General features: G+C 44.6%; 5 protein-coding genes across 6 annotated transcripts in view; 3 read left to right on the forward strand and 2 right to left on the reverse strand.

Moving 5' to 3' along the window:
• Nucleotides 1–1,244: 1,244 nt before the first annotated feature.
• Nucleotides 1,245–20,227, forward strand: LSM14B (LSM family member 14B). The gene is made up of 10 exons (XM_035121651.2): nt 1,245–1,769; nt 11,748–11,911; nt 12,981–13,116; nt 14,032–14,148; nt 16,966–17,133; nt 17,274–17,351; nt 18,027–18,188; nt 18,320–18,473; nt 18,783–18,963; nt 19,423–20,227. Exons 1-9 carry the CDS (start codon nt 1,649–1,651, stop codon nt 18,952–18,954), a joined length of 1,272 nt encoding a protein of 423 aa, XP_034977542.1. The 5' UTR covers nt 1,245–1,648; the 3' UTR covers nt 18,955–18,963; nt 19,423–20,227.
• A 3,463-nt stretch (nt 20,228–23,690) lies between these two features.
• PSMA7 (proteasome 20S subunit alpha 7) lies at nt 23,691–30,873 on the reverse strand. Its single transcript, XM_035121650.2, has 7 exons — nt 30,673–30,873; nt 28,159–28,285; nt 26,594–26,718; nt 25,676–25,798; nt 24,972–25,091; nt 24,635–24,697; nt 23,691–24,063 (listed from the first exon to the last, which is right to left on the reverse strand). Exons 1-7 carry the CDS (start codon nt 30,766–30,768, stop codon nt 23,968–23,970), a joined length of 750 nt encoding a protein of 249 aa, XP_034977541.1. The 5' UTR covers nt 30,769–30,873; the 3' UTR covers nt 23,691–23,967.
• Nucleotides 30,874–31,429: 556 nt separating this feature from the next.
• On the forward strand, nt 31,430–58,543 carry SS18L1 (SS18L1 subunit of BAF chromatin remodeling complex). The gene is made up of 11 exons (XM_035121649.2): nt 31,430–31,774; nt 40,943–41,019; nt 41,824–41,908; nt 48,593–48,737; nt 49,721–49,918; nt 50,561–50,725; nt 51,227–51,328; nt 52,693–52,785; nt 54,427–54,546; nt 56,256–56,383; nt 57,577–58,543. Exons 1-11 carry the CDS (start codon nt 31,706–31,708, stop codon nt 57,601–57,603), a joined length of 1,209 nt encoding a protein of 402 aa, XP_034977540.1. The 5' UTR covers nt 31,430–31,705; the 3' UTR covers nt 57,604–58,543.
• Nucleotides 58,544–67,165: 8,622 nt separating this feature from the next.
• On the forward strand, nt 67,166–83,197 carry MTG2 (mitochondrial ribosome associated GTPase 2). 2 transcript variants are annotated; one of them, XM_035123996.2, is made up of 7 exons: nt 67,166–67,307; nt 70,432–70,611; nt 74,020–74,167; nt 77,363–77,478; nt 77,741–77,959; nt 78,770–78,908; nt 82,210–83,197. In XM_035123996.2, exons 2-7 carry the CDS (start codon nt 70,438–70,440, stop codon nt 82,602–82,604), a joined length of 1,191 nt encoding a protein of 396 aa, XP_034979887.2. In that variant the 5' UTR covers nt 67,166–67,307; nt 70,432–70,437; the 3' UTR covers nt 82,605–83,197. The 2 variants fall into 2 exon arrangements, with proteins under 2 accessions (XP_034979887.2, XP_034979888.2); XM_035123997.2 differs by having other exon boundaries at nt 67,292–67,311.
• A 43,666-nt stretch (nt 83,198–126,863) lies between these two features.
• The window catches only part of HRH3 (histamine receptor H3), a 22,108-nt gene continuing 5,790 nt past the window's right edge, over nt 126,864–143,181 (reverse strand). The window contains exons 2-3 of the mRNA XM_035123227.1: nt 135,522–135,688; nt 126,864–127,751 (exon numbers count right to left, since the gene is read on the reverse strand). Coding sequence (XP_034979118.1) covers nt 126,864–127,751; nt 135,522–135,688 — 1,055 coding nt within the window. The remainder of the gene's footprint in view (nt 127,752–135,521; nt 135,689–143,181) is intronic.

The following is a 143,181-nucleotide window of genomic DNA, read 5'->3' on the forward strand; positions in this document are numbered from 1 at the left end:
GGATAATTCTTAAGCAGTGCATAACCATCTGACCAGCCACAGAAACAGACGCTAACTATGCCTCTACAAGCGTTTCTACCATTTGGCAGAGTGAGGCAGCTGTTTGGGGATGTCATTAAACATCTTCACAGAGCTCATGGTTCAAGCTATGGAACTTGCTTGCATAAGATGTAGTAATGTCACAGTTGGGATGGCTTTGATTAATCCATTGAGGGTGAGGGAGAGACCATTGATAGCTACCAGCCATGATGGCTATTATACTGCAAATTGCATGCCTCTCCGAATGCCAGTTTGCTGGGGATTTCAGGTGTGGAGAGTGTCCTCGTGCTTGCACGCCTCACATTGGCACCTGGCTGCCCACTGCAAGAATGGGGCAAATTGGTTCCTGATGGGCCTGCAGTTGGGAGGAATCTGGCTTTCGAGCAAGAGCACAAATGCAGTTCGAGAACATGTGTCTTGTTTGACATATTGCTATTTCATATTGATTGATTGCATATATGTTTTGTATTAGTGTGTCATTCACCACTTGGGGAGCCTTTGGATCAAAATGTGTTATGTAAACAAACCATTAACATGACCAAACAGGCTTCATCCTGCAGGGCTCTAATATTCCTGAGAAAGGCGATGCATTAATTGTTTACTTGTTGTTGTTGTTGTTTTTGTGTTTTTTTACTGTCAGGGAGGCGGGGGCAGGTTGGTGCATAACGGCTTAACCTAGTGCTTGTGGAGCTATTTTGGCCTCGGTCACTGAGGGCACCATTTGCTGCTGCTGCTGCTGCTGCTGCTGCTGCTGCTGCTGCTGCTGCTGCTGCTCAGGAAAGACAGCACAATATTTTTAGGTCGGCCATACTGTAAAGCCCTTTATTCATAAACAGGAGGAGGAGGAACACCAACAACGTCGAAGTTTTATTTTCCCGTCCAATAACTGAAGGGCGCTCGTTTTATAACGTGCGCGTGAGGGAGGAACAGGCCGCCCGTCACGTGACGCCCGCCCTCCTCCGAGCCGCGCGCCCCACCCACCCTGCGCGTTCCCCTCCCATTCCCCTCCCTCTGACCTTCTCCGCCCTCACCGCCGCACTTCCCTCGCAAGCCGTCCGGCGCGCGCGCATTGCCAAGTTCGCCTGCGCGGCTCCGCCCTTCACTCACCCCCTCCCACCTCCTCCGCACGCTCTTTTTTTTCTGCCTCTCTCTCTCTCTCTCTCTCTCTCTCTCTCTCTCTCTCTCTCTCTCTCTCCCCTCCCCTCACGCCGCCCGCTTGCCTCGCGCGCGCCCCTCTCCCCCAATCGCCGCCTTGCCTCCGGGGCTATAAAAGGAGCGGCCGGCCGGGGTTTCCTTCCTCAGTCCGCCGCAGCGGCGAGTGGCTTGGGCGTCAGCGAGGAGAGGAATTGAGAAAGAGAGAGAGGAAAAAGAGAGGTCGAGCTGCGGTAAACAATAAAGACGACGACGACGCCGTGGTGCCTGCTAACTCGAGCCTGGCTGCTGGGCCTTGGTTAAGCTAGTCAGCCTGCGAGCGACAGTGCTGGTCCCTGGCCAGGGGGTGTCGAGTCCTGCTCGGCCCGGCCGCCTTCAGCCCAGACTTCTCCCGCGCCTGCCTTGCGGCGCTCCCCACCTCCCTAAAAGGCCCGCGGCCGCCCAGCCCGGCGACGCCATGAGCTCGGGGACGCCGTACATCGGGAGCAAGATCAGCCTCATCTCCAAGGCGCAGATCCGCTACGAGGGCATCCTCTACACCATCGACACCGACAACTCTACCGTCGCCTTGGCCAAGGGTGGGTAGGGGGCCGACGAAGACCCCCCCCAAAAAAGCGGGGGTGGCGGTGGGGGGCGAGCGCGCGTGCCGGTGTGGGTGGGCGTGAGTGAGAGAAGGAATAAAAGGGGGATGGGTGGGTTGGGGGGCGCCAGGAGAGGCGGTGGGTGGGGCCCCCCGCCTCTTGCTCTACTCCCCCCCCGGTCACCCCTAAGGAGAGAAGCGGGTCCGACGTCGGAAAAGTCGCGTTGCCTCGAATTCCTTTCTTTTCCCTCTCCCCCCTTCCTCCTCCCTCCTCCAGCGTTTTCCTTTCTTTCATTTGCTGGGGGTGCGGTTTGATGTCTGCCTTCGGCGGGGGAAGGAGGGAGGCAGCTGAGCTTTAAAGGGGGCGTGTGCTTCCCAAATAGTCATAATTTGTTTATTTGCTCGGCAGTGGGTTTTTTAAAAAAATGGGAGAGGGGAAAAAAAGAACAGCAACCCAGAAAAACATGGCTACTCATAGATGGAGGAGCTGCTGCTGTTGCTGCTGCTCTTGAAATTGAGGTTGAAGGGCCTGGTGGGAAACTGGAAGGGAGAAGGAAGGAGAGGTAGGCATTGGGGTGGAGAGCAACGCTTCAGCCTCCTTTGCAAATAGTCTTTGCTTCTTTCCCTCCCCATCCCCCCCCCACCGTCTCCCCACGGAGAGGCTGTAAATGGCTTGCTTGCAGTACTGCCTTTTCTTTTCTTTTCTTGCAAACCCCCTGGTGCTAAAAGAGAAAAGAATGCAGAGTTGATATTTATATACTTTGCCATTAGTGGGGAAGATTACAAATTGCAAGCCAGACAGCGCAGGGGGATGGATGTCTGGACAAGGAAAGAGGGTGCCTTGATCATGAGGGCCTTGTGGGTTTTTTTGGGTTTTTTTAAACAGCGTGTGTGTCTGCATCTTTCCCAGGCTCTTGGCTAGACGTGCATAGGTAGGAAAGGGGTCTCCTTGCATGCTTAGTTCTGTAATACAAGTAAGAAATATATCTTGGGCTACCTGCATCTTCTACCCCCATAGGACAGCCTTTCTCAACCTTGGGACTACAACTCCCATCGTCCCCAGCTAGAAGGGACCAGTGGTCAGGGATGATGGGGTTTGTAGTCCAACAATACCTGGAGACCAAAGGTTGAGAAAGTCTGTTCTATAAAAACAGCCTTTGTAGATGCTGCAACTCCTTACAACACACTTCCTACCTCTTGCTGTTTCTCACAGAAGAGTAGGCGAGCTTCTCAATTCTACTTGCATAGGCGTCCTGCTGACTTTGAAGAGAAAGATGAACAAACTGGAGGCCTTCAGTTGCATACTCTTTGAATTACTTGGGAGCTTTTTCCAGTCTTGCAAGAAACCACTTTGAATCCCTCCACTGCTGACTTTATGGGAAGCAGTTGTGGTGTGGAAAATTTTCTGTTCCTATATTTTTCTGTGGAAAAATTTCCCATGTTTAAAAATGTGGTGCTTTGCGAGAATAGATAGGAGAAATTTGATGCCAGCTACATTGCACAGTTTCAGTGTTGTGAAACTTCATCAGGAAGCAGGGCCGGTTTGGGGGGAAAGGAAAAGGTAAAGGGGTAAAGGGACCCCTGACCATTAGGTCCAGTCGTGACCGACTCTGGGGTTGCGCGCTCATCATGCATTATTGGCCGAGGGAGCCGGCGTATAGCTTCCAGGTCATGTGGCCAGCATGACAAAGCCGCTTCTGGCAAACCAGAGCAGCACATGGAAACGCCGTTTACCTTCCCACTGTAGCGGTTCCTATTTATCTACTTGCATTTTGACGTGCTTTCGAACTGCTAGGTTGGCAGGAGCTGGAACCGAGCAACAGGAGCTCACCCCGTCACAGGGATTCGAACCGCCGACCTTCTGATCAGCAAGCCCCAGGCTCAGTGGTTTAACCCACAGCGCCACCTGGGTCCGTTTGATTTATTCAGATTGGTTTAGGGCATAGGTAAATCAGGAGTGAACATTTTATGGAAAACCCACATTACTGGGAGGAGGATGTGTTCTGCAGCCTTTGTAGCTTCTATATGTAGGTTAAAGGTAAAGGGGCCCCTGACCATCAGGTCCAGTCGTGTCCGACTCTGGGGTTGCGGCACTCATTTCGCTCTATAGGCCGAGGGAGCCGGCGTTTGTCCGCAGACAGCTTCCGGGTCATGTGGCCAGCATGACAAAGCTGCCTCTGGCGAACCAGAGCAGCGCACGGAAACGCCATTTACCTTCCCGCCAGAGCGGTCCCTATTTATCTACTTGCACTTTGATATGCTTTCGAACTGCTAGGTGGGCAGGAGCTGGGACCGAGCAACAGGAGCTCACCCCATTGCAGGGATTCGAACCGACGACCTTCTGATCAGCAAGCCCTAGATTCTGGTTTAACCCACAGCGCCACCTGGGTCCCATATGTAGGTTACTATGGACTTATTCTGGAAAACTATGTCTCAAAATCCAAGTCTCTGAGGGTATGCTTGGGAAAAGATGGTCTTTGCAGCTTCATTTCATCCACTTTGGTCTCTGGGTCATTATTTTCTCTTCCCGTCATGTCATTTTTCAAGATTTTGCATGAATAGCTGAGAGTAGAAATGAGAATATCTAGTCTCCTGTAAAGTGCCAAGTATAGAAGGGCACTACTTTATTCACCTGGAGCAGGTATGTCCAAAGTCCGTTTCAGGGCCCTAATCTGGCCCGCTGGTTGGTCTAATCTGGCCCCTGTGGCAGTTTATTTCCTGGGGTAAAATCCTAAAAAATCTTCAACTTCAACCCTAAAAAAGGTCAACAACTTTGGTCGGCCCTCACGGCCCTTCATTTCATCAAATCTGGCTGAGGCTTGAGGGGGGAGCCCTCATGTCTTTAACTTGGGGAAGCATGCATGTGCTTCTCTAGTCTAGAGCAAGAGAAAGTTGTACCACAGTGAAGACAACTTTTCTCATAGCAAGGTCTCTGAAAGCCTTTCTTCTCAAATGGAATTCCCTTCCTCCCTGCTTTATACCATTTTGTATGGAGGCCTCACCCCTTGATTTTTTTTCTTTGCTTTTCCCAACACCTGTAAAGAAAATGGGTTTGTTCGTTCCTTGCAATTGTTTGGGCTTAGAACATCTTGGAGACCAGTCCTGGGCTGTCCACATCTTTCATAAGGCATGGTATTCTCTGGAACATGATATAGAAGTTAGAGCTAAGATTGTATGCAACTGACAAGTGTTTGGTGGGGGGCTGATTCTACCCGGATTCTGCTGAGATGGTTAGTTGTGACCTGACTACAAACTGCCCAAGTCTTGTAGATGGGCAGAATTGCATGTGTTCTGTTATAGCCCTGCCCCTTTATAGTTAGCTCCTGGTGTATGTTTCTCTGCTGCATGCACACAAAAGCTCATACCAATAACAAACTTTGTTGGTCTCTAAGGTGCTACTGGAAGGAATTTTTTATTTTTTATTTTTTGTTTGGCAGACCAACATGGCTACCTACCTGTAACTGGCTGGGATGTGCAGGGTTTAATAGCTGGCTACCTGGCTGCACTGGGGGGGGGCAGTGAGCTGCATGTATACTCCATTCTAGTTCATTTCCCACCAGCTTCTTGGAGCAATGTATTCTCTTAATTAAAGAAATATGGTAGACCAGATGTTAGCCTTATGTTTTCATGTCCAAGGCTAAGAAATCCCTTGTGTGCCTTAATACTAAAAAAGCCCAGCAGCCAAGCAACAGGAGTATTTGGGGGAGGGGAAAATAAACTTTTTAGTGCAGCTTATCTGATACCTGATCTTGCTGTGCTTGATTCAGGAGGGAGATGGCTGTCTGCAGCAGCCAGCCATTGTTCTCTTGTATAGCTTTGTATGCTGCTTGGCTTCCCTTACCTTGCAGGCAGTTTGAATGTAGCCCCACCTCCTTCAGCTTGTATGTCTGTCTCCTTTAAAGGTCCTCCATCCTGCTGTCTTGCACTGCTCCTGCCTCTTGCATCAGCCTACATAAAGTGTGATTGAGGACTGATTCTGCGTTCTTTATAGATTTGATATGCACTCAGTTGTGAACTGCTGTCTTCTGTGTTTAGCTAAATATCAGGCTCTGTTTCCTCTCCAATTCCCTAGTATAGGATTAATACTCTTATGTGCATCTTGTTGAAACAGTAGCTGGCTGAAGCAGAGTCCTAGTCTCTCGGATCTGTTTATCAAAAGCAACATGTTTGTGAATTAATAACACTTCGATTGACAGTATGCTTGTCTTTGTAGATGACACACAAGAACAAGCAGTTGTGTTTTGAACCTGAACTTAGGCTAGCTTCTCTGAATTCCTTCTTGGTTTTAATTTAAGCCAGTTACTAGTCCTCATGGTGACGAAAGAAAGCATACATTCTAGGTGGTGTCTAGTTTAGGTCAGCAACTCATTTCCCCCCCAAGAACATATTTTGAATATTGCATGGAATGAAGCGCAAGCAATTTGGATTCACCTGGATATTCTTCTGCAGAGACGGGCAAAAGGCTCTTTAATATTTTCCTCTGCTGTTTGACCAGCAACAGATTCTTTGACTTGAGGCAGTGGATTTCCACACACCGCCACAAATCTAGGCAAATGGAAATGAACAAGTAAGGTGCTTAAGGAGAGAACTTGTGTCAAAAGTGTCTTGCAGTTAACACTGGACTATGTTAAAAGGAAAGCTATACTCCTTTCTCTGCTTGCTAGTCTGGGAAAAGAAGCTCATGTGATTAACAGAGGAGGGGCAGGCTGGATTTAGCTCCCCACTTCCTGCGCCATCAATTGTCTGTTCTTAATCTTTACATAGCAGGACCACAGCTTAGTAATAGTAGAGCACTCACTTTTTTATGCGTTGGATACCCTGTTCAATCCCTAGTATCTCCAATTAAAAGGATCAGGCAATGGATGATAGGGGAAATCTGTCTGAGGCTCTGAAGATCTGCCAGAGTAGAAAACACTGAGCTAGATGGACAAATAGTCTGATCTGGCATAAGGCAGCTTCCTATGTCCCTAGGGAGGCTTATCCTGGGCAACCTTTGCGTTGTATTTTGGACATACCACACTCAAGCTTTCCATCGCGAAAATGGAACGCTTCTGCAGCACCAAGAAGTGTCTACTGCAGGTAATCCACAGCAGTGTTCCTGGCCACCACCTCCTGCTTCAAAAAGTCCCCAATATTGCCTACCTATGGTCAAGAAATCTTTGCTGGCTTTGTTAGTCTACTAAAATGTTAATTTGTATGACTGCCTACTGCCCAAGAGGGGGAGAACTGTCTTCCGGCATAAATGCTGAGTTAAAATACAACAGGTGAGCCTATGCCTTTCTCCACAGCTTAGAAGAGAGATGGGAGCTTATATCCCTATTGCGCTAAGACTCAAACAGCAAGAAGTGTTGCAAGTATCTTTTGAGAATCGGTGTAGCATCAGTAAGGACATATTTCATTTCCCTGTTCTTTTGAAGAAAACATGGAGGAGGGTGTCCACATGCTGCTTCACACACAGAAGGGGCAGTGTCAGAAATCTCCCATACATGTTTTGCGACTGTTGTGGGTCCAGTTTGCGACCATGTGGAGATCTCTGTACGCCACGATGGCAATTGACTTCTCCATTTGGCTGGCCCCTTCAGCTTTCTAAAGCAGGTAAGCAGAAGAGCTTATTTACTGCAGTTATATCCTAGGCTTTTCTCCAAGGAGCACATGGTTCTCTCCCCCCCACCCCCGTTGATTCCATAACGACCCCATGAGGTAGGTTAGGAGGCTGCAATTGGCTCAAGGTCACCCAGTGTGCTTCATGGCTGTGTGGAGATTTTGAACCCTGATCTCACAGGTCCTACCCTGACACACTAATCACTACACTACACTAGCTCCCTAGAGTATGTCTGCTATCAATCAAGTAGGTAAATAAAACGGGGAAAGCAAAATGTCACTTACCGTGTTTCTCATATTATAAGACACGTCTTATATTTATTTTTTCCTCTAAAAAACACACTATGGCTTATTTTCAAGCGATGTCTTATTTTTTTCCTCCTCCTCCTGCCGCAGCCGGCATTGCTGCTGCACCTATCACTATGTCTTATTTTCGGGGTATGGCTTATATTCCTTGAATGCTTAAAAATCCTGCTATGGCTTATTTTATGGGTATGTCTTAAAATATGAGAAACAGGGTAGATAGGGATCTGAAGTATTTTCCTTGAAGCTTGAATTTGTTCTGGATTGTTTTATTTGACTTTTTAATGTGTTGTAAACTGATTTGAGATTTTTTTCTCTTTAAAAGGCAGTGTAGAAATGAAAATAATACAAATAATTATTATTCCATGTGGCAGGGGGAAATGGTGCGTTGACATTCCATTGTGGCAGCCATAACCTAGGTTTAAGGTGCTGTTTGGTTATTAGATTGTATATCTCAGTTTCTAGCACTGAGAAACAGAAACAGAACACTTGGCAGAACAAAACATACTTACCAATATAAGTTGGTGTGAATATATGGATCCTTGATACCAACATAATCCCTTGAACAGACTTAATTTTGGGCCTACACAAATACAGCATTTCTTGACCTATACTTACAGTAGTAGAGAAATTATATACCCCACATATGCCCCTGCTCATATTTTTAATTCCTAAATCAATAATACCATTGGCAGTGGGCAGAGAATTATGCACCAACATTTTGTTATATTTTTATCTTGTTGTTTCTTCAAGAAGCTCAGAATGGTGCTGACTTTTATTTTTATTTTTTTATCTTCAAAAAAACCCAACCCTGTGACATCCACTATGCCGTGTGTGACCAGCCCTAGGTCACCCAGTGAACTTCATGGTTGAGAGAAGATTAAACTCATGCTGTTTTAGCTGGTCATAGAAGCCTAAAATTGTAGAGTTGGAAGGGACAATGAGTGTCATCCAGTCCAACCTCCTGCAATGCAGGAATCTCAATTATAGCATCCATGACAAATGGCCACCGCCAATTTCTGCTTAAAAACCTCTAGTGAGGGAAAGTCTTCCATCTTCCAAGGGAGTCCATTCCACTGTCAAGCAGCTCATACCATCAGAAAGTTCTTCCTGCTGTTTGGTTGGAATCTCCTGGTATCTTGGAAGACATTGGTTTGTGTCCTACCCTCTGGATCAGGAGAAAACAAGTGTGCTCCATGTGACATCCCTTTAGATATTTGAAGATGGTTATCATATCCTGTCTCCTGTTCAAGCTAAACATACCCATTCCTCATAAGGCTTGGTTTCAAGACCCTTGATCATCTTGGTAGTGCTCTCCTCTGCACAAGTTGTAGCTTGTCAATATCCTCCTTAAATTGTGGAGCCCAGAACTGGACACAGTGTGGTCTGACCAAGAAAAAAGAGACCAGGACTAAGTCCTTCCCTTGATCTGAAGCTGCCTAGAATATTAAATTCCCCCCCTGCCATATCACACTGTACTCTTTAAGGCTTTTCAGCTTCCTGCTCAGTCTCATAGTTCCTTGGTATACGTCGAAGGCTGTGTCTGGCAGTATCGTTCGTATCCACAAGAATCAGAAGGAAGAGGTTGTGGTCAGTGGGCTTTATAAGACTTGGCAACTTTGGTCACATGAATCTTTGCACCTGGAAGACAACACACCTCGTGTGACATCCTGTTTCCTCCGCACACTGCTGCCTCTGTCCTTCTTGGTTTGGAGTCACTACCACCTGGGGAGTGGCAGGAATTGCTCTGTACGCTGTACCTTCCACAGCCACCTCAGTGTATTCTGAGTTCTGCAACTGCTGTCCTTGCTCCTCTGGCCCAGAATCTGTGTCCGAGGTGAGGGCATGCAATCAGTTTTGCTGCTCCAGTGGCACAGCATGGCTCCTGACAAGTCCTGCTTCTGTGTGTCATGTTCCTCCAGGGGTTTATCTCCTGCTGTGGGCAATCTACTCTCTGGGGGCACCCCATCTGTGTCGCTGTTCCATCCATGACAGTCTACTCTGCTCTAAGCTTGCACTTGCTGCAGGTGTAATTATTTTGCAAATTCTCAGGCAGGAAGACGAACATGGCAGGTCGCTGCAGCAGCAGCTCCTCCACCGTCCGTGTCTCTTGGTCCTACATACAGCGTAATGCAGCACTCTGGGCCATCCTCACAAATGACCCTGTTTACAAGTCCTTGTCAGGAGCTCCCAGAGGCTGCAGTCAGCTAAATACAAAGGTTCCCCCCTAATACAGAGTTTGGAGCTTTTGTTGTTGACAACACAGCTACCTTTACTTTCTTGTTTTCTCTGATGGAATGAGTTGAGTCCTTGCTGCAGTTGCTACTGTACTGCCTTGTTCTCTGATCACCAGTAGCCAAGCAAAGCACACCTCTTCTATCTCCGAGGCTCCAGTCTCCACTGAGCTGTGTGTTCTCAGCTCTGCCTTCTATCTGCAGCTAAGGATATAGAAACCAAGTTCTCACTGTCTCCTAAAGAAGGGATTCTTTCTCAGTAAGTTGAAGTGGGAAGAAGGCTGCCCAGTATTGGCTTTGTTAGAAGACTTGTGCATAGTTCTGGATAGTATAGTGAGGAGTATCATGAACATGTAAATAGAGCTCTGACAGCCTTAATCCTGTTTGCAGCATCATATTTATGTAAATGGGAAGCCTGCCAATACCTGCATCGAAAGCTTAACACAATCTGGAAAATGCTGAATTTATTCAGCTCCCTCCAACATAAATGTAACTGATCTGTAAAAGGGAAACTTGGTACTATTAAAACATTATTGGTTGGGTTCACAAATGTGTTCATGCAACAACCCTCCGGCATTTTTGAAGGTCTGGGTTGAGGACAACTGTTCTAGAGTAACTGTTCTTTCTCTTGGCTGCTTGAGATACTCTTTTAAAAATTACCCTTTGCTTCCTTTAAACCAGGCATCCCCAAACTGCGGCCCTCCAGATGTTTTGGCCTACAACTCCCATGATACTTACAGGGCCAGTGGCCGGGGAAGATGGGAATTGTAGTCCAAAACATCTGGAGGGCCGAAGTTTGGGGGTGCCTGCTTTAAACCATTGTGACCTGGTGGACTTACCAACACAACTTTTTATATTCCTGTGCCCTTTCTGCTGAGATGGGAGAGGCTTGAATTTAAGGGAGAATGAAGTGATAGTAGATGTCTCGTACGACTGTTAATGCTTTCTGCCCTCCCCCTCCTGCCTCTTAACTGAGCTTCCTTTTAACCCTGTGCTATGGTCTCATTACTGCACTACAAATTACTGGGGAACACAAATCCTGTGCATTGAAATGTGGACTCAGTTTCACTCAATTGCTGAGCCAGACTTGCTTGTACAAAGCAAACATAATGGGGTTGGGGAACCTGTGGCCTTTCAGAGGTTTGTAGGCTGCTGTCCTGGCCATTGACCAGTCTGCTTGGAGCTATTGGGAGCCTGCGAACAACTGGAGGTTCCCCATCTGTGTTCAAGAACCTTGACAAATGTTGTTGTCCTTGATACTAAAGACTGTTTGATCTCCTTTCCAGTATTTCCGAGTGATTCATATTTTAGAAAGCTAACAAATACACAATGAATTAACAATCAATAGATCAAAATTCAAGGTAATAAAATGCCTCATCAGGATTAAAAGGCCTAGGAAAATAAAATGTCTTTGCCTGGAGTGAAAAAGATACTGATAAAGAGTGGGAATTGGAGGAATAGTAGTTGTATATTCAGAGACTTCCATCCATACCTCTGTAATAGAGTTTTGCAACAGCCAGTTTGTAGTCCTCCTCTATAATGCAGTGTAAACAAGGGAGAGACAGGAGGTGGTTTTCAGTATTGGTCACCACAAGTACCAAGAACTGCTTGCACTGTATTTGTTGAAGGGAAGAGAGCTTGCCCCTTGCCACTTGGACAAATTAGGATGTAGCAGGCAAGGTCTGAACAGATGTCCCAGCTCCAGTTCTCAGAATTGTAGTTCAAGCAGATCAGGGGAGACCCTGCTATCAAATGCGTTTCATAAAGGCAATATAAAATTGCTTGTAGTCTTCCAAGTACCGGTATTAACATTAGCACTTTTTCTTTAATGTTCAAAGTGCGCTCCTTTGGAACTGAAGATCGTCCCACAGACCGTCCTGCCCCTCCAAGGGAAGAAGTTTATGAATATATCATCTTTCGAGGTAGTGATATTAAAGATATCACTGTATGTGAGCCTCCAAAAGCGCAGCATAATCTCCCCCAGGATCCTGCTATTGTCCAGGTACGTTATTTCATCTGAAACGCCCGTGGTGGCTTCATCCAGCAGTTGAGCTTGGCCCGCCTTGCATCTCTTGGCAAATTTATATCAAAATGGGAGTGGCTTGGCATGGATTTGTTTGGGTCTGAATAAGGACACTGGCTTCCTTTTCCCACTACAGATAATAAGTTGGCATTGCCAGGTAGATTGTTGCCTTTTACTGCTATTGCATCCCAAACTACCACAGTGATCTTAAACATATAGCTCTTAATTGAATCATCACTATTGGGGAGGTTTTTTTACATTTCCCTCTGGCCTTGCTGCCCACTGTCCCTCCTCTCCCACCCCCCCTTTGTGTGCATCTATAACTGAGGATTAAAGTTCATGCATTTGACTCTCATCCACAAAAGCTTATTATTCCATAATATTTTTTAGTTTTTAAGGTGTCACAAGATTGTTCTGTTTGTTTGGTACTGCAGACCAGCAGACCAGCTCCTCTGTATGTCATTTCTTAGATTCCAGTTAGGCTGTTCCCCTATATTAAGAGTGTTCTCTCGCTCGCTCCCCAAAAAAGGTATAATAGTGTAGCAGTCAATTCTGTCCCCGCCCCCCTCCGGCCTGGCTTTGTTTGCTGGCAACCTGTGCATTGTAGCTGTTAGCCTACAAGGACCTGTGCTATATTGTAGTAGTGAGGCTAAACATTCTGAATGTTAAAAAACAACTGTGCTGGCATTGAATATTTTTCTACCTCCTGTCCGTCTTCATTTTGCAGTCTTTAACTTTAGAAGCATAACTTTATGCACTCCCCAGGGAGGTTCGCCTGGCACCTTCATTATACACTTTCAGGCACCAGGCAAAAACATTCCTCTTTAACCAGGCCTTGGGTTGATTGACACCTAATGCCCTTAAAAAATTTTTTGGGGGGGGGTGCGGTGGGGGGGTTATTGGGTTGTTTTTGTTTGTATTTATGTATTTTGTTTTTTTCATGTCGTGATTTTATCCTGTCACCCACCCTGTGACCTGTGGGTATAGGGTGATATGCAAGTTTAATAAATAATAATATAATATAATATGGTGTTCTCTCATTTTGTAGTCTTCTCTGAGCTCTGCCTCGGCACCCTCCTTTCAGCCACACGTGCCTTACAGTCCCTTCCGAGGTATGCCGCCCTACAGCCAGCTTGCTGCCAGCTCTTTAATTAGCCAGCAGTATGCAGCTTCCCTTGGTTTAGGTGAGTACTGTAACAATAAGCTGATAAATCTGCCTGGGCTGTACCACTCCAGATTGCAGCTGGAGACTCACAGGGAATGCTGTTCAGCTTCCAGCATGGAGGAGACTTCTGTATTGATTGGAGAGAGAAGAGGCTCTAAATGTTTTTGTTTATTCCCGTTGGCAATAATTCCATCCCGTGAGCCGCCTCCTGTCTAAAGTGGGCAGTCCAGACACTTGTTTACCATCTGCAGTGAGGACTAAACTGAAAACGTATATTGTGTGTATTCCTCAGTTTTTTCAGCAGCCCATGCCTTACTGGAATTAAGCTTGATTTCTTAGCTTTAGCTGCTGACTAGATATGAGTAGCTTTATGAATTGAATCTTGTAGGAGTCATCCACCTTGGGAAAGGCCACTCATGGTGTGGTGCAACAGACCAAACCTGGATCAGAGCTGCTACCTTTGGGCTAATCCCAGCTCATTCATAAACTCCTTGTGATTCCTCAGCCGTAAAATGAGAGTAAGGGTGTCATCTGATCACAGCGAGTGAGAAGAAACTGTACCGGGTTTTAAGAACGCTTAACTATATATATTTTTTCAGCAGTTAAGTTTCCAGCTTAACTGCTTTCCATTTATCAGCTGAAAATTGGAGAGGAGGAATCCAAGGCAGTATGTTTGGACAGTTGCTTCTATTTTAGGTGTTTATTAGCAATGTAAGTTATTTAAAGGCATTGATAGGCTGGTGCCTAAGTTGTGTAATGCAGAATGTTCTTCTGGTACCAATATCTGTTTTGTTCCTGGTTAAATTCTCAAAACTGTAAGACACACACAGCTCTTGAGCCATCTCTTTCCCAACTCACCTGGGGAACTCTAGTGCCTTGTGTCTTATTGGTATCCCTCTTTGCTTTGTCTTTTCCCCTCCTGTCTCTCTTTTAGAGAAACTGGTAAGCCCTCCAGCATCAGCAGCTGCTTCCAGTCCTAGCACTTCTTCGTCTCCTCAGCCAGTTTCAGAGCCTGACTTGTCATCAGAGCCACACCTGCTGTCTTCTAAGGGTAACAGCAGCTTGAGGATTCCAAGTATTTGGAAGAACTGCATGGTGTTTTCAAACCCATTTTGTCTTTTAACCACCCCTTCTTGCTCCTGAACAGAGTTAACCCCAGCAAGGATTACTGCAGTAGTCTTTCTGAAAACCTTGGTGCATTTGCTTCTGCTCCAGGTATTTGATTGGTGGATGAAAAGGAGCTTGAGTTCTGGACAGTGTTTTAAATGTTGAGGCAGAACTAGCTAGAGGGAAGGCAGCTAGTGGCGTAGGAGAAATCCAGTGAAATGGAACCAGGAAGCAAGGAGGATGGGCAGCGATCACTAGTTAAGTTCAGAAACCCTTCCTCGAAGGCTACACCATGGAGCTTCTGGAAGAGTGCCTGCAAAACTATGATGATCAGAAACCACAATGCAAATTGAAGTTCAAGGAATTGAATCTTGTAAGCCTAGAATACTGGTGGCTTATAGGACATGCATGACACCAAGCTGTTGTATAGCGGAATGTCTTGTTTGTGGATGACTGGCTGCCTTGGATAAGATTTGGGCTATTCTTGTGGCCTTTTAAAATGTGTTGCTTCTGAGATTCTGGTTTGAGATTGTGCTACAAATATCGGATGCCAAGGTGTCACAGGAGGCGAGGAAAAGTGACTGCTTGGCGGGGGGGGGGGGGAGGCTCCTTGCTGGGAGTGAGACAATGTTCAATACTGCATGGAGGACTTTCTGCTCAAAATTTCTACAGTAAAATTTGCCTGTGAGGGCTGTGGTGCATGTTCTGCTTTGTGTGGCTACTAAGCTGTTCTCTCGCATGTGTCTTGACCGTGGCTGTGCATTGTCTGTCCAGCTTGAGAACTTAATTAACGCTTGCTAGGCATGTTGCATTACCTTGGCATGAATTACTTGGGTTTTTTTTAGAACAGAGGTCTCTTGGATGCAAATCTAAACAAAACTGCTTTTCTGAATCAAGGATTCTGGGGAAGCTTATAGGTGGCTTGAGACTTAACAGTAGAAGCTATCTGAATACCTTGCATCATACATTCAGGGGGATAGTGAGTTCTGACAGGTTCATTGCAATGTTTCCACATGAAGGAGGTAAGTTGTAGTTGGCTCCATCAGATTTTCCTCTGGTGATGCTTGAGCTTGCTTTTTAAGGGCTCTTCAATTAAAATAAATGGTATGCCCTGTCCCTTGGCTGCATTAGCAAGAGGTTCACATCTGCATTCTTAATAAAAACAATTTGGTCAAACTGCATTGAGACCAAACTTTGCACTGAAGTGTTTGGGTTGCGTTTTGGTGGCAATCTACCCTGCATAGTTGCTTTTGTTTACAGCATGAACTAGCCCCTAAATGCCATTGCGGTGCAAAGCTAAATATGTACAAGGGACAGTGCTGGAACATTTAATCTCAGTTCTGGGAGGCAAGAGGGTGAGCTTTGTACGTTGGAACAACAGGACTATACAATAATCAACAAAAAAGATTCTGCACCCAAATTACCATGTGTGCTTTTTAGTTCAAGAATGAAGGCTTTCAAAAGATTTTCGCATTTTTGAGACAAACTTTGGTTTCCACTATCGTTTTACGAGATTTTCTCCCTGTTAACAGAGGTTTAAGTGGTGAGATGGAGTAACAAGTTTAGTACCTGTTGAGTGGCAGAGTTGTGCCACGTACCTGCTAGCTAATAATGAAACTCCTGCTGAATTTCTTTCCACTTCCCTGCAAAGATTCCAGACTTCACTGTATCTGTCAACTTGGTTTCAAGCTATGTTAACACGGGTGAGACATTGGGAGCCATTTTCACAAACGGGGATTTAGTGGAGACCCAAATATTTTATTGGAAATACACAAACTGCCTAAACATTTTCTTACAATCAAGCGGTACATAAATTTTGAGTAAATAAAAAAACTCCACTCACAGTTTGTCTCTCTTCTGTACCATGAACAGCCATATCCTGCACCTTAACCAAATAATAGTACTTGTGCGTGCCTTTGCCAGGGGAAAAGCCTGTTTAAGTTAGTACTTTTTCAGAGCAATGTGAGGTCCAAGGCACATGGGTAAGTGAAGGGCTGACAGGCTGCAGAAACAATGCAGGTGTGTTAGTCTGCTATGGATTATTTGCTACTAAGTACCTCTTTGAAATGTGTGCTTATGCATGAGGATCAGAACATGCGTAAACCACGTGGCTATGTAGAATGCTAACATCTGTGATACTGCATGCAATTTAAACTAGTTGAACACTCCTGGTCGACACGAGGGTGGGGAATTTTGGACCTGTGGCTAATCGCTGCCTTCCAGGCCTTGGGCTCTTACCCAGGGCTTATCCATCACTGGCCCTGTTCCACACCCTCCTTGGGTGTTCTTGCTTGCCTGGAATGGGCCCTTGAACTCAGATAATTCATGTAGCTTGCTTGTCTCAATGGAGAGGTGTGTTTGCGTAGAAACTAGCCTACAGTACAAGGTAAAAGTTACATTTCTCACTTCAGCCTGTAAGTACTTTCGCTAAACATTTGCTTAGATTTCTGTCTGGGGCCATCTTGTTCAACCTGATAGCTGTCAGTTTGAAGGCTTCTCAGTGGTTCATCTGACTTACCAACATAAGTTAAAAGAAAATTTAGATTCTATATATTTCTATGCTATTACTTTCATTTCCTGGACCAGATTAAAACCAAGCCGCCATCTCTCCTGAACATAGTCTCAAATGCAGGAAATGTGTTCTAGGTGAAGCCCCTTTTCAGCAGAACTTCCTGTTCCAAACTCTTGGCAGGATGTGGGAGACTAGTTCCAGTTCAGAACCACTACCTCGAATCCTGACAATTCCTTGGTTTCCCCACAGGAGCTGCTTTTTCATCAGTTCATTCAGTGCGCAAAAGTCCCATGGTGGAGCAGGCTGTTCAGACGGGCCCCATTGAAAACTTGAATCCCAAAAAAGCTCCTCCAATCAAAGTCATTCCGGCAGTCCAGCGGAACATGCGCCAGATTCCACAGAGTAACAAGACAAGTGGTACAGAAATACTTTCTTTCAGAAATATGTCAGCACTGTTAAAACCAGGTCTGAAGTCTGCTTCAGCTAACATCTGCTGATACCGTTCAGCTTGTTGGTATATATTGTTGAGTTGAATAGACTTTCCTATTTTGCCTTAGATACAGTTGAGCCAGCGCCTGTTCAAATGCAAGGACAAGTGAATGATGAGAATAGAAGGCCTCAGAGGAGGAGATCAGGTATGTTACCTGGCTGTAGATTTTTCCACACTGGATTGCCTTCCTGTGTGCTACTTCTGTATGTGTAAGATTGGGCAGAAGAACATGGATTGATGCACCACTGATTCTAGATGACTAGAACAAAATGACATTCGGTAATGTCATGTCTAGAAAGGAAAGCATGTGGATAACTGGCAAAGCACATCTCTGACCCACAAGACCCTGAGGTCTGTCTAGTTAACATGTCTTAAGCAATTCAAAGCACAGACTGTCAGTCCATTTGAAAATGTCAAAATCCAAGTTGAAATTTCTTGAGTTATGAACCAGTTAGTATGCCTGAATGCTTATTGGAATGCTTCCAGTTACTGTACTTGGAAACTTCACAATAGCAATTCAGTAGCAAAAGCTCTCACTCTGTGTTACAGCTTTAATTGGGATGGGGCCTGAATCATCGAATCCTAGAAGTTCATGAATGGGTAAATTCAAATAGTGGGTGTTCTGGTGCTCCACACCAGTATTACGCTCATAGGCATTCAAGTAGTAAATGGCCAGAGCAGCTGGGCTGCTATAATTATCTCCACAACAAAAGTATAATGACAGGCGTAGCATCATCACTCCATGGTCACATGCAATGAACCTGGCCTGTCTAGAGCCAGTGAAACTCAAGTTAGGAAGTATTATTCTACTTCTTTTCAGGAAATAGGCGAACCAGGAATCGCTCCCGAGGGCAGAATCGGCCCACTACCGTGAAAGAGAATACAATAAAGTTTGAGGGCGACTTTGACTTTGAAACTGCAAATGCGCAATTCAACCGAGAAGAGCTGGATAAAGAATTCAAGAAGAAGCTCAACTTTAAAGGTTTGCAAGTTCGCTAATGTGTGTTCTTGTGATCTGGATGCCAGTTCCTCCAGAAATGAGTGAAGGGAAGCATCTGGCTGAGGACAAACGACAATGTGGCTTGTTCATTGCACACTAATTTGTTTTTCCAGATGAGAAAGTTGAGGCAGGAGAAGAAAAGGGGGAGCCTGCTGTGGCTGCTGAGAATTGCGATGGCAATGCAGATGAAGAACTCCTAGGGCCCAACTGCTACTATGACAAATCCAAGTCTTTCTTTGACAACATCTCATCAGAACTGAAACAAAGGTTAGTTACTCATGGATCTTGGAACCTCCACTTTATAGCTTCATTGGCTTTCTAATCATAGTCACCAGAAGTCCATGGTTCTATTCATTTGGGCATCCCTTCCCCCACCCTCCCTGGTCAGGGAGCTTGTGCTATATCAGCTTGTGAAGTTGATCTGAGGTTGAATGTTCAAAATCATCATCGTTATCATATTGAAGAGTAATTTGGTGCTCTGTCCTTAACTGTGCACATCATTCAAGGGAACGGTTTGCAACACCATCTGGGGGGGGGATGTTTTATAATTGGGAAAACTGGTCCTTTGTTCCTTAGTTCAAGGCGTACAACGTGGGCTGAAGAACGGAAGCTCAACACAGAGACGTTTGGTGTGTCTGGGCGGTTTCTCCGTGGCCGCAGCTTTCGTGGGGGATTTCGTGGCGGAAGGGGGTCTGGAGCTGTGCGGCGAAGTCAGGCTCCCCCCAGAGTGGGCACTGGAAGAGTGTGAACCTTGCAGGCAAGCTGTAAAATTAAATTATCTTTGGCTCTGGGTCTGGAGTGCTTTGGGGCTTTCTCTGCATCAAGTAAATCAAATTGTCTACCTGGTAAAATGAGTTTGTCCATCAGAACCAGCCAGTTCAGGATCTTCATGGCAGTGAAACTCGTGAACTTTCTGTATAGCTGTATTTGTCCTGTGATTTCTTTGGAGAAAGGATAATAAAATGCGGGTTCTGGCTCAGCTCTTGGCATTAAGGGAAGCATGACATAGAAGCAGCTCTCTGCTATCTATGCTTCTAACCTGTTCCTATTTCCAGTGAGCTCAAGGTGGCATATATATATATATAGTTAAATATCAAGTCCAGAATCTGAATATTTCAGTTCATTTCCCCCAACATCTTGAGAACCAGCTTGGGAGGCAATAGGGAAAATGTTCTCATGCAAATGTAAAATGCTTGTTTTTCTTTCTGTTGTCCAGGTTCTCAAGCGTGTTCTGTTACGACGTGTACATAGGAAGGAGGCAACAAGCAGACCTGCTGCACTTAAAACATGGGTGAATGGTGTGATATGTCCACGAGCTTGTACTCTTGACGGCACTGCTGCTTCTGTGTCAAAGTAGGATTGGTGCACTGGAGCAACTTGGACAAAGATGCGTGCTCACTAACCACCTTTACCAGGAGTCTTTTCTCCCCCCCCCCCTTTAAGGTAGCACAAAGAACTTGTGCTGCTTCTAGGTTCCTAAGGCTGCTATAGCTGAACACACAGAACACCTAATCTGTTCCCTGAAGGAGATGAGACAATTCTAAATTCTTCAAAAAGCGAACCAAAGCTTGTTTGAAACCAGCAACTTCTTAATCTGTGGAACAAAGATTCTGCTGGTTTCCTTCCTTCTGTGTTTCTTTTCTTTTTGTCTTTTCACCATTCACCCTCCAGGTTGAAACAAATCATTTTGAGGTCTAGAAACGAGTTGTAATGCAACAAGTTGTATGTAATGCGGTGATGGGGATTGTTGCTGATCATGTATTTGTAATTCTGGGTTCACCACGTAAATGTATAGTTTCTCTGGGGAACTGTACAACAAATTTTCTTGAGGTGCTGGTCACCCCTCCTGTAGGAATGCTAAGCAACTAAGCTGGCCAATGGCAAGTGCCGTTCTCCAGCCCCCTCCCGATATTAGCCGCCTCCTCCCATGCTGCAGTGAAGTTTTCTCCATATGAGGAAGGCTACAGATTATGGGATACCCACGCAGCAACTCTTAAAGGAGATTTGAGATTTTACCCCTCCCTTACTTAAAGGAAAAAAAAAGTTTAAGCTTTTGGTTACTAGTCCTTTTCTTGGAGAAAGAGCAATACATGCTTTGTATTCTTGGAACATGAGTAGGACTTTGAATCCTCAAAATGGAGGGGAAACTAAATTGAACTTAGGAAACCAGCATGTTCAAGTCCTTCAACTGATTCCCTCTTTCCCAAACTCTGTAAATAGTTCAGGTCTTTTTTTGTTTTTAAAAAGAATTTTTGGGGGGGTTGAAAGGTGGGTAAGGAGGGATTATAAACTCTTGCATGAAAGTGGGTTAAGCCTGTAGTAATGGCATGTGTCCCTTTTTGTTAGCTATAGGAAATGTTTTGTTAAAAGGCCTCTCTTGGGTGCCATTTATTCTCTCCCACCCTGTTTCATGGCTAGCTTTTTCAGTTTCTCCCTCGGTCATGCATTCACTTACGTTGTTATAAAAGCTTGGGTTTATTTTGTAGGCCTTTATCATGGGCTGCTTTATGGAGTCATGTAAATTGTAATTATAAATAAACATGTAAATGTTTAATCCTTGTTCTGTTGGCTAAGTTTTCTGCAAGGTTGTTGCTTCTAAAGTGAATGGAAACGTCACCAGTGTGTCTTGACAGTATTAGCAAAGCTTACTAACCATGGATGGGAGCTGGCTTCATACCAACCGAAATAATGTACGGGTTTAAGCAGCTGTTGACTTTGAGAAGCTGGCGGAGTGGGCCATTGGGGACATTGCAGCATGCCCCATTTCTAGGAAGATAGCTCCCCTCCTGGTGAGAATGTGGGACATGGGGGAAGGAGAATGTCCCTCTGAGAAAGAGGGAAATGATGCCTTAGGAGGGACCCATTCCTTGGATGAGTGTGATTCAGTCACTGGGAACAGGCAGAGCTTTATAGTCTCAAAAGTGTGAATGAGTGATTTTGGGAGGAGGGGTTTGGATTTCTTAGGCACTGGAAGAGCATTTTGGGACAAACCGGGCCTGTACAAAAGGAGTGGGTTCCACTTGAACCTGGATGGAAGCCAACTGTTGGTGCTTGAAGTAATGGTGGCAGAACAGCTTTTGAACTGATTGCTGGTGGGGGGAAGGGAAGCCAACAGGAACCCAGGAGGGTCTGGTTTGGAACAAATCGTCTGCCTGGGTTGAAGATGGGGAGGGATGGTAATTTAACTGGGCAAAGGTATAAACCTAGGCATTGAAAGTGCCAAATGGCAATTCAGAGACCAAAGCCCCGCAGGCCAAAACACAACTGCCAAGAGAACCTGAAGAGAAACACTAAAAAAACGTGTATCTGAAGAAGTGTGCATGCACACGAAAGCTCATACCAAAATATAAACTTAGTTGGTCTTTAAGGTGCTACTGAAGGCATTTTTTTATTTTACTAAAAAAACGCTAATGCTAGAAGCCTCCAAGTCAAGACGGGCAAACTGGAGTGCTTGACTGATATGGAAACTTGGTAGAATGGAAACAGCCAGTGGGACACTGGATATAAACTTTATGGGAAGGACTTGATGGCAGTGGTAGTGCTCAGCACATAAGAGGGCATTGAGTGCAGCAAAGTAAATAAAGGTAAGACTACATCACAGAACCATTGTGGGTGGTGATACTGGGTCCCAAGTGTAATTGAGTTCTGGAGTTTGCTAGTGTGTCCCCTGAGCAAGATATTCGGAGAGATCTTGAAATGAAGAATGAAATCAAGCACTCATCCTAATGAGGAAATGCAGCAGCCCTTACACCGACTACACAACTTACATTACTGTGCCCTAGAACAGTTTGCCATGGAACCAACCAGAGGGACATTGACCTTGCAAGAGGTAAGTGGCGTTGAACCAACTAGTTGTTTTTTTTAAAAAAAGTTCAGCTGGACTGTATACCACTGATCAGGAAAGGTACCATGAGAGCTAAGAGTGTCATCTGATCAGTGGCAGCACCTATACATCGCTCTACCTATTGAGAGATCAGGCAGGTGCAGTCACTACTCCTTGGTACCTGCTAATAACATTCTTGCTTAGTCAAGCCTACCCAGATTAGAAAGTTGAGGCAATTTTAATCTCTTAGTACAGTGGTACCTCCACTTACAAATAACTACTTACGAATTTTTCTACTTACAAATGGAGCTCCGTCCGCCATCTTGGATGCGGTTTAGATAGGATTTTTTCTACTTACAATTTTTTAGATAGGGTTGCTTCGACTTACGATTTTTTTCTCCCAATGCATTCCTATGGGATTCGACTTACAATTTTTTTCGACTTACAAATGTGTGTTTGGAACACATTAAATTCGTAAGTAGAGGTACCACTGTATTTTAACTTTTGTATGCTTTAAAGAAGGGTTGTGAAGTTTTTGTTTTTCCCTTTCTGTAAACTTTTGAGGCTTTTTACAACCAAATGGTGTACATATTTTATTAAATAAGAGAATGCCACAAGCAGAGTCAAGGAAGCTACTAGACAGGAAAGCATTGGAATTCCTGCACAGAAGAGAGGTTGATGTTTGTCATCTGCCTGCTGGTGACACTGAAGCACAAATCCAACTGCTATGGAGGGAAGATTATGCTTCATATTTCATCCGTCTAATTCTGTGAAGCAAGATGGTCATCCTACATTGCAGAGGAAGTCCATGACATTTTACCTAGTTTGTATGAACCCTAAAATAGGCTGTACTTTCAACCTGCCTTTATTAACAAACCACGGCTGACCTTTACTTGTCCTATGGTTTAATCCCTATTGCTTGATTGTAATAGATGGCAGAATTAGGACAGCCTACAAGAGAAGCTCTAGAATTTTTATTATTAGCAGTACCAACAGGGCTGTTTATTGTCATTGGAAACATGTGACACCTAAAGCTGGAAGTTTCTTCTGCAGGGAAAGAAAAGGTATTTGTGGAACTCGAGGTATGCATCTATACCATAAAACTCTCTTGATAGCGGGAGAAACATGTTGCTCATTAATGACATTTATACCAAACCCACCTGTATATAAGTGAAAGGATAAGGCTGTGATGAAGAAAAATGCCATCTGCCTAGGACAGTTCAGGTTCTCAATCATGCAATCTGGAGATGCATTCTCCTATCCTCAGAAATGAAGCATGCCTTAAAACTCCAGGAGGGCCTGGCTGTGAGTTTTCAAGTGCCAGATTTTACTAGCAGCTTTAACACTTATAATTGAATACTTGAAATTGCAAGAACTCTGGCAGTATGCTACTGAAGTCAATGGAATACCTCTTGTATTCCACAAGAATGCCTTCAGAACCATTACCTTCCTTTATCTGCTGTCCAAAGTACTGCAAGATGTGTTTTAAGTTTTACTTCTGACTTTTACACCCAAATGCAGCACCCAAGTTTTGAACCAACTTGTTTATACTGCAAAAGATGTGGACAAATTGGGGGTTTTGATAATAATGGCAACAAAAACATTTGCAACAGGAGGAAAGAGAAGGCAGCAGTAGCCATGGACAATGAAGAGACAGCAAATAAGGGTGACTAAAAATCAAGATTGCCCTCAAACTTTGGGTTTATACACAACTTACAAAAAGGGTTTTCACTGATGAGAGAAGTTGTAGTACCATGACCAAGTTACAATTTACACTGAAAAATCAGGTACATAACATTAACAGATGTTTAAAAAAAAACAGGTGGTTTATTATAGGCCACTTGACAGTGAATAGGAAAATGGAATGCCTACATGTCAATACAGAAACTCATGATTGATTTAAAAACCAAAAACGGCTAGGCAGTTGAGTTTCACGCATCATGTTGTTGTTTTCTTCTGTTTCTTCTTCTCGTTTTCTTCCTTCTCCTTTTCAATTTCAGCAACATACTTTTCAATTTCATCAGGGCTCAAGATCTGTAACAGCAGTGACAAGATTGCAGTGGGGCTGGGAGTCTTGAGTACCATGTGCATGCAAGGGCTTTTCTATGCCTCCCCTGCTGCTAAGGATCATGTGATCTTCCAGAGCAGCACAAAGAAATCAATGTGTCACCCCCTCCCAATGGGTATGCACAGATGTGCTTTCCAGTCATTCATGGGGCTGTTAGGATACTGTCCCCCACATAGGGAATTTAGGATAATTTAGGAATTATCAAGCCAATTTGAGTTTGGACAACCTCTCAAATGAGAAGCAGCACAAGATGAACTAACAGCTATGAACAATTAAGGCTCAAAGTTCTCCTAAGGATGGAACACGATCACAATGGAAGCCCCAAATGGACAACTGAGGTCTTACTATTTACTTTTCAGGACCGAGCAATAAAAAAACAGCAGACTCTAGGTTGAGTGTGAAGCATTGCTTGGGTACAAACACGCACATGAAGGTCTTATTGAATGCTGAAACTGAAGGGTGCAAGTCAGTCTTAACTGTTGCTACTGAGCAGAAATTGACACTGCTTTTGAAATTCAGAAGCCACTGGAAATTTACCTTAAGAGGCTGGTTTCTTCTCATAACAGCCAGCTCAATATTTTTCCCACCAGACTGTACAACCTTAAATTCAAGAAATTAAGCAAAAGTGTTAGGAACACAAAGTATTGCATTTTTGTAGAAATATTAGAACCATTGGCAATTTAATTCTTGCTTTTGCTAAATAAAAATTAAAATATATTACAACTATTAGGGCATTAGTTCTGGCTTCTCAAACCTGTTCACAATAGCCAGCGTTTTAACTAAAAGAATGGAAACTGTATGTAAACTTGTCAATAGTGACCCGCCCTGTTAACTAAAGAAGACTCAAATTTAAGACTTGGTTGTTCCGACTCACTTCAAGAAGTGCTTTAATCACAAGCTTAATGGTCAGATCATCTGTTTCAATGGCTTCATCAGTATAGTTTTTTTCCAAAAATTCACGCACTGACTTCGCTCCTCTGCCAATTGCATTAGCCTGGAATTTTAAAAGTTTATTAGAAATTAGTTTGCAAGCCAACAGAAAATCTAGATGCATAACTGAAAAATGTACTCTCTTGCTCAAATTTTCTACCTATGATAACACTTAAGATCTATGGGTTGTATGCAATGCAGTTGTTGCATGAGCAGAATATAACTTTTATTTAAACAATAAGGCTTCATTTTCCTTTCCCCTACAGCCCCCCGTGCCCCTCAAAATCTGCTCCAGAACAAACAGAACTCTTCTCATGCAGTGTTGGATAAAACCCAGAGAAGCAACGACAAAAAGGACAATGCGAACTAGTTTGCAAATTTCTGGATGCATCTAAAATAAAGAGAACCAAAAATGACTTTACTTCAGTCCTTTAATCGTCAGATTCCCTCAAAAGCCAAAATTTTGTGCTCCAGCCCACCAAAGACAGATCCACACACATCCACTTTGGCAGGGAGAGAGAGGGTTGACCATACATTGCTGTCCCCTACCCCCTTGCTATGAGCGAGAAACTTAAACTGTAGATAGATTTACTTATGTGAATGAAATGCTTCTGTTCATTTCATCTTAGCAAGACAAACCCAACTCACTTTCCAAGCATGGTATGTGCCAGAAGGATCAGTCTGATAAAGCCTTGGAGTTCCATCAAAGTCAAATCCTACAATCAGGGCAGAAATACCAAAAGGCCTGCGGCCATTGCTCTGGGTGTACCGCTGAGGAGGAAGAGAAAAAGGTTTATTAACGCAAGTGTAAGCCTAAAGAAGTACAGATTTCTCATGAAATACATTTATAGCACTGGATATTTTTCTTATTGACTGAGGAAAACATAACCATTGCAGGTGCTCTGAGGAGTCACTTTATTATTAAACCATATGAAGAAAAAAGAACAAGCTGGAATCAGAAAAGCCAACTTAACTGTTTTTGGTTTTTCCATCCCATTCCTGACAAAATTAGGAATTTTTACTATGGATTGCACAGAGATTCTTCTTTGGTAGTAAACCAGAACTCTTTTCCAATTTTACTAGGAATACCAGACTCACTTATGGTCAAAATATACATTCACTAATTAATGTGTTAATGATCAGTCCACTGATTCTTAATAGCTATGAGGTGTTGCAGTAGCAGAGAATAAGAGATCCAAGATGACTTCATATTTTAGTTATTTTTTAAATGCATTGGTGCATTGTTTTTAAATTTTGAATATACATACGTCTGGTGGACCTACATTATTGTCCAATTTAGTTAAGACAAAATTACTAAAGTTGGGAAATGAAAGGCAAAAAGTGGCAGAAACCACAACCACAAAGATAATTTCAAATACTGACACCAGGCAAATGCTAATTCATATTACTTTTCACTGTCTGTGGAAGAAACTAGGGAGGCATCTATACGTTGTTACTCAGCAAGTTCAATAAAATACACCAGCTGCATTACATTATGTTTCTCTGGAATTCTCTGGTATTAACTACCTTTTAACAAGCACTATATTGCTTTTTCTTTGTACATACCTGCTTAAGGCTAGCAATATACCGTGTAATGTACTCCACAGTGACAGGGTCCTCCACTGTAAGTCTATGACTTTGGCATTCCACCCGAGCTCTATTTATAACTATCCTGGCATCTGCTGTGAGCCCTACAAATAATATAAATGGGCAAAATGTGCCATTTAGCATAAAACACATACAGAAACATTTCTGCTTTAGAAAACAATCAAAAGAAATGGGTGAGAAAAGAGGATTAATGACAGGCCACATTTATCGTGCTGACTAATAAAACATGTATGTTCAAAACTTTGTAATTTTGAAGGGAGCTGTATCCAGTATTACTCTAAGAAGAGTTCTACTTGTGTTGGAGGTAGGCAGCAGATTCTTCCTTTCCCCTGCAACCTGCTGAAACGCTATTTCAGAGGGCTCAGAGACTCTGCAGAATAGCATTGGAGGTGATGCTGAGGACTTACAAGGGGAACTGGCAAAAAAAATTAGTCACTCCCCTTCAGCAAGGAGTCTCCAATGGATGTTAACTTTCTTTGCAAATGGAAAGAACCCTTCTATTCAGAAGGGCAAGGCTAAATCTAACTCTCTACATTAGATGTTGGTAGAAAACTAGAGGAAACATCCAATGTATGTCTTGCAATGTATTAAGAGTCATACTGGTTATCAAGCTGAAAATTTTGAGCTGATTTTGAGCTGAAAAGAGTTAGGCAGACTCTTCTTGACTGGCCGCCTTCTACTCAGGTTGCTTTTGGCTAAAGAGGAAAGAAAAGAGAAAGAATTCTGGGCTGTATCAAGCTTAGTCCTTAGTTTTGAACAGATTGAAAACTAACCTATTTTGTTAATATCTCACATGGCAGCTGCCAAATATTCTTTTTAGAGCTATAAAACACAAATTGGCAAGGTTTGACAACCTGGAGTTTAAGGACTGTGCTACAAATCAGGAAAGCTATTAATTTTATACCTAGAATAATTAGATTTACCGCTAAAGTAAGTTTTAACAGGCCTTTATTTTACCATTTACATTTTCCACAATTGTTGATACTTTCCCTAAGGTAAAGGTAAAGGGACCTCTGACCATTAGGTCCAGTCGTGACCGACTCTGGGGTTGCGGCGCTCATTTCGCGTTACTGCCGAGGGAGCCGGCATACAACTTCCAGGTCATGTGGCCAGCATGACAAAGCTGCTTCTGGCGAACCAGAGCAGCATACGGAAACGCCGTTTACCTTCCTGCTTGGAGCGGTACCTATTTATCTACTTGCACTTGACATGCTTTCGAACTGCTAGGTTGGCAAGAGTTATTATTATTATTTATTGACTTTATATACCGCCCTATAACCAGGGGTCTCAAGGCGGTTCACATAAAATCTTCTCCCTATAACAACCTGGATTTATTTTATTTTTTGCTTTTCTTTGCAATTAAGGTATTTAGAAGATCTACCTATACATTAATCATGGAAGCTGAAAACAAAAAATGACACCGCTTATTTTTGCTGTACGTACTGCAGAATGTTCTACTAAACAACTCAATTTTACTCCAAAGCCCCTTTCTTGGTATTTAGGGGACTCCATCATAAGAGTACCTGCAAAAGCCATGCAGACGTTGTCATCAAGGGCACAGATCTTTCGGACAGTTCTTTCATCCTGAAGTTTTGCCACAGATTTCTTCTCCACGCCAAGAACAACAATATCTTTTCCTCGTACTCCAACCTTAAATATCACACAGTGCATTAGAGATTACATTTTCAAACAGTTCCATCAATATTAACTATAATAAAGTGTGACAGGAGCAAAAAACAAAAACAACAACAGGTGAAGGCAACCCAAATTGACTAAAGACAATAGTGCTTTAACATTGACTTGTATACAAAGCATGAAATTGTTTACATGTGACTCTATAAACAGTATTTTTGTGATGAGTTGGAATATCACATTTCATTGGGTGATATACAATTACATCATTTATACCCAATGCAGACCCACTGAAAACAATGAACTTGCTAACACTGGATATCACCCATTAAATTGAAGAAAACTGAAAATATTGTACAGCTTTAAATAGTTTTAAGCTAGATGAAGAAGCTTTAAGTTCCAAATAGTCTATAATTTTCTTATGTTCAATTTCTGCCCTATTCCATTTCTCTCAGCTCTGCCTTTCATGCTCACATCTCTCTGAAAACTGAGCAACTTCTGAATGCTTTAATGACCTCTCATCGTAGAATTGGAAGCAACCCAAAGCGTCATCTACTGTTCCTTTCCTTCCACCTCACTTATCAGCCTTTCACCTTACTTTCCATGCAGCTCCTCTTTCAAATACTGTACCAAGCACCCAATTTAGGTAGTGATGAGACCTCAGTCACACTCGGCAATGATCTAATCTCCCTTAGTAGGCTTTGACATAGTTGCACATTCATTCTTCACATGCCAGCCCACTCCAATTCATTATATATGCACCTAACCCTTCCGAATTCAGACATACAACCTCCACCTCTCAGATACAGTCTCTCTGACATCTTGTTCCTGCATTCTAACTGCATGGTTGCTACTAGATTCTTTCAGCTAACAGTGTCCCCTTCCCCATGGTTTACACAGCCGTTTCAGTCAACTCTGACCATGCTCTCTCTCCAGATCCTTTGGACAAGGCCCACTGTCATACTGACTGGGGCTGATGAGAGTTCTATGCCTGAACATCTGAACGACACCATATTAAGTTAGGTTGTTTTAACTAATACACTGTTTTACTGCTTCCCTAACCTTCATCATTATGCATGTATGTAGCCATATGCCTTTGCACATGTTTGTATTTGCACAAAAACACACAATTTACACAATCAACAGATTAAAACTTTTCCTCGCATGTACTAGTTAGGCAACAAGTGTGATGGAGTAAAAGAATTGGTGAATATTCCTGCTAGCTCTGTGCCTGCAGAGTGGTGGGATTATGTTTTTAGTGGGGGAGGCACTGAAGCATAAAATTCTGCTTGCCTTTGTTCAACAAAGGCACTGATTAGAATTGGCACTTCCTTACATCGGTTCCTGTGTGCCACATTCTGAATAACAAATTGGCATAATTTGGATATGCAGTAAATTAAAATATAAACAAGGAACTGCCGAAGAGGGGGAGGGGAGTCAAAATCAGAGAATTGATTGCCTGCAATTTAAATTTATTTTTTATTTCGTATATTGTAAAAACTTGTAGCCAGATTCTAAAGGCTATGCCCTTGCGTGCTATTATTTTTTGTCACAGTCAAATGCCTGCATCATCAAAATGCTGCCCCACATAGTTTGCCTACTTAATCTGAATTTGCTGCTTCCTTTTAAAGAAGAAACACTAAAGAAATGCCAAATCTCTTGCACACCTGAACAGCCCCAGGCCCACCATGAGCCACAGTGGAGGAAGTTTAAAAGTGCTCTTAAGGTTTTCGAGGGTTGCGCTTGGAAAGATCTGGACTCCAGCTTCTGTGTCAGGGGTGCAAACTTGGAATAAAATACCGTATTTTGCGGGGGGCGGGGAAGGTAAGCCCCGCTCTGTATAATCATTCTCATGATGTGGTACGCACACACAACATTTGAATGGTAAAAATGGTAATTATTATTTGTACCTGGAGATTTCATGGCGGCTCACAGAAAACCAAAATATAAAGCCAAAAAGTATATAATCAAAATAAAAACAACCAACCCAATAACCCCCCCCCATCAACTTGGGGGAGCAAAGGGAGTTGGCACATCTGCTCCGCGTGTTCACCCCCTCACATTAAAAACACCGGGATTATTTATGTTTATGAAACATGTTTTATAAATAAACGAACTTATAGATGAATTAAAGAAACGAGCTGAGGCGCGGTTTCCTTTGATGGTGAAAAGAGCCTAAGAAGGGGGGGACACCAGGACCCCCAATATAATAATAATAATAATAATAATAATAATAATAATAATAATAATAATAATAATAATTTTAAGAAAGATATACAGCTGCATCATTTTTTTTAAACCACCACAGGGTTTTACAACGACGCGAGCCCTCCTCCGCCCAAGGCTCCTGCTCCTCCTCTCGGCCTTCCGGCCCCTCACTTTCGACCCTGCCTCCTCCTCCTTACCGCCGTGGAGCCCTTTTTCACGGCCTCCTGGGCATACTCGACTTGGAAGAGATGCCCGTCGGGGGAGAAGACGGTGATAGCCCGGTCGTAGCTCATGGCCGCCGCTGCCTGAGAGAAACAGAAACGGCTGCCGAAACTCTCCGCCCGGCGCTCTTCCTCCTCAAAAAAGCACCGTCACTTTCCTCGCCGCGCACGCGCGAGACGGTATTCACGCAACGCCCCTGCGCATACTCCAGCGCCCCAACCATAGAGTCAGGAGGGGAAGCGCGCGAGGGAAGAGGAGGGAGCGTACGTTGAGTGCGTACCAGCCACCACCGCCGCCGCCGCCGCACGCAAGCAAGCAACTCGGGTCTATCGGCTTGGCCGACGCAGAGCGGCGACGCGATTGGTCGAGTAAGCCGCCGCCCCGCCCCCCAGTTTAAGCCAAGCGCTTCGGTACGCAAACAGCGGAGGTGAGGTAAGCGAGCGGGCGGGCGGCGAGCTAAGCGGCGCTGCGCACACGACGTATGCGCGGGCTCGCGGTCTACTCTCCGCCTCTCCACCTGCCGCCCTCACGCATTTGGCGTACCGCGGCCTCCTTTTCCTACGCACTTGGCGCACCGAGATGCTCCTGTTGGCCAAGGCAGGGAAGAGATGCTATTCGCTTGCGACAGGAAACCCAGCAGCAGGGATGCACCATGTGCATTGCAAAGGGGGAGGAGGGGAAGAAGCTGGATTTGGAGGAAGGGGGGGGGGGAAGCGGAGCAGCTCAGGTGGCTTTGCTGCCTCCTCCACCACCAAGCCTCGGCAGCTGGCTCTCCGCCTTGCATTGGGAGTAGGAGCGTCCAGGTAAAGGGGGTGCACGAAGGTTCTTGGTGCAATGCCCCTGGCTCATTGCAAGGCGCAGATTGTACCATCTGCTCTGGCTCCCCTCCTCATGCACTGCGGCGAATGCTGTGCCCGTGCACGGCAATAGCAGCTAGATAATAACAATATTATTACATCCTGGGAACCACTATATTATTTGACACCTTTTAAAAAAGACCATCCCACCATGTCGGTTGCCTTTGCTTCTGCTCGCCCAAGAGGCAAAGGAGAGGTCACCCAGCAAACTATCCAGAAGGTAACAGAAAAAGAACCGGGGGAGGGGGGTGGAATTAAGAGCATGCTTTAATATAGACAAGCGTGTGTGTGTGTGTGTCAATGTGTGTGCAAGTCTCCATCGTCGGGAGTGGGGAGGGGGAAGGGTAATTTTATAAGATGCTCCTGCTAAGTAGTGAATTTGCAAGGGCTTGGAAGGATGGACCGCTGTAGAAGAGAAGGAGGAGGCGGAACAAAGCAAAGGTGTTCAGATGATGGCAAAGGGAGAGGGGGAAAGATGGAAAGGATCAAAGGAGCCGAGGGAGAATGTTGCAAAATGAAACGGATATATTTTCCTTGCAGGATCTTCGTGCTTCCATCGCTGCGTACGCTACAAAAAATAGCCCAAAGTGCAAACAGACTGTTGTGTGTTATATATGACAGCATAGCAACGTTTTTATCACAGAAAGAGAAATCTGCCTATACGTCTTTATCTTTCTATTTTCCTGTTCGTTTTGTAAGGCTCGTCATGGTTTTAAAGGGGACGTTAAGGAAGTGTGACACTGGATTATGGCTGCTTTTCGTCTTAAGGCTTCCTCTTTTTTATTACTATTATTATTTTAAAAGAAAATGTGTATTGATGTCAAGTGTTTGGCATGGAACGATTCTCTTAAGATCCTCTGAAAAGCAACAACGTTGCAGATTCAAAGGCAAAATCTTAAATGCTTGATGGAGGGAGGTTCGGGCATTTTAATTAATTCATTTCTAAATGGGAGCAGAATTGTAACCTTTGTAAGGAAAACAAGGCAGGTGTTCCCCTGTGACAAGTTTGCAATGCCGCTTTCTGAAGAGGAGAAAGCCCTGAGGGAGAGAGGCAGGGGAACGTACCATCCAAGTTCTCCCCCTGCCTCCCTTTCCCAGGAAAGGGGCTGTAAATAATAGGAGAGGTGTGGAGATGTCAATAATGAGTAATAGATCTGTTAACGCTTAAACAATACGCTATTTCCAGTGCCTGCTTGTCAGCCTCCCTCTATCCTTGGAAGTGGCCATGCTCCTAGCTTTACTGTAGCAATTGTTCAGGAGTCTTAGCCTAGGGTCTTGGAAGAAGCAAAGGAGGATTAAAGATCTGATGACAGCCTGTTTGTCAGTGATGGCAAATGCAAGAAGGAGGTGTTGGAGCACAAATCCGCAGCACATAGACAACGCTGTCTTGCAAAAATGCAAGATAGCTTGTTTAAAAACTCATCCTAGCAGGTGTAGATCTGGAAGTGTACATTAGGCAGGTTAGGAACCTCCTGTCCTCTCAATATGGGTAGGGCAAAAATAGCCAAAGTTAAACGCTTAAGGCTGCAGTTCCAGGTCTAGTAAGCTAGGCAAGTCACTTGACTTCTGAGGAAACATTTGGCTGCAAGTCACATTGACTTCCATGGGAGAGATGATTGTTTATATAGTACTATAGTGTTTTATATAGGAACATAGGAAGCTACCTTATACTGAGTCAGATCATTGATCTATCTAGCCCAGTGTTGTCTACACTGACTGGCAGCTGCTCTCCAGGATTTTAAACTGGGGTCCCTCCCAGTTGTGCCTGGCGATGCTGAGGACTGAACCTATGACCTTCTGCATGCAAAGCAGATGTTCTTCCACTGAGTTATGGCCCTTCCCCATATCAATCACTGCCCCAATGAGCTTACAGTCAGCAAACATCTCAATACACGTGTCACTATCTTAATGAAATAAATGGGTCTTTCACATCCTTCACTCTCAGCTTAACAACAACAACACCCCGCCCATCTGGCTGGGTTTCCTCAGCTATTCTGGGTGGCTTCTAACAAAATATTAAAACATGCCCTGTGTTGGCTTTTCTTACAGGTTGCTTGTTGGTACTGGATTGTATCAGAGCTTAGTTGACAAAGCTGTTTAGTAGGCTGGTGTGATAGATCTCAAACAGCTCAAATAAAATTTGCTGAATATTACATTTCTGAAAATGTTTTTAATTTGCGTTTTTAACAAGATGTTTGGGAAAAGGTGTAGGCATTTCGTGAGGTGTGCGTCATATAAAAGTGCCCTTATTGTTTGCACTGCAACTCTTTTGCAATCATTTTGTCAAAGCATTTCGTGAAAATTGTTTGCTCATTTGGATTCCTTGCTACTGTACATTTAAGTCCAAGACTGAGAGCTAATTAATCCTGGTTGGCATTATTTATGCTTAATTTGGCATTCACGGGATTATCACTAGTTTAAGGCCAAGCAGAGCATGAAGGTGGTTGCTATTAGCATCTTGTATTCAGGGATACATACATTATCACTGTGCTTGAAGGTTCTACTGATAGGTTTATTGACTGCCATCAGATGCTGCCAACCTTTTGGGACTCTGTGGACAGAGTGGGAACTTTCTCTCAAAGTGTGATAGGCACACCCCCCTCAGGTTGCTTCTCTCCCACACCCATTTCTGAGTTAGACAGAAAGCTGGAGGGGAGTGAATGCAAGAACTACTGCTTTTCCGTGGGGACTGGGTAAAAAAATGGATCCAGCAGAACTAAAACAAATCTTCCTGAATTTGCATGCTTTTGCCACAGGGATCCCCAAGAACTTTTAAATTAAATCTTTCAGAGGTAGACTACTCAGTTAAAAAAAAAATATCACAGATCCGATACTTGTCAGCACTACAAAAACATTGATCCAAGGCATATATTTGTGATTGTTACATAGCATGACAACGAAACCACCAGAACATCTATGTACGCATAGGTGACCTATGATTTGATACTGGTTTTGAGGTGATCCCATAGGAATCTATATAATCTTCCCTGTGTTACAGTGCACCCTTTCAGCCTGTTTATTATTAATATTATTATTAGTACTAGTTGTAATAATAAAGCAAAACCACAGCTTGTCGGGGAGAGACCATAGCTCAGTGGTAGTAGTAGACATGCATTGAATCTCTATGTTTAAAAGAATCAGGACATGTACTCTGGACTTTAAGAAGGCCGGTTGCAGAAAGCTCAAGGAACTACTGAGTGAGATCCCATGGCCAGAAATCCTCAAAGAGAAGAGAGTCCTAGATGGATGGGAGTTTCTTAAAGGTGAAATATTGAAAGCACAGGTGCAGGCAGTTCTAAGGAAACCAGTGTGGCTGCATAAGGAGCTTACAGATGAGCTGGGATTTAAGAAGGGCACCTATAAGAAGTGGAAGAAAGGGGAAATCACAAAGAAGGGAGTATACATGAGTAGCCAACAGTTGCAGGGTGAATGTCAGGTTGGCCAAAGCTCAGAATGAGCTCAGGCTTGCAAGAGAGGATAATGATAATGATAATAATAATAATAATAATAATAAAGTTTATTCAGCTATGTTTGAAGCAAGAGGAAGAACAAGCAAGTTGTAGGCCCCCAGGGTCCCTTCCATGATTGTAGGATTCAAAAGACCGCTGTCTGAGACACTGGAGAACCACAGCAAGTGAAAGCAGACAATATTGGGCTAAAGGGCAAATTGTCTGACTTGAGATAAGGCAGGTGCTTCAGTTCCTGTGTTATCCCTAGGACCCTGTCTACATAGGGAGCTGCCTTATACTGAGTCAAACCACTGGTCCCTCTATCTAAGCATTTTCTACACTGATTGGCAGCAGCTCTCCAGGGTTTCAGGCATTCAGGGACATTCCCAGCACTACTTGAAAAAGCTGGGGATTGAACCAGAGATTTCCTGCATGCAAGGCAGATGCTACGACACTAAGCTAAAGCCCTTCCAGAGTTTCGGCCACACCCCCTTCTTTACTATTATAAATCATCTCCATGCTATTCTGATTCTTAATGTCGCTGTAGTAATTGAAAGTAATATCAACAACCTTGTGATACTTCGATGAAGGGCTGTATAGATATTAATATATTTATATTTATTAAATTTCCATGCTGCCCTTCATCTGATGATTGCAGGGTGGTTTACAATATAAAAACACAAAAATACATATCATGATAACAAACAAAAACAATACCCCAGCATTATATGTAATAAATATAAGCATAATATGTAATAAATATTATTTATTACATATCAAGGTGACAATTATTTGCATTATTATTTATTGAATTTATATACCGCTGTATACCCGGAGGTTGCATGAGGTTTAGCTAGATTTCAGTGTGACAGTCTAGCTGTCGTTGGATCATGTCTGTAGCCACTTTATTGGTGAACGGCTGTCCAACAAAAAGTTCTCAGAGTTGTTTGCATGGTAAAGGGTGGCTTACAAACATATTGCTTTGGGGTAGTCTTTCACACTTAGGCCTTCCTTGCACAAAGAAATGAACTCTTTCTCCCATCTTATTTCTTTCTACACAAATTCTGTCTTTCTTGGAGAGAAACCCCTCCCTGGAAGCACCTGCTTTCCTCCCCCAAGACCTAATTCAGGAACAGATCAGATAATGCTAACAATCTAGTTTCCCCCTTTACAACTTATTTTTAATTTATTAAATTTGTGTATCACCCTTCATCTGGAGATCTCAGGGTGGTTCACAAAATAAAAACTCAAAATAGAAAATAGGAACAAACACATTTAAAAGGGTATAGGATGTTAGTCAGCCAAAGGCCTGGTTGAAGATGAATGTTTTCACCTGGTGCCTAAAGGTGTATAATGAGGGTGCCAGGAACATTTGGAAGATCCACAAGTTCCCCACTTCTGACATGTGTATGAGGTGCATCTTGAATACTCTGCTTTTAAAAAAGGCAGAAGTGAGTTGAGAGAGAGAGAGAGAGAGAGAGCTAGTTATCATGGAACACCCCAACCCCCAAACACACCCAATACCTTTTAAAACAACCTAGTTTATGGTGCTGATACCCGAGACCCATTTCCATCCATCTCCTGTTGGACTACAGCTTCCATCATTCCTGGCCAGGGGCCATGCTGGTTGAGGCGAATGGGAAGTGTCCAACATCTGGAATATATCAGGCTCCCCATCCCTGGCATACATTATTAGTTATCCCTTGAAAAGCAGGAATGGGGGATATGTGACTGATCAGATGCTGTTATACTCCAACACCCATCATTCCTGACCATTGGCCATGCTGGCTGAGACAGAGGGAAGTTGGGAGTGGCCAAGTGTATGGAAGGCCAGAGGTAGGCTGACCAAAATGTTTGAATGGTATGATCCCATTAATGTTGCCCACGGGTCTTTGTAACTCCCTGCCCAATCTCTCATTTACTTCCTGTTCTTCGGCCCCTGGCATAATTTGCTTTTGATTTGATCAAATATCTGTATGCCACATTCCCAGGGACATAGGAAGCGCCCTTACCCTGTCAGATAGTTGGTCCATCTTTTTCAGTATTGCCTATATTGACTAGCAGTGGCCTACCAGGTTTTCAGATGGCTGACATTCCAGACCCTGCTGGGAGATGCCAGTGGTTGAACCTGCTAACCTTCTGCATGCAAATCAGATGTCCTGCCTCTGAGCTACTGAGGAAGCTGAGCTCAGGTCAGCTCAAAGGTTCCTCACATCTGCCTTAGAGCCATGGGAAAGAGCCTCAAAGAGTAGATACCTGCAGTCTCTTCTGGGAGCCACAGTTGGGCTTATGTTATATATAGAAAAATCTGAACAACTTCCCAAAGCCCCCTACAGCTATTATGTTTTATTTGCCTTTTTTTAAAGCTTGTGCTAAGAAGGGAAGGGAATAAATTAATTATACCTTATATATGCATTTGAATATCATTTTAAAGTACTGTATGGCCCAATGAGTGTTGTTTGTTTAGCCAAAGGAAAGAGGATGAATGGGGAAGTGTCTAGAGGGCTCAAAAATACTTTTAAAGGAAAGAAAAAGGAGAAACATTGTTTGTTGCCTCCTCTGAGGATAGGGCAAGAATGGCATTAAACGTTATCTTTGTGATTACAAGAGCCAGGGCGGAAGAATCCCAAGTGCTTGATCCCTTGGACACCAGAAAATGTGATGCTGCTGTTGAAGCATTTTTATGGGAGAATTTTCAAAAGTTTTTTTATTTTGGTTTTGGTTTTTGATCAGTGTTGAGCAGAGCCAGACCCTACAAAATTAATACAGTACTGGCTGCTAAGAACTTGAATCTCCCCCCCCCCCATATTCCGCTAAGAGTAGTTCAGCAATTGAATGAGATTGCTTGGAAGGTTGTATAATTCCCTCCTTCCCACCCCCTTCATTTGCTCTTGAGAGCTTCAAGAAAGGGATAGGCAGGGTGGTTTTTAAAGACACATAAAGGTGGGACAGGGGAAACTACTTTGAAGTGGCTTCAACATTTCTAGATCCAGGATAAACTTTTATTCTCTTCCTGCCTTTAATTCAGGGATGGGGGTCTTGTGGCCATCCAGATTACAACTCCATCATCCCTGATCATTGGTTCTGCTGGCTGGGGCTGATGTAAGGTAGACCCCAGCAACATCCAGAGGGCTCCAGGTTTCTTACCCCTGCTGTAATCACTTCTCTATTCCCCTCCCTGCAATCCTCAGCCTACATAGGATTACCGGTTTACAGTCAGTTTTTGATCGTCTGTCTCCCCCTCCTTTCCGAAATATGCTCAGGGCACTGTTTGTGCACCTTCCCTTCCATAAAGTTGTGACCCTGTAACACATAGGCCACTAACTGAGGATTAGTGGATTGGAATACGATACCTCTAGTTCCTTCCAATGCCTTGGTACTTAAAAAAAATATGTTGTGTCTGTAGTTACTCTAGATCCTTGATAAATAAACCAACTCTCAGAGCTCCCTTGCTAATGCTGTCTGTTCTCCTGGAACCTCTAAGCAAGTGGGCAAGAAAGAAAGCAGCAGCTTAGAATCAGAGAATTGTAGAGCTGGAAGGGACTCAGAGGGACATCTAGTTCAATCCCCTGTGCTGCAAAAACCTCAACGAAATCATCCACAACAGATGGCCATCCAACTGCTGCTTAAAACCCTCCAAGGAAGGAGAGTTCTACTACCTCCTGCATTCCACTGTCGAACAGCTCTTACTTCCTCTCACTTTGCCCTCTCTTGGGAATTTGCAGATTGTGCCCAATGGGGCAGATCAAGCAAATGGGGAGACAGCAGCTGTGAGGATGGGGTGGCACTACTCAGGGTATCTTGACCAAGCCCCACCCATAAAACCTGCAGCTAGCATTGCAGAGACACACTGTCCTCCCCAGCCCCAGCCCCACAGAATTTGTGTGTGAGGGCTAAGCCCCTAAATACCAGGAATGGAGAGCAGGATTTGACCACAACACACAACCACATTTCCAAGTACAGCACTTTACTGTTTCCTTTGGAAATGCACGGCAGCTATGCACTTGCAGGAGATAAATTCAAACAGATGCATTTTCCAGGGGAGCCATTGCGGTAGGAATGAACAAGTTGCCTGCCCTGGGCTCCCATGGCTGAGCAAGGCAGTGTTTTGTCTTTCTTGTGTCCCAGTTTGCAGATGATTTACCTTGCTCAGCATTGCCTACACTGACTGGCAGTGACTCTCCAGGGTTTCAGGCAAGGCTCACTTGCAGCCCTACCTGGAGATGCCAGGGATTGAGCCAGCAACCTTTTGCATACAACTTTTAAAAGACATCTGAAGGCAGCCCAGTATAGGGAAGTTTTTAATGTTTGATGTCACATTTGTGTTTTCATATTATGTTGGAAGCTGCCCAGAGTGGCTGGTGCAACCCAGTCTGATGTGCAGGGAACAAATAAACAATGCAAAGCAAATGCTCTGCCACTGAGCCTATGGCCCTTTGCTTAGAACCAAGTTTGCCTGCCCCTTTATCTACATCCCCCACCCCCAATTTTATATTTCCATTTCTTAGACTGAGCATTTTGAAATGCTATACAGTATAGGACATTTATATATTTTTTTCTGTAGCTTTTGGGGTAGAAACCGAAACAAACTAGAAATAAATATACTAAAGAAATGTTTGTGCTTCCTTCAGTTCCTTTGCACTGATTAATATACAAATGTAAAATGCTACGAAAACCTAGGCAAAGCGATGCAGTCCGTGGCTGTGTCATTTTTTAACTTAAAAAAAAGCAGCAATGTAATTATTTCAGGACTTCAACCTTCTTCCACATGAATTAAATTGGCGACGGGGGGGGGGGCAGGATCCTTTGCTCCATTCCTTTATGCTTTTCCCCAGCCGTGTTCCCTAGAAACAGAAAGGCTTGTTCTAGAATTTAGCCAAAGGCATAGTTCAGTCAATCATCGCTTTTGATTTTCTCCTAAATGCCATTTCGCTGGTGCGTGGCTGCACAAAATCCCCCTTCTGAATGGAAACGTCTCCAAGGAGGGGGAATGGATTGAGGATCTTCCTGCTCTCCTTTCGTCTGCTGCTTCAATCTGATCACTGATTCAGATTTCAGGCCGAATTCTGCATCCCTGCTTCTTAGACCACCATCACCAGCTTGGATGCTTCTACCATGGAATAGGATTTAATGCATGGCTTGCATCCACCAGGAACTGTGTGTTCGGTGTTGTGGGCCCAATTCTGTGGAACTTCCTTCTAGCAGAAATCAGCCCCTGGTTCCCACTGAACTTCAGACTTCTCAATTATTATTTCAGCAAGTATTATTTTGAGTTTCTGATTCCATGGTTAATTTTAATAAGAGTTTATATTTTGTAAACCCATTGTTCACGGTTTAGAAACCATGCTGCTAAGCGGTATATAAATTGTTGAAATAAAGAAAATAGATGCAACAAAAGAAATAGTCTTAGTAAACCAAAAGGGTTCCTCTCCAGAATAAAACGGTTGATCATGCAGCAGGGCCTCTTCATTGATCTGTTTTTCAAGGCTCAGATTAAGTCTACTGGATTCAGCTTTTACCCAGACCCCATGGAAAACCAAAGTGTGCACAGAGTGTGCAAGGGGATGGAGAGGCTGATCCAGGAGTAGTGCGCCCCACTCTAGCTAAAAAATCCAAATCTGTTCACAGACCTAAAAAGGGTTATGAGCTCTCGAATAGGCAGTACCAGCCAGTGGTCTAATTCTGTATAATACAACTTCAGATATTAATTTCCATAATGGTGGGGTGTTGTATTCATATTAATCATAAATAACATTCTCCCTGCTTCTTTCACCTTGCTTTATCTACTTTTAATGATGATTAATGCACATGCATAAAGAGAGTGCAAGGAAAAAGAAGACTACAGAAAGTTTTAGCTAAACAAAGGAGGGAATGTGCAAGGTCCCTGACTATGTTTCAGTCATTCATATCGTGATCTTTTATATTGTTTTTTAATTCAGATGTTGGATGAAAACCATCATCTAATACAGTGTATTATGGACTATCAAAGCAAGGGCAAAACAGCAGAATGTACTCAGTGAGTATGATTTTTGTTGTTGTGTTGAAACATGTGTTTATTGTTTTATTTATTTAAAAGCCTTTCTAAACTGCTTTATGTTTAAAAACATCTAAGCAGTATACAGAAACACCACATAAAAATAGACCAGTGTCATAAAAACATAAAAGCAACATAAAAACAGGAATCTAGTTTTAATAGGGTCTAAATGTATGGGCCAAGAAAAGCCTGGGCAAAGAGATGCATCTTTAAAACATGTATGAAAGAACTGATGTATTGTGCTTCATGTATAGCGGAGGGAAGGGCATCCCATAGTGCAAGGGCAGTAGTGGAAAATGTCAGACCTGTGCTATTCTGTAGGGTGCAATGTCACCGATAGAATTTCCCCAGATGATCTAAGTGATGTTGCAGGTTCGAGCACGGACCAGGTGGTATTTCAGGTAACTAGGTCTCAAGTAGTTCACAAATTTATGCTAATAACAAGATCTTGAACATGGCCTGGGGCAGGATGACATTGCATGCGTAAACAGGTGAATGTTAACTCTTGACTCCTGTTGCTACAAAAAACCTGTGTTTAAGCTCATGCCAAGAACAAACTTAGTTGGTCTCTAAGGTGCTACTGGCGTGCTCTGGTCCATGGGGTCACAAGGAGTCGGACACAACTAAACGACTAAACAACAACAAAGGTGCTACTGGACAATTTTTTAAAAAATATTTTTATTGCAATGGCGAGTTAGATCAGATGCACATAGCCACTCCAGAAAAAAGGTATTTTTCTGACCAGCTTTACTTCCTTAAGATAACGTCATGTTCCTTTGCTTACAGATATCAACAAATTTTGCACAGAAACTTGGTCTACTTGGCAACAATAGCAGACTCGAACCAGAATATGCAGTCCTTGCTTCCTGCTGTAAGTACTGACCTATGAGATTGAATGAAGTCCAGTACTTGCTGCTAAAGATATGCTTTTTGTGGGAGATAAACAATGCTGCCAACATGAGCACAAACCCAATGTGGGCATGCCTGGAGCTGATTTTCCACTGCACATATTTTAGGGTCAATACCATGGTTATACAAAGTGCACTTCTTTATCGCTAGCCTGCACATCTTGGGACTGGTCTGCACATGAAGTGGTAGAGTTTTGGGGTGGAAGAGCTAGAGAGGACTGTGCTATGCTGTGCCATGTAGGTGGGGAATTGCAGTTAAGAATTTGAATTGTTAAAATAACAACAAAAAGTACTCATAGCAAGGAAGGGGGCTGAACAAAAACTTTTATCCCTGAAAAGCTAAGTAATATAGGTTGTTTAATTAGCAAAGAGGTTTGGGTTTTTTGCATGTAGAAATGATACAAATGCTACTACCCCTCCAAGGCAGTATGAAGTGGTATTTCCCAGAATTCACCTAGCCCAGTCTGCTGTAGGGAAGGGCTTCCAGTATGTGACTTCTAGACATGCCTGAACTCCAGTATCTTGTTACAAAATTGGACACTACCTTACCTGGAGAGGGTGGCTTTTCGTCTTTTCAAGAGTTGTGGGGGAGTGATGTTGCAGAGATGCAGCAAGCCTTATTCTGATAGTGCAACTGTATACTCCAGAGGTAGGGAACATCAGGCCCTCCAGCTGACTGGGGGGGGGGGCTGAATGTATGTTGAAATGAGCCTACTGTAGGTCAAATTTACATTTGTTTCTCCACACACTTTTGCCTCTAGTCCTGACCATCACTAGCATGTGGCCCCTAGAAGGCTGCTCAGAAGAAACTGCGAACCTCAGGATGAAAAAATTCCCCATCCCTAGTCTAGTTATTTCTTCTTCTTTCTTGCCTGCTCTATACAGTGGTAACTCGGTTTAAGAACAGTCCTGTTTACGAACAATTTGGTTTATGACAGGGGCGTACCCAGGATCAAAACAGGGGGGGGGCAAGCCATGGTCGTTCAGGGGTGGTGCCAAGGCACGGGAGGGGCCACAAAGTGGGAACGTGGGCGGGGCTACAGGGCCAGCGAGCCCGACAACATCGCGGCAGCAGCGGCCACCTTGTGCTTCTGGGGCTGGCAGCGTTGGCGGCTACCCTGCTTGGTTGGAGAGGACGGGAGGGTCGGGCAGGCGAGAGGGGGTGGCAGGGCGGGCGAGGGCGAGGCAAGGCATGGCCGCAGTCATGACGGCTCCAAGGCGTTGCTGCATATCAGCATAATATTTCAACCTTGTCGTGGGTTCAAGCCCCACCCTGGGAAAAAATTCCTGCATTGCAGGGGGTTGGACTAGATGACCCTTGTGGTCCCTTCCGACTACAATTCTATGATTCTATTGATATATTACCATAGCATATGCATCATTTTGCTTTCTTGAATTGTCCTAGGCATAGCAGCCAACTCCTAGAGGCCTAGGTGCCTCCCCCTGCCCCAATTACTGGTAAATACCATATTTGAAAGAGTCATCCTCCCCCATGTTGATGGGCTTTCTATGCATAGCTGCCAAGTTATCCCTTTTTTAAAGGGATTTTCCCTTATGCTGAATAGGCTTCCTTGCGAGAAAAGGGAAAACTTGGCAGCTATGTTTCTATGTGGGGCTTACCTGCCCCCCCCCCCCAGTATTTTATTAAGGATGGAAGAGGGAGGGAAGGAAGGAAGAAATAGAGAGAGGGATAACTCACATTTGTGGGTGCCTCTGGGTGACGCTGTGATGCTGGAACTCTGCAGCAAGAGGAAGATGCCGGTACACCTGTACAGGAGCCTCGTAAGCAGCTTTCTCTCTGCTTGATTATACAGATGCAGGAGGAGGGGCTGACTGGAACACCACTGCTTTTTATAAACATCACTGTGTCTATCAAAGCTACAAGCCCCCCTTTTTCTTATTCACTTCCTTTTAGCCTTGCAGAGCCACCTCAGTCAAATTGAATCCTCTGCACCCTCATTAAATCGCCAATAGAACTCTTAATGCGATCCCTGAATGCTCATTAACAACTCCCACTGAAGAACAATAGGGTGAAGTGGTGAGCTTTCAAATCTTGCCTGAAAGGGGATATCTGCTCCATTGTCTTAACTGCTTAACTACCGGTAGCCACTTTGTTTTATTTATTTGATGTGTTTTTGTTACAGCTGTGTGTCCCCCCCCAGCAAGCGGAGACCGAGTGGCTCTCGCTAAAGCAAAGCACGTCTCCCGTTTGCCCTTTTCCACTTCAGTTTTTGGAGGGGAAAAGTGCTGGCTATGGTCTGTAAAATACGTTAATTTTTTGCTTCTGGGGGGCGAGGCAGCTGCCCCTGCCTGCCCCCCTCTGGGTACGCCTATGGTTTATGAACTCCGCAAAACTGGAAGTAGTGTCCCGGTTTGCAAACTTTACCTCCGTCTAAGAACGGAATCCAAACAGTGGAAGGGCACTGGCAGGAGGCCTCATTAGGGAAAGCACACGTTGGTTTAAGAACAGTTACGGCTTAAGAACAGACTTCCGGAATGGATTAAGTTCGTAAACCGAGGTACCACTGTACTGGATGGGAGAGAAGGGAGGGTAGGAAGCTTGACCCCTGTGGCAACAGAGTAGGAAAACTCCTCCAGCAAAATATCTACCTGCCCTGGGGAAGGCTCTTAAAAAAGGTATACCATCTCCCAGGTGGAAGTTGGCAATACTGAGCTACATGATTAATAAGACTCCATTCCTAGTTGGGTGGGGTGTATGTGCTGATATGATACATGTTTCATTTCAGGATGCAGACATGCAATTGGGAGAGTTGCCTTATTTTGTTATCTAGTAAAGTTATTGGCCTCTGCTGCTGCTTCTTCCCTTTAATATTTTTACTTTATTTTTAGACTGCCATTTATCCCAAAAGATCCCATGGCGGCATGTAATAATAATAATAATAATAATAATAATTTATTATTTATACCCCGCCCATCTGGCCGGGTTCCCCCAGCCACTCTGGGCGGCTTCCAACAAAACAGAGATTCTAAAACACAGAAATCCATCAAACATTAAAATACAGAGATCCATCAAACATTAAAAGCTTCCCTAAACAGGGCTGCCTTGAGATGCCTTCTAAAGGTCTGGTAGTTGTTGTTCTCTTTGACCTCTAGTGGGAGGGCATTCCACAGGGTGGGAGCCACTACCGAGAAGGCCCTCTGCCTGGTTCCCTGTAACTTGGCTTCTCGTAGTGAGGGAACCGCCAGAAGGCCCCCGGAGCTGGACCTCAGTGTCCGGGCAGAACGATGGGGGTGGAGACGCTCCTTCAGGTATACCGGACCGAGGCCGTTTAGGGCTTTAAAGGTCAACACCAACACTTTGAATTGTGCTCGGAAACGTACTGGGAGCCAATGTAGGTCTTTCAGGAACGGTGTTATGTGGTCTCGGTGGCCGCTCCCAGTCACCAGTCTAGCTGCCGCATTCTGGATTAGTTGTAGTTTCCGGGTCACCTTCAAAGGTAGCCCCACGTAGAGCGCATTGCAGTAGTCCAAGCGGGAGATAACTAGAGCATGCACCACTCTGGAGAGACAGTCAGTGGGCAGGTAGGGACTCAGCCTGCGTACCAGATGGAGCTGATAAACAGCTGCCTTGGACACCGAGTTGACCTGTGCCTCCATGGACAGCTGTGAGTCTAAAATGACTCCCAGGCTGCGCACCTGGTCTTTCAGGGGCACAGTTACCCCATTCAGGACCAGGGAGTCCTCCACACCCGTCCGCCTCCTGTCCCCCACAAACAGTACTTCTGTCTTGTCAGGATTCAATCTCAATCTGTTAGCCGCCATCCATCCTCCAACCGCCTCCAAGCACTCACACAGGACCTTCACCGCCTTCACTGGTTCTGATTTAAAAGAGAGGTAGAGCTGGGTATCATCAGCATACTGATGGACACCCAGCCCAAACCTCCTGATGATCTCTCCCAGCGGCTGCATATAGATGTTAAAAAGCATGGGGGAGAGGACAGAACCCTGAGGCACCCCACAAGTGAGAGCCCAGGGGTCTGAACACTCATCCCCCACCACCACTTTCTGAACACGGCCCAGGAGGAAAGCGCGGAACCACTGCATGACAGTGCCCCCAGCTCCCAAACCCTCTAGACGGTCCAGAAGGATGTTATGGTCGATGGTGTCAAAAGCCGCTGAGAGATCCAGCAGAACAAGGAAACAGCTCTTACCTTTGTCCCTAGCTCGCCGGAGATCATCGACCAGTGCGACCAAGGCAGTTTCAGTCCCATGATGAGGCCTGAATCCTGACTGGAAGGGATCCAAATGGTCCGCTTCTTCCAGGCGTGCCTGGAGTTGTTCAGCAACCACTCGCTCAATCACCTTGCCCAAGAATGGAAGATTTGAGACTGGGCGATAGTTGGCCATATTGGCCGGATCTAAAGATGGTTTTTTTAGAAGCGGTTTAATAACCGCCTCTTTCAGCGGGTCTGGGAAGGCTCCCTCATGGAGAGAAGCATTTACCAACCCGCGAAGCCCATCGCCCAGCCCTTCCCGGCTAGCTTTTATAAGCCAGGATGGGCAAGGATCAAGGAGACAGGTGGTTGGTTTCACTCGTCCAAGCAGCCTGTCCACATCCTCGGAGGTAACAGATTGAAATTGATCCCACAAAACTTGACTAGACAGGACTCTAGCACTCCCCCGCCCCGGCCCTGCTCCCACGGTGGAGTCTACCTCTTCCCGAATCTGAGCGACTTTATCTGCAAAAAACTTTGCAAAATCATTGCAGGAGATCATGTGGCCCATACTGGGCCCGGATGGAGCAGGTGGTTCCGCTAAATTGCGAACCACCTGGAAGAGTCTCCTGCTGCTGTTTTCTGCAGATGCGATGGAGACGGTGAAGAAGGTCCTCTTCGCCGTCGCCATTGCCACTTGGTAGGCTCGAAGTTGAGCTCTAGCCCGTGTCCGGTCTGATTCAAAATGAGTTTTCCGCCACCGGCGCTCTAGCCGTCTCAATGACTGTTTCATCACCCTCAGCGCCGGGGAAAACCACGGGGCTGTCCGGGCTCCATGCAATCTGAGAGGGCGCTTCGGAGCCAGACAGTCAATAGCGCTGGTTAACTCCGCATTCCAGCGGGCCACCAGGGAATCAGCTGAAAGGCCATCGACATGGGATAAAACATCCCCTACCACTCTCTGGAAGCCAATTGGATCCATTAAGTAGCGGGGGCGGACCATCCGAATCGGTCCCACCTCCCTGCAGAGGGGAAGGGTTGCGGAGAAGTCCAGTTGCACCAGAAAGTGATCTGACCATGGCACTTCTTTTGTTTCGCTTTTACTTAATGTCAGATCACCACCATCCATAGAGGTAAACACCAAGTCCAAGGCATGTCCGCGGCTATGAGTTGGGCCAGACTTATTCAGGGACAGCCCCATGGTGGCCATGCTTTCCACAAAGTCCTGAGCGGCTCCTTGTAAGGTCGTGTCGGCATGGATGTTAAAATCCCCTAAGACAACCAAGCTAGGTGTCTCCAGGAGCACATCCGACACGACCTGAAGCAGCTCGGGCAGGGAATCCTTGGTGCAGCGGGGAGGTCGGTACACCAAAAGGAATCCTGTACTGCCCCTATTGCCCAACTTCCAGAACATGCACTCAGAAAACTCAGTCTTACCAATAGGACGCCTGGTGCAAACTAATGACTTCCTAAAAATCACTGCAACCCCCCCTCCCCGCCCAGATGGCCTGGGTTGCTGTGCATAAGAGAAACCTGGTGGGCAAGCAGCGCCAAGAACGGGCCCATCGGCTTCATCCAACCAGGTCTCAAAAGCCTAAGTAATACTGCTATTTAAAATAATGATTTTCTTTTCACAAAGAATTCCAAAAGTCTAGATACAGTGCAACGGTGTACAACTGTAGTTTGTGGGACTCCTTATGTCCTAAAAGACCAAAGGAAAAGAGGTGTATTTAACTGACACTAAATATCGGCAGCATAGGATATGTACATGCATGTTATGAAACTGGGCCAGGTCAAGGTTGGGTTTAGACATATAAAAATGTTGACTATGTCCCTTCAGTGACCCAGCACAAATTCTCTATTGACTTTAAAGGAAGCTTTACCTGCACAGGAAAACCAGACACAGAATTTATTTAGCTAATATATATCATTTGCATTTGTGCCATCTAGTTAAAACTAGAATATTTCAAAATGTTCAAGATGCTAAGCTACATTTTATGTTGTTTTGGAAGTGCTCATCTAGGAGTTAAACGTGACAGGCTCGGGCTTTGTGTGTGCATACATGCAATTGTTTCGCTGTTTTCTAATTAACTGTCTGGTAATTAAAATGGATTACAAAATAGCAGAGCTGCCATTGTCTGACATATTTTCATGTATCTCCATACTCCAGTGTTAACCTCGAAACCTGATGTTAATCTTTTGTAAATATCAGTGCTTTTTATCCAAAAGTCGTACAATTCCCCCCCCCCCACAAAATGGTTTCATCACGGTCTGCTTAGATGAAGGAGGTGATCGTATATGTCATTATCATTGCTGTTGATTTTTTCATTACTGAAAAGTCTTATTCCTGTGTTGATTCATTATTAATCATGTCTAATAATAATAAATAATGTATCCCCACCCCTCATAGCTTATTCCTATAACAAATCCCTCTTGCTGAATCTTTTTTCTTTTCCTTCTTGCCATCTTCAGCCACCGACGCAAAACATGAACCTCGGTCCGGGAGGAATGAATCAGAGCGCATCCAACCAGACTCTTCATGCACAGAGCAACCTCAGTGATGCAATTGGGACAGGCCTTCCGCCTCCCTCCCTCATGCAGAGTCAGATCAGCAATGGTGAGCTTTCCATGGTTGCCTGGCAACTGCATCGCGTGCTTCTAAAGGGGCCTTTTATGGCTGTTTAACTAGCCTCTCGGGCATGTGGAAAACCTCAGCACGGGCTTAAATATGCACACAAATCGGTTACAATTCTTCATACAGTTGCCACTAGCATTCTGCAACAATGGATTTCCTATAGGAGGAATTGATCCATGAACACTGAGGTGGGTGCTGTTCAAGTTCTTGAGCGTATGTTGGCTTCAGCGGCTTTTGTGGGTAGCATAAAAAGCACTGGTTGCCAGCATCAAATTCTCGCTCTGTCACCAGTGATCTAATTTCAAGCATTTTGAAGGGTGAAGGGAGCCCAAGAGGGAGCATGTAAATGTGGCACAGAAGAAAGGTCTTTCACTTTTCTTCACTCAAAAGGCCATTGTTTTAAGGTCTCATGCAGCCTGTTCCTGTGCACATTTACTTAGAAGCAAGTCACACTGTACTGATGTATCCTTTCCCCAAAGTAAGCATACCTAGAATTGTAGGCCCCCTGTCCAGAGATGGAGAACTTGGGGATCCTCTATGTGTTGTAAGACTCAATGTTGGCTACCCCTGACTTTATATAGCCCCTGTGGTTCCCTGCTCACCTTCTCTTCCCTCCCAACCTCACCCAAGTATTTTTTCCTTCTGTCCTATATATCTGTGGCAATTTTAGGTTCCTCACTGGATGTTATTCCCAAACTCCAAACAATTCCCAAATCTGACATGGGGGGGGGGATTCCAGTCCTTCAAAGTCCATATTTTGAATCTAAAAAGAACTGGGAGAGGTAAAATATAAAGTTGCATAACATGAGCATAGTTTTTTGAGCTTCCTGGTTGCGCAGTTTCTGCAGCAGAGATGTGGAAAGCTTAGATACTGGCAACTCGAGAGTGAAGGAAGGCAAAATCTGAACAGGATTCAAAATCAATACTCACTGCCACCCCTTGTTTCCTTCTTTGCTTTCTGCTAGGTCCCAATCACGTGTCTATGCAACAGTCAGGCCAGAATACCATGCCCACGACTTCCCTGAGCATGACTGTCAGTAGCCACGGAACCGGAACCGGCTATAGCCATACAGTGCCTGCGTCTCAGAATGTACCAATGCAAGGCCAGGGATCAATAGGCAACTATGTCTCACGAACAAATATCAACATGCAGTCCAATCCTGGTATGGTTTGCTTGGTTTGGCCTGGCCTTTTTTTGTTGTTGGATAGATATGCCATTTTAAAGTGTCATGGGGCTCTTGGCTTCTGTGACCACTTATAACAGGGTCAGACCTGGGGAGGTGGGCAGTGGCAGGAATCATGTTCAGAGCAGGGCTACTGAAGAGCTCCAAAGGTCTCTGAAGCTTCCTTCAGAGAAGGGAGTGGAACAGACTCCCTTGGGAGGTTGTGGGCTCTCCTTCATTGAAAGGTTTCAAGCAGAGCTTGAATTGCCATCTGCCATGGATGCTTCAGTTGAGATTCCTGCATTGCAGGGGGTTGGACTAGATGCCCCTTGGGATCTCCCAGCCAACCCTATGATTCCTTACATTTTAGCATCAATGATGTACTTTAAAAAGAGAGAGAGGGGGGATAGGTCCCTGCCCCAGGTGGCTTATTTTGTAAAAATAGATGAAGGGGCGGGAAATCGAGATGGAGGTAAACATATGCAGTTATTTCACTTATTCTACTTAAGTACAGTTGCAATATATATTTATTAAATTGAAGTTTATTCTACTCAGGGCTACAGTGGTGGTGGTGGTGCACTGTGTAGATAATTTGAGAATGTAAAATGTGTGTGTGTGTGTGTGTGTGTGTGTGTGTTGCAGTGTCCATGATGCACCAGCAAGCAGCAACGTCACATTACAACTCCGCGCAAGCAGGGAGCCAACACTACCAAGGGCAGTCCTCCATTGCCATGATGAGTCAGAGTAACCAAGGCAACAGCATGATGGGCCAACGGCCAATGGGCCCTTACCGACCTTCACAGCAAGGTAAATAAGAACCAAGGACTCAGAACTGTATAGCTCTGCAGTGTTGCGTGTGTTCCAAGGGCATGACTTATGAGATGGAAGATCCATGGTTGGATGTGAGCTGGGTCTTTTTAAACAGCAAATTCAACTGCTGAGAGGCCTACCTCAGGTGTGGAAAGTAGCACTGGGGAACCAGGGTTAATGCTTCTTCCCTCATCACTGCAGATTTTGTAGTTGCGGGACAAAGAGCAGTTGGGGAGGGTGTGATCCCAAAAATGGCACAGTGTGAGTGAACCAAAACAGCCTTCCAGTGCTATGGTCCTAATGGAACTCAGTTTCTCACACTGAAGTTCACAGCAGAGGCAAGACTTGAAACCAACAGTCCTAAGCCAGAACCTCGTCTGTATGGAACAGACTTACAAGTCAGGCAGATAGGGTATCATCCCTTTAAAGAGGTTATTTCAGTTATCCACCTTTGATCTCACTGTAGACTGACAACGGTACTCTCACTCTGCTTTGTAGGTTCCTCTCAGCAGTACATGGGCCAGGAGGAATACTACAGTGAACAATACAGTCATGGACAAGGTTCATCAGAGCCCATGAACCAGCAATATTATCCCGATGGTAATTTTGCTGAGTATTGGGGAACATGGTTCCATAATGCCGTTGACCTGCAGAAGGCTTCTGGCACCCAGGAATGGAATTGAAAGACGGAGGCCAATCCACACAAATGCTCCCAAGCCTTTACCTGAAAATAAGACCTTACGATATTTATTGGAGCTTTATTTTCAAGCAAGTAGGCCTGAGATCACTGTGCCAGAGGTGGGTGAGTGGGTGATGGTAGGCAAACTAGTTTGTAGGTGGCATAGTTGAACCAAGGGAAAAGAGGTAAGTTTGGAATGGACAGGGTTATATCAGCAAAAGAACCCAGACCACAAAAGGCAGAAAGAAAATATGCAGGAGAAACTCCCCTATGAGGCAAGTAACAACACTTGGGAGTTTTTAATTTAGAGGAAAGAGGCAACATGATAGAAGTGTATAAAATTATGCATTGCATGGAGAAAGTGACTAGAGCAAATTGTCCCCCCATCCCCTTAACACTAGAACTTGTGGACATCCAGTGAAGCTGAAGGTTGGGAGGATTCAGGAGACAAAACCAAATACATCTTCCCACAGTACAGTACATAGTTAAACTATGAAATTTGCTTACATAAGAGGCAGTAATAGCCACCAACTTGGATGGCTTTAAAAAAAGGATTAGACGAATTCAATAAGGATAAGACTATAAATGGCTACTAGCTCTACCTCTACTGTCAGAAGCAGTAATGTTTTTGAATACCAGTGGCTGTTGCACTCTGGTCCTGTTTGCAGGCTTCTGATGTGCATCTGGTTGGTCACTGTGAGAACAGGATGCTGAACTAGATGGGCCAGGTGAACCAGCAGTGTCAGCAAGTAGGAGGGCTAAGGCGCACTAGGATTTGGCAGTGGGCTCTCTGAACGGAACTAGGCAACAAGAGGGGTCAAACAGCTGCAAAACGTATCCAAAGAAAAACCTAGGAAGGCAGTTGGAAAGAAAACCCCATGTCCTTTGTCTTTGAAGTGTTTCAAGGGAAACTGTTTCTCATGGGATATAAACCTTACAGCTCCAAAATTTAGAAAAATAAAAACAGTGCTTGAACCTTTGCACATCTCTTTTTAGAGATTTAAGTGCTGCTATCTTTCTCCCCATGTTTTTTGTTTAATCCAGGTGTGAGCTGCATTTCAGTCATATTTACACTGCAGGTGTTAGCTACCCATCCTCTTAATGGGACTTGTAGTTCTGTAAGGGGATTAGTTCTGTCAACAGAATTCTGTGCACTACATCACACATTTGGCAGGAGCCATAACTCAGCTGATAGTAATACAAGTTTGAAATGGTCATACATCTGAAAAATGCACAATCAATTTTTAAAATATCTATTTCTTATGTACCTTTCTTTTTGTCATAGGTCATGGTGATTATGCGTACCAGCAGTCATCTTATTCTGAACAAAGCTATGACAGATCATTTGAAGATTCTACACAGCACTACTATGAAGGAGGTAAGAAGACATTATGGAAGCAGATGTTGGGTGTACACCCACACCCACACCCACACCACTGTGTTTTACTACTGCTAGCAATACAAAGATATAGCTGTTCTGTATTCCTCTAAGAAGATGCCAGCCGCCATCTACTGTAGGTAATAGGTATAGTAGGGACAGGGAACCTGTGGCCCTCCACGTTCCTGAACTACGTCTCCCATTCTTCCTGATCATTGGCCAGGGCTGATAGGAGTTGTCGTCAAATAACATTTGGTGTGCTATAGGTTCCCAATCCCTAGGCTGAAGGTAAGTGCCTCCCAGAAAACTGCCAGCAGCAACTGACTTCTAATGTTGGGGACAACAGAGGCCCAGCTGCAAGGTTCTTTGGTCCATTAAGCAGGGCAATGAATTGGCCCTCTTCTCTTATAGTACACCCCATGTCCCAGAGAGGGGCTTCATACTTAAGGGGAGAGTGTAGCAGTGCTTATGTTAGTGTAAGCAACAAAATGCCCACTACTCCCAGCTTCTGAATAAAGGAACCTCCATTATACCATTGCTTCATCTTATTAGTAACCATACTGACTAGCAGTGTCTCATCAGAGTTTTAGACAGAGATCTTTCCCAGTGCTTCCTGGAAATATCAGTCATTGAACCTGGGACCTTTAGCATGCAAAACATGTCGTGTCTATTTGCATGCTCTGAAGCAGCCCTTAAGATTGGAAGGATGGGAATGAACAGCCAATCAGCTGTTGAGTCCAGCCACATACCTCCAGTCTTTAAGCACTAAGTGCCAAAACGACACCTATGTATACTCGTCTGCTTCTGGAGGGAAGGAGACCTTGCACAGTGTTGTCTACAACTCCTTCTTTCATGGCAAACTAGAACTTTTTAAAAGTACAAGTCTTGAAGTATCTGAATTTCTATTTTTTAATGTTTCCACACAGGCTACTTATATGCAAGCTCAATGGTGCAGGTGACTGAAAAGCTCCCTCTGATCCTAGAAATCTGCATTGTGTGAGCCCTGCAAAAACAGGCACCTAGGGCAGGGTCCCCAAACTAAGGCCCGGGGGCCGGATGCGGCCCAATCGCCTTCTAAATCCGGCCCGCGGATGGTCCGGGAATCAGCATGTTTTTACATGAGTAGAATGTGTCCTTTTATTTAAAATGCATCTCTGGGTTACTTGTGGGGCCTGCCTGGTGTTTTTACATGAGTAGAATGTGTCCTTTTATTTAAAATGCATCTCTGGGTTATTTGTGGGGCATAGGAATTCGTTCATTATTATTTTTTTAAAAAAATACAGTCCGGCCCCCCACAAGGTCCAAGAGACAGTGGACCGGCCCCCTGCTGAAAAAGTTTGCTGACCCCTTAGGGATACTTCTCTGTGCCATATGCAACCCTGTGAGTGTAGCCATATGAAGGAACTGGAATAATTGCACTGGCAGGCACCATTTCTTATTGAGAACTGGTGTGAATACAGTGGCACATTACTCACCCTTTCACACACAGATTAGTACTTGGAAGTGATGCCTGCCTTTTACGGATGTGCTTCTCTCAAACTGGCTGCATCCATGGAAGATTTAGAGCATGCCATTGAACCCTATGTGGATCTAGGGTGCTGGTTAGCTTGCAAATCAACCCTATTGATATTCTGTCTTTAGGGAATTCCCAGTATAGCCAGCAGCAGGCGGGATACCAACAGGGAACTGTACAACAGCAAACGTATTCACAGCAGCAATACCCAAATCAACAGAGCTATCCAGGACAGCAGCAAGGATATGGTGAGAAAATGTGTATTGTCTTGCTTTGCTCTACTTTGTAGCTTTCTTTCTTTCTCTTTAAAATTTATTTATCCTTTTTGAATTTTACAACAAAACATGCAAATTCTTTAACAAAAACAAAAATACATATCAAATCAACCTCCCCTCCCCCTCTACCTGTGGATCCTTCCATTTTGTCTTTACTGCTGCATATCCAAATTAATTCCTCAATTATTAATTTTTCTCTAAGAATTTCCTTTATTTAGCTTTACTGTTCATTTTATGTTAACCCTGCCAGCGTTTTAATTTGTTTACAATATTTTTTTTCAAATATTTAACAAACTTCCCCCAGTCTTTATTAAAAGTTCTTTTTTCCTGGTTTAATAATAATAATAATAATAATAATAATAATAATAATAATAATATTCATAACCTGCCCACCTGCCTGGGTTTTCCCAGCCACTCTGGGCGGCTTCCAACAAAATATTGAAATATAATAGTCCTTCAGATATTAGTCCTCCCTTATTCCAAGAGTTCAGGGCAGCATTTGTAGTCCCAACCCTTTCCATCCTCACAACAATCCTGTGAGGCAGGTTGGGTTGAGAGAGAGAGGCTGGGGGAGAGGCTGGCTTTGTAGCTGAATGGAATTTGAACACTTGCCTCTCCAGTATAAATCCAATTCTCTAACCACCATACCACACAGGTTTTCTTTATAGTAGCCTGTTGATTCAAAAAGAACCATGGAAGTGCCCCATGCTCACTTATCTAAGGGTAAGATTTGTTAGATATAGTGGGACTTACTTCTGAGTGGACATGCAACAGAGTGGACAGTAATGCAAATAAGACCTGTGTCTGCAACTGTCTTCTGAGCCTAATTGTAAGTTCAGGTATATCATCCTGTCAAGTTTTTATTAGTCATTACCATAACAAAAGCACCAAAACTAAATGCAAAAATAAGTACTGCCTTGGAACCTTTGAAATCAAACAAAATATACATACAGTTCTCCTCATGTCAGTCTATTATCGCTTTTATAGTGATAATAGACTGACATGAGGAGAACTGTATGTATATTTTGTTTGATTTCAAAGGTTTCATATATAAAAGAATCAGCCTGGGGGTGAAGATCAGCTTCACAGGCCCTCCTTGAAGGCCTGCCGTCTGGATAAATAAGATTGCTTGGTTGTAGAGACAGAGTAGTAGTTGTTGTTGTTATGGCCTCAGCTTTGTTAACTTTTAAATGGCCAGTGAAAACTTTCCTATGCCAGTCAACTTTCAGTTAAAGAGCTGTGCTGGTTGTTGTTATATGTTGTGCTTGTTTTTATTTTTAATTGCTGCTGCCTTGTTTCTGAAATTATAGTTAGATTACCTATATGAAATTATTGGTTAAATTATTGTAGCTGCTCTGTCAATTTAAAAAGTGGGATATAAACAAATATGTAAACAAATATGTAAACCAATAAGCAAACTCAGAAGGAGAAATTTAAGTATGTAGTCTACTATGCATGTATCAAAATTATGTTTATATTCTTCTGCTGCCAGGCTTTTTAATTTTTTTAAATTAATTTTCCAAATACAATTTTTTTTACAAAAAATACAGTAAAGAAGTAAAAATAAAAAAATAAAAAAAATAAAAATACAGTAATGTCAAATGTCAGGCTGCCAGGCTTTTAAGGACATGATGCATCCTACTCCTGAACTCTTGACAAGACCTTTGCTGTTATATTCCCAGGTCCAGCCCAAGGAGCCTCATCACAGTACTCCAGTTACCAACAGGGTCAGGGGCAACAGTATGGAAGCTACAGAGCTTCACAGACAGGACCATCTGCACAGCAACAGAGGCCTTACGGCTATGAGCAGGTAAATCTTCCCATTTAGACTACTGTAATGCACTCTATATCAGGGACCCAGGTGGCGCTGTGGGTTAAACCACAGTCTAGGGCTTGCTGATCAGAAGGTCGGCGGTTCGAATCCCTGCAACGGGGTGAGCTCCCGTTGCTCGGTCCCAGCTCCTACCCACCTAGCAGTTCGAAAGCACATCAAAGTGCAAGTAGATAAATAGGGACCGCTCCGGCGGGAAGGTAAACGGCGTTTCCGTGTGCTGCTCTGGTTCGCCAGAAGCAGCTTTGTCATGCTGGCCACATGACCCGGAATCTGTCTGCGGACAAACGCCGGCTCCCTCGGCCTATAGAGCGAGATGAGCGCCACAACCCCAGAGTCAGACACGACTGGACCTGATGGTCAGGGGCCCCTTTACCTTTAACGCACTCTATATATGGCTACCCTTGAAAGCAGGTTGGAAGCTGCAGCTAGTCAAAATGTGCTGGTGTGTCAGGTTGTTAAATGGGTCATCCTGCTAGAATCACATTACTTTGATCACATGGGGCTTGCAGTGCCTTCCAACATGCTACTGGTCCCACTTCAAGGTGCTATTGTTACATAGTAACACATGAAGGTGCCTTATGTAGTAAGACTATTGGCCCATGTTGTTCAGCACTGCTGACACTGAATCAATGCCTGCGGCTCTTCAGGGTTTCAGACAGGAGCTTCTCCCAGCTCTATCTGGAGATGCTGGGGATTGAACCTGGACCTTACAAAGCAGGTGCTGTTCCACTGAGCTTAGCATGAATAAGTAAGCATGCTAGTACACAAGGAGAAAATTGTGACTGCTTTGCTCCTCCCTAGCTCCCTAGTGCCACACAACTGGGTGTGTCTGAACCTGGGCTCATGGTTTGTCTCCCCTAAACAAATCATGAGCCATAAGCCAAGAAAAAAATGTAGTTTGTTTGGAGGACAAACCATGTGGCCTGGTGTGGACGTAACTTTAAGCTTAGCTCCAGATAGCATGACAGCAGCAAAAGCTGAGGAGGAGCAAAGTGCCCAATTTTTCCTGAGTATTTGCATTCACTCATGCTGAGCCATAGTTTGGTTTAGTGTGAACCATGTGAACCAGGCCTATGTGTCAGTAGAAATGACAGTGTTAATTTCTCTCTCTCTCTCTCTCTCTCTCTCTCTCTCTCTCTCTCTCTCTCTCTCTCTCTCATTTTCAACAGAGCCAGTATGGAAACTATCAGCAATAAAAGGACAAGTACCTGTGTCAGATTTGTTTCAATATTTATGTCCGTCTTTTGAACTTGGATGTACGGGCAGTTTTTGATTAATCGTAATATGTTGGTTAACCCCCTTAGCACAAAGGAGCATTTGTCTGTGAAATAGTATTCATTTCATGCTGGATATGAAGCAGTGCACTACTGGTAACAAGGCAATGCTTTAATGGTTTGGTATGTTTTGGTGCTGTGTATAATACTGTATGTTGATACAATGCAGAGGTTCTTCCTTCTCCTGCCCCCACCCTCACTTGATGTCTAGCTTTAGAGGTTACTTGAACATCAGTATCCACATCACCCCCAGCTATTTTTCGTCTTCGTCATCTACAAGGCTACAATATTCTGTAATACATCAAACACATATAATTAAGTTTTTTGTGCTCTGCTCGTGTAATTGCTCTCATTGTTTTCAAGGTGAAACAGCCTGGATGTGCTGCAGATTATTTTGTATCTACTATCCTCTGAAATCAATAGAGCCTAATTTGATGGTATTGGGATAGGCTTATTTTATTGCATTTTTTAAATTCTGAACTGCAAATACTAAAATGTATGGGCATGAGTTTGATTTGCTAGATACTTTCAAAGTGAAACAACAAATTAGTACAGCAGTAAGTAGGGCCTATTTAAGCCACCTTTCTACCAGCTATTTATGATTGGAGTTTATTGCTGACTTGGGAACTGGCTCTGTTATGGGAAGATGTCCTTATATCCCATAGCAGGTCAATACCAAAGAAGCATTAAACTGCTGAAATGTGGGCAGTAGTTCCACTGAATTTATACTAAACCATCAGAGAAGACTGCTCTATTTCAGCTATCCTGGATATATGACCATGGGTTCAGTTAGTGCAGGCATAGGCAACCTTGGCTCTCCAGATGTTTTGGAACTACAACTCCCATGAGCCCTGACCACTGGCCCTGTTAACTAGGGATCATGGGAGTTGTAGTTCCAAAACATATGGAGAGCCAAGGTTGCCTATGCCTGAGTTAGTGTGTGGCCGAGGAATCTGGTAAAGGAAAAGATTGATTCCTTCTGTATCTATTGTATAATGTTCTTGGGGAATTCATTTTTATGCATCCTGGCCCAGGTGATGACATCAACATAAGGGACGTTTGTGGTGTCCTGTAGCAAAAATATGTCTACAAGTTGCTTCATGATACTTGCATCTCTTGTATACGTCTATCTGTTGCATTCCTTGGAAAATAGGTGCCTTATCAAGAAGGCAAAGCCATTACAGGCTCCCGGACTAATAATGAAGGGCAACAGAAGAGCTGTGCTTCCATTGCTATGGGGCTGCCTGATTCTGGGAAGAGATTTGCCTTTCTCTACTGAGTGTCCCCACAAGGAACCTTCCATCTTCAGGCAGCAAGTATATAAAGAAAATGAATTTCCCTCACATAACTAATTTACTGCAGGATATAGTATGTACTCAGTGCCAAAATAATTACCACTGTGGGGAAGACCCAGTATAGTTACCTTTGACATAAAATGAGATTCTTGTAAAAACAAAGTTCTAAGATTCATTCAGTAACATTTCAGTGGGGTTTTAGTTCCAATTGAGTGTGCTTAGGATGGCTACCATAAAGACTACACCTGTTTTAAATATCTGCAGTATGACCATTTATAACAAAATGTACTGGGGAACAAATTTAGCCAGTAGGATGATGAAATCCAGCCAAAGTGAAGCACTTTAAAATTCCATTGATTTCACTGGGAGAGCAGCGAGTGTCTGCTTGAAATCAGTGGGACCAAACTCAGCTTAACTCTAATTGGATCTGGATCCTCTATCTGCCAAAGCAAAAATTCACTAGCACCATTTTAATCTTATTATCCAAACTGTGGGTAAAGCAAACACCAAGATTCAGTCTGTCAAAAGTCAATATAGCTTCATATCCACACAAGTTGCTGAGTAGCATAAATGACTGTCCAGACTTTACTACAAAGTAACTGTACCATGCACATTAGAGATAGTGCGAGTTTCCTGTGCAGCTGATTAGCTGCCAATTCATTTTCTGATCCTTCCATTTCCTCAGCTTTCCACCAAGAAATATAGCCATAAACAAAATCAGGGTACAGACTTAAGGGCTGCATTCCACTAAGTCATACTCTGAGTAGACCCATAGAAATCAACGGACAAGTTAACTGAAGACTTTCTTCTGTCAGGCGTGTATGTTATAAGATCGTTGACCTATATATTACAATGGCAATATTTTAATGAGCGTATTTAGACTAATTGATATATTGCAATTTAATGTTTTGATTTTTGTATTTTTAACCTTATTATCTACCTGGACATTTTTTAAATGAGGGGCAGAATATCATGTGCTTCAATCAATCAATCAATCAATCAAAAATATAGTCATGCCTAACTTAAGTCTATTTATTTCAGTGGGTCTACTCTAAGTATGATAGCTCTTCCTTGGTATTTTGGCTTCAGTAGCAGTTTGGAAACTCTGTTTCCAGTACAGTCGTACCTCGGGTTACGACCACCTCGGTTTGCGAACAGTTCGGGTTACGAACTGCGCAAACCTGGAAGTGTTTTCGCCGCGCGCATAAGCCGCACGCGCGCGATCGCGCGATTTGCGCATGCGCAAAGCGCAAAAATCGCAAAAATCGCGCTTTGCACATGCGCAAAATGGCGGCGCCCATCGCGCTCGGTTTGCGAACTATTTGGGTTACGAACTGCGATCCGGAACGGTATTACTGTAATCAGATAATCAGATATATTCATGGACTGTTTATTATATTTAACTGTCTGGATCCTGTATTGTTAGGAAATACAGAAAACATTGTAGCAATTAAAAGGCACTGTTGCTATAAAAGTAATTGCTCACGGTGTGTCTTTTGGTCACACTGGGTTTCTTATGCTGATCACCTGTTGGGAATGAGAGAGCAGGTACACACCAGGCATACGGTATCAGAAGGATCCATACTCGGGGAGGGCAGAAAAGAGAGGGAAAGGAAGTCAGTAGGTCTTTGGTCCCCTCATCTTTGCAGGGCTCCTTCACAATTCTTGCCTGCCCTTTTCATCAGTTATAAAGCTCAGCCCTCAAAGCTCCTGCACAGCCTGCCAGTGTCTAAGACAATACAGGGTAGTAGGTTAACCCAGGGACAGTGGCCTTGTAGCATTTAGAGCAGGCATCCCCAAACTGCGGCCCTCCAGATGTTTTGCCCTACAACTCCCATGATCCCTAGCTAACAGGACCAGTGGTAGGGGAAGATGGGAACTGTAGTCCAAAACATTTGGCGGGCCGGAGTTTGGGGATGCCTGATTTAGAGGGCTACACGTTCCACACCTCTCCTTCAGTTGCCTCAGCTAGTATTGCTCATCCCCATGATTTCTGCAGGGGTGCGTATCTGAGGGGCACCCATGCGTCCTACTTTCTGGCACAGCCTTTCCCTTCTGCATACAGAAAAAGGAGCCACACAACCCTTTCCCTATGATACCTTGGGTCAGATGCCACTCAGCTCTGAATGCAAGTGCTGCCCAACATACAGTTTAAACATAAATTAACCAAACTTAAAGCTTCTAAAACATTTAAACTTTAAAAGATTGGCAAGATGTTCATTTTGTTGTACAAAACTATAGAATTTCTCAAAAAGTGGTGGGATTTTTTAAAAGATAAATAATCTAAGATGAATTTGAGTACACTAGTTTACTCAGTTTAAGAATACAGTATATTATATCACTTTAGGAATTGTTTCAAAATATTTTTAGTCTAAACTTCTGGATGGTTTAGATTTTGTGTTGAGATACCAATTTCAAAAAACACGAATCTCCAGAAAATAGACACAGGACCCAAAAAATATCAATATTACTATTTATTTAAAAACTGATCCAATTATCTATGAGAATACTGTACAAATAGAAGGACAATTTATATATGTATGAGGGTCAGGGAAAGTGCTGCTCAAGATCTACCCTTCTGCAAAATGTATTTAGGAATTTTTAGTCCACTTAAAATAAATTAAGAGCATATAAAGGTATAAATGAAAACTATTTAATAATTTTAAAAGCAGCAATAGGGGGGGACGGACGACTCCAATATACCTAGCATTGCTAACAAGCAGTCAGTGAAAATACAAAGCAACACAGGCCCAAAGCAAACAAATCAACATTAGTATAGTTGCTCATCAAGAAGAATTTTTGTCCATATTGTCATTTCTGTCTTCCTTTTTCTGAACCCTTAATAGCACTAAGCACAGCGATCGCTCTATTTACAACTCTGCCAGTGCAATGTAGCACTTTGGGGTGATGGTCAATAACTCTCTGCCTAGCCTGCTTGGTCATGCCTGCAGGAGGAACCCTCATAACCCATGTAACTGCACAACAACGGGTGGTTATGTTCAGAAGGAGCAATCAAAAGAGGCCTTTGCAAGAAGCCATGAGCCCCTGGTGCAGTGTATCCTGGCCAACAGCCACTGCAAAATTTCCAGCAGTTGTTGCATGGCAACTACACTGCAGGGTCTCCTATGTCCCTGGCATTTGTCAGGACTTGGCTGTTTGTGTTGATGCAGAAGAGGCTCACACCAATGAAGTGGGAAACACTCATGGATTGCTTGCCTAGAACATCGAGGTGTTAGAATAAACATGGTCACCTTCACATTAGTTTACTGATAGCCAGAAAAAAATGCATTGCTCCTTACCAGCTTTGACATCTGCTTCTCGTATGGTTTTTAGCATTGCTGAAAATCATTTTTGAAAGACCACAAGCATTTTAACAAGTAAAACAGCAACATCGCATCAGTTGGAAATGTCTTACATTAAGAATTTCTTGAATGTTGTGTATATACTGTATTTGAAAGAGCGCTTTGGAAATAGTTTGTACATTATTTCCTAATTTATACATGATTTTTAGTGTTAATATTTCTAACTGTTAATAACAAAATATTTAATGTGTTGTCCATTTTTATGTATTGATGTGGAAACAAAATGGTGATGCCAGCATTTTGACTTTTTTCATTAATTGTATCATATTTTCTGTTTTGTAATACAGAATGTTTGGACATGTTTTAGGTTAAAATGAATTGATTGTGAAGCCAAGTAATGGTACTTTTTCGTATGATGAAAAGACTTTTAAAAGGACTGCTGTAATCATGTTTGAAGTCTGTTCTTTTTTTAATTGCAGGTTTAATGAAAACAATACATTAATCACACTTCATTTATATTCTGAAATATTTCAAGTAAAGATCATTGCATGAGGAAAAAGTGTTAATGTCAGTTTTCAAAATGTCAAATCTCATTTGATTTTCAAGATCAGGTTTTCTAGTTTCCTATTTAGCCAATGATCTCACTAGAAGGCATGACACAGTAACATAGAACTACTATATTCATAGAATTAAGAGAATGCCACATGAATTCCAATGGTTTACTGGCAATCCACTCCCATGGGGGTAATTTACCAATAAGCCATGGAATCCATTATTCATTTAATAATTTAATAAATTTGAATTTAAGATTAAATCTTTCAGAATAAATCTTTCCAAATAATTTCCAGTAGCAATAAAAACAGTAGTAAAGAACAGACACAACAGGAAATACACCAGCAAAAAATGTTTTAAAAACAGTATACTGTATAGCAGTGAGCGTAGAAAGAGGAATACGGTACTTACCCCTCATAGAAAGCCTGATGGAACAAAAAGGTATCCACAGCAGTCTAAAAACAGTAAGAGAGAATTTGTTGGATTTCTCTAGGGAGTGTTCCACAACTATGGAGCCAATGAAAAAGCCCTGTCACTGGTACCACCATTCTGACCTTAACTAATGATGAGCTGGAGAGCAGTGCCTTCATAATGGTGTAATCCAGGTTAGAGAACCTCAGGCATGGGAGATGACTCTTGCCCTTGATACTCTTTCCAGGCCATTCTCTCACAAGCCCTTTCCCAAGCCCTCTACAAAGTCTCTGCATGGCAAGAATGTGTCACTGAATTGTGACAATGTATTTTGCTTTCCATAAGACAGAAAGGTAAGTGGGTGTCAGAAGCCTGCCAAAAATCAGAAATCTTTTTACCTTTGCATGGGTTGAATTGTAGTGTTTCTCCGAAAATAAGACACCATCTTATAGTTATTTTTCCTCAAAAAAACACACTACGGCTTATTTTCAGGGGGTGTCTTATTTTTTTCCTCCTCCTGCCACGGCCGGTATTGCTGCTGCGCCTATCACTATGTCTTATTTTTGGGGTATGGCTTATATTCCTTGAATGCTTAAAAATCCTGTTATGGCTTATTTTATGACTATGTCTTAAAATAGGGGAAACAGGGTAGTTTATTGTATCTGAACCAGTGTGTGAGTGATTGAGGCTAGATACACCTCTTCCAGACTGGGCTGTTATTGGCGAAGCAGTTGGACTCAAAACTGGTGAAAAGCAGTTTTGATCACTGACATGTGCAGGTTGAATACATTCAAACTGGGAAAATTGCAAACCAACAGCACCTTTGCCATGTTCAGAATTCAGTGTCCATATCATCTCTCAGATTAGACACTGGAAATTAGAAGAGCCAAGTACAGGCACCCCCCATATCTATAGAATCATAGAACTGTAGAGCTAGAAGAGATCCCAAGGGTCATCTAGTCTAACCCCCTGCAATGCAGGAATCTTATGCGTGATCTATTCACACATTACCACATATAGACATGGCGCTGGGAAATAAATAGAAACCAGGAAATAAATAGAAACCAGCTGAAGAGTCCTCATTGCTCGAGAGGAGACCTTTCCCAGAGCCTGAAGAGGACGTCCCTAAGGGCAGACGAAGCCCCAAAGAGACTAGAGGCACAGCAGGACTTTGTTCAGGCTGTTCATCCTACCTGCCTAACAGATGTTTTTTAGCGGGTGCTCCCCATTTTATGTGATTTCACTTATGCACATGCAAGCCCTTGTGTGAGTGAGCGGATGCCTGTATTAACAAAATACAGTCATACCTCATGATACGTCCATTGCGGGCTGCGTCTTTTCAGGTTACGGACGCTCCGAACCCGGAAATCCTGGAACAGGTTACTTCCGGGTTTGGCACGTCCATAACCTGTGCGCATGTGCAGAAGCGCTAAATCGCTCTTTGCACATGCGCAGAAGCACTGAAGTGTGTCACACACGTGCGCAGATGTGGGGCTTCAGAATGCGGCCTTTTCATGTTGCGAATGGGCCTCTGGAACAGATCCTGTTTGTAACAAGAGGTACCACTGTATCAAGGGTTCCCCCGGTTGTGCTTATACCTGATTGTGGGAATGGTGCCATTTTAGCCACATATGTCATATTATGTCACATAACTCACCTAAGTTCATTACTGGTATATTTATAAGACGCTTACGGTAACAAGTTGAAGTGTGTCTGCCAAAGGGGCTTTCTCAGTGGCTGTTCCCACACTCTGGAATTCTCTCCCCGGAGAAGCCAGACTGGTTCCTCCTTGGGTCCTTCTGCTGTCAGCACGTGAACTGGCTGCTGCTGCTCCTTTTAATGAAAGGTCCTTGGGAACTATGGCTGCTTTGAATGGAAAGGGCTGGCGCTGTGCCGTTTTGGTTGTATTTCATAGAACCATGGAGTTCACGTTGTAAGTCACCCTGAGTTGATTTCAGGCAGAGTTGAATTCAGAACCACTGGCAATAATCTTTGAAAATTCCTGGAGAACAGGCGAAGTTCCAGCAGATTGGAGGAGGGCAAATGTTGTCCCTATTTTCAAAAAGGGGAAAAAAGAGGACCCAAACAATTACCGCCCAGTCAGCCTGACATCAATACCAGGAAAGATTCTAGAGCAGATCATAAAGCAAACAGTCTGTGAGCACCTAGAAACTCTGATCACTAAAAGTCAGCATGGGTTTCTGAAAAATAAGTCATGTCAGACTAATCTGATCTTATTTTTTGACAGAATTACAAGCCTGGTAGATGAAGGGAACGCTGTGGATGTAGCCTATCTTGATTTCAGCAAGGCCTTTGACAAGGTGCCCCATGACATTCTTGTAAAGAAGCTGGTAAAATGCGGACTAGACAATGCTACCATTCAGTGGATTTGTAACTGGCTGACTGACCGAACCCAAAGGGTGCTCATCAGTGGCTCCTCCTCATCCTGGAGAGTAGTGACTAGTGGGGTGCCACAGGGTTCTGTCTTGGGCCCAGTCTTATTCAATATCTTTATCAATGACTTGGATGATGGGCTTGAGGGCATCCTGAGCATGTTTGCAGATGACACCAAATTGGGAGGGGTGGCTAATACCCCAGAGGACAGGATCACACTTCAAAATGACCTTAACAGATTAGACAACTGGGCCAAAGCAAACAAGATGAATTTAAACAAGGAGAAATGTAAAGTACGACACTTGGGCAAAAAAAATGAAAGGCACAAATACAGGATGGGAGACACCTGGCTTGAGAGCAGTACATGTGAAAAGGATCTAGGAGTCTTGGTAGACCACAAACTTGACATGAGTCAACAGTGTGATGCAGCAGCTAAAAAAGCTAATGCAATTCTGGGCTGCATCAATAGGAGTATAGCACCTAGATCAAGGGAAGTAATAGTACCACTGTATTCTGCTCTGGTCAGACCTCACATGGAGTACTGTGTCCAGTTCTGGGCACCACAGTTCAAGAAGGATACTGACAAGCTGGAACGTGTCCAGAAGAGGGCAACCAAAATGGTCAAGGGCCTGGAAACGATGCCTTATGAGGAACGGCTTAGGGAGCTGGGTATGTTTAGCCCAGTGAAGAGGTTAAGGGGTGATATGATAGCCATGTTCAAATATATAAAAGGATGTCATATAGAGGAGGGAGAAAGGTTGTTTTCTGCTGCTCCAGAGAAGCGGACACGTAGCAATGGATTCAAACTACAAGAAAGAAGATTCCAGAACTTCCTGACAGTAAGAGCTGTTCGGCAGTGGAATTTGCTACCAAGGAGTGTGGTGGAGTTTCCTTCTTTGGAGGTCTTTAAGCAGAGGCTTGACAGGCATATGTCAAGAATGCTTTGATGGGTGTTTCCTGCTTGGCAGGGGGTTGGACTGGATGGCCCTTGTGGTCTCTTCCAACTCTATGATTCTATGAGTTCCATGAGGGGGAAAGGCGGGATATAAATAAATATATAATGTGTAAATGTGTAAAAAAAATAGTTATCAATTATATGCTCAGTTATCTTTAATGGCTCTATGAAGTTCCACCTGCATAACTGTAGGTCGTCGAAGCGACGGAGGAGCCTTTTCAGGAGAAAATATTGACAGGCCTAAACCTGGAACTACTGTACCTCAAGAGCTGCTCCTGTCCCTCGCTGCCCAACGGACAATTCAACTCCGGCTTCTCCCGCCTCTATCGCTACATCAGCCAATCACAACCCTCCCGCGAACCCTTCCCACCAATCCCGTTCAACAACGTCTGCGAGGAGTAAAAGGAGGGGGAGGGGGAGTGAAGCGGCGCTACGCAACGTTTTAACCGCCAGCCCCGGCAGGTGCGCAGGCGCACATGCAGGTTTGCGGCCGCCGCTTACAGCGCCTAGCAGGCATTAGAACTGCGCCTGCGCGACAGCTGCTTGGCGCGAGGCAGCGAAGGGGGTGGCTGACGTTTTTGCTGCCCCGACCTGCCCTCGCCACCGCTTTCTCTTTCCGCGCCCGCGGCGCGCGGCTGTGACGTCAGGCGTGTGACGCTGAACCCGCGGATGGGCAAAGCCTGTCAGAAAATGGCGGAGCTAGGATAAAAGCTTGGGGTGGGTGAGACTTTTTTATTTATTTACGTGTATGCCGTTTCTTCTTCTTTTACAAACAAACCGTACAGAAAAAACCTGGGTGCCTAAAAACGAGAAGAAACTACGATAAAATCATTGTGTGTGTGTGTGTGTGTGTGAGAGAGATATATCATCCATTCATTTATATATATGGAGAAGGGAGCGAGATGCGCTGCGTGTGTGTCAGTGAGAAAGGCGGTTGAGCTGAGGGGGCGGGGCGGCCTTTTGTGGAAAACAAGAAAAAGTCCATGGGCAGCTAGATATTTGCCTCAGAAAATGTGCTGGGCAGGCTGGGGGAGCTGTTGCGCTGCAGTATGTATTTATTTTAAATTTAATTAATTAATTAATTTAATGTTAAGAAAAGAAACCAACACCCCAGAGTGGGTTACAAAAAGATTAAACAAATAAACAAACATAAAACCGAGAAAGATTCGCAACGCTGCTTTAAAAACACGCAGAAGTTAAAAATGCCAAATCAGGTGAAAATGACCTCAGCTCTCTTTAAGCATCCAGGTAGGCTTGTCTAAACAGAAGAGCGCACCCAAAAAGAGGGCAGTTGTTGATTTGATTCTGATAGTGCAGGGTGTCCCAAAGTGCAGGTGCTGCCACACGGAACGATCCCGAGCTCTTAACGCAGATGTGCTGCGGACGTTGTGCGGCGCCTGCTATAAGTGCCAATTCCAATCTGATCGAAGCAGCTGAGTGGGCGCATTAGGGTAAGGCGATATCGTAGCTACGCTGGTCCCAAGTTGTTACGGGCTTTGTATGCTAATAGTAGCCCCTTGGACCTGGCCCAGTAGCAAATCGGCAACCAGTGCAGGTCTCTGAGCATAGGTGACAAGGCCTCACTTCCGCCAGCAATTGTGCCGCTGAATTCTGCACTAATTGCAGCTTCCGGATCAAGCACAAGGGAAGCTCCACACAGAGCACATTGCAGTAATCCAGTTTTTAAGCAGTGCATTAACTACTGTGGCTAGGCTTTAGTCCCAAGACTTGTTGCTCTTTAATCCGCTTAATGCCATAATAGGCTTTTAAGCGGTTTACAAGTGTGAATTAAATCCATAATTAAAATGCACAATAAAAATATGATAGGCGTGTGCTTTGTTTATCATTCTGGTTAGTAGTCTCAGACATTCCTATCCCACCAGGATGGCTAACAGTGCAGTCCTGGGACGCAGGTGGCGCTGTGGGATAAACCACAGAGCCTAGGGCTTGCCGATCAGAAGGTTGGCAGTTTGAATCTCTGCAAAGGGGTGAGCTCCCATTGCTCGGTCCCAGCTCCTGCCAACCTAGCAGTTCAAAAGCATGTCAAAGTGAAAGTAGATAAATAGGTACCGCTCAGGCGGGAAGGTAAAGTGTTTCCGTGCACTGCACTGGTTCGCCAGAAAGTGGCTTAGTCATGCTGGCCACATGACCCGGAAGCTGTACGACGGCTCCCTCGGCCAGTAAAGTGAGATGAGTGCCGCAACCCCAGAGTCGGTCATGACTGGACCTAATGGTCAGGGGTCCCTTTACCTAATCTCCCACTGTGTTCAGTTGGGCTTGCTATTGGCTAAGTCTCTATAGGGTGGCAGCCTAACTTGGTTTTTTTCATTCTACTGGTCCTTGCCACGTTATGTGGCTGTTCACAACACAAAACTTTGTGCAGTAACTGTGCTGAAGCCAATCAAGCCTGAGTATGGTCAGCACCTGCAAAAGGTGACCATTTGAGAATTCCATGTCTTGGGTTTTGTGTTGGAAGAAAAAGGAAGTTATAAATGTGCTAAATACACTAATAATAATAATAATAATAATAATAATACCTCACGCATCTGGCTGGGTTTTCCCAGCCACTCTAGGCGGCTTATAGCATATATCAGGGGTCTGCAGGGGGCCAGTCCAGTGTCCCTCAAACCTTGTGGGGGGTCGGACTATATTTTGGAAAAAAAAATGAACGAATTCCTATACCCCACAAATAACCCAGAGATGCATTTTAAATAAAAGGACACATTCCACTCATGTAAAAACATGCTGATTGCCGGACCATCCACGGGCCGGATTTAGAAGGCGATTGGGCTGCATCCGGCCCCCGGGCCTTAGTTTGGGGACCCCTGACATATTTGAAAACATAGTAAAACACCAAACAATCTCGTGAAGAAGCAATCTGGTGCTCTTGCTAGTGTGCTTGCACTGTGGTAAACTCTTCTGCCTATAAGCAACAACAATGCACATACCAGGAAGCTGGTGCATTGTGTCGGTGCACACTGCAGTCCACTGCACCCTCCTAGTATCACTGTCATGCCACTCTGTTGGAGTGCTTGTATTGCCCTTGCTTCAAAAGTGTCCCTAAGTGCAGTTCTTTTACACATGCCCACGGGACTGACTGTTAGTTATTTTCTTAGAGAAGGTAAATGAATACAGTACTACTGTACTACTGAATTGTAGAGTTGGAAGGGACCACAGTGGTAATTTAGTCCAACCACCTGCCATGCAGGAATCTCAAGGAAAGCATTTATGACAGATGGCCATCCAACCTCATCTTTAAAAACTCCAAGCAAAGAGTGGGATTAACCTGCTTCCTATCACTGGTGAACCTGCCGACTGAATCAAGCCTACCCTTTCATCTGAATTGTTGCATTCTGGGTTCTGATTCTTAATTGTGCTTAAGTGTGACAGAATGTTGATTTTATATTATAAAAGTTAAAATAACCAGACAGTTGTGCCATCACTTAACAAAGAATGACTGCATTTGTTCCATATTCTCAACATGCCAGTTTGATTCTGCAAATACTGTATGCAAGTGGGATGCGCAAGGATAAGTGTTTGGATGACTGAGGTATCTTTATACTCTACAAAGAATATAACAGGACTGATTTGGGGGCGTTCTGCAATAACAAAAGTGTTTGTGATAATGCTTTTGTGAGGGCAGCAATTCATCAGAGTTAAGTGTACTTGATTTTCCAGCCCTTTCACAACCACTGCAACTCAGAAATGGAAGCAGCTGTGCATAATTGGTCTTTTCAGGAATGAATTTGTGTTCAGTTTTGATACATTGGCACTTCTTGTTTTCTCGGTGTTTGCTCTTTAGTATGTCTTGATCTCGGCAGCACTTTTTCTCCCTTGATAGGCAAATATGCAACAAATACCCATCAGAGCTTGGTTGGAAAGCCAATGGAGAGTGACACATTCACACATACAGAGTTACTTACTTCAGAAGAGCTGGCACAGGAATCTTAGCACAACCTGCACGAGGTGTTCCAAGTCTCGGCGACTGGGATATAAAAGAAACATTTCAGAAAAGAAGCTGGTAAAGTATTGAAAAATATTCAGTTTAGCTGCAAATTAAATTTACTGGCACTGCAATATATTTCTTGTCTTCTCTTACTTGCTTTTGGAGTTCCCTGACTTCCACTTTCCTATAACACATTGATTTTAAACTCTTTGTAAATTTAAGACATATATACAGGTTGAAAAAGGCTGCAATCTTTACTTCCCTAAGTAAAGGTATATAGGAATGAACTGTCTGTTATATTTGTTTATTTATTAAATTTCCATTTCCCCACTCCCATTCTCCCAGGAGTACCAGGCACCATACGTATAGTCATACCTCGGGTTGCGTACGCTGCGGGTTGCGTACTTTCAGGTTGCATACTCAGCGGACCCAGAATTGTTTTCTTCCGGGTTCCACCGCATGCGCAGAAGCGTTCTGCACGCTTCACACATGCGCAGAAGCGCTCTATCGGCGCTTCACGCTTGCGCTAAAGCGCCGCTCGGGTTGAGTACTTTTCGGGGTGCGAACAGCACCCCGGAACGGATTGGGTACTCAACCCGAGGTACCAGTGTAGTTTCTCCCTGCCACCACTTCCTTCTTATCCCGACAGCCATCTTATGAGAGTTTAGGATGGGAGGTGGTAGACAGCCAGCTGGTTGCAAGGCTGAGCAGGATTTGATGAACCAATCTCTCTCCAATCCAAGTTCAGTGCTCTGTTTACTGTATCATACTTGCTCTTGTGCATACATGTAAGAATAAGGGGTCTCAATGTCACTTCATTATTTGGCTTTTAGTGGGGCTGCAAAATGGCTTCGAAGCCTCTTGTTAGAATTCAGCTGCAAGAATTCTGACAATTGTAGATAGTTGGGACCATAGTTCACTGACCTTAACAAAAATGTCTTCATATCTTGCTAATTCTATTTGTTTCTGTACTGTGAGGTTGTGCATTAAGTACTTGTGTATGATTTAGGTTGTATTTGGCCTTAATTTCATATACAAATTTAACAACAACAACAACAACAAGAACTTCAGATTTACATGGCAAGTTTGTGTTAAAAATGCAGGTGTGCCAGTCATTTTTCCTCTTCAAGTAGATTTTCCAGTTATATAATGGTGGATAGCCCTACCCTGCGCATCCTGATTTTTGTTCATGAACCCCTGGCCAAATCATGAGATAGTCTGTGCTCAGAACTGCATCTGTCAAGTACTGATCAGCTCACAAGCTGAAGATACGTTTGATAACTAAGGTTACTAGAGTACATATTGTGGCTATTTATCGTGAGATCACAACTCATCTTGTGAAAAATATGGCTGCATAATCCTCTCTGTTGATGAAAGGGCTCTCTTGTTCAACTTAATTTGCAATGTGCTTGAGATTGCAAGCTTATAAATCCTTTTAGCAACAAACCACAGAGAAAGGGCAACTATTGTGCTGCTTTTGAGTAATTTAAGGCAGCAGTTTGGTGTTTTAACCACTTGGTGATGCTATGTAAATTCAGAAAAGGTTCTTTCCCTCAAATATTGTCACAACTTAAACACACAGCTGGCCATCTGCATTTTGCCCAGGCACTCACCCTGCGTTATTTTCAATCTCCTCAACCTTTCTCTGTAGCATTTGCCTAACTGGCCATGTTTGTGGCAATCAATTCCCCTCCAGCTGCTTGTGCTTTAAAAAACAAAATATAATTCTTTGGTGTTATCACAAGATATTACCAGTAATTCTGTACTGATTTATAGATTATATATCTTTAAAAAAAAACTCACAGGGAACATAGCAATTATTTGGCTATATTACAGCAAGAAGAAGAGTTGAAAAGTGAAATAAAAAACAAATTGTAACAGCTGGGTCAGTGAGATTGCTGTTGGGATAGCTACAGCTTCTCTCCTGCAAGACGGGGAAAATACTAGATAAATATGTCCTTTAAATGCTGAATGCTGTTTTTACAGCATAACTGGGTTGTGTTAGAGAACACTAGAATAAACCATCCGTTTCCTCCCTCTGCCCCTTTCACGGTTCAAATACATTACAGTATTTTGAGCTCTGTAACCTCAGGTATCACTTTCCACATCAACCTCTGTTGAGGAAGCTTTTCATGTCTGCCGTGGAGCTCCTACCATAGAGCACTTGGGGACATGTTCTGGATGCCTACTCGGTTCAGGCAGGCCACTGGTCCAAATTTGTTGGGTCTTGTTGGCAGCACAAGAGTGCCCTTTTGAACGTACCCACCTCTTCCATGCAGCACTGCATTGCAGGACAAGGTCCACTACCAGTGAGCAAGTTCTCTTTAAGGCAAACTTACCTGTCATTGTCAGTCCTTTCACAGAGGAGCCCCTGATAAGTCTCCAAGGGTCCCCTGAACAAACTGAATGCGCTGCCTTGGAATAAATTAGATAACAGTGAAGCACTTTGTATCCTGACAAGAGGCACTGTATGATAAGGAGGACTGCCTGCTGTATTTGCCCCTCGCTTCTGATCATAAATACCCTTGAGAAATGGGGATTGAGTGCAACTAGGAATATAGGAAGCTGCCTTCTATCAAGTCAGAGCATTTGCTCATCTCTTTTGGTATTGTTTCTTCAATGACTGGCCCAACTTAGAGATGCCAGGAACTGGACCTGGGGCCTTTTGTATGCAAAGCCCTGAGCTTCCAGCCCTTCCCACTTTACTTGGAATGAAAATGAAGAAGGGGCTGGGTGTATTTCCCTGCAAAGTGTCTTGCATAATAAAATACCTAATCTTTCATATGGCTTCTCATTCAGCAGGGGAACCCAGGGCAGTACCATCAGGGCTTGTTAGAGTGCATAAGGAGAGTTGCAGGAGGGAAAGTCCTAGCTATTTAGGACTTTAAAGGTGAAAACGAGCAATTTGAATGAAAACAAATGACCAGTTAAGACCACAACGGAACCTGCTGTGGCTAAACAGTCTGGCAATGGCATTTTGAACCAATTGAATCAGTGCTTTTCAAGAGCTACTCCATGGAAAACATAATATACTAGTACGGAAAATCTGCCCCCTTTTTCTTCATTGGTCACTATATGAAATAGATGCATCATTGCTTGTTCGTCATACTAGTGCCTTTGCAATAATTGCCCAGAACACTGGAATGTGGAATCAAGTTTCCTTCTTAGTGAAGAACTGGTAGAATTCTGAGAAATGTCCAAAACATCTAAAGGATGGATCAGGCTCCAGAATACACATCTCATAGTTTGTGGCCTTGAGTATAAGCATTTGTGCTTGGTAATAAATGCCAGATAAATTTATCTGACCGGTACCTTAAATGCAATATGCATCTCTCTCTCTCTCTCTCTCTCTCTCTCTCTCTCTCTCTCTCTCTCTCTCTCTCTTATCAAATGGAAATTTAATTAATTCCTAGTAGGCTTAGAATTGAAAATTTCTTAAATGTCCTGATTTGCTTTTCTGAATAGTGTTTCTCCCTATTTCAGACCCGATACTTTGTAGATCATCGAAGGATATATGTGGTAGGAGGCAAAGGAGGTGATGGTATCAGCTGTTTTCATAGTGAGCCTAGAAAAATATATGGAGGTCCTGATGGTGGAGATGGAGGAGATGGGGGCCACATTATACTGAAAGGTAAGAGATAATGTATCTTAAACAAATCATGATACATTTGTTTATTTTGTTTCTAGGCTGCCCTTCAACCAAAGTTCTTGGGGCAGTTTCCAAAAAATCAATAAAACAATTAAAATACAATGCAATACATAAAATAATTTCAATGCAAGTAATGTAAAACTCAAAATCCAACATAATGTTTTACATTTAACAAAAAGCCGTATATAACTGGACCAGCCTAAAATTAATCTAAAAATAGTTTTCCAAAAACGAGAAAGCATTTTATATAATAATATTATATAATATATAATAATAAGCTCAGTTTATTTTGGGTGAATCACTGTAAAAAAGAGAGGATCCAGCTGGTTGACAACTTGACATGAATTATGTGCCTATGCCGTAGAGATACTGGAAGGAAATAATAGAAAGCACATCTCTCTGACCTTGCTTTTATGCATGAAAGTGGATACCATTTTCCCTCTTGAAGCCAAAAGCTACCATAATAATACACTTATATAATACACTTATAATACACTTATGGATTGTGCTTCAGCATTGTGGTGATGAGAGTGGCATAATGACCTAAGTGGAATAGAAAAACCTTATTGAGAGTGCATACCAAAGGTACTTAGAAACAGCCTTGAAACTGCATATTAGCACCTGTGTTCCACAAGGCAGAAATTCTCCGAAAGAAGAGGCAGCTCTTATACTGGTGGATGCCCAGAATAAACATGGGCAGATTAATTGCTTGCACCCAGTGGTGTTCCATTGAATTGTAGACTTGGATGGGTTCCCAAGGATCATCCAGTGCAACCCCCCTGCAGTGCAGGCATCATAACTTAAGCACCCATGACAGATGGCCATCCAACCTCTGCTTAAACAACCTCCAGCGAAGGAGAGCTCACCACCTTCCAAGGTAGTCTGTTCCATTGTCGAACAGCTCTTACTGTCAGAAAGTTCTTCCTAATGTTTAGCTGGAATCTCCTTTCTTGTAACTTGAATTGTCTAAAGGGGGCACTTCTGCTTTATATAAGTTGCATAGAAGTACCTTGGGGAAATTTACAGACACACAGGCTTGCTGCGTAAAAGTATCTTCCATCTATGGGATTCATAATGTATAAATCAGTCCAGCCTCCACTAGAATCTGTGTGTATGCTTATGCTCCATTGATCGGAATGGTGCTTAAACAGATCAAACTTTGATTGGATTGCTCAGGTATTGCACACCAAAGTCATCCTGGGAGTTATGCCCTAATGAAGCAAAATACAGCTCAGTTCTATGCATTCCTACACTTAAGTAGGCTTCACTGTGTTCACTGGGGCTTGCATCCATCCTCAGTGTGCATATGATTGCATGCTTTTCCAAGCTTGCTGCTGAATTTTCAAACTCCTATACCCACAGCATGCCTAGACTAAGCTGTCGGTGGCTGCATGGGCACAGGGCTGGTTGTGTAATGCTTTTGCTCATTTGACAAGCTCTACATTAGGTGATAGCGCAATTCCTGTATATTTTCTGCTCAGTAATTGTGCTGAAATTGCAGCTTTGAAAAGGCAATTCCAATACAATGAAAAGTAAACTATTTTAAATTAAACGTGCTCTCTTACACGTGAAGAGCCATTCTTCAAAAACATATGGCTTGAACCTCTTTACTGAATGCATCAGTAGCTGTAAAATGTTTGGTGGTTATTTTGTGGCACTGGGTTTTTTTTGTATCTTAACTTGCATTCCAGAAACTTTCTTAAGCTCCTTATATACAAAGTGCATGGTAATCACAGTACCATCTTTTGCAAAGTACTGTCTTAAGAAGCTTAGCTGCATTAATACTAGTATTTATTATTTGAGCACCTAAAACACTAGGTGTGGTATTGAGTACAAACAGAAACAGGTCTGTGCCTAAATTGCTTGTTTTCTCATACAATGTAGACAAAAAAGACCCATAATTGAAACTGGAGGAAGAGAAGGAGAATGTAAAAATGTAAACCATAATAACTCTGTTATAGCTTTAATCTGTAAGGCATATTTAAATAAGGAAACAAGAATGAATGAACCAACTATAGGCTGGCAATGAATTCCATAAAAAGAAGCAAAAAGAGGAAAGAGCAGAAAGGTGCAAAGCAGAAGGAAATGTATGAGACTTATCAAAGAAGAGAACACAAATGATCAAGAGGACACAAATAATCAAGAAGATGAATTGGAGAAAAAGGTGGGCGGGGACGGACAACACAAGTTTTGATTCAAAGATCCTATAAGTCAAGCAGAATTTGCTTGTGCTCACAAGGGTTTGTTCATTTCACTCATTCTGCTGACCCTCAAGAGTGGGGATGGGAAACTTGCTGTCCTGCAAATTTTCTGCACAACTACAACTCCCATCATCCCTAACCTCTGGCTGTGCTGGCTGGAATTGATGGGAACTGGACTCCAGCAACTTTTGGAGGACCAGAGGTTCTTTATCCCTCCTTTAGAGCCAGGATCAAGGCAGCTCACAGATATCCACTATACTTAGAAGTGCCTTCTACTTGAATGGTGGGATCATTTGATCCAAGATACTACCTGAAATTTAGAATAATATGGTAACATTACCACCATAAAGTAATCCAAAGAAAAGGAACATGATGCTTGTGTTTTTATACTGTAAACCACCCTGTGAGCTTCGGATGAAGGGTGGTATATAAGTATAATAAATAATAATGATATATTTCTATGCGGGGGGGGGGGTTGAACACAAGAAAAAAAGCCCAAGTTGGGTGGCAGAGTTCAAGATAGAATAGGGTGCTTAAGATGGGAATAGAGAATTACAATAAACTAGCCAGAATAAGTTAATGAACCAAAGTGTGTTTATCGTCAACAGAATGGATTAATGAATTCTGGCAGTTTTAACTACTGAAAACAAAGTGTGTAGAACAAGGTGTGAAACAATTTTTATTTTTTGGCATTTTTCAAGTTGTCTTCCTAAGAGCATTGAAATATTTTGGTTTTGGTGATCACAAGCAAAGTTACCTTCTGAAAGACATTGCTTTCAAAAATATTTTAATGTACATTAATACGCTGTTCACATTCTGATATGGTTTAGGCAGGCAAGCAGTAAGAACACCAGATCACTCTCTGACATTAATGATGTGTCCTCATCTTGGAATCACTTGATTTGCATATGCAGACAAGAAAATTTATCTAATATGAGTACTGTACACTTCAAACATTTTGAATCTTCCTTTACAGTGGATAAGCAAGTCAGATCCTTGGCTTCTCTTCTCTCACTCTATCGAGGCTTCAATGGAGTAAATGGAGGGAGCAAAAACTGTTACGGAGCTGCTGGTAAAACGATCTATATTAAGGTAAGCAGCTAATGTTTTAATTTTAAGTTTTATACATTTCATATTTTTTTAAAGTAATTGTCTTTGTTTGCTGCCCCATAACACAACTTACTTCTCTAATTTCCAGCCTTTTAAATGCTTCCAGGCGTACTTCATCTATGTGAGAGAGCTCGGAGAGCTTGCTGGGACAATTTGGATTTCTGCTTGCACTCAGGCATAAGCAAATCGCAACGCATTGCAAACTGTCATCTTTGCTTTGCTTAACTTCCTTTTTACTTTCAAGGTTCCCATTGGTACGGTGGTTAAAGAGGACTGTACAATTGTGGCTGATCTCAACCATCATGGGGAGGAGTATGTTGCAGCCTATGGTGGAGCTGGAGGGAAAGGCAACCGTTTCTTTCTGGCCAATGACAATCGAGCACCAACAACTGCTACTGAGGGTGAACCAGGTCAAGAAAAAATTCTCCATTTGGAGCTTAAAACCATGGCCCATGCAGGGTTGGTGAGTCTGCCTTTTTTCAATAGAACATTTGACTCTGGAGGAACAAACCTTCATTGTTTAGTTAGGAATAGCTCCATAATGTGGAGGGATGTGGGTGGCGCTGTGGTCTAAACCACTGAGCCTCTTGCTTATCTGAAGGCTGGCAGTTCAAATCCCCATGACGGGGTGAGCTCCCATTGCTCTGTCCCAGCTCCTGCCATCCTAGCAGTTTGAAAGCACGCCAGTGTGAGTAGAGAAATAGGTACCGCTGCGGTGTGAAGGTAAATGGTGTTTCCGTGTGCTCTGCTTTCCGTCACGGTGTTCCGTTGCGCCAGAAGCGGTTTAGTCCTGCTGGCCACATGACCCGGAAAGCTGTCTGTGGACAAAAGCCGGATCCCTCGGCCTGAAAGCGAGATGAGTGCCGCAACCCCATAGTCGCCTTTGACTGGACTTAACTGTCCAGGGATCCTTTGCCCTTTTTTTATACCTTTACCCATAATGTGGAGTGAGGGAGATACGACTTTAAAAATCTAGTTCTTTGATTTGTATTGGTGTGTGTGTGTATGTGCTTTTCTGCTTGGATCTCTTGACTTGAAGGCTGATGAGTTTCATGGTAGCAACAACTGGAAAACTTGGGCTCGCCATGGGCTAGCTGTTATGAACAACACGTATCATGCTGAAGCATGTGGGTGCAGCATTTTCACAAACCCAGTCTATGCGCACCTATGTATTAAAGTGCAATGTTCTAGCTTCAGCCAAACAGTGACGTGTCTGAACAGTGTGGCTAGAGACCTGCCTTCTAAATAATCCTGATTGGGCTTTTTATTCCAGGTCGGATTCCCTAATGCTGGGAAGTCTTCACTGTTGCGAGCCATCTCTAATGCAAAACCAGCAGTGGCTTCCTACCCATTCACAACCTTAAATCCACATGTAGGCATTGTTCACTATGAAAACTATGAGCAAGTTGCAGGTATGTTTTTATAAGACTTCATTTCAAGTGCTTAATATTTTTATTGAGCTTCCATTACATTTCCTCTTGAAAGAGCCAAAAGAAAAATTGTGTATCATAGACACATGGTGTATATTTTTGTGTTTTTATATTGTCAACTGGCTTGTGATCTTCGGGTGAAGGGCGGTAAAACAAATACCCCATACTTCTTTTGGCAGTCCTGTGCTTGCTGTGATCAGCTGGCCTAAATACAAAATCACAGCCTCACTTAAAACAATTATAGTATAGTATAGTACAATCATAGTACAGTACACCTAAGAGACTTGACAACATTAAGATACTTGTACAGTGGTACCTCGGTTTACGAACACCTCGGTTTACGAACTTTCGGTTTACGAACTATCCTAACCCGGAAGTTAGTAAACCGAGGTGCCGGAGGTCTACTGAGTGTCCGATGCCTTCGGGGAGGCCGGGCCTTCGCTCCGATGCCTCCTGGAGGCCCGCAGCGAAGGCCCGGCCTCCCCGAAGGCATCGGAGCAAAGGCCAAACCTCCCCAAAGGCATCGGAGCGTCGGATACCTTCGGGGAGGCTGGGCTTCGCTCTGATGCCTTTGCGGAGGCTGGGGAGCCGCGAAAGCGGTCCCCGGCCTCCGCAAAGGCATCAGAACAAAGCCCCAGCCACCGGAAGGCATCGGAGCCGGGACTTCGCTCCGATGCCTTTGCAGAGGCCGGGGACCGCTTTCGCAGCTCCCAAGCCTCTGCAAAGGCATCGGAGTGAAGTCCCGGCTCCGATGCCTTCCGGAGGCCGGGGAGCGTTTCCGCGACTGGGCTGTGCAGCCGCGAAAGCAGTCCCCGGCTACCGGAAGCCGGGGACCGCTTTCGCGGCTGCATAGCCCAGTCGCGGAAACGCTCCCCGGCCTCCGGAAGGCATCGGAGCGGCTTCGCTACGATGCCTTTGCGGAGACCGGGGAGCACTTTCGCGACTCTCCCCGGCCTCCGCAAAGGCATCAGAGCGAAGTCCCGGCTCCGATGCCTTCCGGAGGCCGGGGAGCGTTTCCGCGACTGGGCTGTGCAGCCGCGAAAGCGGTCCCCGGCAACCGGAAGCCAGGGACCGCTTTCGCAGCTGCACAGCCCAGTCGCGAAAGTGCTCCCCGGCCTCCGCAAAGGCATCAGAGCGACTTCGCTCCGATGTCTTTGCGGAGGCCGGGGAGCACTTTCGCGACGCTGCCCAGCCTCCGGAAGGCATCGGAGCCGGGACTTCGCTCCGATGCCTTCCAGAGGCCGGGGAGCGTTTCCGCGACTGGGCTGTGCAGCCGCGAAAGCGGTCCCCGGCTTCCGGTAGCCGGGGACTGCTTTCGCGGCTGCACAGCCCAGTCGCGGAAACGCTCCCCGGCCTCCGGAAGGCATCGGAGCCGGGACTTCGCTCAGATGCCTTTGCGGAGGCCGGGGACCGCCTCCGCAAAGGCATCGGAGCGAAGTCCCAGCTCCGATGCCTTCCGGAGGCTGGGGCTTTGCTCCGATATCTTTGCGGAGGCCAGGGACCGCTTTCGCGGCTGCAGCCCAGTCGCGGAAACGCTCCCCAGCCTCTGCGAAGGCATCGGAGCAAAGCGGTTAATCCGTTCTAGGGGGTGTTTTTCCTCCTCTAGAACGGATTAATCAACTTCCCATTACTTTCAATGGGAAAGTTCACTTCGGTTTACGAACACTTCGGTTTATGAACAGACTTCTGGAACCAATTGTGTTCGTAAACCGAGGTTCCACTGTATCCTGTTTGGTAATAAATACATTAGTCCCGCAATATTTGTGGGGCGACTGTAGTCTACGGGTTAAACAACAGGGGTTCAAATTATTATTTTTATTATTTATCATTTGGCTCATGAGGCTGTTTTGCCCAAATCATGCCAGTGGAGTCAGGAACCTTGAAGTACTTTCCTGATTGGGCATTGGCAAGGAAAAGCAGGCTTAAGCTTTACAGCCCATCAGCCTGATGAATTGGATGTGCAAGGGAATTACCCATGGAAAATCGACCCTGGACCCTCCTTGTCAGTCCTTCCCCAGCTGGATCTCACAAGCCAAGATAAGCACAGGTCGAGTAGGCACATTGCTGCACTACCTCTTCCCCTCTGCATATGCCTGAAGATTTGAAAAAGAGCGGGGAAGGGGGAATTGGTAGCAAGGATAAACAGATGCTGTCTACCAAGCTAACCCCAGTATCGGTGGACTCCTATGGGATGGTATTAAAGCTAACCATTTTGGAAGAGACAGTGCCTTGTGTCATCTCTAATTGATCTGCTTTATTCACATAGAAACTACTGAATGGTGTTGCCGAGAATATTTTCTTTCAAATCCCCAAGCACAGAATGAGTATCTGCTTTGAGCGAGCATCCACTAATCCATTCTCCGGGGATGTGCCTTGGGCAGTTGGGGGCAACGGCTTGTCAGCCGCCTCCAACAAGCTCTCACAAGTGCTGCAGTTTCTCCGCTGTCTCTGATCTTATCCAAACCCCAGCATGAATAAAGCAAAGTGATGCTTCCCTGGCAAGCCCTCTAGGCTTGCAAAGCAGTTTGGAAAAGTAAGAAACAGCAGGAGAGACTCTTGGGGTTGTATCTTGTTCGTGTCTTGTTAGTTCAAGGACGTCCTGCTCAATGGAACTACCTCTCCCATTCCTCTCCAAACATACAGTCACCCAACCTGCTGTGGAGGGTTGAGGTACCCTCAGAACATTTGGGGTGGGGCACATGGAAAGAAGAGAGGAAGTCCTGCTGCGCAGGCAGATGTCCTTGCACTAATGGCATCATGGCATGGCTTGGTTATATATTGCTATTTCTTACTCTTTCATACTGTAGCACAAACTAATGAAATCCCCACGTTTCTCCAAAGCCCACTTCAAATGCTAGAGGATCTGAAAAGGGGTAAGAGTGAATAGGAAGCACACATAAATGCTGTCAGTGTTCTCGAAGCTACCAACATGAGTTTGACCAAACTGCGGGAGGCAGTGGAAGACAGGAGTGCTTGGAGTGCTCTGGTCCAGGGAGTCACGAAGAGTCGGACACAACTAAATGACTAAACAACAACAAGCCACACTGATATTTGTGGACCCCTGTAGTATGATGCTCAGGAGGAAATGTATAACAGCTCTTTCTACTCCTACCTGCTGGCTGCTTGTAGCCATGCTGATTTTGCTGATGGAGTTCTTTGCATGCTTGAATGATGCTGCTTTCTGGTTCTAGTCTTGCAGGCAAAATCTGACATTTGTGTGACCATGCTCAAATGACCAGAATACTAATGATTGTTTTTGCTGCGTTCTGCTTTGTTTCCGTAGTTGCCGATGTCCCTGGGATAATAAAAGGGGCCCATCGAAACAGGGGGCTGGGCTTAGCCTTCCTGAGGCACATAGAACGTTGCCGCTTTCTTCTGTTTGTGTTAGACCTCTCGGTATCCGAGCCTTGGACTCAGCTGCAAGACTTAAAATATGAGCTGGAGCAGTATGATGAAGGCTTGTCAAAGAGACCTCATGCCATCATTGGAAATAAGTTTGATCTTCCACAATCAAAGAGCAATTTGTCTCTCCTCAAGGAACGAGTGGAACAGAAAGTCATCCCGTTGTCTGCTTTGACAGGTGAAAACCTGGAGGAGTTGTTCCTGCACCTGAAAGAACTGTATGATGAGTATGTCAAAACAGAAGAAGCACAGAACCATGCACCCATCAAGTGGTAGCTGGCCACAGGGACCTTCCGGCCATATTTAGGTGGAAAGTGGGTGGGGTGGGTGCAAAATACTTTGCTTTCAGAATAAATGTCTGTCACTCTGGAGCAGTTGACCATAGAGGTTTCTCCCCACCCTTTCTAGAGGAATGATCCAAACTTGCAGAATCAGTGGATAACTCTGCTTCTAAAAATATAAACATTGCCAAGCAAGATGAGTATTTTCCTACTGCCTTCAATTAGAAATGTAAAGGGAAATAACCTTCCAGGAATTTCTAGATAAAAATGTAAAAATTAGTTCCATGAGCCTGTGTGAAATAAATTTACATAAATCAATGTCTCTTGTGTAAAAGTAATTTTAAAACATGTTTTGTTTACTTCATGTGTGTGCCTTCAACAGCTGCTGATGTCCCTGTTTTTAATAGCTTGAAATTCCAATTTGTGTCCTGGACTTAATTAAAACTTTTCGTGGTGGTGTTCATTTTGGTATCGATGCCTGAACTGGAATCCTTTCCTTTCATTTGCTTTTCTCTCTGTAAGAAAAAATAAATAAAAATCAGTGTCTGATTTGCATCAGAGGAGAGAGAAACTAGCGTGGTCTTAGTCGCATGGTTTGTGCTTGCATAGTTAACTTAAAAGCTGAAAATGGCAGAGCAATGAAGGTGCTTGAACCAGATTAGGACAGTGTTGTTCAGGGAGAAGCACCCTGTAAACCTGATGGAAGTAGCCAGAGTTTGCTGCCCATTGCAGATAGTATTGGGAAGAATTAGATTCCAGTCAGGACTCCAGCAGGGCAAAAAACTAAAGATCTCTTCCCCTGATGTCATAATCTGCATCCACCTTGGGCATTCCCAACTATGCAGCTGCGCCTGCCCGCCCGCCTGTCGTGCAGCAGCGCCTGTTGCACCCGCGCTGCGCGCGGCACCCACCCGCCCACCGCGCTGGGAAACGGGGTGGGAGGGCGCCGGAACGGGGCGGGAGGGCGCCGAAGGGATCCGGCGGGCGCCGGAGGATCCGGCACACCACGGCGCCGGGAGCGCTTAAGACGGCGCTGCCTGTATCCTCTGAAGTTATCTTGTTCTGTGACTGCTTTTGTGATTCCATCATCCATATTCCACAAATAGAGGTATTCCTTCCCAACCAACCACTTTAAATGTTACCTTAAGCAAAACAGAATGTGCGCATATCATACGCAAGCCAGAAATTTATCCATCTTTTTTCAGAGGGATTACATGCTTCCAGTGTACATTAAGTATGGTACACTAGGAAGCTGCAATCTTGATTTACTCGTGTTTGTTTCTAGAGTGCATTAATGTTTGGATTTTTCTTGAGCCAGGGATGTTGCCTCTGTATTTTGATTGTGTCCTTAAATGCACAGCAACAACTCTTCCATGTCTCAGCAATTAATGCTAACCATTTTGTGTTTATAAAACTGGTTTATTGACAGTGATTATGGTGAACTTTTTCAGCAAGCCACATGGACTGTTAATCTTCATGCTACTTTTGATTAATGTTTAGTATATACTAGCCCATAGCCTGGCGTGCTATGGTCCATGGGGTCACGAAGAGTCGGACACGACTAAACGACTAAACAACAACAATATACTAGCCCTGTCTACAACAGAAACCACACATTCACTGAAATATGTTTTATGGAAGCAGCAGCATCGTGATGCCAATCTAAAGTTTGTATCCAATGAAGTTGTCTCCTTAGTTCAATAGGACTTCCTCTCCCCCTGTCCAGCCACCATCCAAATCAGTTCTGGGGTTTCCCTCAAGCTCTAGAGCAGATTTGGAGAGGGAAAAGGTTAAGTCCTTGTGATTTGTTGGATACAACCCTCTATCCCCAATCTACAGTGGGGATTGTGAGCAAAGCCTATTCTTACAAAGTGGATTAGGAAACATTTCCAGTCCAATGGAAAGGATCCTATATGTGCAGTTTTACCTATGTAAACACTATTCTTAAAGGTAAAGGGACCCCTGACCATTAGGTCCAGTCGTGACCGACTCTGGGGTTGCGCGCTCATCTCGCATTATTGGCCGAGGGAGCCGGCGTATAGCTTCCAGGTCATGTGGCCAGCATGACAAAGCCGCTTCTGGCAAACCAGAGCAGCACATGGAAACGCCGTTTACCTTCCCGCTGTAGCGGTTCCTATTTATCTACTTGCATTTTTGACGTGCTTTCGAACTGCTAGGTTGGCAGGAGCTGGGACCAGGCAACGGGAGCTCACCCCGTCACAGGGATTCGAACCGCCGACCTTCTGATCAGCAAGCCCTACTAAAGGCTTATTCACACTTACCTTTTGCCCTGCTCTTCAATGCTCTGTGTCTGAGTGGGTGGGTTTTTTGGGGGGGAGGGGGGTTGCCCTGAGCTTTCCCCACAAAAACCGGCTCTTTAATGCTCAGTCAGAGCAATGTCAACAGCGAGTTTTCGTGGGGAAAACTCAGGAGCAAAAAAATAAAGGATGCTCAGACACAGGTGATATGAGCAGAGGAAAGGTAATAGTGGATAAGCACAAGAAGACACAAAAGATACGAGAGTGGGAACACCAGTGCAATGCCAGTGAATATATCCTTTGTGCTAGAAACTTGCTTATTATTTTTTTAATAACTTCAAGCTCAGATCGAGGGTAATTTTCAGTCCCAGGTGCACATTTTCTGCACTAAAAAAGAGGATAGTGTTTCTCTTTGTCCTATAAAGGCATTGTCACCTCAAAGAACAGTAAGTTCCCACAATTGTCGGAGGAAAAATGGCCAAGGGTAATGTGTTAATCCAGGAGCGAATGGGTCTTTCTACATGGAATATTGGCTTGCCCCAAGGTGATGCTAATGATTGGGGTAAGTTGCTACCCCAATACAATTTCTGCTTGCAAGACTTGCCTGGACATGTTAGAACAGTTCACGTTGCTGCAACTTTTAGTTCAGGTTTTGTTCCAAATTTGTTTAAACCTGTTTAGTTATCCACACGAGTGACTATCTCTGCATCCTGCTTTTGCAAGATACTTGCAAAATATTCTCTTGATCACATTTTTCCAAGATGCAAGGTCATGTTACACCTGCAGCCTCTCCGCCTTTTGCAAATAAATAGAAATGTTTTTGCTGACTTTGGTAGTATAGCCAAATCCTGCTGAAGAACAGAACAAAAATCTATATGGAGTCTGCTTCAATGGAGTTCAACATCCCCCATCTGCCAATTACCTGTATCTATTCTCCTGCATGTAGCAAGGATTGGGCAGGATCGGGGAGGGGAGGCATTGGGACAGGACGGATGCTGACCCTGGCTTCTCCATGTAGAGTGATGGAAATACTCTATACTAACAGGAATGTAGTTTCATGGCATGCAGAATTATCCCATGAAAGCCAACCATACGCTTATGGAAATGGGCAATTGATGGACATTGCAAGCAGGGTCCAGGAACCTCAGAACCTCCAGATGCTGTTAAACTACAACTCCCATCAGCCCTGACCATTGACCACGTTGGCTGGGGATGATGGGAGTTGGAGTCCCGTGATGCAACGAAACGGTACAGAATTAAGTGTGCTTAAGCCCCTTGTTTTCAGTGCGCTTCAGCACACATAGCTACATGTTAGATTGTGAGCACAATTCAATCTAAAGCAACGAATAGCAAGAAGCAGCCATTTTTTTGTTGTTAGTTGAGAAAAAGAATCACAGAAAGGCAATGTCTTTGACTTTGTTTCTGCATATCTTCTTTTATTTTATTTTTAAAAAGCCTTAATCCTTTCGGCTGCAAGGCTTTGAATGCAGTCCTTAGTTACCCATTATAAGAATACAAAATGCTGTGCAGCTAGGAAGGAACAAGAATGTGCACTTTGCTATTCACTGGATTGCCCTTTTAAGCAACTGCTCTTTTGCAAGAAAAGTCTGGTTTTGTTTACTCGTTGCTTCCATTTCTTAAATGGGGGGGAAATGACAGAGTGAGAGGACTGATTAATGTTTTTAATTAGGATTGGTCAGTGCAGCTGCAAAGGAGTCTGGCACTTTGCATAATGGGGAAAAGTAAAACTTCCTCCTGTGCCCCAGTGTCACATGTCCTTTGTCTCAGGGCCTGTTTACATGAGTCTTAGACTACTGCCAGGGGCTCATTGTCAGCCGATTTCTGGCTTTAAGCTGTGTTGAAAGTAGAATCGCATTATTGTAGAGTCAGAAGGGACACAGAGGGTCATCAATGCCAGAATCTCAACTAATGAGATGGCCAAAATCTACAGTTGCAGACCCTCCATGTCCCTGTTTTCCAGGGACACTCCTGGATTTACAGAAGCTGAACCGGTTTCTGATTTGATTCCAGAATGTCCTGCTTTCCCTTAGGATGCTCCTATTTTCATTGGAGGGAATGGAGTTTTGTGACCCTGAGCCAAGGAGATAAATAACCATACAACCTTTAGAAGATATCTGAAGGGAAGTTTTTATTTTAAAAATGTTCATTGTTACATTATGTTTTTATATCTGTTGGAAGCCGACCAGAGTGGCTGGGGCAACCCAGTCAGATGGGCGGGGTATAAATAATAAAATTGTTATTATAGAAAAGGACGTTCCTATTTCCATCGGAGAAATGTTGGAGGGTATGCAGTTGTCTCTCCCTGAACCAATGAGTGAGACACACTGTTCTCAGCCATCTCTGTAGCAATAATTTACCTGTCCTCAGCAGCAAAATGCCCTGCACTGATGTATAGATGCTTCAAGTTGCCTGCACTAACTGGTAGCAGCACACCAGGGATTCAAGCAAGGGCCATTCTCGGCCGTACCTGAAGATGCTGGGGATTGAACCTGGGACCTTGTGCATGAAAGGCAGGTGCACTACCCCTGAGCTATGACCCATCCCCTAATACCATGAATATAGCAGATACCATGAAATATATCTGTTGATTTTTCTTAACAATGTATATACTTTTAAGGAGAAGGAGGAAAAAAAAGGCCACAACAAAAGGAAACAATTCAATTTATTTAAACTTATTTTTTTTTAAAGTTTTCTTCTGCCATATGTAAGCCAGTTGGGAGGGTGCCAAGGAAGCAAGGAAGCCTCCCTGAACACAGAATCGTAGCAGTTTTCCGTAAACAACCCAACCATGGAAATGCTAATTTTTGCTCACTGATCCCCCACAAATTGGACAACTTGGGGCAGCTCTGTGCTATCAAGAGTCCCCAGTCTTTGCTCAGTTCTGGACGCTTTCCAATTTCCATGGTTTCCAGACTTTCCAGAACGATACTGTGTGAGGTAGACAGGAAATTGTGAGTCATGTAAATATTGATTTGATGTGCTTTTTTTTTTTTTTTTGGTTGGTTGAAGTTTGTGAGCAAACTCTCTAGGATCCAGCAATGTGCCATCAACAAAGCACCCACAACTGCTTCTTTTAAAAAGGGTGGTCAATGTACGAAAGGGTGGTCAACTTGTAAGAAATATACCTTCTAGTGTGCCAGCATCAAAATCTTTGGAACTCCCTGCTTATTGACACCAGGCAGGTGCCTTTGCTGTATTCTTTTGGTGCCTGCTTAAAACATTTTTATTTAGGTAAGCCTATCCAGACTTGAAGACACTAGGTGCATTTTATTTCTTTTATTTTTATTTCTATTTATTAGATTTGTATAGCACCCTTCATCAAAAGATCTCAAGGCAGCCCACAAGATAAAAACACAACATACTGCGGATATTAACCATCTTCTGAATATTTTTAACACCTGTTTTTAATTGTTTTTTTTAATCAGTACTTCTAAATGTAAACCTCTTAGAGGTGTTCCCCCTCCACCAGGCAACTGGTATCTGGTTGGTATCCGTCTGTCTTGAGAGACAATGGAAGAACGCGCCTTTGGGAGTGAAGTCAAACCATTGGAGAGCTACAGTGACTGCAGTGGCTGTAGAGACCGATATGGGAGAGACATGTTTTGTTGCAGCCGGGGCAGATGAAGGCGTCTGGTTGTGCTGGTGCATATCATAGAATCATAGAGTTGGAAGAGACCACAAGGGCCATCCAGTCCAACCCCCTGCCAAGCAGGAAACACCATCAAAGCATTCCTGACAGATGGCTGTCAAGCCTCCGCTTAAAGACCTCCAAAGAAGGAGACTCCACCACACTCCTTGGCAGCAAATTCCACTGTCGAACAGCTCTTACTGTCAGGAAGTTCTTCCTAATGTTTAGGTGGAATCTTCTTTCTTGTAGCTTGAATCCATTGCTCCGTGTCCGCTTCTCTGGAGCAGCAGAAAACAACCTTTCACCCTCTTCTATTGACATCCTTTTATATATTTGAACATGGCTATCATATGACCCCTTAACCTTCTCTTCTCTAGGCTAAACAAACCCAGCTCCCTAAGCTGTTCCTCATAAGGCATTGTTTCCAGGCCTTTGACCATTTTGGTTGCCCTCCTCTGGACACGTTCCAGCTTGTCAGTATCCTTCTTGAACTGTGATGTCCAGAACTGGACACAGTACTCCAGGAGAGGTCTGACCAGAGTGGAATACAGTGGTACTATTACTTCCCTTGATCTAGATGCTATACTCCTATTGATGCAGCCCAGAATTGCATTGGCTTTTTTAGCTGCAGCAATGGCGTTTCCTCTTTCTGCACTCCTCCCAGCGCTGACTTCTCTTGTCACTGCTGTGGACACACAACCTGTCTGATGGTCTCCAGCCACCGTAGTCATCTACAAGGGATTCCCACATGGTGGGATTGATGCTGTCAGCTTTCATGTCACATTTGCAGACATCTTTGTAGCACGGAGTTGGTCTGCCAGTGGGCTTGGTGCCTGAAGCCAGCTCCCCGTAGAGCACGTCCTTGGAGATCTTGCCCTCTTCTATTCTGTGGACAGGACCAAGTCGGTGTGGATGTCGCTGGCACAGGAGTGCAAACATGCTGGGAATGTGGGCTCGGGAGAGAACATCTTTGTTTGAGACTCTGTCCTGAGGATATGATGCCCCAAATCCTCTTGACTGCGCATATGGAAGTCGTCGAGGCATTCCTCCAGGCGGGTGTAAGCTGCCTATGTCTCACTACCGTAAAGTAGCATGCTCAACACGCAAGCCCGGTGGACCTTTATCTTGGTATTGGTCATTAGCATCACATTCTCCCATTCCCTTTTGGAGAGGTGAGCCATTGCTGTAGCTGCCTTGCCAATGTGCTCGTCCAGCTCAGCATCGATGGAGAGATTGCTGGTTATGGTGGAGCCCAGGTTGACAATATCATCTACCACCTCAAGCGTGTGGTCACCACAGCGAGTGCTGTGCTGGTGGCATCCTGACCCAGGATGTTGGTCTTTGTCAGGCTGGTTGTAAGGTCGAACTCTCTGCACGCTTGGGCAAAATGGTTGATGGGTCTCTGTCGAGCTTCCCTGGAGTGTGCTGTCAAGGCTGCGTCATCTACAGACAACATCTCTCAGGTAAGAACCCATGCAACTTTCGTCTTGCCATGAAGACGTGCAGGTTGAACAGAATAAGATCTGACTGTTCTGTGGTGTGTGTGCTTTTGTTACTTCATTTACAACACAGCATAGCGGCAAAATCAATCTTATTGATTTTTAAAACATTGTTATGATTATTGTGGCAGAGTTGCCTGTTAAAATCAAACATCCCGTGGGGATTTTAATTTATAGGTAGTTTCAATTTGTCATCTCGATGCTTGGAACAACAAGAGTGCAGGCAAGCTGCTCCACAAAAGCTTGAGGAGGAAGCAACTGTTGCCTTTCGAAACGGGTCCTCTTGTGCTGATTATATTGCAAACAACAGTCTTACAAACTGGGAGAGTTCAGAAGGGTCACTTAGACTTAGACCTTCTCAGTAGTCACCATAGCAAGGGCTGCGTGCAGAACTCACTGGATACGGTTCACAATAGGTACGCTAACCTCTGTAATCACCGTTCAGCTTCCAAATAGATTGGTCAAGCATACATATCTCATGGGGTGGCTGCTGCAACGTCATAGCTGTCCTCTCTCACCTTTGCGTGCACCCTGTGAACTGCTAGAATGAATGACAGGGAGGGAAGCAAATGGCAGGCATTAGAAAGACAAAATCATTCCCCTTGATGCTTGGCCACTTGTGAGTCAACACTCCGGCTGCACAGAGATAATAACAGCCTCCTGTGTTTTGAGCATATTCACCAATCAGGGCCTTTTCATATCTCAGTCCATGTAATATCAACCTCTGTAACATACAACGTGCTTCTGCCAGAGTGGGAAATAGTTCTGTCCTTTTGGCCCTCTGTCTTTCTGGCGTTGGAGCATTAGACAATAAAGAATACACAAAGGTGATTGCACAGAAACCATGTGTTCTGTTCTCGGTGATGGAGATCCAAAGTTGACCACTGATTCTTATTGAAACATCTGGTGGAAAGAAATACACATTCCCATTAATTCAGCAGCAAGCAAGCAAGACGAAAAACCAAAGGCAAAGGGTATAGCTATTTGAAATAGCCACAGAGTCCTGAAAATGGGGGGGGGGATGACATTTGAACGTACTTATTACCATGGTCCCACTACAGCAAAGTTGTTGCTTTCTCCCAACGATAAATGTCACTGTTCCATTCTGGTATCGGATGCTATTAGCTGTTCTCGGAATCCTTTCTGCTTTCAGTTTAAAGAAACGATGGCCTTCAAAACAGAGAAGCTTTTCAGCCTTGTTAGGTAATTTAAAACTCAGCTTGAAATATGGAATTAAAAGAAGCATCGGAGCTTTCATTAAGCGATAAAGTATATCCAGTGAATCAAGGTAACAGCTTTGCTCTGTCCAAAAGCAAAAAGCGGTACATGAAAAGGTTAAGTAAATATTAGTTGGGGGAAACCAGCAATAATACGTTGCAGTGTGGAGTTCTGCAGTTCAGGAATCCAGCCATTCAATTCCCCTTCTCTGGGCTTTCCACTCCAACCACTCTACTTCCAGTAGCCAGCATTTTGCAGACACGGAGCACACTTAGTTCTCATTGCAACTCATCCCTCTTGAGTTAGAAGAGTAACACCTTTGTGTCAGTGTATCTTCTGCATCTCGTGGTACCCAATGGCATTACAGAATATTCACAGGTACTCCGTCACCTTTCCTGCGCAGTTGAGACCAAACTTGTCTCTACCTCCTTTTCCCTTGCGCCACATAGGAAATTCAGCTCTCAGGTGTGAAACGAAACTGTCCAAGTGAATCGTATTAGCAGCTAATATTCCCTCATTCACTCACTGACTCTTTTTTTTAGCTCTTCCATATGCCAGGTGTGCTTGCTTTTTATCTGGTCAGATTAAATTTTCAGATCACTGCTCTAATGTATAAAATTGGAAAGGTTCGAGGTGCAGAGGAATGGCAGCATTTGAAGGAAAAGGCCTAGTGCCTGTTGATGAATTAAGTAGATATAATATCACGAGAGGGCTAAGGAACCTTATTAGATTTTCAGGACATTCCCAGGCCGCACCCACTCGCCACAGCCCTCAATCGCTCTGCCCTGTGACCTTGAGTGATTTTGCCTGGCTGGCATGTGTCCTTGAACAGTGTCAATGCCTCTCGCCTGCCTGGAGGTAGAGAGCGAGGTCAGGGTGTAGAACAGGCACCCCCAAACTGCGGCCCTCCAGATGTTTTAGCCTACAACTCCCATGATCCCTAGCTAACAGGACCAGTGGTCGGGGAAGATGGGAATTGTACTCCAAAACATCTAGAGGGCCAAAGCTTGGGGATGCCTGGTGTAGAATCATGGACTCATAGAATTGTAGAGTTGGAAGGGTCCCCGAGGGTCATCTTCACCAATCCCCTGCAATGCAGGAATCTCCGCTAAAGCTTCCATAACAGATGCTCAACCAACCCCTGCTTTAAAATCTCCAGAGAAGGAGAGGTCCACAATCTCCCATGGGAGTATGTTTCAATGCTGATCAGGGTTTACTGTCAGAAAGTTTTTCCTGATGCTCAGTCGGATACCTTCTTGTAACTGGAATCTGTTGGTTCGAGTCCTACCCTCCAGAGCAGGAGAAAACAAGCTTGCTCCATCTTCCATGTGACTGCCCTTGAGATTTTTGAACATGGCTACCATATCTCCAAATAGATGGGGAAGAAATGGAGGCAGTGAGAGATTTTACTTTCTTGGGTTCCATGATCACTGCAGAAGGTGACAGCAGTCCCAAAATTAAAAGACGCCTGCTTCTTTGGAGAAAAGCGATGACAAACCTAGACAGTATCTTAAAAAGCAGAGACATCACCTTGCCGACAAAGGTCCGTATAGTTAAAGCTATGGTTTTCCCAGTAGTGATGTATGGAAGTGAGAGCTGGACCATAAAGAAGGGTGATCGCCGAAGAATTGATGCTTTTGAATTGTGGTGCTGGAGGAGACTCTTGAGAGTCCCATGGACTGCAAGAAGATCAAACCTATCCATTCTTAAGGAAATCAGCCCTGAGTGCTCCCTGGAAGGACAGATCGTGAAGCTGAGGCTCCAATACTTTGGCCACCTCATGAGAAGAGAAGACTCCCTGGAAAAGACCCTGATGTTGGGAAAGATGGAGGACACAAGGAGAAAGCGACGACAGAGGATGAGATGGTTGGGCAGTGTTCTCGAAGCTATGAACATGAGTCTGACCAAACTGTGGGAGGCAGTGAAAGAGAGGAGTGCCTGGCGTGCTCTGGTCCATGGGGTCATGAAGAGTCTTACACGACTAAACAACTAAAGAACAACAACAACAACAACATCATATCTCCTCTCAGTCTCCTCTTTTCCAGGCTAAACATATCCAGCTTCTTCAACCGTCCCTCATAAGGCTTGGTTTCCAGGCCTTTGATCATCTTGGTTGCCCTTCTTTCCACATGTTCCAGCTTGTCAACATCCTTCCTCAATAGTGGCATCCAGCTCAAGTTCAAACTCTTTAAGAACAGTTCTTACCATTTAGTTACCTGTATATGTCTTGCTCTTGACCATTTGCATTGCACGCCTTCCTACCAAGGCACCTTCTCATGCATTACGTATGTCAGGGTGGGGAACCGGGGATCGCATTCCCTCAGGGGCAAATGTATGGGGGTCACATGCCAGTGGTGGGCAGGGATCATGGGGCAAAAGTGGGCGGAGCAGCGAATGTAAATTTTGTACAGTAAGCTACACCATCTCTGTCCTCCATCCAGCCATATCTGGATGCCATTATCAGAGTTCAGTGACTCAGTCCAGCCAGGCAAAAACATTCTGCTTTCCAAGGAGGACCAGTGAGGGGTGTGGCCTGGGAGAGGGGTGTGGCCTGGAGAGAGTTCCAAGGGCCAGGCAGAGAGGTCTGGAGGGCCACATATCCCCACCCATGTATTAAGTGCTCCAAATCTCTCTTCATAGAGATGGCTGAACTTGAATTCACCCTTCCATTTCGAGTTCGATGAAACCCCCTAACTTATGCACGGCTAGCCAAGTGGCCACAGCTATGGGGAGCAGAAGCGTAGGGAGGCTGAGCCTTCAGGATTGGGGAACGGGTGATGGAGCTATATGCACAGCTGTTCAGCATGCAGCCAACGTTCTCCTTGCCTTCTGGTGACCTTATCAACCTTGGCTCCAAAATCACTTGTGCTGATTCTGCTTTTGCTTATATCTACTCCATGATCTATTCCTTTTCAACATATAGAGGTGTGAATACATTTATTTTCGCCCAGGCACTGAAAGATTCCAATTCTCTCTCCTGCAAAGGAAACTAATTCTGTCAAATTTTTCCAACACTACATCTTTTTCCAACACTACATCTTAGGCTCATCATATGTAAGATTTTCGCCTTGGATACAACTAAACACACACACACACCATATATAACCCTATTAAAATGATTTTTAAAATTTATTTCTTATTTGTTTAAAGCATTTTTATCCTGCTCTTTAGCCTCCATAGGACTCCCAAATGTCAGTGATGATGAGATTGTCCTTGCAGGCTTATCATCAAAAAGTCAAGGTATTGGAAGGAGGAGAGGGGAAGATTTATTGGTTGCCAAGTTCCTGTAATGACCAGTCACTTTTTAAAAAATACATTGGAGCATATATTTTTTTAAAAATATATATGTTGGAACTTCAATCTTGTATGGCAGCTTGAGCACCTGCCTTTGTGGTATTTGATGTGAAGTGTGTTTTCGAGCATCAGGAAAGTGTTGTCTGTTTTGGAATTGCTGTTTCAAAAATCAACTGATCCACTTTGGGCACCTTGTAGCATGAAAATGTATTGCCACGATCTTGATGCATTTAGCTAACGTAATGCACGGGTGGCCATTGTTCTCTGATGTACGCCAGAAGGAGGTGCTATTATGATACGGGGAGGACCCCACACAGAGTGAATTGCAGTCATTGAGGCTACAATCCAATGTATACTTGTTCTGGATAAAGCCCTACTGAGCACAGTAGAGTTTAGGGGTAAAACTTCACCAGGATTGTACTGTTATTCTGGATGTGACTGTGCACACACCATACATTTAAAGCACATGGCTTCTCCTAGAGAAGCCTGGGAACTGTACTTTACCCCTCGCATATCTATAACTCCCCAGCCTCCTTAAAAACTTTAGTTCCTAGGATTCTTTGGATGAAGTCATGGGCTATGTACATAGCTTAAGAAAGTATAAGAACCTATAAAGAATTTTGTTGGATCAGGCCAATGGCCCATCTAGTCTAGCACTCTGTTGTTGTTGTTTATTGAATTTATATTCAATAAATATAAAGATTTATATATTTTTTGTTGTTCTTACAGTGACCAGCCAAATTCCTTTGAGAAGTTTGCAAGCAGAACCTGAGAACTTGCATGAATGGCCGTGGCTGGTATGACTTATCCAGGAAAGAATGAAATACTTTTAAAGCAAAAGAAAGGAAGGAAGAAACCAGCCTTTCTTTCCAAGGGCATAGCCATACCCTCCATCTCTTGCATGCATGTTAATCAGCCATTGACGGAAGTGTAGCCATTTACTGTTTAAATCCAGATGAGTCAATCTTTTCCCTAAATGTGGATTAATCTTGTGCAAGTAGGAAGAAGTGTTATTTGCATGAGATAATATAATTGCTAAAGCAATGGTTGTGGAGGAGACATCTGCAACATTACAGATGAAATAACCATGTTTTGATTATCTTATTCAAAAAAATCATACTGTTTTGCTACCATTCATTTCCTCTTGTTTCCTGTATAATATAAATCAGAAAGTTCAGCCAGCCTGTAGAGCTCCTTTGTCCAACCAAGCCTGCTGATCATTTATCACATTTAAAAAATAAGCAAGTAAAATGTCATTTTATTAAGTAAAATGACCTTTTGCTGGCTTATTTTTTTTATTAAAAAATTAATACTATGCTGTGTGTGTGTGTGTGTGTGTGTGTGTGTGTGTGTGTGTGTGTTTTATCATCCTAGCACCCCACAGGCTTTCCACAATAATATGCCATGAGTTCTATGCAAAAAATTAATTTCAGATTTAAAAAAGTAGGGCCGCATTGCGGCTTTGTTCAGACAGAAAAAACGCCCCTTTGTTCTTAATAATCAAGAAAATTCTTTCTCATATGTAGATCAGAACTGCAGTTTACATTCGCAAACACTAACGCTAAGCCTGCTTTAGCCTGCAGTTCTTGATGGCACAAGTTTTCTTGTTTACACTAACTGGAGGGTGGGTAGCATAAGACAGTCACAACTTAGTTCCTGTAATCCTGTGTCCATATTTTATTGTGATTTGTTTATGGGATGGGGAACTTTCATAACACTGCATTTGACAGGCTGTAGATTCAGAACCGGCAAAACAAAATACTTCCTTCGCACTATACCATCTATGGAATTGGGGAAGGACCATAGTTTGGGGGCGGAGCATCTGCATTGTATGCAAAAGGTCCCAGGTTCAATCCCTGGTGTCTCCAGGCAAGGCTGGGCTTACCCAGGGGCGGAGGAAGGGGGTGTGGGGGGGGGTTGCGGTCTGCCCCAGGTGTCATCACTGAGGGGGTGGCAAAATGCCCGGCAGCACTCATTACGGGGTCTGCAGCGCACCCGAGCCACACGTCTTTCCTGGGAGACATGCGGTGGCTTGGGCGCACACAGGCTCCATGCTGCCAAAACAGTCTGCCCGCTGCCTCCCCCCCCAACTGTGGGGCAGCTGAGTGGGAGGAGGCAGGCAGACTCCAGAGGCCCCGCAGTGTGCCTTGCCCCCTATGGGCGGTGCACCCCACCCCAGGCACCCAAGCGGCTTCCTCCGCCGCTGGGCTTACCCCCTGTCTTACGCTCTGGGAGAGCCGGTCAGTATAGACAAAACTGAGTTAGATGGACCACAGAAGCCAACTCCTAGAGGCCGAGAGGGCTTCGCAAAGTTGATTGCCATTCAAATGCTGTGCTCGCACTGCGTCATGCGATTGATTGTGCTGGACAGGGCTTACCAGGGCCCCCCTTCCCCAGATATTTTATTCAGGTTGAGGTGGACCATTCGTCTGACTCTATGCAAGGCAGTTTCTGACGTTCATTTGTTCCAATGTATTGCATCAAGATTTAGGCGGCTAGGCAAAGTCATGGAGAGGAGGATAAGGGAGAACGTTTTTGCTGCAGGTTCACACGACTAATAGCTGCTAATACATTTTAAGCACACTTTACATTTTAAGCACATGGCTTTCCCCAAAGAATTGTAGGAACTGTGGTTTGTTAAGGGTGTGGGAATCGTAGCTGTGCAAGGGGTAAATTGCAATTCCCAGGATTTTTTATTTTTGGTGGAAACCATGTGCTTTAAAGTGTGATGTGGGGGTCAGAGGTTTCCCCCTGTGAAATATACTTGGAGTTGTGTAGTAATTTCATGCTCTTTATTTCAGCTCATAGGAACAGTGATGGAATCCCCCACCCCCCAAAAAACCCCAGGCTTTATAAACATTATTTACACAATGGGTCCCATATGATTGTGTTGACTCTGCTTCCCACCTGGAGCCTGATTGGGCTGCTCCTGCAGGCCAATTGGTTGTTGCATTCTAGGATCCTACTGACCTAATAGGCTGATGAACTCTTTCCTGAGGCCTGATTGGCCAGCTCCTGCAAGCCAATCAGGTTGTTGTATTCTAGTATCCTAACTACCTATTGTTCTAGGATCCAAGCTCAGTACATAACACCCTGTGAGGAGCTGCAGAGGTGCGGAAAACTCACAGTCTTTTCTGCTTGCTTGATGTGCATAATAATAATAATAATAATAATAATAATAATAATAATAATTTGTACCCTGCCCATCCGGCTGGGTTTTCCCAGCCACTCTGGGCGGCTTCCAACAAAGATCAAAATACATTAATATGTCACTAGTAGTCTGTCCTTCTCGGCTCATTAATTTTTTCTGCAGTTTGGCTGGAGAGGTGGATGGGGTGGTGGTGGGATCTCACTCCTGGATATATGGAGGACTTTGCCAAATGGAAGCATCATTGCCATAAGTAATAGCAGCAATTCCTGCCCCATGCTTTCACCTTTAGATCCCACAGCACTTTGCAGAGGCTCTGGGACAATGAGAGTGATGCTCTTCTAAACAAATTGCCCTCAGACGATGTTCTTTAACCTCAAGCCTGCCAGATGTCTCTCCGCTAACTGAAGCTTAAAACACTCTGATGAAGTACTTTTGTATAACAGCAGATGATTCACAGGGCTTAAATTAACCACTCCATTTTAACTTCCGTAGTGCTTGGAAGGTATTTGTGAGTGTGTACGCGGGGAGAAAAAGCCTCAACCTCTTGAATTTATTATGCTCTTGCTCCCCCCCCCAAAAAAACCCAGCTATTTTTTGTCTGCAGCTGATTAAACTACAAATGTTGTAATACAGTACATACTGAAGGAAGGATCTCCAGGCATGTGAATATGCTGCTCTCCTTGAGAGCAATGCAATGGGATTTGGCCGCAACTGTAATTGGAACCAATGGGACTTGAATCATGACTAATTTTTACTAGATTCTGCTTAGAATCGGATTTGTTAAAATTTGCTAGTTTTTAACATCTGTGTGATAACATCATACCAGCCACATAACGTATGGGTTTTTTTTGTTTCTGTTTCTGTTTTTAAATTAAAATATTTATTATACAATGCAGTCACAACAGAGAAAAGAACATAGCACCAAGCCCATTCTGTCATTTTACATGGTCTTAAATCTTTGGCAGTCTGTAAAGCATCTCCGCAGACAGGTTTGTGAGGCACCGGGAAGAGCTTTAGTTTCTTTCCCCTTAGATATGAAAAAAGGGAGACCAGGTTTCATCAAAGGTATTTTCCTTTATAACACGTTAAAATGTTAACATTTTGCTATATTTGCTCAATACCTTAAGGAGCGCCTCTCCCCATACAAACCGACCCAGACCCTGCGCTTGTGATCTGAGGCCCTTCCCTATGTCCCTCTGCCCCAAGAATTTTGGAGGGTGACGACACAAGAACAGGCCTTTTCTGTGGTGGCTCCCCATCTGTGGAACGCTCTCTCCTGACTGGCACCAGGCAAAAACATTCCTCTTTAATAGCATTTGGCTATTAAATAATATAAAAGGTAAAGGTAAAGGGACCCCTGACCATTAGGTCCAGTCGTGACCGACTCTGGGGTTGCGCGCTCATCTCACATTATTGGCTGAGGGAGCCGGCGTACAGCTTCCAGGTCATGTGGCCAGCATGTCAAAGCCACTTCTGGCAAACCAGAGCAGCACACGGAAACGCCGTTTAGCTTCCCGCTGTAGCGGTACCTATTTATCTACTTGCATTTTGATGTGCTTTTAAACTGCTAGGTTGGCAGGAATTAAATAATATATTGCCTGTTAAATGTGTTGCTGGTGGGGGGCTGTTATTATGATAATTTTATTATTATGCTGTCTATTATTATGCTCTGTATTGTTATTGTTATGCTCCATGAATTATGTTCTTAATGTTTTTTCACCACTCAGGAATCTTTTTATAAAGGGCGGTATGTAAATCATGTTGTTGTTGTTGTTACAGCATAATGTTAAGTAGGTAGTATGCAACTCAGTTTAACTCAGAGTAGACCCATTGCACTATAACATTCTATCTGCACGACCTTTTCAGCTTGCCATATGGAACGATCCCTCCCCTGCCCCACTGGGATTTCTCCCAGAAGTCATTGTGAAGATCTTTCATTGATGAGCCTCTATAGGTGCATCCCACCATTGAGATGAATGGGCCTGCCTAACTCAGCCATGCCCATTAATTTCAAAGCGGGTGTGTTCTGAGTAAAACTAAGTTGAATGCCACCTCGTGTTCATTCACAAGAACTGGTCCACATTAAATAGCAACAGTTCATTATCAACCAATCTAGTTGCTTGGTGAATTCATCTTGTTCTTCACTAACCTTGGTGGAGTCTTCCAGCCAATCCCTTCTGGAAACACAGACAGGCATTCTCCATTTCAGTGTGAATTAAACAATTATGCTTAAGCCTTAACAGCAAGAACATGGGGGACAATGGTGGAAATGGTTTCTTCCAAATGGGACAGAAGAAGCTGCTTTATAGCACACCAGCCAATATACACATCTAGCTTAGCATTGCCTTCTCTCCCAGATGGAGCCTATCCATGTTCTCAGGAAGGAGTCCTTCACATCACCTGTCAACTGATCCTTACATGTGGAGATGCTAAGGATTGGACCTGAGACCTTCTGCACTGCAGGCAAAACATGTGCTCAAAGGTTTAGCTGCTTCCATATGTATGGCGTTTGCTGAAATGCAGAGCTCTGCAAAACTGTGACTTTTGCCCACTGGTAGGGCCGGCCGTGAACTTGTGTAACCAGTAAGATGCGAACAGAGCATTGGGATAATTTGCAAAGTTATGTGCTTTTTAACAGCGTTGATCTTCCCACAACCTGTTTACCACTGCCTTTTGACAGAAATACAAGCCTGGTAGATGAAAGGAACACTGTGGATGTAGCCTATCTTGATTTCAGCAATGCCTTTGACAAGGTGCCCCATGATATTCTTGTAAAGAAGCTGGTAAAATGCGGGCTAGACAATGCTACCATTCAGTGGATTTGTAACTGGCTGACTGACCGAACCCAAAGGGTGCTCATCAATGGCTCCTCTTCATCCTGGAGAGTAGTGGCTAGTGGGGTGCCACAGGGTTCTGTCTTGGGCCCAGTCTTATTCAACATCTTTATCAATGACTTGGACGATGGGCTTGAGGGCATCCTGAGCAAGTTTGCAGGCGACACCAAATTGGGAGGGGTGGCTAACACCCCAGAGGACAGGATCACACTTCAAAATGACCTTATCAGATTAGACAACTGGACCAAAGCAAAAAAAGATGAATTTTAACAAGGAGAAATGTAAAGTACTACACTTGGGCAAAAATAAAAATAATGAAAGGCACAAATACAGGATGGGTGACACCTGCCTTGAGAGCAGTACATGTGAAAAGGATCTAGGAGTCTTGGTAGACCACAAACTTGACATGAGGCAACAGTATGATGCAGCAGCTAAAAAAGCCAATGCAATTCTGGGCTGCATCAATAGCAGTATAGCATCTAGATCAAGGGAAGTAATAGTACCACTGTATTCTGCTCTGGTCAGACCTCACCTGGAGTACTGTGTCCAGTTCTGGGCACCACAGTTCAAGAAGGATACTGACAAGCTGGAACGTGTCCAGAAGAGGGCAACCAAAATGGTCAAAGGCCTGGAAACGATGTCTTATGAGGAATGGCTTAGGGCAGGGGTCCCCAAACTAAGGCCCGGGGGCCGCATGCGGCCCAATCGCCTTCTAAATCCGGCCCGCGGACGGTCCGGGAATCAGCATGTTTTTACATGAGTAGAATGTGTCTTTTTATTTAAAATGCATCTCTGGGTTATTTGTGGGGCCTGCCTGGTGCTTGCATTCTACTCTACATGAGTAGAATGTGTCCTTTTATTTAAAATGCATCTCTGGGTTACTGTATTTATGGGGCATAGGAATTCATTCATATTTTATTTCAAAATATAGTCCGCCCCCCCCCCAAGGTCTGAGGAACAGTGGACCGGCTCCCTGCTGAAAAGGTTTGCTGCCCCTGGGTTTAGGGAGCTGGGTATGTTTAGCCTGGAGGAGAGAAGGTTATGGGGTAATATGATAGCCATGTTCAAATATATAAAAGGATGTCATATAGAGGAAGGAGAAAGGTTGTTTTCTGCTGCTCCAGAGAAGCGGACACGGAGCAATGGATTCAAACTACAAGAAAGAAGATTCCACCTAAACATTAGGAAGAACTTCCTGACAGTAAGAGCTGTTTGGCTGTGGAATTTGCTACCAAGGAGTGTGGTGGAGTCTCCTTCTTTGGAGGTCTTTAAGCAGAGGCTTGACAGGCATATGTCAAGAATGCTTTGATGGTGCTTCCTGCTTGGCAGGGGGTTGGACTGGATGGCCCTTGTGGTTTCTTCCAGCTCTTTGATTCTATGATTCTATGGTCCTGAGTGACTGCCACAATACTAGTTGTTTTCTTCCTGGTTCCCCTTCACCCTCTTGCAATTGCTGGATGCATTAGCTCTGCAAAACATTATTAAGCACTTTGGGATCTCCTTAAATACAACCTGTTGCATGGATACAAGGTGCTGAGGTACATAATATGGAGCTTTCTAGCATGAGCCCCGCACAAAACCTTAGCACTAAAAGGCTTGAATAAAAGAAAGGTTTCTGGAAGGGATATTGATTTAGATTTCGTGGCACAATCTTATGCGTGCTGCTTTTCTTTGGTTTGTTTTAATCTGTGGTGCAACACTGGATCTATTTTTTAAAAAAAAGCACTTTTAACATTCAGTTCAGTTCATACTTATTAGTCTCTAAATTATGTGTCCATAGACAGTGATGATTACGCTTTGTTAAGCTGCCATTAATTCTCAAATACTCTGGGGTTCATATCCAACTTACAGCCTGAAAAATTCAGCATGCAACTCTAGCTATTGTTTACATTTCAGTAAATAACCATTAATGTCACAGCCTGAATGTAAATGACTGCTTAACTCTTAATGGTGCTCTGTGTAAAAGTCTGCGGGGTCCTTCAGTTGTGACTATTATGGCATTAAAAACCCATTTCATGTTGTGTGTTTTATTGAGGCACAGCAATACAACCCCTTCCAAAAACCCAAAGCCAAATGCAATTTGGGTTGAAATAAAGCCAACAGTTCAGTAGTGGACAGAACCGCTGAAAATGTCATTTATTTGATACCGAATGGACATTGTCCACTCCAGGCACCTTTCAAATGCAAATTACTTTTACCATTGTCCTTACCATTTTATCATTAGCATACATTTCTTAAAATGAAAATTAATCAAAGGCACAAGCAAGTGGAGCAACGGATGTGGCTTTCGCCCTGGTGTAGAGGACTAAATTCCATCCCTGCCGACCATGACTTTCTAAACACATATCTCTCCATTCTCCAGGCAAAGAAGAGGGATTATTACCATTCAAGGATGCATTCCAGGCGGGCAAAAACACTGATGAGGTGTGGGGGCTGGGAAGAGTTTGGAGGGCCAGACAGATTGGTGTGGCGAGCTCTTTGGGTCTATGCCACTTATATTATTAGAAACCATTTTTTTTAAAAAAAAATTGAAACGACACTTCTATTGCAGGTTTGGCTTCCAAGGAGAAATCTCATTTATAAGCAAGGGCTCTGCCTCTGTTGCATCCTGGCAATTCAAAAGATAATCACATCTTCCTGATTTTGGAGACCATCCTGCGCTGTAAACTCTCATTAATTAGCCCAGGCAGGTGTGTTACAACAAAAGCAAGCCCTGCTCTGGCTCCCTCTCCCTTTGCCTCCTGCTCGGAACTAGTCATAAAGTCCCCACGATGTGTTAAGAACAATGGTACAATTTAAGTAATGATGGGTTAGGAGAAAGAACAAACTAGGAATCAGGAGGAGAGAAGGGCGCCGAAGGGAAGAGCATGGGGGGCAAATCCATCTCTTGCTTTCTAAGCAAAAAAAGAGAAAATAAATATGCCTCATTATCGATGATTAGGAAGGAAGTATCCCAGCGCTTTGAGAACAAAGAGTATTTTGATAGCTTTGGAATATGATGCTGCAGCAATACAGAGGGACCAAAGACCTCCCTGTTCTGGCCTTTTCATCCCTTAATGTTTCATGGGAGATGAAAGTCTGCAAAGTGGCCACGTGGAACAAAGAACTTCTGGTGCTTCAAACTGGTGGCGAAGTATAGCACTCCCTACTTTCTTTGCTTTTTCATTGATGGAGGAAAAGGATAAGTTGAAAGGGTGAGACAAATCAAGGCTGGATCATTAGCAGCCAGGGTCCTGGCAGGGGCGTAGCAAGGGGGGGTGATGGGAGGGGGCTGCCCCGGGTGCCACCCAGGGGGGTGGCACTCGGGGCGCCCTCCCTGGCCCGCCCCTTGCTTCGGCCCATGCGCGCTGAGCAGGTGCCGGAACGGCTTCCTCCGTCGTTGGGTCCTGCAAAGCTGAAAATATTTGTCTTGGTAGGATTAGGGTCAGAGTGGGGATGGAGCGCCATGATAAATGCAACAAGAGATCTAAGCAGGAAGCGGAACCATGCAAACATTGCACTAGAAAGCGAATCTAAAGGCAGAGTCAATCCAAAGCCAGGTGCTGAGTCAGGCTGGAACAGTGAGTTAGGGCATGAAGCTAGAAGACCTGGAGGATGCTTAGCAAGTAGGCAGAGGGAGCCTGGGTGTCAGGGACTGGTCGGCAGAAGAAGAGTGGTGGGTGGGAGCCATCTGCCCAAGAGCCCTCCAGTGAGAGGGCTGCCATAGGTCCAGAATTTCCCAGACATAGCTGGGGATTCACCTGTCGAAAATGGCGCCTGGGCATAATTTTTTCGAAAAGCGGATTTTTTTGTCCGGATTTTCACTTTTTGAAATATAGGAATCCGACCCAGGGAGGGCACAGAAGATGGCGACGTAGATCCTGGGTCCTGGTGGTGGGACACTGAAGAGCAGTCTGCAGAAGGGACAAGCTGGGAGGTACTAGAAGCAGGGGGGCTGAGTGATCAAGGGGGGGTCAGGAGAAGGAGGGTCTTCCAGGGCCGGGTTAGAGGCTGAGAGGCACAGTGTGAGTGCAGACTCAGACAGAGAGGAGTCAGAGGTTGGCCCTGCCACACAGCAGCAGGACAGTTCCAGTTCTTCTGGCTCTCCTTCCCTTCTGACATCCAACTGTAGGAGAATCCTGCGCTTTCCAGTGCAACAGGCTAGACAGGCCCAGAGGAGAAGCTCACCCACTTGATGCAGCCTCCCTCTACTTGGGAGGGATCCAACGTGAAAGGCTAGAAGGGGAAGGTTGGGGCTAGTGGTCTGTTTCAGCAACAGCTGACCAGAGGCACCTACGATCCACTCGCTGGTCCTACCCAATCCATTACCAGATTGCATATAGAAAGAATTCAGAAGAGGAAATGGAAACTTAACAGGAATGATAAAGCTAAACAGGGAGCCGGTTCAGAAAGAAATTCAGTGTGGATGGGCACATGGGGTGAGAGAAGAGAGAAGAACACCACAAGACATGCAAATGAAGAAAAGCGCTTTTCACTTGTGTCTTAGCAACTGGCCACTGGACCATTCTTGGCAGGAACTGGTAACAGCAAGCCCTTGCAACAGAATTAATCAAAGTTGTCAAGCGTGCAAAAGAATTCCATGACCAGAGTGCTGCTATCAGTGGTGCATTTCTTTGGGTGCCTTTTGAGCAGAGGAGTGATAAATGACGCAGTGGTACAGCACACACCTTGCATGCAGAAAGTCTACATGTCCAATCCCTTGGCAGCATTAAAAGGATCAGTTAGCAGGAGACTGGAAAGGCCGGGGATCTCAGAGAGCGGCTGCCAATCAGAGCAGAAATTGCTGCACTAGATGGATTCATGCTGATATTAGGCAGCGCCCTATGTTCTTGTTCTGCTCAACTGGTAGAAAAGAGTTCAGTATGCTTGTGTGTGCATCTTGTCATGAGTTTGGGGGAGAGGCAGCCTCGCCGTAATCTCTGGAGTCAGTAAAAAGCTGAAATATGAGCAAACTCATAAATTCACAAGGTTAACCAAAGTTTGGTTAATTCAAACCAAGCCAAGTGCTGTTGCATTCAGCATAGGACAGGCATGTCCAAAGTCCGTTTCAGGGGCCTAATCCGGCACACTGGTCGTTTTCATCCGTCCCCAGTTTATTTCCTGGGGTAAAAACCTCAACAACTTCAATCCTAAAAAAAAAAAGCTCAACAACTTTGGGGTAAAAGCATAAGAAAGGTCAACAACTTCAAAAAAAGGTCAAAGCAAAAAAGGTCAAAGCAAAAAAAAGGTCAACTCATGGCCCTTCACTTCATCAAATCTGGCCCTCTTTGAAAAGGTTTGGACAGGATCACAAGCCCAGGCAGCTTCACATGGCAGGCTGGGGTATAAGCCAAGCCATTAAACATGACAAAGGGTCTTGTAAAGATAAAGATAAAGGGACCCCTGACCATTAGGTCCAGTCGGGACCGACTCTGGGGTTGCGGTGCTCATCTCACATCATTGGCCGAGGGAGCTGGTGTACAGCTTCTGGGTCATGTGGCCAGCATGACTAAGCCGCTTCTGGCGAACCAGAGCAGCACACGGAAATGTCGTTTACCTTCCCGCCAGAGCGGTACCTATTTATCTACTTGCACTTTGACATGTTTTCGAACTGCTAGGTTGGCAGGAACTGGGACCAAGCAACGGGAGCTCACCCCGTTGCGGGGATTCGAACCGCCAGCCTTCTGATCAGCAAGTCCTAGACTCTGTGGTTTAATCCACAGCACCACCCGCGTCTTGATGGCCCATCAAAAAGGAATTATTGGGCCTGGGCAGACAGAGGTTGCCAAGGTGGTCCCCCCTACCAGCAAAAGCTTCCCAATGGCAGCTTCACATTCCTATTAAAATAACATAAAGTATATGAGACCCCTGGTAACTGGAAAACAAAACTATCTGGGCATTTACCTCTGAAGGATGACAGGGCAGAAGAAGCTTCAAATGGGCTCAGCCTGCTCTTTGAGATCCTTTGAACTGTAGATTCTGGAGGCTGAATCTGGGAGCTTCTGCATGCAGGGCATCACTATAGCACTGATCCATGCCTCCTCTCACTGCAGGTTGGAGACTCTGATTTGCATGTACGTCCAGGTATAAAAATAAGAAAGAACCAAGCTCCCTGCATTTGGCAAACAAGTCTATCAGAGAAGGAGGTTTAGTGTAGACTCTTTCCTGTTGCTGCCGTTGGCATCTATCTGTCTTGAGAGACAATGGAGTGCACCTCTGAGGGTGAAGTCAAAACGCTGCATTAGCAGCAACTAAGTGAACTCCCCCAGGATGCAAACCTGGGCAGTGTGTATGGAGGCGATTTTACTTAATAAAAAGTCAAGGTTTGTCCATCTGGTCATGTCCTTGTCAAGTTAATGTGGGAAAGTGGCATTTGCTCTAAGAGCTCGAATGGAGTCATAAATAACAGAAAAGAAACCCCTGCCCTTCTCCAGGCAAGGGGAAGGGGCCTTTCTCCATCCCGCTGGCTGACAGCGCCCCATGTGGGCTTCACTCAACCAACGGAAAGGAAGGTGCTTGGCGAGGGGGGGGGGCTGGACCGGGCCAGACTGCGCCCCTCCAGGGGCGTCTGCCATGGGCATGAGGGCTGGCCCAGGCTTGGGGCCAGCAACAGAGCCAAGGCTGACTAGGGTCTCAGGTCACAGGGAGAAGCGTGGACATCAGTTCCCAGGGAGGGGGTGGAATGGAAGCTGCTGGGAGGGATGAGATTGAACTTGGTGGTGCCCTATACAATAAGTGTATGGAGGCGATGACAAGACCCCCCCCTCTCAGCCTCGCTGATGTGGTTCAAAGGGAAGCAGAACAAGACATTTGGCACCAGCTTGGCTGCAGGAGTTGCTGGAACGAGGAGTACAGAGCAACTGCCTTAGGGACCCCACTCTGGATTTGTGTAGGGCTTACTCTTTAGCCTTTTCTTCTCCCGGAGATGTCCCACAAGGCAAAAGAGGTTTGGGGCATGGGAGTAGCCAAGTGGGGGCAGGGGGGCAGCTCCCCCCCATCAAGTAAATAAATAGAAATGCTTAACTAACAGCTCGGTTCTGCCCCCCTAACATAAAGCCTGCCCCCGCCCATGGTTCGGGGCAGAGTTTTCCTTCTCCTAGAAGGGGTACCTTCCCAGGTGGACAAGCCCCACCTACACCTTTTCCTAATACAGTGGTACCTCGGTTTAAGAACAGCCCTGTTTACAAACTATTTGGTATACAAACTCCGCAAAACCAGAAGTAGTGTTCTGGTTAGCGAACTTTACCTCGGTCTACGAATGGAAGCCGAACGGTGGGAGGGCACTGGCGGTGGGAGGCCTTATTAGGGAAAATGTGCCTCGGTTTAAGAACGGCTTTGGTTTAAGAACGGACTTCCAGAATGGATTAAGTTCGTAAACCGAGGTACCAGTGTATGCTAGTTTTATACATGCAGTGAGCTTTTTACATTGGTGAAGCATCCCAAAACATTGACAGCACTTCCTACCTGTAATCCAAAGGGGATAGTTTATATAGGTTGGCTCTGAATTTGTGAGAACTGTTCTGATTTCATTTCCCAGGGGACATGTCAGCCTGAGTAACTTGGAAGGAACTTTTTTCTTTGACCACTTTTATTTTGGTACCTTGAGAAGATGCTGTGATTTTTCCCCCCTCATGAGTTTCCTTCCACAAACCACTAACTCAGACATGCACATAATTTAAATGCTGAGACCATCTGCAGGAACCTTTAGGGTATTTGTGTGTCAGTCACCAGCCTCTTTGGAAGGAACTTCAAAACTCAGCTGTGCCATTTTTTAACTCTTCCCTTTGGGGGAGAGCGGGGATTTTTGTATGAAAAAAGTCGATCAGCATCTGACCTCAAGCACTGCCATAAAGAGATGATTCCTCTAAGCTTTGCATCAAAGTGGCCTTTTAGTGGGGGGGAAATAGTGTAGGTGTCATCATCTGCTTTGGTTGTCACTGCAATTCAATTAGAAATCACATCTTACCCAAGGTAAAAGGTGTTCATATTATTCTTTCCTGCCGGAAGAATATTGTGAATTCCATCCTGAAGCAAAAACTGCTTTTAAGCTGGAAAGGGGTGGGGTGGGGTGGGGATAACTTGACTGCGGAGGCTGGCTGCTGAGAAAATCTGTTCTAATTCTCAATGTACTAAGGCAGCTGAATTGGTGATAGCTTAAACAGTAGCTGTATCACATATTAAAGCAATGAATAATTGTGCATTGTTCAAATTTTTCTCTGCTCTGTGGGTGGGTGTGTTAAGTTCTTTGCTTGCTCTGCATGGAACTTCCTAATATATGTATATATTTTTAAATCCGTCTCTCCTTCTAGAGTTTTAAATTAGTGTGAAAACTTAAAGGTAATTCTGCAAAGCAAACCCCAAACACACGTTGTTTGTTGTGCAGTCTCTCCACAAGCCCCCTACCACAACACCTTTTCCTCGTAGTGGAAAATGATCTCTCCAGGGCTCCACAGGGAGCTGGCACCAGGCCCATGGACAGACCACTTGACTCTAAGAAAACCTAAGCAGTTTACAAGAATTATATAAAAAAACATTAAAATTCTTGATTATAAAACATTTGGAAAAGGTATTGAAGAAGGATCAAAAAGATGATGGAAAAGTGATAAAACACACCTGTCTGGATAAGCTTGCCTAAACATAAATGTTTTGAGCAGTTTGCCAAAAAGAATACAGCACTAAATGACTGATTTCTGAATGAATATTACGTTGTATCTGTAACAGACAGTGCCAGTTCCACAGACTGAAGCAGTCAAGTGGGCATGTTAAACTGGCACCAGAGCACTCAAAATGTATGGGTTGGATTTTACCTTTGTCTGTAATACTGACTTTAGATTAAGAATTTGACCATACATATGCTTTAGCCATGAGTCTACTGCTATTTTACACATCACTTGGGAAGGCAGGCAAGCTAATACCAGTGTACTGGAAGAAGCAAAGATCACCAGTGTTGAAGCAATGATTCTTCAACATCAACTTCGTTGGACTGGTCATGTTGTACGGAAGCCTGATGATCGTCTTCCAAAGCAACTACTCTATTACGAACTTTAAAATGGAAAGCGTAATGCTGGTGGTCAACAGGAGAGGTTTAAATACTGTCTCAAGGAAAATCTTTAAAAATGTAGTATAAACACCAGCAATTGGGAAACACTTGTCTGCGAGTGCTCCAGTTGGAGTTATACGAGCTTAAAGCTGCAATAAATCTATCTATCTATCTCTCTCCAGTTGGAGAACAGGCTTTACCAAAGATATCGTGGACTTTGAAGAGACTCAAACTCAGGACGAAAGGGAGAAACACGCTAAGAGGAAGACACGCTTGGCAAATCCACACCGTGCTCAACTCCCACCCAGAAACCAATGTCCCCACTGTGGAAGGATGTGTTGATCCAGAATTGGCCTCCACAGTCACTTACAGACTCATTGTTAAAACTGTGTTTATGGAAGACACTCTTACTCGGCTACGAGTGATCGCAGAAGAAGAAGAAGAAGAAGAAGAGGAAGAGGAAGAAGAAGAAGAAGAAGAAGAAGAAGAAGAAGAAGAAGAAGAAGAAGAAGAAGAAGAAGAAGAAGAAGACTGCAATCCATTTCCAAATGTGAATTTGTCTGGGCGTAGGCTACTGATACCTGGCATCTAAATGTTTGCCTTTCACTTTCCTTACGGTGAAGCCAGAAATGGGGAGGGGGGCGCGCGTTTGCTGAGCCACAACTTCTCATGTACAAACACAGCTGCTAGGAATAGCAGGAGCCTAATCTTTAGCAAATAACATGCTCCCAAGTTTGATAAGGTCTGTGAGGACTCCTATGCCCTTCTTCCTGTTTTTCTAGGCTGTAGTGTAGGTGGGGTGGGACTTTTATATATAAATGCATATATTACTTATTTTTAAATTTATTTTACTGAACAAAATTTACATACCAATTGGTTGTAATATAAACCTCAAAGCGGCTTACAAAAAATAAAAGCTGTAAAATGATATAAGTAATTATAATTTCGTTAAATATAATGATAACATATCTATTTGACCAAATATTTGACCAAACTGCGGGAGGCAGGGGAAGACAGGAGTGCCTGGCGTGCTATGGTCCATGGAGTCACGAAGAGTCTGACACGACTAAATGACTAAACAACAACAACATATCTAAAGGGTTGTCACATGGAAGCTGGAGTAAGCTTGTTTTCTCCAGCTTCGGAGGGTAGGTCCCAAATCAAAGGAAGATTGCTGTTTGACAGTGGAATGGGCTCCCTCAGGAGGTGGTGGACTCTCCTTCCTTGCACAGAAATACTTTTAGGCAAAGCAATCCTACGTAAAGTATCAAGTGGAATTTTTGCTGTCTTAAATTAAGATGACCAAACTTCATTGCAGGCCTACTTGCAGAGGGAAAACAGATCTCTGCGAAAAAAGTTTGAGTTACCCTTTGTGCCTGCCTGGGTTCTGCTGGGATGCCAGGTCCCATGACTGAGCTAAATCAAGTTAGGATCCTGCATAAAGACCCTGTCCCCTGCCCAATCCCATGTCTACCATTTTTTTCCCTTACACCAGTGTAAGATCCATCAGTCTTGGCTCAGCTGGCGGAGCCCCAGCGGAGCCAGAATGAGGGAGTTGTTCCAGTGTACCTCTGGCTAAACTGGGATGTACAGATTATGCTGAGATAGCCCAGCTGTGCTGGGAATCAGCCAGCTGAGTCACCAGTTCACCGGCTCCTAACTCACTCATCCCAATGGATCTTGGGTTTGCCTTTGTCCCTAAGAATGCAACCCCTTTGGAACTGAGGGATGTAATTGGGGCTAGGAACTGCCTCATACAGGGAATGAGTTTTCAAGAGTATCACCTATTAATCCCAAACTGGCAATGCAGTGTGATTTCCTTAAAGGTAGCATTTGCAGGGTTGAAATATACTTGGAGTCCTGTAGTGACTTCATCCCCTTCATGGATCAATCCCCTTCATCCCCTTCATGGATCAATGCCTTGTCGTGGCGAAGGGGCTTGAATAACTCAGAGAAGCTATGAGCTATGCCATGCAGGGCCACCCAAGATGGACAGGTCATAGTGGAGAGTTTTGACTAAACGTGATCCACCTGGAGAAGGAACTGGCAAGCCACTCCAGTATCCCTGCCAAGAAAACTCCATGGACAAAGACAACAGGCATATAAAAGTTATGACGCTGGAAGATGAGCCCCTCAGGTCGGAAGGCGTCCAACATGCTACTGAGGAAGAGCGGAGGACAAGTACAAGTAGATTCAGAGCTGATGAAGCGGCTGGGCCAAAGCCGAAAGGACGCTCAGTTGCGGATATGCCTGGAAGCGAAAGGAAAGTCCGATGCTGTAAAGAAAAATATTGCATAGGAACCTGGAATGTAAGAACCATGAATAGAGGTAAGCTGGATGTGGTCAAAAATGAGATGACAAGAATAAATATCGACATCCTGGGCATCAGTGAACTAAAATGGAAGGGAATGGGTGAATTCAGTTCGGGTGACTATCATATCTACTACTGTGGGCAAGAATCCTGTAGAAGAAATGGAGTGGCCCTCATAGTCAACAAAAGAGTGGCAAAAGCTGTAATGGGATGCAATCTCAAAAATGACAGAATGATCTCGATACGAATCCAAGGCAGACCTTTTAACATCACAGTAATCCAAGTTTATGCACCAACTACCGGTGCTGAAGAAAGTGAAATTGACCAATTCTATGAAGACCTACAACACCTTCTAGAAATGACACCAAAGAAGGATGTTCTTCTCATTACAGGGGATTGGAATGCTAAAGTAGGGAATCAAGAGATAAAAGGAACAACTGGCAAGTTTGGCCTTGGAGTTCAAAATGAAGCAGGGCAAAGGCTAATAGAGTTCTGTCAAGAGAACAAGCTGGTCATCACAAACACTCTCTTCCAACAACACAAGAGACGACTCTACACATGGATATCACCAAATGGGCAGCATCGAAATCAGATTGATTATATTCTCTGCAGCCAAAGATGGAGAAGCTCTATACAGTCAGCAAAAACAAGACCTGGAGCTGACTGTAACTCAGATCATCAGCTTCTTATAGCAAAATTCCAGCTTAAACTGAAGAAAGTAGGAAAAACCACTGGGCCAGTAAGATACAATCTGAATCAAATCCCTTATGAATACACAGTGGAAGTGAGGAACAGGTTTAAGGATTTAGATTTGGTGGACAGAGTGCCTGAAGAACTATGGATGGAGGCTCGTAACATTATACAGGAGGCAGCAACGAAAACCATCCCAAGGAAAAGGAAATGCAAGAAGGCAAAATGGCTGTCCAACGAGGCCTTACGAATAGCGGAGGAGAGGAGGCAAGCAAAATGCAAGGGAGATAGGGAAAGATACAGGAAACTGAATGCAGATTTCCAAAAAACAGCAAGGAGAGATAAGAGGGTTTTCTTAAATGAGCAATGCAAAGAAATAGAGGAAAACAATAGAATGGGGAAAACCAGAGATCTGTTCAAGAAAATTGGAGATATGAAAGGAACATTTTGTACAAAGATTACCATAATCAAGGACAAAAGTGGTAAGGACCTAACAGAAGCAGAAGACATCAAGAAGAGGTGGCAAGAATACACAGAGGAATTATACCAGAAAGATATGGAGGTCTCGTACACCCCAGGTAGTGTGGTTGCTGACCTTGAGCCAGACATCTTGGAGAGCGAAGTCAAATGGGCCTTAGAAAGCACTGCTAATAACAAAGCCAGTGGAAGTGATGATATTCCAGCTGAACTATTTAAAATTTTAAAAGATGATGCTGTTAAGGTGCTACACCCAATATGCCAGCAAGTTTGGAAAACTCAGCAATGGCCAGAGGATTGGAGAAGATCAGTCTACATCCCAATTCCAAAGAAGGGCAGTGCCAAAGAATGCTCCAACTACCGCACAATTGCGCTCATTTCACACGCTAGCAAGGTTATGCTTAAAATTCTACAAGGCAGGCTTAGGCAGTATGTGGACCGAGAACTCCCAGAAGTGCAAGCTGGATTTCGAAAGGGCAGAGGAACCAGAGACCAAATAGCAAACATGCGCTGGATTATGGAGAAAGCTAGAGAGTTCCAGAAAAACGTCTACTTCTGCTTCATTGACTATGCAAAAGCCTTTGACTGTGTCGACCACAGCAAACTATGGCAAGTTCTTAAAGAAATGGGAGTGCCTGATCACCTCATCTGTCTCCTGAGAAATCTCTATGTGGGACAAGAAGCTACAGTTAGAACTGGATATGGAACAACTGATTGGTTCAAAATTGGGAAAGGAGTACGACAAGGTTGTATATTGTCTCCCTGCTTATTTAACTTATATGCAGAATTCATCATGCGAAAGGCTGGACTAGATGAATCCCAAGCAGGAATTAAGATTGCCGGAAGAAATATCAACAACCTCAGATATGCAGATGACACAACCTTGATGGCAGAAAGTGAGGAGGAATTAAAGAACCTTTTAATGAGGGTGAAAGAGGAGAGCGCAAAATATGGTCTGAAGCTCAACATCAAAAAAACCAAGATCATGGCCACTGGTCCCATCACCTCCTGGCAAATAGAAGGGGAAGAAATGGAGGCAGTGAGAGATTTTACTTTCTTGGGCTCCTTGATCACTGCAGATGGTGACAGCAGTCACGAAATTAAAAGACGCCTGCTTCTTGGGAGAAAAGCAATGACAAACCTAGACAGCATCTTAAAAAGCAGAGACATCACCTTGCCGACAAAGGTCCGTATAGTTAAAGCTATGGTTTTCCCAGTAGTGATGTATGGAAGTGAGAGCTGGACCATAAAGAAGGCTGATCGCCGAAGAATTGATGCTTTTGAATTATGGTGCTGGAGGAGACTCTTGAGAGTCCCATGGACTGCTAGAAGATCAAACCTATCAATTCTTAAGGAAATCAGCCCTGAGTGCTCCCTGGAAGGACAGATCGTGAAGCTGAGGCTCCAATACTTTGGCCACCTCATGAGAAGAGAAGAATCCTTGGAAAAGACCCTGATGTTGGGAAAGATTGAGGGCACTAGGAGAAGGGGACGACAGAGGACGAGATGGTTGGACAGTGTTCTCGAAGCTACGAACATGAGTTTGACCAAACTACGGGAGGCAGTGCAAGACAGGAGTGCCTGGCGTGCTATGGTCCATGGGGTCATGAAGAGTCGGACACGACTAAACGACTAAACAACAGTGACTTCATGCTCTTTATTGCAGCTTGTAAAACAGTGAATAAAATGCCCCCCAAACCTCAACCTTTTATATACATTATTTACACAATGAGTCCCGTCTGATTGGCTGATTCTGCTTCCCTCCTGGAGCCTGATTGGTCTTTTCCTGCAAGCCAATCAGTTGTTGCATTCTATGATCCTACCAGCCTAATAGGCTGATTAACTTCTTCCTGGAGCCTGATTGGTCTTCTCCTGCAAGCCAATCAGTTGTTGCAGCTTACTTGCCTATTGTTCTAGGATCCAAGCTTAGTACATAACAAGGGTGGAAATTTCTCTGTTGAAGGATGAAACGGAAAATTGGATGACATTTCATGTGAAAAGCAATGCCAACCCGCTTTCTTCTTGTGCTTTCTTTGCTAACCTGCCCTCTGGTTTTAGGAACTATTTGCAGAGTCTGGCTGAATGTTACATCTGTCAGGAGAACTGCCACAAAGGCCTGGAGCTGCAATTGCATTAGGGTTTATTAAATCATATTGACCATGTCTGCTTCTATTTAGCTGTCATTGGGAAATGCCACCAGTAAACCTACAGGACAAGCCTTCACTCTCTCTCCAATTACTGACTTTCACTTTCCCATAAGTTTTTCAGGCAGTCCAAGAAAGACATGGCAGTTCAATGAGCCAATGCTGATAGCAAGATGATGGGAAATGCATGGCATCGCTGAAATTGCTGGTGTCTACTAGGGCAAAAAAGGTGGGTGGCAGGCATGATGTCAGGAGGCAGGTGATATATAACATCAGTTGCAAACCTGAGCAGAGGTGGGGAACCTGTGCTCTAACTCCCATCAGCCATGGCTAGATAACCAAGGGATGATGGGAGTTGTAGTTCAGCAGTGTCCGAGAGGTCATTGGTTCCCCATCCTTGAACTAGAGACTTAGCAAGCAAAGCCCAAAGCACCACCTTCATTCCACCACTGTTGCAGCTTGCAAGAGGTGTGAGTGGCTGGCCTGTCCTCTGCTGCAAGAAGGTGGCACAGTTAGGAGGATTCTCAGTAATGGCCATTGTGGGCTTTCTTTCTTTCCAGATGGATGGAAAGCACTGCTTACTCTCATGTAAACCTGCCTCTGTACTCAGATCATCTTCAGAGACCCTTTCCTGGGTGCCTTCACCTTCTCAGGTGAGGTTGAGGGGAAACAGGGAATGGGCTTTTTGGTGGTGACCCCTCTATGGAACCCTCTGTAGCTGTCCTGTCAAAGTTCAAGAACTGATCTTACAATGTCAATAAGTGCAACACTTCCTGCATGTTAGTAAGAGTGCCTCATTGTACTTGTAAAAGATAGCACTTTTTGCATTTCGTTGATACTCCACTGTTCACAGTTCCACAGTTCCTCCATCCCCATAACCTGTACCTGCCAACTAAAAATCTCTCTTCGTGCATTCCTCTCCGTGCATCTCTGGTGGTCCATGGAAGCTTATGCCATTAGGCTTTAAAGTGCAGAACACTTTCCTCTGCTTTCACTGTACTTGAGCAGCTCCATCGAAAGGGGCATCCGTACCCCACCTGCAATTCTTCACAACGCTTCAGTCAGATTTGGTTCAGAGAATCTAAAAAGAAGGCTTCATTAGAGTAGCTCCATTGAAACCAATGGAACTCTGAGAACGACTAGGTCTGGATCCAGCCCATTTTGTACACCAGTCTCATGCCAGAGGCAACAAGTTACCTTCTGCATTCAGTGGCAAACAGATCAAGCTGATTTCCATGTACAGATTCCTCCACTCTTTCTCATGTTTGCCTGTTTCCATATACAGTCGTACCTTGGATCTCAAATGTCTTGCGAGTCGAATGTTTTGGCTCCCGAATGCCACAAACCCAGAAGTGAGTGTTCCAGTTTGTGAATGTTCTTTGGAACCTGAACGACTGGCATGGTTTCCACGGCTTCTAATAGAGTGCAGGAAACTTCTGTAGCCAATCAGAAGCCATGTCTTTTGGAAGTCGAATGGGCTTTCGGAACAGATTCTGTTCGACTTTACCTGTATCTGGGATTGGCAGAAGGTTTTTTGAGGTCAGAGCGTGTGTCTTTCCAGTGGACTTGTCCTCCAGTTCCTATCCATTTAGAAATAAGGGCATTGCTGCTTGTCTGAAACCATCCTCTGCAGACTGTAGTTTAGCCAACATTGTGATTAATCCAATCTTGATTCCCTTTCACAGACTTCTCTGCTGCCTTCCTGGTGGGCTTTCTCCATTTGCCTAAGGCAAGAAGACTCATAGGACATTATGCTGCTGCTAGATCAGTCATTCATTCTTTTGAAATGACCTTCAAAGGAGAAAAATATGGTGGTTTTCACGCTGCTGTTTCACAGGCACAGCCAATACGAAAAATGTTAAGTATATTATATCGCTGGCAAAGGGAGACAGGAGGAGAAAACATCTGGCTTTTTATTTTTTTCCCTTGCTATAGTGATGAGAAAGCCTATAATCCACACCTGAGGTCCCTCGTTTATGGATTTTTTTCCTCCAGGAGAAAAAAAACAGAAAGCAAAACTTTCTAATCTTAATATTACAGAAGCATTATGTTTGAGACAACCAAAAGAATCTAGGATAATGCTTCTGAAACCACCACCCCCTTCAAACACCCAGTTTTAACTAAACCATTACTGATCCTTTTATAAGGAAGAAAGAGGGTGGGAAAAGGCAAAAAGACAGGGGTGCTGCCAGACTGCCGGCATTTCATAGAAGAGATTCAAGTGCATACAATAACTTTAGGTTTGCACATTGAACATGGATAAAAATAAAAAAAATCCTCCAGTAGCACCTTAAAGACCAACTAAGTTTTTATTTTGGTATGAGCTTTCGTGTGCATGCACACTTCATCAGATGGATAAAAATGTTCTGTTGCCCTAGTGGAGCAAATCCACTTTTAAAAACAACAACACCCCTATATTTCCCCTGCGCCTACCCAATCACTTTCCCTGTCACAAAAAGTCCAAACTTTTTTGGGAAGTGGGTTAACTGTGCAAATCAACTTTAATTTGCAAGAAGGTTAGCTGACATCGGCGGTTTACTGACAGTTTGCTTGCCAGGAGCTTATGCAACATGGAAGCAGGTAAGTATTATTTCACACCTTTCATTGCATTTCACTTTCCATATATATATATATATATATATATATATATATATATATATATATATACATATACAGTGGAACCTCGGTTTATGAACACCTCGGTTTATGAATTTTTGGTTTATGAACACCGAGGACCCATCTGGAACAGATTAATTCATTTTCCATTACTTTCAATGGGAAAGTTCGCTTCAGTTTATGAATGCTTCAGTTTATGAACAGACTTCCGGAACCAATTACACCCATGCTTCAGTTTATGAACGCTTCAGTTTAAGTACTCCGCGGACCCATCTGGAACGGATTAATCCACTTCCCATTACTTTCAATGGGAAAGTTCGCTTCAGTTTATGAACGCTTCAGTTTAAGTACTCCACGGACTGTCTGGAACAGATTAATCCACTTCCCATTACTTTCAATGGGAAAGTTCGCTTCAGTTTATGAACGCTTCAGTTTATGAACAGACTTCCGGAACCAATTGTGTTCATAAACCGAGGTACCACTGTATGTATGTGTATATATATATATATATATATATATATATATATATATATATAGGCTATGGGGAAATAAGTTTTTAGCACAAGAGAGTCACATCAACTTTACTCGAGCAACCTGAATTTGCCAGCACGTGATTGAATCACACCTGAAAATAGCAACCGTTTGGAAGCACCCAGTGTTTTCAATCCAATACTCACTTATCTGGGAGGAAACTCGGTTCAACTCAATGGGGCTTACTTCTGAGGAGACACGTACAGGATTGCACTACAGGTCCCGATAAATTCAACAGGGCCAAGTGGGTATAGGATTGCAGTCCCAAATGATCAGCTTCCAGAGGGGTAGCTACATAAGTCTGTGGCAGTAAGAGCAGGAGAGAATCTTCTCAGAAACATGGTCAGAAACAGGATGCTGAGCCTTTTGGAATGGTCTAGCAAGACTCTCCCTGCATCCTTGTAAGGCAGTTCAAAAACAGCTGGAATGCACACTTTCATTCCAGAGTTACTGCTAGCCATAGAGTTTTGCATGTTAAAAGAGACAAACGAGGCAAAAGTCTTTAAGTTTGACAAGGCCAAGCCCATTGTAAGTGTGAATTTTCTACCTATTGCAAAGGAAGGAAGGGCTTTAGAAACTGTTTTAAAATGATGCTAAGCAGGAGCATTCAGACACAGACAGGGCCAAAAGCTGACCTATACATTTCTTTAAAAGAAATTGCACCTTTGTCTTTCTACAAAGCATGCAAGAAACACCGATCTAAGAAAATACTTTTTATTATGTTTCTTACAGATTGGCGATGTAACGAGAAAAGCTTACAACCAAGACGGGCCAAACTTGCAAGCCCACAGTGTTTGTTTGTTTTTACATATTACAATTGGTTTCAAAAAAAAAGTATCATTGTTAATCAATATGCAATTCTTCACTGGACTGAGCCCATACTGCAAAGTACTGCACATAATGAACAGGACATCGAAGACACTGCACTGCCAAAGGCATATTTATCTAACCAACAAACGCCGCAGGGAAAACTGGATTATTATAATAGTGCCTTAATTTCTAGCACAGCTCAAGAAACACAGTGATGGTAATGGCAACTAAACAAAGCAGTTTTGGATTTATTTATACTTAAAGGAAGAGTTTTGTAGCAAGGACGCTCCTCATCGCACGTACTTACAATAATCAGATGAAGGAATTCTTTATTTCCACCAGCTGCTAAATTCAGTGCTCTTTAGATCTGAGTACAAACAGTACTTAGTATTATCAGTCTGCGGTGGAATGGCATTGAGGGAGCATGTAGCTTCATTTACAGCACGTTAAGAAGAGAACTTTATGTTCTCCCCAAAAGCATCCTTCACTTATTCAGGAGTAGCATAAACAACATTTCTACATGGAGTTTGTTTTTGTAACCCAGGTACACTTATTCCAATCTTCCTGACAATTGCAGGGAATAATGTCATCAGGGGGACGGGAGCATCAGGGCAAACAGCCTCAGCCAACTGCACCTGCCTGCCTTCTTACATACAGCCAGTCCTGTGTCAGGGCTGGTTCAGCACAGAAACTCAGAGATGAGCAGTAAAGTCGGTTCTTTATCCAGAGAGATGAAACCCACAGAGAACTCCAGGGGCAAGACTTGCCCCACAAAGCAGTTGTCAGAACTGAGGATCTGAGCCTTCCACTTCCTCCTAAGCCTGCTGCCTTCCCAACAGTTGCCATGTTGTTCTGCAAAGTGCATGGAAAGCTCAGTTGGTTAGAGCGCAGTGCTGATAACACCAAGGTTGCAGGTTCGATCTTTGCATGGGACAGCTGCATATCCCTGCTAATTAAAGGAGTTGTACTAGATGATCCTCAGGCTCCCATCCAACTATACAATCCTATGTTTCTACAGAGGAGGAAGGGAGAAGGAGCCAGTGGAACTGGCCGGTAGATGGGGTTCTGTCATAGCCTCCTCCTCAGCTACCTCAGACTCACTTAAACCTGTTGCTTGCTCAGCTTCCAACCCGTCTGCACCCTCTTCCTCCTCTGACCTGTCTCCTGAACCCCACCAACATTCTCCTGGCTTGGAGCCTTCCACCTGGATGCTTCCCTGACAGCTGTAGCCCCCCACCAATTCCTCCCTGTCTAGTCAGTCCCTGACATCCTGCCTCTGCCTGTTTCTTCCTCTTTAGGCTCAGTGTTGCCTCTGTAGGACTTAGCATGGAGGAAACCAGAGATAAAATTAGACTCCACGCGTCGCTTCTTCTGGCTCTGCCTTCCATTGCCCTCTGCCCCACCTTTTGCCCTGCCAGCCCCAATGGGCATCAGTCACTATTGCACTTGGCACTTACCCACCCTTCTGGTGGCAATGCTACTCATGATCCTTCACATTGTGTGTTAAAGCATGCCTGGAAGCAGGGTCAGGGAAAGCGCTGCGTAGTGCGTAGCTCAGTGGCAGAGCCCATGCTTTGCATGCAAATGTGACGTAACCAGCGGCACTCTTGCAAAATAAAGTATACCGTTCACTGTGTCGTATAAATTTCAACAGAAATGAGTCATAAAATTCAATGGAACAAGCAGAAGACCCAGTGGATCAGTTCATACGCTAATCAGTTCATGGATCAGGTCTAGACATTGGTACGTGTCTGTTCCACCTGCATCAGTTCATAAAGTCCCAGCAATAACAAGTACCGTAGTGCCAGTTCCGCAGAATACTACTATGACACAGATCTACTATCTTGTTACATCACTTTTGAACCTGTACTACTGATGAAGCCCAGGATGGCAAAACAAGGTTTATATTCTGGAAATCCTTGTCTTTGGATTCAAGCTACAAGAAAGAAGATTCCACCTAAACATTAGGAAGAACTTCCTGACAGTAAGAGCTGTTCGGCAGTGGAATTTGCTGCCAAGGAGTGTGGTGGAGTCTCCTTCTTTGGAGGTCTTTAAGCGGAGGCTTGACAGCCATCTGTCAGGAATGCTTTGATGGTGTTTCTGCTTGGCAGGGGGTTGGACTGGATGGCCCTTGTGGTCTCTTCCAACTCTATGATTCTATGGGGGTGGAACTACTTGTTATTGCTGGGACTTTATGAACTAACACAGGTGGAACAGACACGTACCAATGTCTAGACCTGCTCCATGAACTGATTAGAGTATGAACTGATCTATGATATGATACAGTGCATAGGATACAGTACTTTATTTTGCAAGACAGCAACTGGTTACGCCTCGTGTGGTTATTGAGTATATTTTACGTGAGTATATTTTCACGTAACCCAAGGTTTGATGTTGTTTTGCATGCAAATGTTTCAGGTTCAATTCGTGCTGTCCCCAGGTCGGACGGAGACCTTGCCTGAAACCCTGGCAAGCTGCTGCCTGCCCATGCGCAGCAGACACTGTGCAGCTTGATGGCAAATGGCCTGACTTGGTAAACAGCAGCTGCCTGTGTTCCATCTGAACAACCTCCAGACAGCTCAATGTACAGAGAGTGGAGTCAGATAACTAATTTATTTTGCTTCAACAAACATTGACTTTCCATTACCGACTGGTTGGGGAATCAAGTGGAATTCTGTTGCCTGAAGCGATCCAGTGAGCATTAGACTGTGTACGCATTACTGGCTTGCAACGCAGCAAGGTTGTTCCTCCCCTCGCCCCCGTGCTGCGTGGCAAATCACATTTGCATGTGGTTGTGCACATCAGCTCCCTGGCAGAGCACAGTGATGTGCAGGTGTCTTCGTATGGCTTATGTTTTCAAACAGGACAGAAGTTGCTTTGGAGAGAGACACATCAAAATGCTGAAGAAACCGCAGGAGATGTTTAGGTTGTGTCTAATGCCATGTGTACACCAGTTACTTAAACCAGCAGTGGGGGCACCCTGGATACAGAGTAAACAGGAGTGTGTAAACAGCCTTAGACTCTGCAGCCTCCAGGAGGAGGGCCTTGGCTCAGTGGTAGAGAGTCTGTTCTGCATGCAGAAGATTCCAGGTTCAACCTTTGCTATCTCCAGGTAGGACTGAATGAGACTTCTGCCTTAAACCCCCAGAAAGCTTCTGCTGTTCTGTGTGTATGATACTGAGCTGGATAACGGTCTATAAGGCAGCTTCTTACTAGGCTCCTATGTTCCACCACTTGTTAGACAAGGTAGATTTTTGTAACTAGTCAAGGTGTGCCGGTTCATCCCTTACTGGAACTCCCTCAGATAAAAGTGTTCTGCTTAATTCCCTTCACTTGGTGATTGCAGAGAGTAGAAACGCCACGGTGCATCTGCAGCAGCACAAGCGGATGCTTTCCTCTGCCCCAGCTGCAACAAAACATCTCTCTCCTGCATCAGTCTCTGCAGCCACAGCAGGCGCTGCAACCGCGCAACAGCTTGACCTCACCCCGAAAGGCGCACTCCTCAATTGTCTTCCGAGACAGACGGATGCCAATCGGGTGGTTGCAAATGCCCACATTCAAGGGTGAAATTGGGCTATCTGAATGGATGCAAATAGTATCAGATCATTTCCTCATAGTATCAGCTGGCCTGGTCTGAGCAACAGACCTTGACTGGTGTGCTATGGGATGGTGGGAGAAGTGACTCAGAATATTGCATTGCCAGTGATGTTTTTGCTTCAGCTCTGCCCCATGGAGAAGCTCACACTTGAGCTGCTGCAGATCAATTCAATCCCAGGAAGCAGAGCTGAGATCCTATTTGCCAGGCAACCCTCATTCCACTGCAACCACCCCCTCCTAGTCTTTACTATTGGATGAGTCTGGGCCCCCATCTGGACTATACATTTAAACCATTTCAAACAGCTGTGGCTTCTTCCAAAGATTCCCAGGGACTGTCCCTTGCTAAGGGGGCTGAGAGCTGTTAGGAGACACCCCCCTAACCTCCCCACAGAGCTACCATTCCCAGAGTTTCCTGCTTGTTAAATCAGCCTGGGAATGGTAGCTCTGCCATACTCTCAGCACCCTTGACAAACAACATTTCCCAGGATTCTTTTGGGGGAAGCCACGGACTTTAAAGCCTGGTACGCAGGCTGAGACCCTACCTGCCTGCGGACTGTCTCGCCAGAGTGGTGCATGCTCTAGTTATCTCTCACTTGGACTACTGCAATGCGCTCTATGTGGGGCTACCTTTGAAGGTGACCCGGAAACTACAACTAACCCGGAATGCGGCAGCTAGACTGGTGACTGGGAGCAGCCGCCGAGACCACATAACACCGGTCCTGAAAGACCTACATTGGCTCCCAGTACGTTTCCGAGCACAATTCAAAGTGTTGGTGCTGACCTTTAAAGCCCTAAACGGCCTCGGTCCTGAAGGAGCGTCTCCTCCCCCATCGTTCTGCCCGGACACTGAGGTCCAGCGCCGAGGGCCTTCTGGCGGTTCCCTCACTACGAGAAGCCAAGTTACAGGGAACCAGGCAAAGGGCCTTCTCGGTAGTGGCACCCACCCTGTGGAATGCCCTCCCACCAGAGGTCAAAGAGAACAACAATTATCAGACCTTTAGAAGGCATCTTAAGGCAGCCCTGTTTAGGGAAGCTTTTTAATGTTTGATGGATTTCTGTATTTTAATGTTTTGTTGGAGGTCGCCCAGAGTGGCTGGGGGAACCTGGCCAGATGGGCGGAGTATAAATAATAAATTATTATTATTACTATTATTAAAGTGCATAGCTGCCAAGTTTTCCCTTTTCTCACGAGGAAGCCTATTCAGCATAAGGGAAAATCCCTTAAAAAAGGGATAACTTGGCAGCTATGTTAAAGTGGCATGATACAGTGTTAAATGTACAGCACAGATTGGGCCTGGGTTATTCCAGTTTCCATTGCTCTGATGAGTGAGAAAGGCACATAGGGTGTCGAAGGAGGACAGGGACCCTCACTTTCTCCTCTTCCGTCCATACTTTGCCACAATATTATGCAAGGGCCCCTGGACGATGCTGTTGCAAGGCCATAGCTAAGTGGTAGAGCAGGCATAGGCAAACTCCAACCCTCCAGATGTTTCAGACTACAATTCCCATCATCCCTGACCACTGGTCCTGTTAGCTAGGGATGATGGGAATTGTAGTCCCAAACATCTGGAGGGCCAGAGTTTGGCTATGCCTGTGGTAGAGCATAGGCAAACGCCTTCTATACAGCAAGAACCAAATCCACTCTCTGGTGTTTCCATGTAGGTCTGCCTGAAACCCTGCAGAGTCACTAGATGGGCCAGTGGTCCGACCTGCAATCAAGCGGTTTCCTATCCTCCTTTCTCTGTCCCTGCGTCTCCTTTGTGAAAAACGTCTGCTTTGAAATGTAACCATTATGGAAACAATCTCACAGTTGCCGCTGATCAAAGCAGACTTGCCAGAGTGAAAATGCACCCGGAGATTGGGAAAACGCTTATTAATGTTGACAAATGAGAACTGTCATTTCCCCCCACCAATCTGTAATTGGTGGTTGTTCATTCGTGCTCCTTTCCTATTCATGTATAAGAAGCAGGCCATGCAACAAAATCCTTAGGCTCGCATCCAGAAAGAAAAACATCTCTTTTATCCTTAAGTATTGATGTGCTTAGCTAAGAACGTTGCTTTCAGAACCAGCCCACTTTGAAAACTTGCACAGGGTGACTAAGGGCTGGAGTTGTGAACTTTCAAGTTCAGTCCACATCGTCCCATGTGCAACATGGAGGCTTTGCCACCTGCAGGGATAATAAAACTTGCCTATCTTCCAAGCTTATTGTAATGATGCCTGAACTAATGTCTGTGAAATGCTTTTAGCACTAATATGAAAACACATGCTAAGTGTTATTATCTTTATTGAAGACTCATTAGCCACTATTGAAAGAAAAATCATACAGATTTTCTTTTTTCCTATGTATCTTGAACTTTTAGGGCAGTTTAGAAGGCCAAACTGTGGGTGCTTCTTTGGAAATCTTTAACATGGCGGTTATGCAATATTTCACATTCTAAATAACCTTTTGGTAGTGGTTTTTTTCTTAAAGGCTTCTCAAAAGATTCAGTCTTCTGAGTAAAACTTTAGTGTGGTGAACTCCCTGTGGAAATCTCCCCTGGTTTATTCAGAAAGGCCTTTGAAACACAAATTTCCTTTTCTCAACCAATTTTAATTGATATTTTTATGGACATCATTGTGATTTTGCATGCTGCATGCTGCCGTGTTTTTTAAAAGGAAAATGTGGCCTATACTTTTCTTTAGATTTTATGTATGTGCAAATTCCCTCCCCCCTCCCTTTTTTGCAATGCAAAATAAACAAAAATAAGGCAAGCAAGCCCCTTATTTCCTGTGGCTCCTTTTTCAAACATGGGTCTGGAACCCTAAAGAGGACGGATGGAGAAGGAATTGGGGGCAAGTAGTCAGCAGCGAGAGGGCTAAACCATCCCTGCCTGGGAGTTTTGTGTATGGGGGTGGAGAAGCATTCAAACATGATTTCCCCATGTGCTGTCTGAAGTGGTGTGGTCCAGCAAGAACTGCACCACACATCGTTTAGTTCATTCTGCGGTGGCAAAATGCTCCCGAAGGGAGGGCCAGCCTAAGAGATTCAGCTCGGCCCCTGGGTGTTGGCTCCTAGGGCTGCAGAAATCTGCCCGTGGGTCCGGCTACTGTATGTTTAGTTTAACTTGGGTTGTTTGGTGTTTGCGCGATGTCTCTGTAGTTGGAGTATGGCACGGCTGATTTAAATGGTTTTAAATCATGTTTCGCTTGTCGCCTTTCATAAGCCTTTTTGCAATGAAGCCTCTGCATGGAGAATCTTTCTTAAAAGTTGGGGTGTGGGGGGGGGATTTAGTGGACGAGGCTGCCCCTCATCTGTGCTGGAGTTAGACTCAACTTCCGGGGCTCATACAAAAGACAAGGCTAGTGCCAGTCAGGTTGGGCAAAGCTAAGATTCAAATACTTGATTAGCCATGAAGCTCAGTGGCATCCTCCATGCTGAAGAGCTGTCAGTGCAGTAGATGCAGAGCTATTTGCACTAATATTTTTAAATTTGTGTAAGGCAACTTCCTATGTTCCTAGGTGCTGCAATCCAACAACATCTGGAGTGCCACTAGGGATGAATGGACATGTCCATTTCAGTTCCCTCAATTTCTCGTTTCCCCCCCAATCTTAAATTCAGTTTTCCACAATTTTGCAGCAACCTGTGAATTGTTTCTTCTTTAAAAAAATAATCTTAATGAAAAGTTATCAGCATTTTCGCATGAATTTCTCCTACTCAATGTATCTTTGTATGAATTTTTGCCCAATAGACATATCTTTGCAAATCAGTTTTCCCTAATATAATGCATGTTTCTATGCTATTTTCACTCGTGCGTGGATATTTCACATTTTCCCCTTGTATATGCAGGGTCCCCCCCCCACACACATGTGACTTGGCCAGATAACTGTCATTTGCAGAAGTGAATTTCAAATGGTGGCTGTGTTTCAGTTATCCTGTTGCTTTGGAAAGTGTGAATTAAGTTTGCCTTTAAATGTATCTGGAATCAAATTTCCTCCCCATCCTTAGGAGCCGCAGGTTACCCACCCTGTCCTACAGGGTATATAACCCTGGTAGGTTCCTAGTCCCACAGCAGCTCAACACCTCTCAAAAGCAACACCTCTCATGGGAAGCAAACTCCTGCAGAGCAATATGGCAGAAGAAAGTATCCTTTCTAGCCTACAATGGATTGAAACTGGTTATTTCCAGCATTTCTGGAGGGAACTGTGAGGCTGGATCTTGAGTTTCTTGGGGCACAAGAGTTTAACAAAAGCTCTCCGGAAGCTGTGGTGGCAGAGGGGGTAAAGGACAGGGTTGATGGCAGAATTGACCCACAGGAGCCAGAAGGAGGTCTCATACCAGTACTCGGGGACACAATGACCGTGACATGCAGCTCGGATAATCATGAGAAGAGTGTACGGTGCCCAGCAGAGGCCAAAAATCCCCACTATAACGGCCAGAGACTTGGCTACTTTCTTGTCTCTGGTGAGCCTAAAACGCTGGCTCATGTTCTGGGAAGCCACCTTCATCCGTTTCTCTAGAGAAAGAGTAGATGCTGAGTGTTTGTAGTTCTTTTTGATGAAAAGCTTTGCTTTGCTGCCAGTAAACCCAGAGCTCTCTGTGCTCGAATACTTGACATTCGTACTCTCTTTGCTGCTTTCGTCTTGGGCGTCCCATTTTGGGACACCCAGAGTTTCTGCCAGATCCCTCTGCTCCCACTTGCAGCATTTCATGGAGAGCTTGGCTTCAGGGCTCATTTCGATCTCCTCCACAAAGTTCTGGTTCTGAGCCTCATGCACCACATCCAAGCGGGCTTTGGTGCGCCTCTGGATGTTCAGGTAAATGCTCAAGTTGAAAAAGGCGACGCTGATGAATGGGGTGAAAAACTCGATCGTGGAGGCTGTGATGAGGAAATACCAGTTGTAGAAAAACTCAGCGTAGCATTCCCCGTCGGGTATGATGCTTCGGCCGGATATGTACTCCCAGCTAATAATTGCAGGTCCATAGAGCAGGAAGGCTAAGACCCACACCATCGCCATCTTGAACACGGCTTGCTTGGTGTCCCCTTGCTGAGCTCTGTAGGACACCTGTAAAGGGAGAACATGGAGTTGTTTTCTTTAGATCACCAACCTTTTTAGGGCCATGGGCGCACTTGGATATTTGAGCAAGTGCTGTGGGTACCACTTCTTGCCTGTCTCTCCTGGACCAGCCCCACCCAAGGCACAGCAAGAGGAAGCAAGCAGGCACACACTTCACTTTCCCAAGTGATCTGTATAAAAGTCACACCCAGTAGAAGGAGTCTGAACCTTGAAAAGTGCATAGGGCCAAAAGAGGAAGTGGGACAGAGTGTCTCTCTTCCAACTTCCTCCTTCAGCAATATGTACTTCTCAAGGGAGAAAAGGGTAACTTCTGTGATGCAGTGAGTGGGGTGGCTGAGAGGCTTTGGGGGCGACAACAGAAGAGCTCAAGGGTATCATTGCACCCACAGGCATTGTATTGGGAGAGGCTTCAACAATATCAGAAAACGTTTCTGAGAAATTTCAGGTTAGCCATTCAAAATTCTGAAAGAAGGAGAAGTTCATGAAGGACATGAAGAAGGACATGAAGATGATTGCAGGGTCCGGGTTGGTTCATATGGTTCTTGAATTATTGCAGTCCTGTGCTGTTTAAGGCCTTGTCGTTCAAAACCAGCACACTTTGAATTGGGCCCAGAAACTACCGGTAATTGGCAGCCAGTGCAGCCGGGCCAGGATCAGTGTAATCTGCTCAAACCATCTTGCCCTGGTGAGCAAGATGGCTGCTGAATTCTGCACCAGCTGAAGTTTCTGAACTGTATTCAGAGGCAGCCCTGCATTTAGTGTGGTGCAGTAATCTAAGCTAGAGGCTACCAGAGCATAGATGACAGAAGTTAGGCTATCCCTGCCCAGATGGGGGTGCAGCTGGGCAAGCAGCCTTAGGTGGTTGAAGGCACTCTGCACTACTGAGGCCACCTGAACCTCAACCGACAGCAAAGGATCCAGAAGTGCCCTCCCCCGAAGCTACATACCCATCAAGAGCAGTGGGGGGCGTATTAGCACTGGAGGTTTGCATGATCATCTGGACAGAACAAATGGCTTAAAAGAAGAGCTGTTTTAGTCTGCTATGCAGCAATCTCACAATTTCTGGAACATGTTCTGTACTTTAAAAAAAAAAAGAACAGAACATGTTCAATGCATTTGCATAAAGCAATGCTAGTTATATCATTAGTGTGAAAAGCACAAAAAGGCTTTTAGTCTCTCAACCTGCTACATATCATTTATTAATATTTGAAGGTGGGGTTTTTTTTTGATGCTCCATCAATTCGTTCATTAACTCATGTGCTGAAATGCATCGTGCTAAATGAAATGAATTTTAGTGCAGCCATTTGAGTTTATCTCGGGCCATGATGATCCTACCACCAGAGGTCCACAAAGATATTTTGCGCTTAAAAATAAGGAAATGGTTGGGTTTTCCTGCCCTGTCTTGCCTCCAGAATGCACCCCTTTGGGGGACTTATGTGGGTGTAAACTCCATTGGCTTAAATTCTGCCAGCTTAGCCCAGGTTAAGCCAGGATGAGGGAGTTATGTTGGCATAAATATCCATAATTAAAAATGTACAATAAAACAATCCCATGAAAATAGAACAGCAAGTAAAACAGGGGAGTGGCTAGATCAAGGGGATGCCGATGCAAACAGGTGTGTTTTCAAAAGCCCACAGAATGCCAATACAGATGGCGGCCTCTTGCATTTCAGCAGGGAGTACATTCCACATACGTATCTGCAGCTCAGGATAACACATCATGTATCTGATGAAGAGAACTGTAATCCACAAATGCTTTCACCATAATACATAATGATGGTTTTTAAGGTTCTACATAGGACTCTCTGGGGGGTATTAGCCTAGTGAGCCACATTGGCGAAAGCCCTGAGTGGGAACTTCCACTTACACAATGGGACATTCCCTCTCTCACTTCCTCCCCATGCCTCCTGAAATTGGCTCGCTGTGTGTGTTGGGAGAACCCCCAGAACACCAGGTGGGACAAGGGACGGGAGGTCATAAGGGACCCTTCCACCTGGCACAATGTTGAATTCCACCCACCATAATTCTTTTTGCTGCATAAAGACTAACACACAATTTTCACTTGTGTTATGTGATCTAAGGCAAACAAAAGAAACAGGCGAGCACACATTCTTTTCAGCGCATCTGCTGATGTTTCCCACTGAACTTTCCTCTTCAAAGCCTTACTGTTAAGTGCAGATTAGCTACTTATGTTAATGGCCAGCTTTATATATCTGCTTTTTTCCAGACTTACTGCTGTGAGCAGCAATGAAAGGGGATGAGGGAAATGTAGGAGGGACTTGGGGTAATGGAAGTGATTTCTTTGGCCTTCGACAGCCACACACTAATGGATCAAGATGGACATTTAAAAAGTGAATGCTTCCTTCCACTAGGCTAGCAACTTAAAAATGGCATCTTTTTTTTGGCTGATAGAACCCGGGCAGGAGAAGAATAGAGAGGATTTTTGTGTGCAGGGAGGCGCTGTAGCCTCGTTTTCATCCCCAAAATTGGGATGCCAGGAGGAGCGTGGCTTCCGGTCTAGTGCTCCGGCAGTCGTCAGCAGGATCGCACCAGAGCCCCTTCTGTCTCAGCACTCTGACCTGACCCTGATGACTTGTTCCAGAGTGAGCATCTTTTGTTTCAGTGCTCTGGACTCATGCCAGAGCACTGGACCCCAAAAATGGGACATTCTGGGATCCCAAGAGGCTTCTGTGATTCAGCGTGTCTCGCTTAAAACAGGACACTTGTGGGGTATGTGATAGAGCACCTGCCTTGCATGCAGAGTGTCCCATGTTCTATCCTCCACATCTCCAGATAGATTCATTGAAATTTAGAGCTGTAAGGGTCCACGAGGATCATCTAGTCCAACCCCCTGCAATGCAGGAATCTTTCACCCAACGAGGCGCTTGAACCCGCGGCCCTGGGATTCAGAGCCTCGTGTTCTACTGTCTGAGCTAATGTCCCTTTCAAGAAACCCTGGAGAGTTTCTCCCAGTCAGTGCCAACAATATTAAACTGGATGGGCCAATGGTTTAACTCACTACAAGGCAACTCCCCAAGCTCCTGAGTGTGCAGGAAAATGATGGTGGGCTCTGCCCTGACTTGGCACCGCTGCAAGGATTTCTTCTCAGTGCAAATGCTAGCATGGCATGGATGTTTTTGCCTAGAACCATAAGAGGGTTAAATTTCTCCTCTGTGCTCGCTGCAGTCCTGATGCTGATCAGCTTCCCAATCTCTGGATGAAGCAATTTGCATGTTTAATAAGCCTTCATTCTAGATGCAAAGCTAATTAAAGTCAGGAGTAGTTTCCCTTAATATAAATACACGTCCGTAAACATGTCATATATAAATATGCCCTGATTGACTGGGCCTGTTAGGCGAACACTTGGAGGTTTGCCTCAGCATCATACCTGAACTGGCATTTACAGTAGGGGAAGAAGGGTGATAGCTCTGTGGAAGAGCAATTGCTTCGCAAGCAGAAGGTCCCAGGTTCAATCCCCGATGTCTCCAGGTACGACTGGGAAAGATTCCCTGCTTGAAAGCCTGGAGAGCTGCTGAGGGTCAGTGTAGGGACAATAGTGGCCTAGATAGATCAATGGTCTGATTTGCCAGTGGGGTGCAGTGATTGAAATGCAAGCCTTGGATGGAGGAAACCCAAATCTGAACCACACACATTTTCATTCATGGACTAAAACACACTTTCTCAGCCTAATCAACTGCCTAGAATTTCTAATTAGCCCAGAGAAGCATGTCATAAACGGAAAACATGGAATGATGATATGAGCTTGGGGTGTTAAACTGTATGCCAGACCCCTCTAATCCCTGGATCCAGCAAGACTTCTAATTCCCGGAATAGTCAAGACAGCTTCCTGGTGAGGTGATGGGGGATTAAGGTGCGAGGTGGAAAATGGATGGGGGCTCCCCTCCCTCCACAGACAGGGACGAGAATTGCAGTGATGTGAACTACATAGAGGCAAAGCAGCAAACTACCGTAGTGATAGATGGAGCAATGTCCGACTTCTGTTTGAACCCAAGGCTGCAGCTATGGGAGAAACAAAGTGTTGCCGCTGTGAACCCCTCCGCCGTAGGCTCAGGTTGTATATATGTGTAAATAAACCACATATCCTAAAAAGACCACAGTCTCAGTTGTCCCTCATTCCAAGGAAACCAAAACCCGGGAAAGCGCCTGGAAACCCCTCGGATCTCACGGCGCTCAGATATTGGGGTGGCCTGCAACCATAACAATAACAACGAGTGAAAGGCAGGCAGCTGATCACATATTTCACTGCTGCATAGGCAGGAGCGGAGACAAGGGTTGCGGTGGGGGCAGTCTGCCCCTGGTGTCACCACTGGGGGGGGGTGACAAAATGCCAGACGGCACTCACCGTGGGGCCTGCAGCACACCCGAGCCACGTGTCTCTTCTGTCTCAAACAGTTCACCCGCCGCCTCCCCCTCAGCGGTAGGGCAGCCGAGTGGGAGGAGGCAGGCAGACTCCTCGGAGGCCCTGCAGAACCTCCTGCCCCAGCTGGCCTCGCCACACGGGCAGCTGGCCCTGCCCCTGGGCACAGAGCACGCACGCCACCCCAGGTTCCTGACCGACTTGCTCTGCTGCTGTGCATAGCTCCTAGTTTTCTATGTGGTTTATCTCTGCTTGTCACCTGGTGGGAAAATTGAGTTGGCAACATGTACACAGCAATCCTTCGTAAATGCCATTTTTAGTATTTTAAATCTTCCATCATCTTTTGCTCCATCATAGCTCTGATAACCTATTATAAAGAAATGTTTCAGCTACACCATTCTCCTATTTTCCTTCTTCTTTTTAGTTTTATTTTGACATGCTACCTACCCACTTAGCTATCATTGCCATTGAAAGGTTTTTTCTGCCGCAAAAGGATGAAAACTGGGTTCTTGCACAAAATCCGGTTCTCTCCCTCTGGTAATACTGCCAATGCTAGCTTTTGGGAGTTTTAAGAGTTAACTTTCTAGTCCTCATGACTGTGTTGAAATTTTTGAAAACAGGAAGATAGCATGGCCATCAAACTAAAGGCAGTCATGGTGGAGGGTTTATGACCAGAGGGTAGAACTTTCTCTATGGTTCTACTCATACAAAGTCCAGTTTCATTATTTGTCACTCTCATATGTGCGCCTTTCTCCCCTTCTACCACCCAGCTAAGGGACGCAGGTGGCGCTGTGGGTTAAACCACAGAACCTAGGGCTTGCTGATCAGAAGGTCAGCGGTTCGAACAGGGTGAGCTCCCATTGCTCGGTCCCTACTTCTGCCAACCTAGCAGTTCAAAAGCACGTCAAAGTGCAAGTAGATAGATAGGTACCGCTCCAAGCGGGAAGGTAAAAGGTGTTTCCGTGCGCTGCTCTGGTTCGCCAGAAGTGACTTTGTCATGCTGGCCACATGACCTGGAAGCTGTATGCCGGCTCCCTGGGCCAATAAAGCGAGATGAGCGCTGCAACCCCAGAGTCGGTCACGACTGGACCTAATGGTCTTTCCTTTAGCTATCTGCATTTGTGTGTGTGTGTAAATACATGTACCCCAAAAGGGGGGAAATACGAACATTTACAATCGGTCACAAAACCCTGCACATTAAGTACAGAGCTGCATATTTGTTTCGTTTTGTTTCCAGAAGGGTAGCTATGCTAGTCTGTTGTAATAAGATAGCAGAAAGTCTTGCGACACAAGACGAACATAGTTTATGGCATTACATTTCCATGGACTATAGTCCATTTCGTCATATCCATGGTGTATTGTCCTGAGTTGTATGTATATTTAAACATGGGGCTGGGGAGCAGGAATGGTAAGCAGGAGGAAATGAGATGCAGAAAAATGTAGACTGTGATAATTATGCATCATTACCATTGACCAGTCACTTGTTTTGCTGCTGCTAGCTTTAATCAAATCTCAGGTAGCAAGAATTCAGAATTCTGTGCACACAAGTGGGCAGACTATATCAAGCAAATATTTCTGAAAGTGATCCTTCCTGCAGTCTCACCCACACCATATATTTAAAGTGCGTTTATACCGTAGTATCTGAATAGCTATAGCCTCCCCCAAAGAACCTTGGTGACTGTAATTTACTCTTCACAGAGCTACAATTCCCAGCACACTTAACAAACTGCAACTCCCAGTTTGCTTTAAATGTATGGTGTGGGTATTCTGCTTGGAACAGGAAAGACAGTTACAGCATTGGTGAGCAGGACACCTTCTGCTCTGTTCCAACAATTGTCCTTTAAACAGATGTCCTCTGACTGTAAGGGGGGGAAATACAAAGGAGAATTTCTGGATGCCAAGATCCAAGTTTGGGCCACATTCTCTTTGGTGAGAGAACTCCAGCAGAGATTTAAAATCACAAAATATACAGCAAAGCAAAGCATGGAAATATAGGCTGTTGGAACCTTCAAATATGCCCTTGTCAGTTCCAAAACTTTCCTCGTCTCCCAGAATAGGGAAAAGACCACACGTTTGGTAAGATAAAAATGGTTTACTTACAAACGCTTCAAAGGTCAGTTTCATGTGCTTTTCCACACACCAGTCAGAAAAGCTGCATAAGCAGTAAAACGTGACTTTATTACAAAGTGGTGGAAATCCCTAATTATTGCTATAGGAACTCAAGAGTGGCTTGTGAGAGCCATGCGGTCTGAGCTTGGAGCAACCAGTTCAGACGTCCTCACACATTGAGGTTCTCTGGTAGTCTGAGGGGAACAAAGGTAGCCCCTCTTAAGATGAACTAAGCCTGGGATGACAGCTTATTCTATAGTTTTAACCCCTTTGTGCATTAATTACGATAAGCTTAAGCATGTTGGTTATATGAAGATGGTTATCCTACAGTCAGAAGGGGCTAGAATCACAAGGTCCTTTTAAAGGAATTGTAGATGCCTCCAAAAGGCACCAGCTGCTCCTGATATTGGCCCCTACATGCCCTAGCAGTTGCCACCTTCTTTAGCTGTGCCAGTTTCAGACCCTGGCTTGGAATGGCTTCTGCCTTCCTGAATATCTGTCCCTGTGCTCCACCCCGCTCTGCTGCTTCTCCTGCTGGCTGGGGCTCAGGCCACAACTTCCTTGGTGCTGAGCTGCCTCTGGTCAGCGGCCAGCCCCGCCTGTGAATTTGGTTCTAGCATGATACAGCATTGGGAAGGGCCACAGCTCAGGGACAGAGCATCTGCTTTGCTTTCTGAAGGTCCCAGGTTCAATCCCTGGCATCTCCAGGTAACTCTGGGAGAGACCTCTGCCTGAAACTCTGGAGAACCACTGACTGTCACTGTAGACAATAATAAAGTAGATGGACCATTGGCCTGATAGCTCAGTTGGTTAGAGCGTGGTGCTGATAACGCCTAGATCACAAGTTCGATGCTGCATATTCTTGCATTGCAGAGGGTCGGACTAGATTAGGCATAGGCAAACTCGGCTCTCCAGATGTTTTGGGACTACAACTTCCATCATGCCTGACCACTGGTCCTGTTAGCTAGGGATGATGGGAGTTGTAGTCCTAAAACATCTGGAGGGCTGAGTTTGCCTATGCCTGGAGTAGATGATCCGCAAAGCCCCTTCCAACTCTATAATTCTATGATTCAGTATAAGTCAGCTTCCTAGGTTCCTACACTGTGAAATATAAATCTTCCTTGTCTTTCATTTTCTTTTCTTTTATACAGGATTTCAGAGAAGCAGGTGATAAGGCTAGAGGACCAGGGGCAAAATTTAAGAGGGGAATAGGCAAACAAACAGCAGCAATCCATCAGAGACAATCAACTCTTTTGCACAGGCACTACTCACCGCTCTTGTTACCGAGAGGAATCTGTCATAGCTAATCAGCACAATGTTGAAGACCGACGTGGTGCACAGCAGATAATCAACCACCAGCCAGAGCTTGCAAAAGCTTCTTCCAAAAGTCCACCTGCCAGTGAGCACGTAGGGCACATAAAGTGGAATGCAAAAGGCACCTGAAATGAGAGAGTTCATTTTATGTCTCCTTTGAACCACATCAGCAAGGCCGGGAAGTGAGTCGTGTCACCTGGGCACCCCAGGACCTCCATACACACTGCCTGGGCTAATGCCCCAAAGAGGTCACTTCTGTGCCGCTGTGGCACCAATTTCACTTCACCCAGAGGTGCACTCCATTGTCTCTCGAGACAGACGGACACCACCACCAACTTTGTGTTTCCTCTGCTGCATTCTGGCCTCACAAAGAGGGCGCTGACTGTGCACAGCTCACAAACTTCCACTGCCTGCCTGCCTGCCAATCAGATTCTTAACCGTTCCATGAGTTGCTGTGATATTACAAATGTTGATTGGGATGGATCAGTCACAAAATGCTGACCGTCTCCGAAACTGCTGTTAGGAAAGTGGACATTCATTTGCAGCAGAGGGGGAAATGCACAGAGAGTTTAGAGAAAGAAGTGTAGTCGTACTATTTGGGGGCAGGAGTTGATGGCTAAGGAAGAAAGATAAGGCTGTCTCCAAAATTAGGAGGCTACGGAAGATCACCATCCAGGGACTAGGGGCCAGAGAGTCTATGTGTTTGTGCCAGCATTAAAAATAGCAGCAGTAGCAGCAACAACAACTACTGATTACAAATTTCCCGTTTCACAGAATACCGGTACACAAAACCATTGAGCTGGAAGGGGTGAAAGGTGAACATCCTGCTAAATCTCATTCTAATTATTTCCACACAGACTGAACCACAGAAAGCAAACAGCACCATGCAGGTTATTTTCCCTGGCTCACTTGTGGGCAGAACTAATGAACAATTGGCAAACTGAACACAGGAGGAAGCTACCTTTTACCAAACCAGAAGGTTGGTTCATCTAGCTCACTAATGCCTGCTCTGACCAGACAGCCACTTTCCGGGGTTTCAGGCAGCAGTCTTCACCAGATGCTGCAGACTGAATCTGTGACCATCTGAATGCAAAGCATGTGCTACACTACTGTACGATAATCTCTGCTGAAATGTGCCAGTGCAGCGAGAACGAGAAACGAAGGTGAGTGGGGCACAGCTAAGAATACATTCGGAGTCGTCACTTTGGAGAGTAAACCCAAGATTTTGTAATGGACTGGCAATAAAAACCATGTATAGCATTTGCTGGGCTATTCTTTGCATTCCACGCCTCCCCCACTTGCCCACTGCCTTTCTGTCCATTAATAGCCCTGTGCTATGGGAAATGGGATGGGACTGGAACAGACTCAGGCTGTGTGAAGCTGGTTATAGACCCAGGCCAGGTGGGAAATGTAGAGTCGTTTCACTGATCTTTGCCAAAGGGTCCCTCTTTGCCTCTACCAGGGAGAGTTGCAGTAGGCACCCCCAAAATCATAAACCCATGCCAATTGTCCCACCTACCCTCCACTCACAGGAGTCAACTCCCAGGGGCTGGGCTCCCCCAAAGTGGATGCACATTGTATTCAAATTGTGTGCATGTGCCGTGTCATGTGATCTATGATGAGAGGCTGGGCTTATCTGCCCCCCACAATATTTTAGTCAAGTTGGCACCCCCGCCCCCATCCCTGTTCTGGCCTGATCAGGTTGACTGCTTTTCTTCACAGCACGGCAAACATAGCCATTCTGCAATGGGAAGACAGTGATTTCACTTTCGTTAAGGGAAACTTGCAGACTGCAGCTGTATTCTGAAACATGTTCTTGACACAATAACAGCGCATTACTAGTGGGTTTATTTTGCTTCAGTTTGTTCTGCGATGCTTCCCCAATACTTCCACATTACTGCTGTTTGGAAGGGCTATAGAGCAATGAAAGTGGAACAAAAATGAACCAGAACATTTGTGATATAAAACGTTGCAGGAATTCAGCAGGAAGTTACGGGATAGGCACTGATTGGAAATGAAGTAATGTGACCACTCTAAAGCTTTTGCAGGTGATAGAATCATGAGCAACATTTCACAACCTGTCTCAAAGGCTCCATTACTTTCCCAACCTTGGTACAAATTGGTTTGGGGAATAGGCCTCATCCCCAAAAGCCCATCTAGACTTTTAAAAAGGGTCGTCAATACAAACAAAATGTACTGTGCCAATCTCACAGTTTATAGTATAAATAATTTGAAAAGCCACAAGACACACTCATTCCAATGCAACGTTTATAAGCCGATACATAAAGAACGAGAGCAATTAATGGGTAGTTATGTACGGCTAGAAGCCTAATTATAACTGAATCAATCAATCAATCAATCATGTTGTGATCCTAACAACAATGCAAAAGCCAAACCACTTTGCCAGGAAAATTGTATCAATTCCCCGTGTTTGTTCCAGTTTTTAATGTTAATTATGTAACTGATATTTTGGAATGCTATTAATTTCATCTCTCCAAGAGAAATTTTTTCACTCTTGCTACATGCTGATAAGATTCTATGTATCCCGTGGAGTCCAAAAGGCATTAAGGTATTATTGTCCAACACAGGCAAATACAGCAGTAAAGAGTACTTCAGATTATGGGCTGCAATCCAGATATACCTGAAGGAATGTCTCCATCCCCATCGTTCTGCCCAGACACTGAGGTCCAGCTCCGAGGGCCTTCTGGTGGTTCCCTCCCTGTGAGAAGTGAGGTTACAGGGAGCCAGGCAGAGGGCCTTTTCAGTAGTGGTGCCCACCCTGTGGAATGCCCTCCCATCAGAGGTCAAAGAAATAAACAACTACCTGACTTTAGAAGACATCTGAAGGCAGCCCATTAATTTAGGGAAGTTTTTAATGTTTGATGTTTTGTTGTGCTTTTAATTCTGATGGGAGCTACCCAGAGTGGCTGGGAAAACCCAGCCAGATGGGCATGTTATAAAGAAGAAGAAGAAGAAGAAGAAGAAGAAGAAGAAGAAGAAGAAGAAGAGGATAACCATAACTGGGTGAGGTCCCTTTGTTTTCACAGGGACTTACATTGTTCAGTGGGTCTTCTTTGCAGTAAGTGTACATATTGAGAGCATACCCTCAAGTGTACAAATTCAGTGGCATGTACTTTTGAGTAGACATGGCTAGGATGGCACTGTCAGTTATGCCTAACCTTGGTTGGATTGGAGCCATGTCCAGGCCCAAACAGAGGGTGGGCCATATGGGCCATTTGGCCCGGGCCTCCGATTCCAAAGGGGGCCTCGGTCAGGCTCACTTGTCTTATCTCAGCCTATTGCACTGCAGCTTCCTTTCTTGATTAGCTCCTGAACCCCAGAGACAAAGGCAAAGGGCAGACTCACGTAAACAAAGGCACAAGGCAGACTCATGTAAACAAATCCCAAAATCCCTTGCAGAATCCCAAAAATTTCCACTCCCCCCCCCAGGGTAGGTGGGCTTACCTGGCTGGTTGTCACCCATCTTTCTATAGCTGGGGGTGGGGCAAAGGCTTTTCGGCCCAAGCTCACCTTTGTTTTCTTAGCAGCTTTACTGCTCTTGGTCTTCGTTAGGTAAGTGTTTCTTACCTAATTTTGGGGCTGGGATGTGACCTGCTGGGCATCCTGAGGATGCCGGGGGCTGGCTCCGGGCAGTTGTGAAGGTCTTGGAGGCCTCCCACGGCCTGGAGGCCAATTGAAAACCCTCCACAGGCCCGGGGGAGGGTTGGGCTTGCTTCACTTGCGATACTCGAAACATATTTCCCGTGATGAAATTTAGAGGGAAGTGCTCCTCCTTAAGCAGATTTTCAATACAAATTTCAAACTTATTTCTCCGTCACCGAAAGAAATTGCCGATCAAATACTAAACTTGAAGATGGGCTTGGACCCGCTGCCCCCAATTCACATTTGCTGGAGCCTGTCCAGGAGGATACCATGGTTAACGGCATCAAATGCCAATGAGATAACAAGACGCAGGAGCAAGGTCACACTCCCCGTCCCACACTCTGCAAAGGCCATCCATCAGGACAACCAAAGCAGACTAAGTTCTGTGGCCAGGACTGAACAGCAGATTGGAACTCAAGACTATGCTTCCTCCATAGTCACATCCTTCTTGGCATTGCACTCTTCCACACTTGCCTCAAATTTGCTGAGTATGTGCTGGCAAACACCCATGAGATTCTCCAGCCCCTTCTGTAATATATCAACAGCCGGTAGGCCTCCTTTGGTCTGGATGCGGAGGTTTATTTTTCTTTCAGAAGGATGGGTGATGCTATATCTACAGAACTATATCTATATAGCTATACAGTGGTACCCCGCAAGACGAATGCCTCGCGCAACGAAAAACTCACAAGACAGTGTTTTGCGTTGTGCGAGGCGTCTTGCAAAACGAAGTTTTATATGGCCGTGCTTCGCAAGACGAATAGGGACGCATTACAGTAAAGTCCCTTGCCCTCGCTGCCATGCCGCGCTCACCCTTGGGGATCCGCTGCCACCTGCTGCCATTGCCGGCCCAGAATTGGCCCCCTCAGCGCCGCCAACGCACGCTTTCTCCTGCTCGCCCTAGGGCCGGCCCGGGATCAGCCCCTCAGCGCCACCACACGCTTTCTCCTGCTCGCCCTCGGGCCGGGCCGGGATCGGCCCCCTCAGTGCCACCGCCAGCGCTGATCAGCTGAGAAGCGGGTACAGTACAGTGCACTGAGTGTTTGCGTGTGTGTGTGTGTGTGTGTGTGTGTGTGTGTGTGTGTGGAGGCAAGTTGAATAGGAATGCATTCATTAAATTTCAATGCATTCCAATGAGAAACCGGGCCTCGCAAGACAAAATTTTACGAAACGACTCGCGGAACGAATTAATTTCATCTGTGAGGTACCACTGTATCTTCAGGGTTTTTCATGATCATGTTTAAGGGAGTTGCCAAGGGTGTGGTCCTCATTGTGGAGCACAAACATAAAACAGTTCTTATCTGTCCCCTCTGCCTGTACCATCTACAGCACTTGCGGCTTCTTCCCGTCCTCCTCGTCCCCCATCCTCTTTCTCGCAAGGCCGCCAAGCGCAGAGGACCTAAAAGGCACTGTTGTATTTTCTGTTTTGTCTTTATATGCAGATACGGTTCAAGCCTTGAAATAAAATCATTTGTCAGCATAACTTTTGTAAAAATTATTTATATACTTACTTATTTATAAGACTTCAGTGATCCCCAGGGGGGGAAAGGGGGGGCACATTATCTACCTGGCCTGGGCCTCTGCCTGGCTCTGCAAGGGCCTGGCCATGTCAATAGTACATATGAATGGAAGCCAGAAGGAAAACTGATAAGACAAGTTCCTAGCTTTTCTTGGGAGCCACCGTTTTAAGATTAGTAAATAGTGTGTGCAGATCATTCATATTGCTGACAAAGTTTTCAGCTTTTCTTAGGAGCTACCATTATAAATGGTGCGTGCAGATCATTCATATTGCTGATAAGATTAAAGCAGCAGCAATAATTAGTGCATTCACCAATCAATAGGGGGTCAAATTAGTGTCTCCAACCATTAGAGAGGCACAGGCGTGGAGCTTATAAGTAAAAGGAACCTATGGTTGAGGCTGACAAAAAAATATGTTTAAAAAAGCTGCAGATCTTCCAAATGTTACCTTTGGAGATCTAGTGAGAATAGAAGCTGTGGTTTCTTCCTAAGAAGAGAAGTACAATGGGGGTGGGAGTGGGGAAATGGAGCATACTGTATATGCAAATGCTTGACAACCTTGGTTTTATGCAAGGAACATTGCTTTATTAAAGATTTGTAGTATGAAAGGTTTTAGCTCATTGTTAAAGTGAAAAAATCTCTCTCTCTCTCTCTCTCTCTCTCTCTCTCTCTCTCTCTCTCTCTCTCTCTCTCTCTCTCTCTCTCTCTCTGGAGAGCCCTCCTGCATGGGACCCAGAGTTAATCTAAAACAGCATTCTGTTTCCAAAGCCAGCCAGATGCTTCTACAAAGCCCCACTAGCAGGGATGAAAATAATGTCTAATCATTTGATTCAGCAATTCATTTGAGATAGAGTTCTCAGAAATATATTGCCTTGATATTACCTTTAAAGGGCTTCTTGTGTACCCTGTACTCTGGGAACTTCAAGTCGAGTAAGGACTGCAAAGGATATAGCAGCTCTCTCTCTCTCTCTCTCTCTCTCTCTCTCTCTCTCTCTCTCTCTCTCTCTCTCTCTCACACACACACACACACACACACACACAATGTTGCACTCTCCAAATGCTTTGGACTACAACTACTATCATTCTTGACCATCAGCCATGTTCAAAAACAGCCATTGTTGACATGAGTGAAAGTATCCCTTAGTAATTAGCTGGGACCAAGCTATTTAGCAATTATTTTAATTAACAACCAATACTTCGGATTGAGACGGATGCCTAATTCACAGCCAGTGCAGTCATCAAAGAACTGACTGAATCTGCCTGTGTTTTTATACCCTGATGGAAGATGAGCTACTGTCAACTTCATTTTCTTATCCATCTTCAAAGAGAGCCCCACACAGAGTATACTGTCTTGAAGTATGCCCAGATTATACCTTGAAGTTACATAGACAACTCTTGCTAAATACCCTTCCATCATGGCAAATTAATTCTCGTTGCTGCTGCTCTTGCCTCTTATCCCTTCCACTGTTTTACAGGAGTGGGGATCATCAGGCCAGGAGAGCAAATGTGGCCCTCTGCTTGGCCATTGTCATCCCAGCCGAACAAGCCTCTGAAGGAAGAGGGACATGAAGCAAGGCCTCCATGAAAGAAGTAGTGGGTGGGCAGGCTGATAAGGACATACACAGTCCTTCAGAGAGCCTTGCCCCAAGCAATTTTAGGGGTTTATTACAAACTAGCTGACCCGGCCACGCGTTGCTGTGGTTCTTTCTTGTGATCCCCACCCCACCCTGTCCCGATCCATGACGTATCCGGCCCCTCCTCCCTCCACCCCGGCTCATCCCTGTGTTTCGGTAGGATACCCTTCCCTCTGTTGTCCCTGGGGAGTGTTGGCCCCTACCCCTGGTATCCTCCTACATTGGCCCCCACCTTTGGAGAAGGAGCTGTCAGTTTCTGGGTTCCATTTCCCAGTATTTACTTTTGTCTGAGCCCTCTGTTGTCCCCTCCCCCCTGTATCTCCTGCGCACGCATCGTGAACATTTCTATATATTTAGATTAAGGATCGGGGGTGATGATGCGCCCTGGGACCCAGAGAACTACTTTAAAAATCCCGACGGGGGGTGGGTGTCAAATAGCGAAGCCCCACAGCCCTGTAGCAACAGACAGGCCCAGACAGAAGGGAGGGGTCATATGGGCAACTTGGCACAGGCCTCCGAATTTAAAGGGGGCCTCGGTCACCTGGCCCGGGCCTCTGTCTGGCCCTGCAAGGGCCTGGCAACAGAAGGCGCGTTCTGAAGCACCCGAGTTGTTCAGTTCCATAAAAAACCCAGGAAGTGGCAAGGGGAAGGTAGGGGATTGTAAATTGGGGGGGGGGAATTGGGCACTGCAAATGTCTGAGGACTTAAACTGGGGAGAGAAAGTGCATGGTTGTTTTTTTTTATAAAAAAAAAGACGCAGAGGGTTGCATTCAGTCGTAGTATATGTGAAATGGAAGGTAATAGCC

The sequence above is a fragment of the Zootoca vivipara genome, chromosome 7 (assembly GCF_963506605.1).
Source record: "Zootoca vivipara chromosome 7, rZooViv1.1, whole genome shotgun sequence".
Lineage (NCBI taxonomy): Eukaryota > Metazoa > Chordata > Lepidosauria > Squamata > Lacertidae > Zootoca > Zootoca vivipara.

Coding starts and splice junctions, on each gene's coding strand:
- MTG2 (XM_035123996.2), top strand. CDS start 70,438: ATGCAACAAATACCCATCAGAGCTTGGTTGGAAAGCCAATGGAGAGTG. Junction 77,479..77,740: donor GTAAAACGATCTATATTAAG/GTAAGCAGCTAA, acceptor TTTACTTTCAAG/GTTCCCATTGGTACGGTGGT. Junction 78,909..82,209: donor AAACTATGAGCAAGTTGCAG/GTATGTTTTTAT, acceptor TTGTTTCCGTAG/TTGCCGATGTCCCTGGGATA.
- PSMA7 (XM_035121650.2), bottom strand. CDS start 30,768: ATGAGCTACGACCGGGCTATCACCGTCTTCTCCCCCGACGGGCATCTC. Junction 28,286..30,672: donor TGAAAAAGGGCTCCACGGCG/GTAAGGAGGAGG, acceptor GTGATATTTAAG/GTTGGAGTACGAGGAAAAGA. Junction 24,698..24,971: donor TGATTAAAGCACTTCTTGAA/GTGAGTCGGAAC, acceptor CTTGAATTTAAG/GTTGTACAGTCTGGTGGGAA.
- SS18L1 (XM_035121649.2), top strand. CDS start 31,706: ATGTCGGTTGCCTTTGCTTCTGCTCGCCCAAGAGGCAAAGGAGAGGTC. Junction 31,775..40,942: donor CCCAGCAAACTATCCAGAAG/GTAACAGAAAAA, acceptor TTTTTAATTCAG/ATGTTGGATGAAAACCATCA. Junction 54,547..56,255: donor AGGACAGCAGCAAGGATATG/GTGAGAAAATGT, acceptor TTATATTCCCAG/GTCCAGCCCAAGGAGCCTCA.
- LSM14B (XM_035121651.2), top strand. CDS start 1,649: ATGAGCTCGGGGACGCCGTACATCGGGAGCAAGATCAGCCTCATCTCC. Junction 13,117..14,031: donor TGCAGCTTCCCTTGGTTTAG/GTGAGTACTGTA, acceptor TCTCTCTTTTAG/AGAAACTGGTAAGCCCTCCA. Junction 17,352..18,026: donor GCCTCAGAGGAGGAGATCAG/GTATGTTACCTG, acceptor ACTTCTTTTCAG/GAAATAGGCGAACCAGGAAT.